Source organism: Lytechinus pictus, chromosome 2 (assembly GCF_037042905.1).
Source record: "Lytechinus pictus isolate F3 Inbred chromosome 2, Lp3.0, whole genome shotgun sequence".
Taxonomy (NCBI): Eukaryota; Metazoa; Echinodermata; class Echinoidea; order Temnopleuroida; family Toxopneustidae; genus Lytechinus; species Lytechinus pictus.
In genome coordinates this window covers 18858936-19003114 of record NC_087246.1, presented here as the reverse complement: position 1 = coordinate 19003114, position 144179 = coordinate 18858936, and the positions used below count along the sequence as shown (strand labels likewise).

General features: G+C 36.8%; 5 protein-coding genes across 8 annotated transcripts; 4 read left to right on the top strand and 1 right to left on the bottom strand.

Annotated features, from left to right (window-relative positions):
• Positions 1-6864: 6864 nt before the first annotated feature.
• Positions 6865-24794, top strand: LOC129254623 (THO complex subunit 5 homolog A-like). The gene is made up of 16 exons (XM_054893127.2): positions 6865-7107; positions 9483-9632; positions 10511-10722; positions 12598-12744; positions 13705-13819; positions 14419-14551; positions 15308-15426; positions 16528-16627; positions 17494-17605; positions 17894-17995; positions 19379-19590; positions 20257-20360; positions 21091-21178; positions 21668-21783; positions 22556-22767; positions 23295-24794. Exons 1-16 carry the CDS (start codon positions 6991-6993, stop codon positions 23359-23361), a joined length of 2106 nt encoding a protein of 701 aa, XP_054749102.2. The 5' UTR covers positions 6865-6990; the 3' UTR covers positions 23362-24794.
• A 1763-nt stretch (positions 24795-26557) lies between these two features.
• LOC129254624 (sin3 histone deacetylase corepressor complex component SDS3-like) lies at positions 26558-41136 on the bottom strand. 2 transcript variants are annotated; one of them, XM_064112134.1, is made up of 11 exons: positions 40890-41127; positions 37076-37142; positions 36318-36465; positions 35631-35690; positions 35243-35339; positions 34346-34441; positions 33729-33790; positions 33331-33358; positions 31730-31780; positions 28533-28855; positions 26558-28149 (listed from the first exon to the last, which is right to left on the bottom strand). In XM_064112134.1, exons 1-11 carry the CDS (start codon positions 41011-41013, stop codon positions 28054-28056), a joined length of 1152 nt encoding a protein of 383 aa, XP_063968204.1. In that variant the 5' UTR covers positions 41014-41127; the 3' UTR covers positions 26558-28053. The 2 variants fall into 2 exon arrangements, with proteins under 2 accessions (XP_063968204.1, XP_063968210.1); XM_064112140.1 differs by lacking the exon at positions 31730-31780 and having other exon boundaries at positions 40890-41136.
• An 8015-nt stretch (positions 41137-49151) lies between these two features.
• Positions 49152-65456, top strand: LOC129254625 (2-(3-amino-3-carboxypropyl)histidine synthase subunit 1-like). Of its 2 annotated transcripts, none has more exons than XM_054893130.2 (13): positions 49152-49337; positions 54878-54987; positions 55586-55656; positions 56102-56171; positions 57468-57531; positions 58312-58433; positions 59330-59484; positions 60269-60387; positions 61172-61240; positions 61557-61713; positions 62151-62251; positions 63549-63627; positions 64017-65456. In XM_054893130.2, the coding sequence occupies exons 2-13, from the start codon at positions 54903-54905 to the stop codon at positions 64239-64241; spliced, it is 1317 nt and encodes a 438-aa protein (XP_054749105.2). In that variant the 5' UTR covers positions 49152-49337; positions 54878-54902; the 3' UTR covers positions 64242-65456. The 2 variants fall into 2 exon arrangements, with proteins under 2 accessions (XP_054749105.2, XP_063968188.1); XM_064112118.1 differs by having other exon boundaries at positions 49154-49276.
• Positions 65457-67528: 2072 nt separating this feature from the next.
• Positions 67529-130098, top strand: LOC129254626 (protein moonraker-like). 2 transcript variants are annotated; one of them, XM_064112106.1, is made up of 9 exons: positions 67529-67672; positions 113433-114154; positions 115766-115956; positions 116225-116923; positions 117784-117948; positions 118807-118952; positions 122119-122511; positions 126533-126736; positions 127242-130098. In XM_064112106.1, exons 2-8 carry the CDS (start codon positions 113494-113496, stop codon positions 126690-126692), a joined length of 2415 nt encoding a protein of 804 aa, XP_063968176.1. In that variant the 5' UTR covers positions 67529-67672; positions 113433-113493; the 3' UTR covers positions 126693-126736; positions 127242-130098. The 2 variants fall into 2 exon arrangements, with proteins under 2 accessions (XP_063968176.1, XP_054749106.2); XM_054893131.2 differs by lacking the exon at positions 67529-67672 and adding an exon at positions 109282-109386 and having other exon boundaries at positions 127242-130086.
• Positions 130099-138084: 7986 nt separating this feature from the next.
• Positions 138085-142825, top strand: LOC135155935 (uncharacterized). The gene is made up of 4 exons (XM_064106477.1): positions 138085-138619; positions 140367-140516; positions 141266-141366; positions 142787-142825. The coding sequence occupies exons 1-4, from the start codon at positions 138403-138405 to the stop codon at positions 142823-142825; spliced, it is 507 nt and encodes a 168-aa protein (XP_063962547.1). The 5' UTR covers positions 138085-138402.
• Positions 142826-144179: the final 1354 nt, after the last annotated feature.

Sequence of the window (144179 nt, the reverse complement as noted above, 5' to 3'; positions counted from 1 at the left end):
CTTCCAGTCTCTCCTCAAATAACTTGATTCACCTAAACTCTCGGCTAAAAAAAATCATAGACGACTTGTTAATTTAGTGACAATGACAAAATTATTATTTCAATTAATTTATTCCAAATACATAAATCAGGTAACAATTGTTTTCCTCTTGAGTTTAAAGATCAAATTTTGATCAGAGCTCATTCCCATCTTCTTAATATGAAATGTTGTGAAAGAGACTACTGTCCTCAGTCTTCTCACAAACACAGATGCGATGTCACATCCCCCCGAATTCATTCATCATTTTTGTTAAAAATTCTTCATTGTCAAAATTGTTACACAATTTCATGTACATATTATAGTGCTGAATTATCATATTTATTCATCATTCCTGTTATGTCAGTGTAATGAATTTATTATTCGAAGTATTATTATCATTTATAAACATCATCATTATCTACATCCATATTTGTAAAAACTACTGCTACGATCAGCAAGGATAATTACCCCTAAAGTAACCCTATCCCTCTTAAATTGTTTGTGGGTTTTGTTTGGTCAGTGGTGAGGGGGGAAGCGGTTACAATACTCTATTGTAAATACATGCAGTAATTCAGTTTGATATAGGATGTTTGGCATATTGTCAATGCATTATTCCCTAATTCTTCCACCAGAAAATTATTGTTGGAATTAAAAAAACAAACCCTTAATTTGGTCTTGTATTTCTTGAGTCTCTAAAACAAAGAATGTGAAGCAGAGTCATGTTCCATGTCTGTTGAAAAAAAACACACACAAAAAGACAGAAATGTTAGCAATTCAATCAAGCCATCATCAAAATAAATAGAAATAAAACAAATATATAAAAGCTTAATGAAATCACAAGCCGAATGAGTCGCCTTTACAATATCTGGTGTGGATTGAAGAATTCAATAAATTGATTACAAATGACTTTCCACTTGCTTAGCCTATTCTGATTTTCTTATTTAATTTTGACAAGCTAGATCTACCGGTAGGTGATATTGTCCCGTGAAAATGAAAATGGAGCCTGTCAAAACGACTCCAGCCTAGTCTCTGAGCTGATTTCATTTTCATTTAGTCAATGAAACTTAGATCTTGGTCTACCGTGCGAGCCCCCCCCCCCCCCCCCCCAAAAAAAAAGGGACACCTCACAAAACCCCCATTTAAGGTAAAAATATTTCTTAAACCTAGAATTATATACCACTAGAAAGAGTATATTCTGATCCTCCCAAATAATTTGATATCATATTCATGTTTGGATAGTCAGTATGTATTCTTTGCAGAGATGTAGATTTTGATTTGCACCGAAATAAGGCATGGCTAAAATTAATAACTCCAGATGCCAATGATGTCAAAATCTATGAGTTAGCCAAATTTCAAAGAAATTAATTTGTGTATTGACACTAAAAAGAGTTTACTAAACAATTATCTTGTAAATTATTGAACATGGGTATTGAAATTTGAAATGGATTTTAATATAACCATTGTAGGATTATGAAATCATCGACATCTGGACTCGATCATTCTTGGATAAAGTCATTTGGTATGTAAATACATGAAGTCATTCAGTTTGATATATAGGATGATTATTGTTTTTTTTTACCTTTTTGAATCAGGAGGGTCCTGCAGCTTAATTTGGTCTTGTAATTCTTGAGTCTTTAAATGAGGATGTGAAGCAGCATCATGTTCTATGTCTGTTGATTAAAACAATACACACAGACAGAAATGTTAGCAATACAAGCTATTGTAAAAAAAACACATAACACTTGGACTATAGCGTATATATCTAGATCTAGTCATAGACTCTGACGTACATAGATCTGGAACTAAATGTAAGTAGAATAGTAGAACTACAACTACATCAAAAGTAGATCTAAATTTCATATTTGTTAAACCTACCATTCTGCGAACTTTCAATGTTATTGAATCATACAAGTGTTAGATCTAGACTAAAGCTGTCTTGACCCAGGGTTTTTAAAATAGTTTCATGACATTTGCTCTGATGACAAGTGCTCCGATGGAAAATCTGCACGTTAGGCCAAGCAAAAGCTAACCTCCAAAATTAAATAAACCCTTTGGCCTTAACTTAAGACCCTGTCCCTGACTGAAATAGGCCTATATAGATTCTACAGGTCGCTTTGACTTTGTTGTAGGCCTAGATCCAAGTCTAGTCTAGGTCTAGACTATAGACCTAAGCTAGATATATAGGATAGGAGGTAGACATGTTTTCTTTTAGCTTTAGCCAAGACCTGTAATCAGATCTACCGATGAATTAGGCCTAACTTAGACTAGATCTCTACTCCCCTCTCCTCTACTCTAGATCTACGTTGCCGAGTCTGAGGCTGTCCGAAGTGGCGACGTTCAGACCCCGGAGTAGGCCCTACATCTAAGTTAGATTAACTTAGACTAGGTCTAGATCTAGGCGGTAGGCCCAACTTTCAAGTTTAAAAAAATAAAAGAAAACATAAGAACTAGCCTAGCACTAGGGCTAGGCCCCTAGATCTAATAATAGTATAGTGAGTGATTGTATTACCGACCGGCCTTGTATTACCGAACGTGCGCATCATACGCATCAGAAAATAATTCCATACGCTCAAAATTTTGCAACATCCTTTCAAAGAGAACTTGAATAGAAAGATGATGAAAAATTGTCAAGAACACAATTTCAAAGTCTTAATATTCGAAAAATAATAAGATATGGTCAAAATAGCGCATCAGTGATTTTGTTGTTTTCTCAACTTTTCCCATTGAAAACACACGTTCGGTAATACGATACCTTTTTTAAGTGACCAAAATATTTCACATGCGAAGAGGGGTCCGATTGGAAGCTAATATCGTAAATAGGAAAAACGATTTCGGCCAAATTTTTACATATTTATATTTTGTAGGTAATTGTGTATTCATGGTGAAAGTTTGGTGAATTTTATGAGAATAGTGTGTTTGATATGATTGAATTCATGAAAAGTGTTCGGTAATACGATCCACTACCATACTTTAGTAGAAAGAAGTTTGGGAAAAACATCTTTTTACAAAATGATCGAGGACTAGACTCTAGATCTACTAACAAAGTTAGAGGCTATGGTCCTATTTTCTTGATATGTGAATTCAAAGGGAACGGGTTGAAGGAGTGAATGTCTTTCTAAATTCAATATGTCTATAGCCTAAACGTTATCTAGATTCTAGTTCTTGTCATGCCTGCCGAGATCTTCGGTAGGAATCGAAATTTTAGATAAACTCTCGCCCAAAAGTCTGGCGTGAATTGAATATATGATGGTGGGCCCCAAGTCTGCGCACCTAACAATTTGAGTTAAGATTTAACATGAATTTCTTCTTATTTCACAAAATCTTTTGGTTAATAGTGTTCCTTATATTATTAAGAGTAAGTGTACCAAATTTCTCATTAAAAAATGAAAGAAAATATAAATTTTCTTGAAAAACCTTTGGGCAGTCATTTTCAGATTGAAAAAAAAAATGGTACCCCATGTCTGCGCACTCATTCACTTTGCACACGATTCGGGGATTTTGATGACAAAGGCTGCATTTTGAGGCCGTCACATGAAATGCCCTGAATTCATTATTTTTCCACCGTTTTGAGTCGGATTTTTTTATGAATACCTGTCTATGTAATGCATGTGTAAAGTTCGTGCTCGTTGCGTATCTTCTTTTACTAGAATCGCGCAGATACGCGGGTGCGCAGACTTGGGAGACCGCGCAGACATGGGGGAACTGACCATACGAGGTCTGAAATCGTAGCAGATGGAGATTTACATGTAATATAGCCGCCATATTTAGCTCACGACGATGGAAATAGTTTTGAGTTTTCGCAAGTCGTTTGCTTCCTAATTGTTCACTTTTTATAAACAAAAATTAATTCATGTTATACCCAGACTTCTAAAGATCCCATATAACATCAGATCTTTTGATTTATTTTTGTAAATGAATTAAAATTCAGCGTTAATCTGACAGTACTCACCGAAAATCTTTCAAGGACATAACCTTCTTCTGCCCAGGACCAAAATCCAGTTAAAACCAATTAGGGCAAAACCAATTGAAACCAGTTGGCCAACTGGTTTCAATAGGGAAATTGGAACAACTGGTTCCAATTGAAAACCAGTTGCCAATTGGTTCCAGTTAAAAACCAATTGAAAACCAGTTGCCAATTGGTTCCAGTTAAAACCAATTGGGCAACTGGAACCAGTTGGCAATTGTTGTCAATTGGTTCCAGTTGTTCCAATTTCCCTATTAAAACCAATTGAATCCAATTGGAGGCAACTGGTTTCAATTGGTTCCAGTTGAAACCAATTGGAGGCAACTGGTTTCAACTGGAACCAGTTGAAACCAATTGGTTTCCAACTGGATCCAATTGGAACTTCCAGTTGGAACGAACTTAATTAGTTACAAATTAATTAGCATTTGCAGTAACTATTTCTCATGCCAACACAGAAGCAGTGTTATATGTCTATTAATACCAATGTAAAGGGCATTGATAAAATACAGACTTTCATGTATATATATTTATATGGAAGATCTTCAAATATATGTACTTTTATTTGATGTAATTTGGTAACAGTTAGTGGTGTACTAATTATCCTTTAATCTGTTTTAATTATAATCTATAACATTTATGAACATGGTTTTCACTGCTAAGTATTCTAAATACTAATCTTTAAAAAGTGTGGTACTTGAAATTGTAAAGAATTAAATAGATACATTGTTAATGATGATTAATCTCATAAAACATTAATCTGTGCACACTGGCAAATAATATGCAAATTAACTGGTTTCAATTGGATCCAGTTGGGTAACTGGAAAATTTCCAATTGGAAACCAATTGGAAATAATTTCCAGTTACCCAACTGGTTCCAATTAGAATTCATTTCCAGTTACCCATCTTTCCAGTTAGAAGTCATCTCAGTTACCCAATTGGTACCAGTTAGGATTTCCAGTTACACAACTGAATGGTTCAAGTTAGGATTTCCAGTTACCCAACTGGTTCCAGTTAGAAATCATTTCCAGTTGGAAGTCATTTCCAGTTACCCAACTGGTTCCAGTTAGGATTTCCAGTTGCCCAACTGGTTCCAGTTGGGATTTCCAGTTACTCAACTGGTTCCAGTAAGAAATCATTTCCAATTGGAAGTCATTTCCAGTTACCCAACTGGTTCCAGTTGGGATTTCCAGTTACTCAACTGGTTCCAATTAGAAATCATTTCCAGTTGGAAGTCATTTCCAGTTACCCAACTGGTTCCAGTTAGGATTTCCAGTTGCCCAACTGGTTCCAGTTAGAAATCATTTCCAATTGGAAGTCATTTCCAGTTACCCAACTGGTTCCAGTTAGGATTTCCAGTTGCCCAACTGGTTCCAGTTGGGATTTCCAGTTACTCAACTGGTTCCAGTAAGAAATCATTTCCAATTGGAAGTCATTTCCAGTTACCCAACTGGTTCCAGTTAGGATTTCCAGTTGCCCAACTGGTTCCAGTTGGGATTTCCAGTTACTCAACTGGTTCCAGTTAGAAATCATTCCCAATTGGAAGTCATTTCCAGTTACCCAACTGGTTCCAGTTAGGATTTCCAGTTGCCCAACTGGTTTCAATTGGTTTCAACTGGAAATTGTTAAATTCCAGTTAAAACCAATTGAAACCAGTTGAAACCAATTGAAACCAATTGAAACCAGTTGGAAATCCAACTGGTTTCAATTGGATTTTGGTCCTGGGTGTGCGGGTGACGTCACCTTTTAGATAGGGGTCAAATTATGACGTACGAATTTCAATAGAAAAATACATTATTCATGAGGTAATGTCCAATCAAATCACAGTATCTTGCGAGTACGCAAACAAAAAATAAATGATTCATTAGCAATATGCAAATGGGGGCTTAGGATTCGGTTCAAATGTCTCCCAGGAGGTGTGGCCGAAAGTGGTAAAAAATACGCTTATCACCATGGAGCTTCTATGGAGTATCTGTACGTTATATGCAAATGTTATTTAAATTAGGCTTTTCCGCGGGTGCTACCTTTCCGTCTATACGTATTTATTAGTCTATGATGCATACCTATGGAACGTACTTGCAGCTAGCCCGGCGGCACGGGCGCCGGGTGCGCTATAGCGCAGAGGCGATGGTCGGACAGCGCTCTGCGGCCGCTTTTCACCAAATTGCGGCGAACGGAACGGCGTAATGGAAAGTATGTGAAGCCTTGGAGCGGATTCCTTTCTTCTTTTTTCTCGATAAGAAGAAAATGCTATGCCTTGGAGCGGCTTTCTTTGTTCTTTTTCTCAATAAGACAAAAATGCTATGCCTTGGAACGGAAATTTGAGTGTAAAAATGGGGGTCCCCTCCGCGGCACATACCCACTATGCATCATATACTGATCGAGTGCCCCCCCCCCCCCGGGCAGCAGGCAAAGGGGGTATAATTTGTTGTTGGTGTGACCTCTCTTAAATTACCATATGCATGGGAACGTTTGGTGATTTTCCCTTTTCTGATAACACAGTCTTCCCCCATATCCTTTCTGTGTTTCAACGCCTTACGAAAATTTTGATGAGCCGAGTCTCTCTCTGCAGGGATACGATCTGGGTCAACATATACTGTCTTATAGTCTGCATGTCTTCTAAGTTTCCTTGTCTTAGATAGTATTACTGACCTTTGAACATCTAATTCCAAGCAGCAATTGAGGTTTGGATTTGATCGAAGCAAATCCTTTGAACTTGCAAAGTTAAAGGTGTTGTGATAAATTAATTATCAATCGTGACCAGTTTTTGGTTGTAAAGCAAATTTCATAAATACTAGTAATTAAATTGAACTTGAATGCATATGGGTGAACATGAGTATTAATTTTTAGTGCAGTAGTTTGACTTAATCATGTGGGTGCTCAGCAATGTGTTCATGAGAGTCAGGAGAATAGGGATGAGATAGTGGAGAGATCAGTGGGTGCATGAGATATATGGCCCTCTACGTTTGTTTCTTTTCATTCCTCATGAAAAGGAAAGCAAGACTTGAAAAATGTCGGTGCCCACTGTGAAAAAAAGAAGAATTGTATCAAAAACTGATGATGATCAAAGTAGTAGTTCATCACCGAAGAGAGACTCTAAAAAGCCAGTACTTATCAAAGTCAAAAGGGTACGTATTCTGTATTGTAACACAATTCACTGATGCAGATGAGCTCCGTCGGCGGCGAAATTCGTCTCGACTCAATAAAGCTCGATAACTTCGACCGAGGAGATGGCTTTGCGTGCGATTTATCTTGCACGCAATTGAACAGGTGATAACACGTTTCTGTGATAATCCTCTGAGTAAATTGATTTGTCTGGAAGCGTTTTGGCAAATAAAGATAATTTCATTTACTGTAATAAATCCGCAAACTGTTTAAGCTTTCCATTGGCAATCAAAGGCATAGAATATTAAATGAATCTGTGAGTAGGGTGTCTGAAGCCACACTGAAAAGTGTCGGCATAAAACGGGCTGATTTAGGGGAAAATGTGGCACATTTTTTCGGGGAAGTTCAGGCTACTAGAAAAATGTGAAAGAGAAAATTCAGGGGCTTCTTTTGACAGTAAGGACAAGTTTATATGATCATTTTAAATAAGGATTTAGGCCTAGAGATAAATTGCAAACCCTTATTTTTGTGTGTGTTGAGATTGCCATTTCCCCATGCGTTTTCTATGGGAAAATGAAATTTCTGGTTTGCACAATTTTTTTCACTTTGTCGCAAGTTTTCATTGTGATCTGGTTTCCAAATTTTTATAAAAATCATACCATCAGATAGAGCATAAAAAATCCTATTGAGTATTGGACTCTTTATGGACAAGTTTTTGGCATTAATAATAAATTTATAACAGCTCTCGGAAGCTAAAAATTTGGATTTGTGTGTGTCCATTTTTTAACTACACAGTCTATGGCAGAGAAATGCTGAAAATTGACCTAATTTCATTCTTCTAGGCCTAGATCTATTCTATATCAGGCCAAGTAAAAAAAGAAAGTTGATCGTCCTCGTGTGCATCTATTTTGGCCGCCGCATGAAATTTTTTACTTATTTCAAAAATTGGCTAAAAAATATAAAAAAGTGATGTTTCTCGTCCGCGCCCGCTTCCCTTTTTTGATTGCCGCATCAATTTTCTTGATATTTACTATTAAGCGAAAAAAAAAAAAAAAAAATGGGCGAGTGATTTGCTCTCATGTGCTCTGGGATCTATCTCGCAACTTCCTAAAACAATTGCAAAGTCTGATATCGCCGTATCTGCGATAAAGAAAACAATTTCTGATTTGTTTGTTTTTTTATTGATAATTTTGAAGATTCAATCATGAATTAGCGAGAAAATAAAGTTTGCAAACCCAGAAAAATCACAGATTTCTTCATTTTAGTGCATTTTCGGGGACCCCGCTTCCTGAATCTGAAATAATCCGTTGTGTGCTTTGGAAATATGGCGCAGATAAATCATTGTTAATGATGTAATTTGTATTTCAGCGGGGGTTATGTTGGCACTCGACAGGTGAATGAACTTTGCTAGTTTTCTTGTATGGAGAAATCTGTATTAAAAATAGACAATTCCTGTATCTGTATTCTGTAAACGGATGATCCTCATTTACAGACCGGTACCCCCTTAGACTTGAAAGTCTAATTGTTTCATGAAGCTGTCTTTGCCAGGAAGGCCCGAGATCAGGGAAAACATCCTGACTAAATTATGACACCTATGAATAACGCTGTCATAATTTTTTTCTGTCATGACGCAGTTAAATTGCAGTACCATCACATGGATACATATACACCAAGAGGAGGCGGTGTAGCTCAGTGGTTTAGAGTGCCTGTTTCGGATAAAATCATAGATCTCAACGTGATGGGCTCAAGTCCCGCTCAGGCTGAAACACACCTAACAAAAAACAACGGATACTAGAGGGTTGCAGTACTAGGAAAATGTTGGTCCTGTGTAGAGGAGAGTCACAACTTATGCATATTAAAATCAGTACACTTTTCATCAAAGAGTAGGAAGTTCACCCAGTATATTGCAAATGTCAGCCCCGGCAAACCTCAATAGTACTATAATACACCAAAGGAGCATTAGCAGAAACAAGTGTTTTGAACCCCTTTTTAAATGTCTCTTCATCTTTAATATATTTCTGTCCAATTTCTTGTAAATATGATGATTTTAAATACGTGGGAGAGTTGATCATTCATGGCTATTTAGATTTCAAGAAGTTATTATTATCTGGATATTTCACATGTTTAAGAAAGGTGCTGATAGACTGAAATCGAACACAGATCACTGATACTAGGGATGATTTTTCAAATGGGAGAGAGTCCATACTGTGTTAATACCAAATACCAGGGTCCCGTAACACAAAGGTTAGCAATTAATCGTACGATTGATTGTACATTGTAGTCAATGCAATCAATCGTAGAAAATTGTTCTACGATCATTGCTAAGCTTTGTGTTACAGGCCCCAGAAGGCGAAGATGATCCCAATCATGTCTCTTCTCCCTTTACTGCTTTCCTTAGGAGCACTCTCCATACGATGAAGAGAAGGAAGTAGGTGCCCGAGACATGGAGAAAGATCTTCAGCTTCACAATGAGACGTCAATGAAGCTGAGGAGTTTGATGGCTGATATCCATGCCCACAAATCTCAGGAGCCATCCGGAACTATGAAGGTAGTAATTAATGAAGATGATGTACATGTAATGTAATGAAGACAATCCTTAAAGTATAATTTGCCCAATACTGTGTGTGTCTGTCTGTCTATAGATCTGTCTGTCTGGCATGTTATGTTTAATGTGCTTCACTCCGTAATCAGCCACCATGGTCCTGTAACACAAGGTTAGCAACTAATCATACACTTGATTTCTATGATTAATTCTACATTGTAGTCAATCCAATCAATCGTATAACAGTGATCTACAATGATTGCTAACCTTTGTGTTCAGGGTCCCAGAATCACTTTGGATTTTCGCTTATTTGTCTATTCCATGACTTTTAACCTGTAGAGTATTGTTTTGTTGTTATTTTTATTATTAGAAGTAGTAGTAGTAGTAGTTGAAGTAGCAGTATTAGCAGTAGTACTAGTAGTATTGTTATTATTATTGTTATTATTGTAGGTGTACTATTGATTTGATATGAGGGATGTAAAAGACTATAAAAAGAGTTTGTTCTTCTAATTCAGACTTTTAGGATTGAAAGATTTCATTTTGAATATTTGAATGATATTTGTTCACTTAAAGCTGTTTGGGCCATCTTGCGAAAAGCACAGTATAAATGATCCTGATGATAATGATAATATGTTACCACATGTGGTTCATTCTAAATATAACAAAATACTGATAGGGAGTTTTAATCTACCTAGATTCGTTATGCTAATAACCTGTAAAATTTGTATTGTTAATTGCCAACTGGTATTTTCCAATCCCACTGTCCATAAGAAAATAATCTCTCAATAATGGAATTCTAAGTCATTGTAGTTTCATATGCTCTTTTATTCACCACCCCACCACCATCCCTTACCCTCTCTCTCTCTCTCTCTCTCTCTCTGCAGGATGCGGAGATGGAAGAGAAGCAGAAGGAAGCCGCCCTCTTGTTTGTAACTATGAAGAAATTGAATCGGATGTCACATCTGAGATGCAAGAAGGCTCGGGACGAGACACAGGGAGCCAAGCAGAAGGTGGACAACTTGCATCTTCAGCTTCAGAATCTTCTCTATGAGGTCATGCATCTACAGAAGGAGATCACAAAGTGTCTGGAGTTCAAGTGAGAATCCAATTTTATAAGAATAATTGAAACCCTATTAGAGCTGCATTATTTTCATCTTACAGCTCATGATAGGGGGATGCGCAAGACTTGAAACCTGAAATAACAGGAGGCATGTTCCTGAAATGGGTGAAAAAATATCTATTTTTTGGTTGTTTTTTTCTTGTTTTTGTCTCACCTGCATAGCAGAGTGAGACTATAGGCGCCGCTTTTCCGACGGCGGCGGCGACGGCGGCGGCGGCGGCGGCGGCGACGGCGGCGGCGGCGGCGGCGTCAACACCAAATCTTAACCTGAGGTTAAGTTTTTGAAATGACAGCATAACTTAATATATATATGGACCTAGTTCATGAAACTTGGCCATAAGGTTAATCAAGTATTACTGAACATCCTGCATGAGTTTCACGTCACATGACCAAGGTCAATGGTCATTTAGGGTCAATGAACTTAGACCATGTTGGGGGAATCAACATCAAAATCTTAACCTAAGGTTAATTTTTTGAAATGTCATCATAACTTAGAAAATATATGGACCTAGTTCATGAAACTTATACATAAGGTTAATCAAGTATCACTGAACATCCTGCATGAGTTTCACGTCACATGACCAAGGTCAATGGTCATTTAGGGTCAATGAACTTTGGCCGAATTGGGGGTATCTGTAGATTTACCATCATAACTTTAAAAGTTTATGGATCTGATTCATGAAACTTGGACATAATAGTAATCAAGTATTACTGAACATCCTGTGCAAGTTTCAGGTCACATGATCAAGGTCAAAGGTCATTTAGGGTCAATGAACTTTGGTCAAATTGGGGTATTTGTTGAATTACCGCCATAACTTTGAAAGTGTGTTGGTCTAGTTCATAAAACTTGGACATAAGAGTAATCAAGTATCACTGAACATCCTTTGCGCATTTTAGGTCACATGACCAAGGTCAAAGGTCAATGAACTTTGGCTTAATGGGGGTATCTGTTGAATTACCATCATAACTTGGAAAGTTGATGGATCTTTCTCTTGAAACTTGGACATAAGAGTAATCAAGTATCACTGAACATCCTGTACGAGTTTCAGGTCACATGATCAAGGTCAAAGGTCATGTAAGGTCAATGAACTTTGGCCACGTTGGGGGTATTTGTTGAATTACCATCATATCTCTATAAGTGTATGGGTCTAGTTCATAAAACGTAGAAATAAGAGTAACCAAGTATCACTGAACATCTTGTGCGAGTTATAGTAGTTTTCAAAATCAGCACTGCTGCTATATTGAATCGCGTGATGCAGGTGAGACGGCCAGAGGCATTCATCTTGTTTTCATTTGATACTACTTGTAGCAACTTTGGGTTATGTTTTGTCTTTATCTCCATACTGATTTCTTTGTCAGAGCACTGTTAGTATATAAAATTGATCTTGATTTTGAATTCACAGTCTGCATGTGTGTGAATTGGTTTTTACAGACGTGTATTAATCAGATCTGATTATTTACACATTGGACTGACCTTCAAGTTACCATCCAAAAGACGTGACCAGGGCTTGGACCTTGAACCTCTGCATCAATTTGTAGCTTCCCCACATAGCTTGGATTACAGGTGCACGCCACAGCACCCTGTTGTGATCTCGTTCTTGATCTCAAGAATTTTAGTCTAGATCTTGATGTTGAGCTTATCTGATGCAGATCTCAGACTTTCTAATCACAATATTGACTTGCAAATCTGGATCTCATATTGAATTGTGGTTTTGTCCTTATCTCAGGGACTCTCTGGTCTTGATTCCAGTGCTGTAGAGGAGAATCTGTGACCAATCATTTTTGAGGTCCTACCAAAACTTGGCTGGATCTTTGATAAATTATAATTTACTTTGCATTTATTTGATACAGATCCAAGGATGAAGATATTGAGTTAGTAGATGTGGAAACCTTCTTCAAGGAAGCTCCTCCTAGTATATCTAAACCATCAACCACCAAACATGATGAACACAAGCTGCAATTAGCCAGGCTTGACTGGGAATTAGAACAAAGGAAAAGGTGAGGCAGTGCCTATATGTATGGTAACCAGCACCTATGTGCATGGTAATTTTTACTGTAAAGTAAAAAGGTGTATTTTGCACATAGCCACAATGGCCCGTATTCTAAACTTTTGAGAGCAACTTGGGCAACAAATACCTAACAGTACACATCCAATTTATTAACTCATATGATGCCAAAATTGTTTTGGAATGATGACTGAAGTATTTTAAAGTATTTTTCTTCATTATGAAAGCAAAAGGAAACAAAATAGTAAATATAAGAAATATACAATATAAACAGATTTTTTTATTTTTAGCTCCCCATAATTCTACCACAGAGTTAGACTGTGGTCTAAGTTAAACCTGACTTAGGAATAAGGGCAAATAAGGTAAAGATGGTCTAACTCTCAACTGGTTTAACACCACAAAGGCTAAACCCACATAGTATACTATAATTGATCAAACCATCACTTGGTCTGATATTCACTTTGGCTAGCCTTCTATTAGTCTAATTTACAGGGACCTGTTGCATAAAAGTTACCATTATGGTAACTTTGTCATCCAATGGTAACTACCATGGTAATGATCAACAGCCAATCAAAATCAAGGATTGCATGTTAGTTACCATTAGAGGGCAGAGTTACCATGATGGTGACTTTTATGCAACGGGCCCTGATTGTGTAATATCTACTTCATCTAGTTCCTTGTTTTCACTTTGTCATACTATATATGATTTCGGATCATAAACAGTTTATTTAATCACATAGATAAAGCGGTATTAGACTAACTCAGTGTTGGGTGATGTCAGTATAGCTTAACTGGAAGTTTAGACTTCATCAAAATCAAATCTTAACCAGGATTACATTTGTGAAATCTCATATCTATAAAGACCTGTAGGCTGGAATGCTAAAGGCATTGCTCAGTAATAAATCCATTAATATTTTTATTTGTTGGTAATCTGACCTTTACTTTTTTACAGATTGGCAGAACAGTACAAAGCTAGACAGGGAAACCGTGATGGAGTTGCCAAATGTATTCACCAGAAGAAAGATTACCTTGAGAGCCTGCAACCAAGACTAACAAATATTCTTGAGGTAGAATACTAATATTCTACATAGTTTTGCCCTTTAAATTCATCCCCTCTCCTTTGCGCCAAGAGATGTCAAGTTATCATTGAATTAAAAATCAGTATCATAGCTATTGTACAACACATAGAATTGAATTTCAAATCACAAATCAATTATACTTTGTTACGGAAGTGAGATTAGCATTTGGTACTAGTTTTGCTAACAAATTTAATATTGTCAATCATGTCTCCCACTCCCCCCAAAGCATGACTTGTGGTGGTCTCGAGTGTATCAGATGGATATCGCGGAAATTGATAAATTCAGCATGAAATTAAAGATATACACAAGGAAATCCTTGTATTTATCACTTCAGTATTAGATAACATCAGTGAAAGCTGTTTTACCATGTTACTCTGAAATCAAATTGAATCGGGATTTTTATCCAGCTTGTTGGCATGACAGATTCCACCTTAATTTCTTATGAACCCCTATACATGCAAGTAGCAACTAATGATTTGTTTTGCTATTAGGCAGACAGGATCTAACATGGCTTATTCATTGAAATTTAATTATTCTTACATGTGTACACATTCTACTGAAATTTGCTTTCTGTTTTTATTTTGTAGGCTACCATACCAGTTCAGCAGTATTTATCAATGCCTTTCAATGATATCCGATCTCAACACCAGTTAGCCAAGCTTCTTCCCAGGCCACTATACTTCCTCTATGTACAGGCCAATGCATACCATGAAGCTTGTGGTAAGTATTTGAAGGTGGAGATGGGATCTGAGCCCCAGAGCACAAAGACTGTCGTCAGTGATCCCACTATGGTGGCCTGTGCTAGTCACAACCATCCACCTCTTAAACTCTCTGACCTGCATTCAATATCTCACCCACACTAATTTATCCACTGACAAAGAAATTGGTATGAAAATGATATTTTTAATATCTTAAATAAATATCTTTTGCAGGTATTGCAAAGACTGCACCCTGTACTTTCTTAGCTTCCGATGAATATGAAGGAGACAGTATGTAGAAGATGATAATGATTAGTGCTGGCTGGTCATTATTTGATTTCAATGATAGTTGATTACCACCAGCAAAATATTGCTAATAGCACAATACTAAGCCAAGTCTGAAAATCCATCTTCATTATGAGCTGCAATTCCCTGAGAGCAGGGAAGGGAGTAATGAAAGTAAGACTTTGATCGGTGCTTGTCCATGAAAAGTAGGCATTTGGGTACCAACAAAGTTCTGAGTTGGTTTAAAGCAGTACTGAGCAGTATTTGTGGTCAATTAATAGTGATTAACTTTTCATAATCAACAATATATTGGACATATTGTGTACAGTGTTGCTGCAATATATCAACATAGTCATAAAACCATTATCAATTATTTGATATTTGTTTAATATTGCTTCATGATTTCAAGAATAAAGAAATATTGCCAAACACTAGGATTGATGATGATGATGGTAATATCTTCATTAAACCACATTTTTTTCTCCTAATCCAGATGGATCAATGACTCTGAAGATAGAAGGTGATGCAGAGACTGCATCTTCTACCCTCTCAGCTTCTAACGAGGACGAGGAGGACAGTGATTCAGACAACGAAGAATCACTTTCTGAATCCGTAAGTAGAGCTTTTTGTTTTCAGGGCAGAAATTCATCCTATTTCAGTGCTAGTAATGCCAAATGTTTTCAAGTACTGGATTAAAGCCTGAATGCTGGCACTTTCTATTTATTTTCAGATGGTGAAAAACCTCTTGTTTGTACAAAATATTTTATTCAAGTGACTTTCAGGTTCCCTGATCAGTTTCAATTGGTTTACTTGTGCATTTGATGTAAAGTCATGCTCAAAGACTGTGTTAGCAAATGGCATGGAATTCTTTAAAAGTATCTTTTAATATCTGATTTGTGTTAAAAATTATCCAAATGAAATACCTTGTGGTATTCCCTCTCACACTTTCTTTTTACTTTTTAGTATAAGGATTCAGATGATAAGTATCAACTTATCATTATTATTACTAGACTGACAATTGAATGAAAATTAGAAGAGATGTCCTCTCACACTTTCTCTTACTTTCTGGTATAAGGATTCAAATGATAAGTATCAACTTATCATTTATTACTAGACTGACAGTTGAATGAAAATTAGAGCAGATGTCCTCTCACACTTTCTTTTACTTTTTAGAATAAGGATTCAGATGATAAATATCAACTTATCATTATTACTTGAGTGATAGTTGAATGGAAATTTAAAAAATAAGAAATTTAAATTCTCAAACAGAACAAGTGAGTGAATATGATGTAGGAGTAACAAGTCCTTTATGCCTTGGTAGTTACTTGTGCTTGTACCACAGATCTTGCAATGGTGAAGGCATTTAAACAGTGTGCAGTAGCAATTCCATATTGTAATTCTGATATTTGGATTGAAATTATTTTCTAACCGCTTTGTTGGCTCAGTTGGTAGAGCGACCGTCTCTCAACTGGATGGTTGAGAGTTCAAACCCCAGCCACGTCAGACCAAAAGATGTTAAAAGATTGGAGTTGCTGCTACCCTGTTTGGTGTTCAACAATATAAGGGATAGAACAACGTCGATCTGGGGCTGCACAGTGGCTGCCGGGCCTGCGATCAATTAGTCAAGATGAATTTTCGGAGTATTTTTATTTCAGATTTCTATTTCCAACAAGAAAATGTGGATTTTCATTTTTTTTCATTTTCAATTTTCAGAAACGTAGAAGAAAAACAATGGGAGACAAGCTAGAAGAACAAAGACAGAAGATTCTTGCTAAGCATCCCCTGCAGGTTATCATGACTCTTAGATTCAAAGGTAAAACAAGTATTTGGTACTTACTTCATAAATCAGTAAAGCCTGGCTCTTACCTTTGTGTTTTAATCTGCTGCCTAGCGCAGCATACTCCGCAACAAAATATTGGGTTGCAATCACACTTTGGTGTACAAATTCATCAGAGCTCTTAGAGAGTGGCATGCAGTAAAGGTGATAAATTTGATCCATTTGGGTCTGACATGCATTTCCAAAATCTTTGTAATTTGGAAACTGTATATTCGGGGGTTGCAAATTTGATCTTAAAAGCATCATGGAATGTTGTGTCACCAGCTTTTTTGTGTTAACAGATTTATCATAGAGATTTATCATGTAAGGTGGAGCTGAATCAGCCTTAATATACAGTCATGTAAGATCAGAGGGATATACATTATTCCTAACTCTTGACACTTTTCCTGTGTTATTTTAGTTGCCTTTTTGGCTCATCCACTGTTTATATGTACCTGATGTATTATAACATCGCATAGTTGCCTTTCCTCTCCATAAAAGGATCCGCAGGCATTATCTGATAGGATTGTCTGAATCTCAACAATTATATGCGGAATTTTTAAAGAAACTGCTAATCTCCGTCCATACTGGAATACATATGAGCTGATTAGCTTTTGGGGTCAAGAGGTCAAAATGGTCAAGTCCCATAAGTGGAAATAGCTTGTTGCAATAATTCAGGAATTGGAACAAGAACTTTCTACAAAATCTGTTCATTATGTGTGACCTTGCAAGTTGCAACCCTAGTAGATATTGGGAAGAAAAATCTTTCAAAGTCAAAGGTCAATGAAAGCAAATATGCTCTGTGTTATCTTCTGACATTGTCTTGTCTTTCATTCCTCATTATCATTGTTTTTTCTGACTAGGTGGTACTTTCCTGACGCTTACATTCAACTACATGATGGTGCTTCAGATCATTACAGTCAATGTGGAAATCAAGCTTGGTGGTACTGTTCAACAGGTTGCCAACTCAGCCAGGTATTTTACTTACAGGAGAGAAAGAACATCTCCAAACTCGTGTAGACATTATCCGAAATATTTTAAAAGCAGCTGAGCAATTCAATATAGTGATCAACCTTTTTTCAATTCATGTCTGACCCCCATTTTTTCCTCATAACTTCCATTCATAAGCTATTTGAAGCTCTTGTAGATAGTCCATGATCAATTCAGAGCTTGACCATTGACAGTTTGTTTGTTTTTTAGTGGATTTGAAATGAAGATTTCCTCCTAGTGATTGACCCTGTTGATATATGATTTATTTTGTAGTGGTCTCTTATCCCCGTCAAATCTACTGAGTTTGCTGTTCCCTGGGGATGATGGGAAGGAATCGCCCAACGCAACCAATGCCTACCAGCTCAGCAAGATTGGGTACGTATTCCATAAAATATATTACTCAGAAAAAAATGTGTTTTCTTAGGTATCAGTAACAAGACACATTTATCTATTTAGTGAACAACAAAAACAAGTTGGCCTATACATTGACTGTCATGGTTGCATGAGTGTTATTACCCCCCCCCCCCCCCCCTTCGCATGTGGGACATTCTGGTGAATTAAGTGAAATTACTAAATCAGTGATTACCTGATAGTAGATTTCAATTGAATACCAATATTAATATCAAGATTCATAGCCCATCTAAATTGCCACCTGTCACACAAAAACCAGGTAGCAAAGTTAATGTGCATGAGAGGAGGTTTAAAAGGAAATGAAACCTTTTGAACAAGTGGGCTTGTGTGGAAACAGAAAAATCAAAGAAGAAGAACAAAGACAAATTGAGAAAAATCAGACAAATAATGAGATAGTTATGAGCATTTTAATATTGCGATCACTAATGCTATGGGATCCTCCCTTTGGCAATGCGACAAAGATGTGTGATGTCACATGTGAACAACTTTCCCTTTGATGGACTATTATAAAATACCCCCAAAATGTCTTTTTGTTCTTTCTTATGGTGATACAAACTCTTTATCCATAATGTATTCTTTGAAAATCTGTATTACATGCCCTCCTATAGAAAGAATACATGATCTACTGATAGATGTGATAAAAGAGGTAGTTTAAGTGAAATATATAGTAAAGTAATGGGAAAGTTGTTCACAAGTGACATCACACATCTTTATCGCATTGCCAATCAGAGGATCTCCATAGAATTAGTGATCGCAATATATGCTCAAAACTTTTTCATTATTTGTCAGATTTTTCTCAAACTTTCGTTGATCTACTTTTTTTATTTTCTGTTTTCACACAAGCTTTCTTGTACCAAAGGTTTCATGTTCCTTTAATAATTTTGCTAGCAATTTTTTTTGTTTGTTGAAGAATTGAATAAATATCAGTGGGGCGTCTGCTTTCATTGGAAATTCGACACCATGTGGATATATACTGTATGTATCACACATGGTAAAACCATGGTAGATTGAGATTTATGACTAGCAGACTTTATGTAATGCCACTTGTAAATGCCTTATGGTAAAGTCAATATCTCACTTCCCCTGGCCTTACCCTTGCCTGGGCTAATAAGGCTTGGTCGAAGATTTCTCGCTGGGACACAGAGTTGCTTTCTCCTAAAGACGTCTCTGTTGTAGGTATTTCCAATGATTTTTACAAAGTCTGGGGTCAGCCATTAAAATCCATTCCCCATGAAAAGCTGATGCATCACTGACTTTTAATTCCCCTTTTCTGTCTCGTATTTGCTTGAATTAGACACAAACTTTCTTGTAAAAATCTTAAATCTTTTAATTGTTTTGTTTTTCCAGCATGAATGACCTTGCTTCATACGTCGGTCAGATTGGTCATCCTTACTGTTGGGCTCAGTGGTTTGGTGGATTAGACTTCTTATCAGATGGTGATAGTAACACAGTCAAGGCATCAGCCCGTGTCAGTAACAGTCATATGGAGTCAACAGTCAAGGCCTTGAAGGCCAGGGTTAAGGCTAGACTAGATCTGAATCGGCAGCTTGTCAGTCTAGGTGAGATTTTGCAATGGATCATATTTTTCAGGCTATTAGAGGAAAAAATTGTGTACACAAGACTTGCTTTAAATGACATCCTTGAATCATCAATGAAAATGAGCAGGAGATAAACTTTTGCTGTGTTATGATGGCTGCAAACTAAAGTGGACATGTTTGTATTTAGGTCGCCCATCCATTTATCATCATGTCCAGCCTGCCAGGGTGTTTACATTTTAGCATTTTAAATGACATCCTTGAATCATCAATGAAAATGAGCAGGAGATAAACTTTTGCTGTGTTATGATGGCTGCAAACTAAAGTGGACATGTTTTTATATTTAGGTCGCCCATCCATTTATCAACATGTCCAGCCTGCCAGGGTGTTTACATTTTAGCAACTACTTGAAAAATGCTTTAATGATCACCTTCTGGTAAAAATATGAATGTATGCATATAGGAAAGAAGATGATCTGATTAGTTCACCAGGTGTCGAGGTCAGAGGTCGATGTATACCTGAAAATGGCTTTCTCATAGATTAGATTGTGTGATGATTCCGGTACACCAAACGTACTCCAAAGAAAAATTCTCCTGTGACACCTGCATATAGAGTGATATTTTATCTCTTGATTCATTGATCTTTATTTCTTCTCATACTTCTGTCTTTCCACCACCTTCTTTGGAGCAGAAGCGAAAACAATAGCAGTTCCTGCCGCCTCTATTAACTTATTCCCAACCAAGATCTGTTCATCCCTCAAATCCTGGACCACCATAACTGCTGAAGACTTCCAGGTAATGTGCACATTTGCTCTTCAGCGGCCATACGGCAAGTTGAAAACAGCGGTTTATTCACATTTATTCAAGCCACCTATCTGTAGCTACTATGAAAAATGTTAAAACAGCTGTTTTCGACTCGCTGTACGGCCACCGTAGAGCTAATGTGACTGAGGTATTATTAGATACACATTTTTATGATGATGGGGAATAGAGTCCTGTTTTGGACTGGACATTTGTAAATCTACCCTTTGTATGGGGAAGGTTCACTCATCACACAGGTGATTTGTATGTTTGATTGCACATTATGATCATTGTGATTATCAGAAATCCGCTTTACACTCGATCACTAACGTATTTGTTATATGGCACAGGGTACGATTAGATCACACAGTTGATTTGTTTGTTGGATTGTGCTTAATGGTCAATCAATTCAATTGTAAAAATCTGCGTTCCAGTATCTTACAAGGTCAATCAAAGGCCTCGGCCCATGGCAGAAAGAGTTCCAATGAGCTTCAACTAAAATAATCAAGTGCAAGTCATTTGTCAACTAATCAGAATCCTGCATATTAGAGTTACAATTTTATTTTTTGTCTTTCTGAGGTCAGTCCCGGATGATGTCGCTTACAGGTGGTAAGTTTTACATTGGTGAATTAAGATACAATGCCATGATGCATGCACTTGTACATGTAGACAAGTGTATATTTATATTTTGTATAAATTATTTTTAATCTTTTTTTTAATGCAGATGATACCGTTTTTGAGAGGACACCCTTCTGCTGACAGATTGGATGGCTCTCATACAATCTATCAAGCCATGATGGAGCGAAGATCAGGTAAATGTAGTATAATATAGGCTATACATGTTTCATCTTCAACCACCCGGTCAGATATCTAGGTGGGCTATCTTTATGTGGGATAAACCTTTTTGGCTGATGTTTCATTTTATCTGGCACATCGTCCACTTCTTCCTATTGCTGAAAGCTGTCTGTATCTGGCGCTTGTGGTCCTTTAATTGTTATGCTCAATAATATGTTATTCTTGGGGTGTAAACTTCTGGTTGTGAACACTTGCTTGCTTCACTTGTGCTGTACGGCAAAGATATCACTTATGTACTGTTATAATCTTGCAAATGATAAAGGTATTTTACAATAACATTTCATTTGATAAATAGGATTTTTTTCTGTGAAGCGGACCAATGCTAGGACAGGGATGCCAAAATATCCCTGGATGGTGACCGTTACTGGGATTCACTGCCTTCTGAGTATGGTGCCCCCTTTAACCATTTCCATTTTGTGATTTGTATTCCCCTTTTTTACATCCAGCCAAACTTCAGGTTTTGATACTACTCGGCTTAGACTACCCTAACCAGCCCCCTCATTTTATTCTCAACCTCCAATGGCAAGGGCAACGTAACTCAAACAATGATCTTCACATCAGGGTAAGAATCATCAGTTTAATTTATTCAGTAATAACACAAATGTTGGTGTTTGATCGCATGCTTGAGTTTTGCGTTTGATTGTACATTGTATTCAGTGCAAGCAATAGTAAAAGAATGTTCTACGATGATTGCTAAGCTTTGTGTTACGGGCCCCTGGTTGGAGCAATACTCCTTTGTAGGTTACAAGAGATGGGTTCTTAAAGTGATATTTTGATGCTCAAAAATGAAAAATTGCATGAAATGGGAGTTTTCTAATTATGTATTGAATGATTTCAATTTTGGTGGTGTTGGAAACACAACTCAGATTGCCTTCTCCGGATCAAAAAACTAATATGAGCTCTTAAGAATAATCCATATCACATTTTAGATAGAAAAAACACCTTGAGAGACCTTTCCAAGTCCCAGATTCATTTCATTGAGGTGATATAAAAGTTATCCCAACACCACCACTAAAAGGTCAGCACTTGAAATCAACCACTGAAGGAGTGAACATGATGGAAAAGGCAAGATTTAAGGAAAGGGATAACGTCACAACTGGTTGATTGAGCTTAATGTTTGTGCCCTTGAGACAGCAGTTGATCAACTCTTCAGTTACAATTCCATTTCAATCACTAACCATTCCTTAACTCTAAAAAGGAGAGGGAACGGAAACTGTGTCCTTTTGACATTCTTTGTGACAAATCTGTAACGCAAGAAATAATTTGACTGAGTTAGATTCACCTGTACATACAAAAGTTTACAGTAATACTTTGTTCTTGTGTATCTTGAGCAGGACATGGAAGCAGAGTTGAACATCCACTACGGAGAGTTAATCGGCAAGAAGACGGTCAATTATCTGATTACCAACCAGCTCCAGAGGGTTCTCATGTGTCTTGATGTGTACCTTGAGACGCAGCAAGGACGGAGAAGGGACCAACAGGGTGCGGGCAGTACCGAGGGACCATCAGAGTTTGTCATGGAGAAGATGTACACAAGAGTTACAAGGTGAGCTTGTTAAAGGGAGAGTAGGGGAGTGGTGATTCCATGAACCGGGTGCATTGGTAAGTCAGTGTGTCAATTGTCTATTACCAGGCATACTAAAAGCCCCCAGTTGCAAATTTCAATAAAAAAACAGCACACAAACCACAGTGGTCTATACTGAAGGCTGGAGCAATTGTCCCAGCAGCAAATACTGGGTCTTTATTCTGGGAAAGGTGCAAAGATATTTTGAACTTTTAATTCTTTTATGTCATTTAGGAACACAATTAAATAGGTCAACTCCAAATAGTCACTCTCCGTGTGATATCAACATTTCAGTTTCAAATTGCAGCAATATTGACAGAATTGGATTGCAGTTTTAGAGATAGATATAGACATCAAGTCTGTTTGGTATGGTGTTTCGGCCTAACTTCTGGGTTATAGTGCACTTGTGGCCATTATTAATAATTATTGTACATGTATGTAATTGTTGCATGAAGTTTTGTTTTTTCCTGGAAAACATTGCTTACATGTAATTTTTTCTTTTCTTTCAGGGGAAGGAATCGATCCAAACCATTCAAGTACAACTCTCTGCAAGGATACTTTATGCAACGTTTATAAGACAACATTCTAGTCTAGTTGTGTTATCTTAAAGTGGTTAAAAACCAGCTGTCTACAATCCAAACCATTTCTTGTTTTTCCAATTATCTTTAGCTCTTGGAGCTAGTCATGAATTACATCGACTTGGAAAAAAAAATTGTGGTGGTGGTGGTTATTTTTTACCCGATTGCTTTGGATTTGTGAATGCTTGTAAGCAAGCAAGCAGAGGACCGAAGGCTGAAGGTCCTCTCAGAAGGACCTGATGAGGATAAATGCTTTACCAAGGGGCACTGTGAAACCAATTGGGGATCATACCAGTAATACCACAGTTCAAACCCCTTGCTTTACTGACTGGGCCATGATGTCTCTATTGTTATCAAGTTTCTTTTTTTTTTTGTGTAATAGGTAAAAGTAAGCCGATTAGTACTATAGTAAAGCACTGGTAGTAACTTGTTATTCAAATTTTGAATTGGGTTTTGTTCGTGCAAATGAAATTAGCCCAATATGCCTCACACTTGCAGCAATTGCCCTTGCCCAATGCATTACATCCTCAAGATAATCCTCATACTCTCTACTTCATTTGCTTCCTCCAAAATAGAAAACCCATACAGAGGCATTGTTTAACATCCATTTGACTTTTTAAAAAAATATCGAGTTGTAAGACCGATTGTTGCCTGTTTCTCCGATATATTGTATACGAAGCCCTGAATTTAGTGCTTTAAATAAGTGAAAATGTAAAAATGACTGCAAACACCATTGCAGTTTCAGGAGAGAGAAATTCAATAAGTTTCATTGAGACATCTTGAATCCGATGTTTTTTCTTCTCCGAGATATTTTTTTATGAACAAAACTTAATACAGAGCTGCCAACCTGAACAAAACTTAATACAGAGCTGCCAACCTGAACAACAACATTTCAGTAATTTCAAAGCTGAAAATCAATATTTCCAAAGAAGTGCCGTAGAATAAAGAAAATTTAAACTTCAGAAATCAGTATTTTTTCTAATTTTTCATTGCTAAATAATGAAAATCAGTACTACTTGGCAGCTCTGTAATGTTCAATTTTTGATATACTCAGCCCCCCCCCCCCACCACTTCACAGACATAAACGCCTGTTAATATCATAAATGGGATCGGAGTTTGGATCACAGAAATAATCAACATTATCCAGACTTTGTGGAATCATTGTCACCTTTTCTGTGAATCCGTCATTCTGATTATGAATTTTACCATGTGTAGATATTTTCATTTATTGACTTCATTGAGATAATCTTTGTCTTGACATATACACAAATCATGAGGCATAGCCACTGTAATGTTTTGTTTTTCATCTTTATTGAACATTAGTTTGTTCACAAGTACATAATTTACATTTGTAAATACATGTATCACGTTATGTACATTCAAGTCTCAAAAGGGTTTGCAATAAAATAAAACCAAAATGAAGTCTTTAAACATCATCTTGCATTGTTTTCAAATTTTTGAGATAAGTGTGAAGATATTTCATAAGGAAATAGAGAGCTTTATTGAGATATTTTGTTGTCATTTCTTGTGATAAATATGGAATATAGCAGAGAGATAATGAAAGAGAGAGGGGTTGTCACAAAGTGAGATGTGTAATTTTCCTTTAATGAAAGTTTCAGTGAACACTCAAACATGCCCAGTTGAAACAAAAGATTACTCTTGTTTTACTTGTTACATAACCTGGGCCTTGTAACACAATGCTTTATGAACTGTTTGCTTTTCATGGTTGTTTGCACAAAACTTCTAATGTAAAAAATCATTGAAATTGGTCAAATGATCAATCAATAATCATAGGAATTTTTTTTTACACAAGAAATCAATTTTTGTACCAGATTTTTTCATTTACAATCGTTAGGAATGCTATAAAGAATATTTAGACAAAAAATAGCAATCTAGGAGCTTTATTTAGTACATAGTAATAGCAAAAAGTATGATTTCATGAATTAGCATAATTCATATAAGATTTTAGTGAAATTTCACCTATGCAATCACGTAAATTACATCATTGTCTATCATCATGCAAAGTTTCGCCATGATGGCGTGATAGCGGCAGAGATCTTAAGTGACAAGAACCAAAGTACCCCAAGACTATTAGGGTGAACATAGCATGAATATGCTTATGGCCTACATAGTTGGCTCAATACCAAGACTCGTCCTAAAATGTTCAGTTTGGTGCTGTGCCGAAGTAAAAAATCTGCCCAACACTAAACTTGAAATAACCCTTTGTTTCATATATAACCCTAAAGTATCCACACCAATGGGGGTATCTATAATAATTCAACCTACTCTACAAAGATTCTCGGCCATTTCGTCAACAGTCATCTGAACCGTCACACAGAAACAGTGCAAACCAATTTCAGAGAAGATCGACTTCCATGTCCTCACTTTGTTCCCAAGCCTTACATTTTCATTGCTGGAAAAATAAATGGTAGAATCAGAGAAAATATTGAAACAGAGCTACATGCTTGTTATTTTGTTTTGAACGGTTTAGATTTTCCATGTAAAAAAATGCCAAAACTTTATATTGCTCTTTCATGTGCAAAGTCAATGCAATGCAGATACGACGGTTTGGCTGACCGCGCATTTGCATATTAAGTGCATGAAGCTGTTGTTTGCTTTAATACAGTACACATTTCCAATGAGATAGCACATTTAATCAAAAAAATTTTGTTGTTTTTACGACATCCCCGTAAAAATCCCCATTTATCTCAGAAACTACAATAATTTGCTTTCTAGAATTTTTATTGTGTATAGAATAGGACTTGTATTTTAATTTTCTGCAAATATCTCAAATATTGATTTTTAGACCAAAATTGACTGATACGACAGTTCGGATTAATGCCGATTTAGAGCCCAAATTCAACTAAACCTTATACACATGAAGTCTATCATATAAACTACAAAAGATAAATATTGGGTTTATGATATTGTATGTAATTTTTAGGAAAAATGTTAAGGAAAAGGCCAAAAATTATTTGAACAAGATGTGAAAAAACAGACCTGAAGTCTTAATAATAATAATTGGTATTAATATAGCGCTTTATCAATCTACGACTGCTCAAAGCGCTTCACAATTATTATTACCAGGTCACTGGATTCATAGCATTTCAAGCAGCCTGTTAGGTGCACACTTGCTAAACCAACCACAATAACAGTTGTTTCCTACCGGTAACCAATTAGCACCTGGGTGAGAGTGGCAAAGTGTGGATTGATGCCTTGCCAAAGGACGCTAGGCCATGGTGGGATAAACTCTTTGCATTATGAAGTTATCTCAAAAGAATGAATCAGCCCCAACCACAAGTCGTTTCAGGGTAATGTTCTGCTTTTTATTTCCTTTTTCTCCCCAAGAAATGTTTGGTTGTTGTTTGTGGTTGTTGCTGTCTCAGGCAGAATTTCTAAGCACGATACAGTCTTATTGGTCAACTGCAGTGAAACTGTTCAAAAACACCATGTAAAAATAATGAGATATCAAATAAAAATGACACTTATTTCTATGCTGATGATGACATTGTTAAGAATATTCAAGGAAGAGAAAGTCTGATGGGGAGGAAAATAGAAAAGAAGGTTGGAATAGAGATGGGTGATAATGAGAGATGGAGAAAGAGTGGAGAGAGGAAACGGAAGGGGTAATAAAAATTGATTGAAAAATAACATTACTCGTCCATAGAATATTCAAGATTTGAATGCTAAAATAATTCAATTCACCTTGTTGAATCTCTTTGCCACAACTTTAGACAGGCTTCAATTAATTTAATATCAAACCAGAATTGGAGGTCATTGTTATTCTGCCAAATTATACCAGTAATGTACAAATGTAGCTGTTTCTATTGTCTCTTTCAATGATTCTGAAACTAGACCTCAAAATAAATATGATACTATAAAACATCCTTGTCATACACGATGAAAGAGCTTTCACTTCTATCAATTATATTTCATCCATGTTCAAAACTGAATAGGAGCACTAAAAGAACATTGACTTCTCATTTTGCAAAAGAAAAGCTCATCCTGAAAACAAGTTGGGTCTGATGAAAGCAGAAAATGAGACAAAGATAACATATTGAAGGGCTTTAGCAAAATCTATCAAAGATTAACAGAGCTGTGGGTTTTTTAAAAACTTTGTGGGGGTTTTTATCTGGTGACATAATGTCACCAAAAAAAACATGCAAAAAACCATGCGAACTGCTCCTCCATATGTCATATTACATAAATCTATTAAATTACACTTTCTCATATGATTGAAAATGATTTCATCTGCATATTCAATATATCATCAGACCTACTATTTCTTACATGCTTCTAGGAGAAAATTATGGTCATGAATCATTAAAGGATGGGAATTTCTGGAAGCAATATTGCATGGTATATTGGTAGCTGGTCTCATGTTTCTAACATAATCAAAATTTCCTAACTTGGATATTTTTTTTCATAATTTTAGTCAAATCTTTATTGGTCTTTTGGGGGTGTTTATCAAAAGCAACTTGCAGTCAGGCAGAATTTCCAAATTTCCATTTTTACCCCCAGAAAATTTAGGATTTTGTTAAACAGCATCTCAACTTTAGCACCATTCTGGTTGAGTGAACAATATTTTGTGTTCAATTCCCAGTACAGAGGCAGTAAGGACAGACCCTTAGATATAAACCACACTGATATTTACAATATAGTACATCATTCACACAGTATCAAAAAATGGTTATGTAGAACGTTTCCTGATCTTGTATTTTCCTTTCTGCATCTGAGTGACATAGATCCTCATCTTCTGATTGTCGAGGGTCTTCTTCACCCATATCTGTAAAAAATAAAAAATAAAAAAAGACAATGAATAGATTAACTTTCCTGTAATGGTTATAAAACAAATGACATAATAATAATGCCACTTGTAATTATCATTGTTTTAAAACTTCTTTGTACAAATTCTAGATGCCTCACACGTATTTACTTTAGTGATAAAATACACACACATAAAAAAAATCAAAATCAGTCTTCAAATGATGGAACAAGTTAAAAATAAATTACCACAGCCAGTAATATGATGAATGTTGAATTTCAAATTTTGTTTCAATTTGTCAAGGGGGTTAGGTATGCATGATGCCCCCCCCCCCACCCTTCTCATGATTTGTCAGAGGTCACTTTCATTCTACACATACAATAACTTATAAAAATTCACTTCACCTCAATCTGGCCGATGGAGGTAACAATTGCGCTGACTTTGCCCATATCCTTTGACTCCACATAGACATTCTGGCCCCTGTGGAACCACCGTTTCTCATAGAACAGTTTCCCATCCTCGATCCGGACATTGTACTTGTGGTTGCTGTTGCTCCCTGCAGAGTGGCTACCACTAGAAGTTGTGGTAGTGTTGGTGCTGCCAGTGGCAGTGGTAGTGCTGCCGGTGGTTGTGCTACCGGTAATGTTGCTTGCTGCTCCACTGCTGCTGCCGTGGTTGTGATGGCCGTGGTTGGAGTGAGATTTCATGCTAGTCTTCGGTTTCCACGCTACACGAAAGGAAGCAATCATGAATTGAACTTAAATAGCATTACAAAGCACATCATACATAGATGCAAATAAGCATAGGTGTAGGGAGGCTTGGATGTGGTTGCCCCTTTATATCATTTGGGGCAACCTTCTAATTTGAAACCAGTGACTTCTTAATTCATCAATGATATAATTTGTCAGTTTTTTCCATTAAATATATTTCAATCATGTATAAAATAATAATATGGTATTTGCACATGAATCATATATAATAATACATATATTGAAAGGGGAATTCATTTGATTGGGACTACTCAATGCAGACTCAGCAGCTTTCATTGTTTTCAAAGCAAGCCCATTTTGACATCTTGGACAAAAAGGTCAGTGTACGCTCAAGCATGAAAGAAATATGTCTTCTATGTGCCATCTGATAGAGAAGACTATTGAGCATGAAAATCTCCTTCTTATTTAGAATCATGTCAACAGCTTTTCCCCAAAAAAAATCCTTTTTATAATAATATGCACTGTAAGGATAAATCATAATAATGAAAGAATATTGTAATATCAATTCCATTTATTTAGTTTGATTTCTTTCATATGCACTGCACATACATGTATATTCATTTCTTCATTCTTTATCCTTCTGCCGGAAAGAAATAGAAAATGATATATGACAACATGTGAATCAAGCTACACATCAATTGTTGAAGCATGTTAGCAAAACAATGCCTGGAAAATGAGAAAAGGGAATAGAGTCACCCACTATGGAGAGAAAGACCTCATCTACTCATGCAATGAGAATTTACAGACACAGTATTAGTAGTGAATAAGTATATCCATGGTAAGTATACAGATGGATGCTATGCTTGTTATTTCTATACAGATGGATAAAAAGTCAGCTGAAAATTAAAGTAAATAAATGTGACATTAAAACAATGGTTAAAGGACACACAAAATAATAGGAAGCACATCAACAGTGAAAAAGAAATATTAAACTTGAAAGCTTACAACTAAGCCAAGATAAAAGGAGATCAAATGTGTGATCAAGCAACAATTGCTCCTGTCTTTAATTTCTCTGAAAATATTGTTTCAATTACAGTTAAGGGTGTGATAGTTTTTCTCTTTTCTTGTTTAGAAAACTATGATTAGGATTAAATTATAGCTTTGATGTTAGGTTCATGTTTGGCTTAATGTGCAATTTTTCTAAAGGATTAATTGCTGTAAGAGTAAAAATTCTGTAATCAAATAAACATGTGTCTACACGATTATGTTTTTTCTAGCAATTTTTGGTTCGACATGCAACTTACATAATGTTGCCCATTTTGTAACCGCGTACCCGGCGTTGCAAATTCGGTCTTAAAAGTTGTGCGAGACTTGAAACTAAACAGCCAACAGCACAATTAAAAAAATGTGTGCGGCAGATTTATCAAGAAAAATGTTGAGGGGCAGACTCCACCCCCCAAGACTTTTTAGGGTTACTAACTATTAAATCTTAACCCTAAACAGGCCGGGGGGGTTGAATCAACCCCCCCCCCCCTCAACATTTTCTGCGATCATTCCGCCGCGCGAAATTTTTTGACCGCGATTTAATACTTTTAAGTCTCGTGCATCTTTTGAGACCAAATTTACGACGCCCGGGTACGCGGTTCCGAAATTATGCAACATTTCGTAAGTGCATGTCAGACCAAAAATTGTTCCAAAACGTGATTTTGTGTACAAAGTCAATGCAAATTGAGTTTTTTCATCTTATTCATAAAGATATGATTATTTTTACTTTAAACAGCTGAAATCAATTGATTTTAGCATAATTATGCTTAAAAAAGGTTGTGCAATAAATCTGGTGAAAAAAACAAAGAAAAACAAAGAAATACATAAGAAATTCATAAAACAATAAAATACATAAGAAATTGATTTCCAAACCGAACTTTTTTTAAATTACGATTGTTAAGAATGCTACAAAGAATATTTTTACCAAAAATTAGCATTCTGGGAGCTTTAAGCTTTATTTAGTGAATTAGAGCAAAAAGTATGATTTATGCATAAATTAGCATAATTAATTCATATAAAATAGAATCTCATTATTTTGGAAAATTTTACCATACAGCCTTGTAGATTACATCGCACACTACCAGCGTGCAAATTTTTGCGGCGCTTGCGCGATCGGCGGCCGAGATCTCAGGGGGGGTTGAATCAACCCCCCGGTTACAGAACATCCAAAAAAGCCCAGCCTAGTTAGGGTTAATACTCCTTCCCTGAAATCATCACTACACCACTCCCTAAAGTAGGAAATGAATGGTAGTTAACTTACACATGAGAACAGAACCCAATATCTAACAAGAGGGACAAAATAAATTGCGTTTCTATGAACAAAAACCTCCATGCTCTGAATAACAAGTAACTATTGCGACAAAGGGGGTCAATGCACATTTGGTCTGAAACCACTTGATCTAATATCCACAAGGGCTGTCTTCATTTTGGTTAAACCCATTTGGTCCATGTTTCGTTTTATCTTACTGGCTATTGGCCCAATGAACACTAAAGGCGATATGAAAATACTATTTGGTCTAAGCCAAGGTAAAAAATGAGACAAGGCAAGTAGGACTAAATACTTTAGCCAAAAGGATATTGGATTAACTGGTAATAGAAGTAGATAAAACTGGTTATAAACTATATGAATTTAGACCATGTGGAGTTTGATTAAATGTCAAGTAGACCAAGTGGTTACAGATAAGAGCCCCATTAACACAAAGCATAACACTTGATCTTTGGCTGATTGTTACTCATGATTACACAGATCACTTGTAATCAAGCTTACAAATCAACTTAATGATCAACATGCTTGTGTTACAGAGCTCCAGGGGGTTACTAGGGAGGCAGGCAGGCCAAGAACTTACAGGATTTAGGCTTCCATGGTGACGACTTCTCTGCTGATTTCCGCATGGACCCTGCCAAGAGAAAGGGCACTTGTCCGGATAGTGCTTGTTTTTTTATGTTTTTTTTTAATATTTCTCATTTCCCTGGATAATCTTATAACTTGCAAATAAGGCTGTATCATATTGCATATTTGGGTATTGGATTAAACCAGCTGTTAACAAACATGATATGGCAATATACTTTCCCCACGTACTAGTAATGTATAACGTGTAGTAATATTCACATATGACTTATCTTTCATCTAAGACTAACAGGTGTAGAAGTGGAGGAATATAATATTGGTTAGGGGAGAGGCAAGGGTGGTTGGTATTATAGTAATGAAGATATATTTGTGTTTTATAGCAAATACAATGCAGATTTCTTGTCTGAAGCACATTAAAATCCAAATTGTTTACAATATCAAGACAGGCAATATATCATTGGCTCGTTATTGTCTATTCATTTAAGTTTTGATGTCACAGTTTATATTTTAATATTATCGATATATCATGCAACCCTTACTTCGTTGTTCATACAATCATCAGTACCTACATGTAATAGTACATGTAAATTTTCTGAAAGATAAATTCCATGCCCAGTGACAAAAAGGGCATACGGTTCCCTTTCTAAATGTATGAACTATTAAAACTGAAAAGTGAAATCTTCATAAGACGAGACTTACATGGTGGTATGCAGTATTATTTTTTTCCACCGTAAAGGCAAATGGTGGATTCTTATGATTGATAGGAAAAGACATTTTACATGAACACATGCATCAACATCCTCACACACACACAAATACACACAAACAAACACATACAGAAGTAAATCTGAACAGTTTAAACACAACATTTGGAAAGTAATCTTTTTTTTTAAATAACTTTCATTTTATAAACGATTTTGATCTAATGATCATGAATAGATGAATAACTAGTTATGATTTATTGTAGTCCTAATGCCCATCTTTCCCAATGGTTTCCGCAATATGGTTAATTCACTCAAAGACACATAGCAAGGTTGAAAAGGATATATAACCGCCAAGATAAAAACCACACAATAGGTAGACTGATCCTAATTTCCATTTTTGTCAATCAGGCAGATAGTAAACTTTGAAATCAAGAAATGATCAACTATTCAAAGAAAACACCACATCTACTTGATCTATTGTTAGATGAATTTGATGGCAAGATTCAAAAGACAAGGAGAAAATAAGAGTTTGAAGGTCACCATTAAAGCATGAGATGTACAGACTGCACCACATTTGAAACTCTAATAAGTCTCCGAATTGGCCTTGACAAATTATTGTATCTCAATTTGGTCAAACTTCATGACTTCAGACTGAAGACAGAGGAAAAATCACTCTGTCAGATACGCCAATTTTGCAAGAGTTGATTTCGATCCGCAAGGATTATTCGGGCCTATGATTACAGAGAACATTGCCCAGTGACTTATTGTAGGTTTTGTGCAGGCTTGTTACATCAATAATATCTTGAGATACAAATGCACCCTTTACCAAGATCATGCAGTTTACACAACAGAAATCATCATGCTTATTTAAGTCGTATAAATTTGGAAAATGTACCTGATTTCTTGGTGGTCCCACTCTTGGTCTGTATGAAATATATTAAGAAATAGAATAAAGAAGAGTCAATTCAATATCTTTCATATGAAATAGGAGAAAAGAAATATATTTAGGGTCTGGTAACCCAAAGCCTAGCATTTGATTGCGGGTCTAATATACAATAATACTATCAATAAAAGCTAAGATACAAAGCACCTAGCAACAAGTCGAATACAAAATGGTTGAATTCTTAGTGCCTACCTGTGTGCTTTGAAACACCCATAAAAAGCACCCTATAAATGTTATTATTATTATTATTATTATTCAAGAGAATATGACAGGAATCATAGATTAGCTTTATATGACATTGCATGGAAGGATTTCTATTAGAAAAGCTTCTTCTTGAAAATAGTACATACCTTAGTAAGGGCCTTGAGATCAGCTGCAATCTCATCGTCGTTTAAAGTATAGCAGAACTGACGTATCCATTAGTCAAGGATGAAAATTATAGTAGATTTCCATTAACTCCTTAAAAATATTTGGAATTGCAAAATGAAGTGACAAATAAACTTTTAGTACTGTTTTAGAATTATTATATAGGTAGCAACCTTCTTGTGACTAAAAAGAATTCTCTATAAGAATTAGGAGACTGTTTTTTTCCAAAAATTAGGTTAACAGCATTGCCAAATCTAATACATCAGTCACATTTGCTCTACGGCGACCGTACGGTGAGTCGAAAACAGCTGTTTTATTAATTTCATTTTAAACCACCTATATGTAGCTGGTACAAAAAATGTTATAACCGCTGTTTTCTACTCGCTGTACGGCCGCCGTAGAGCAAATGTGACCGAGGTATTAAACACAGTTTTTTCTGGGTTGTTCTCACAATTTGTAAGTTATGAAATTAAAGGTTCCAACAGCCCACTGATTTATTATGTACATTTATAATTTCTAAACAATTTGCCCCATTTTAGGCAATAATGCCTTCCTTAATTAATATATTCTATTATTAGATGGAAACAGCACAAAAGGATATCAGGAGTAGGCTTTCTTCTCTTTTCTGGAAGTGGAATAGGGTCGTTTGGTCTCCGCCGTAGTTTCCTTGTGATAACTGGTTTAATCTCCATCGAATCTGGAGAGAAAAAGATATGAGAGAGCAACAATATTGTCATATCTGTGTGTGTTTACAAAGACACTCAAATTAAAAGGCAGGTCACAAGGTATTCTGTGCATTAGAAACAAATCTATGTCAGGAGAGCGTTTCATCAAGAGTTTCGTTGGTGATTTTTTTTTTTGACTAATTTGCTCTCAGCCAAGCAGATGCAAGGATTTCAGTGGCTTATAACATCTGCTGGTGAAAGTCAGTAACTAATCTTTTCATGGAACACTCCCTAGGAATACACTGTCACAACATATACAGTTGTGCTCAAAAGTTTGTGAACCCCACCACAAACTGGACTCTTTCATGCTGAGTGTTGATTGTAGACAACAACACTACAATGTTCAGCGAGCCCAGAGAAACAAACTTTATTGAATGTAATATTTCATCACCCGACTTAATTAACTTAATTAAATATCTAAAACATGGCATAACTTTGATCACTTTATATAAGTTCATTTTTGGTAGAGTTCACTAACTGCATAACTGTACATGTAATTGGATAAACAGATTGCTTTGTTTTATTTCTTTTTTTCTTTCTTTTCTTAAACAAATGTTCACACTGCTTCCATTCACATGATAATTTCAATTTAAAATGATTTTGACATTTTAGTTAAAACTTTAATTTGGTATGGTTCACCATATGCTACAACAAAATATTTCAATAATTTAAATCAAGCTTAATAGCTCGCAAGACTCTAACAGGAAATATTTTTCCATCTCAATATATCTTCAGTTTTAAAAGGGATAGGATCGAGTAATATTCCTACGTACCTCCTGTTAGCTCCATCGACTGATGTTCAATCTCTATCATCCTCCTCCTATCATCAAGATCTAGTAACAGAGTCTCCATGAGATCAACTTTCTTTAACTACAGACACAGAAAACACATTGAGAGATAAAGAGGATTGATATGAAAGATGGATAGCTAAAATAAAGTAAAGCAGTGCATCAGCAGTGTTGTCTTCTGCCATGGCCCTCCAAAGACTGTGTGGACAATGTATCCAAACACAGATGGAAGTAGATCTCAAAATAGTAAAGCCTCCAGCTACCACCTGTGGTGGATGGAGGAATACACTCAACAGTTTTAAAGATATATCATACAGAGATAGAGAGATAGCATTACAAAAACTTTTACAGGTTGTAAATTAGTCTTTCTTACCTCAAAGTCCTTGCCAGCATTTTTCTGATCCTTTAGATATTCTCTTTCCACAAGCTCCATCTGAAATGAATCAAGAAAAAGATTTTCTCTTATCAATATTGACAAGTAATATCTCTTTCATTTCCTGTTGATGTCATAGAACACTAATGTCCTTTACAAAGAATCAAATCACCAATATACCAAGGCCAGGGCGGTGTTTCATAGAGCTGTTGTAAGACTTTCTACACAACTGGTGACCTGTTCTTGTCCTTAAGAGATTTTTCTCTTCTTTTCTAAATACTGATGATTCAACAAAGAGTAATTTCTAGAACCATCATCATATTTTGACTAATAATCTTTGCATTCATTCATATGCTTGTTAACAAGAATTTTTTACAGAGAAGATTGAGATCAGATTTTCTTTTTTTTAAGCTTATCGAAATCACAAGAAAGAGTCATTATTATTTTCTCAGTTATTTAATCATGAACCCCCTATATTGTAAACTCTGCCATTAGCGTTTTCAGATATTCAATAGACTTAACCTTTTCTGAGCTAGATTCATAACATTGACATATTGAATGTCTATGTTTGAGTAATTTTGTATCAGCCTTGCATCGGCTACACACTACACTGTGTTTATGAACAGAGCATTTCACTAAAGTTTACTTTAATACAAGTTTGTATGATAAGAAGTTGAAGCAGCATACCTCCACTTGCTTAGCAATCTCTGCCATGCGTAAACGCTCTTTGAATTGTTGCTCCATCTTCTTGAGTTTTTTGTTGAGTTCAGGGTGTGTTCCATCCATGACTTGCTGAAGTTGTTTCTTCAATGTTGCCAATTTCTCTTTGTAAATCCTGTGAAGTATCAATAAAAATTTGAAAGAAAATATCAGTGACGGTTATCGAAACCCCCACCCTATCATGACAAACTTATGTGAGAATGAGGAACATATTTATAAATGAAAATAGCCGTTTCATTTTCATTACCAACAGCCATCAACATTGCAATGCAGTAATATGTATTTTTTTATGTTGCCATACAATCTGTCAAAGGATACACATATTATAAGAAAAGTGAGTGACCCAGGTTTTCCTTATGAAACAAGAAAATACAGAAAGGTGAGAAAGTATTCTAAAATTATGATTCCCAAGAATAAGTAAAAGTTGAGCATGGATTCAAAGAACATATTATTTGAAACCCCGACAACTTTGACAAATTTAAAAAAAAAACTGAAATCTAACAAAATCTGTATATGAGACAGATTTGTTATGCTCTTATAAAAACCCAAATTAGGAGATACATCTTGAACTGATAAGTAAAAATATAATGTGCCCCTTTTTCACATAAGATATTTTCATGGCCAAACTATGTGAAAAATTCGAAATTGTCACTTTTATCTAAAAATCGGCCTTCTTGGCTTGGTACAAAAATAATAATTGCCGCGCAAAAAAGTTTTCAACTTACATTTCTTTCATCTCCGTGTACTCCTCTTCAAGCTTAGCAGCATCTGTTTCACTAGCATCCTCAGTATCTGAAAATAAGATTTTTTTTACAATGATGATGATGAGGAGGATGATTTCAAATACATGTACATGTAGATAGGGTTAGAGTTCTAGGGAAACTCGATGAACTCTTGATATAACCACAATGCCCTATGACTCCAAAATGGATCTGATTCAAAGTTGTTGTTCTTTCAAAAACAAAAGCTAAAGGAGTTCAAAATCATTGATTCCATAACTTATTTTTGGGCTCCACTCCACTTCACTACCGCTACACTACTGCTACACTATGCTACATGTACACCTACCCAAATATCAAGGTGCATAATTCACTCTGATACTCTGAGTGACAAAGGTGGGATTTGGAATATAAAACTCATGCAACAACACAACCTCTGAAAACATCGAGATCATTTCGCATTTGCATCAGATCTCGGTGTATAGTCCTACTCATGAATATTCATGAATTGAGCTGCTATTTCCACGCATGCGCAATTTACGTTTGCGATGTTTTGGAATCGGCAGTGAATTAATATGTGCGAGGTCGAGGAAAATGTACTGGCCCTAAATCACCAACTTTGAGACTGATAGAAGCATGGAAAAGAAGTGAAACTTTGTGAAATGTAAGAATATTAGTTTTTATTGTATTTAAAGGTTGTGTTGTTGATTATAAGGTTCCTCCCCTTCTTCGATGTCCTTTTATATCACCAGGAGCTGGACACTTAGAGGAACAGAAGATCCTGCGTCCAGGACTGAACCTTATGTAACCTTATATGGAAAACATATGGTAATACAATCATTTTAAACTAAACTAAATATTTCAAAAATGCAGAGTGATGCAATTAGAAGCTAATATCTATCGTAAAAAAAACCCAACATTTTGGCAAAATTTTTACATTTACATTGTATAGGTATTTTTGTATTAATGGTGAAAGTTTGAAGTTTATGAGAATATATTGTATTTGATATGATTGAATTCATGAAGTGTTTCTGTTTGGTAATATGATCCACTTCCATATTATGAAACAAATGAAAGTGTCAGAAACTCGAAATTAGACATTTTTTAAACATTAAAATACAATGTAGATCTAGGCCAAGTTCTTTAAGCCTAGACTAGTACTTAGTAACGTGCTGTGAATTCAAAATGTGCCTCCATATGACATGTCAAACTTATTTCACTGACAGCACAGCTACATGTAATCACAACAACATACAACAAACACCCAGATACAAATACTCGCTCTCGAAAACCAGTGACAAACTGTGGCACTTTATTGTAAACGTCTCAAAATCAGTGATTTGAAGCCGGTTTGCAGTACCCCACATGTAATAATTCACCGCCGAATCCAAAATGGCGATCGCGTATGCAAATGAATTGCATTTGTATTTGATTTGCTTTGTTTATAAAGATCGCTTTATGATATTTATCGACCGATGCAAGTATTTTACGATTCATGATATTTTTCGGCAGATGCAAGTATTTTTTTAATCTATTTTAAGTTGGCAGCTATACACGCATGTGGTATCTAGGTATCGAGAACAAAGACAGCAAGATGGCGACCAAAACAGACTGGCTAAGTAAACGCTCGTGCTCTTAATTATTTTTCAAATTTACTACTAGTACTATTTATTGAATTTATATATATGCAACCTTATAAAATTTGGGGGGGGGTAAATATTGTTTTTGCCCATGTACGTTAGTTTGGGCTCAAAACGTTAAATAAAATGTGTGATTTAGATCTAATTTCACCGTGGGAAAACCTACGGTAGAGACCAATGCTATCCTGACCCAGGCTCCATGGAGAGTAATCCACGTGGAGTAGACCGATTTTTACTCTCCAGGAGCCTCCAGTCTAGTTATAGTTTAACCCAGGGAGCTCCGGCCCAGGAGTCGACCGTGCAAAACGAGGGAGACACAGGAATTTAGGGTCTCAACAGTAATCTTAATAAATTGTGGAAACAGAAATTATGCACTTACCACGATTATAATGGATGAAGGTCTATCGTGATACATATTTCTGACATCGAGGCACAGACTGGAACCTCAAAAAAACAAAATATAGCCTCGGCCTCGATCGGCCACTTTGACTGTTTTGAATTTTGAAAGAAGGAGAGGTACCGCGACAGAACTTTTAGTTTTTTTGAGGTTCCAGTCTGTGCCTCGATGTCAGGATTTGTGTGTCACGATAGACCTTCATCCATATAATCGTGGTAAGTGCATAATTTCTGTTTCCACATTTTATTAAAATTACTATTGAGACCCCAATCTACCCCAGGGCCCAGTGTCTCCTAGCCTGGAGGCGTCTGGGGAGTAAAAGTCATCTACTCTACGTAGGCTTACTCCCCACTGATGCCTGGTTTGCCTAGCCATTGGTCTATACACACCGTAGGTTTTCCCACGGTGAAAGTAGACCTAAATTATAAGTTTTGGTTAGGATTTTGACCCCAAACTAACGTACATGGGCCAAAACTAAGTTTTACCCCCAAATTTAATATGTTTGTATATATTCCTTCAATAAATATTAGTTAATATGAAAAATAATTAAGAGCACGAGCTTTGACTTACCAAGTCTGTTTTGGTCGCCATCTTGATGTCTTTGTTATCGATACCTAGATACCACACGTGTGTATAGCTGCCAATTTACATTTAAAAAATACTTGCATCGGCAGATAAATATCATGAATCGTAAAATACTTGCATAGGTTGATAAATATCATAAAATTTGCTTTATATTTATCAACCGAGGCAAGTATTTTACGATTCATGATATTTATCTGCCGATGCAAGTATTTTTTAAATTTAAATTGGCAGCTATACTGTACACACGTGTGGTATCTAGGTATCGATAACAAAGACATCAAGCATGTCAAGATGTAGACCAAAAGCTTCGGTCTATGTTATGTTGGTTGTTCAGCTGAACTCCGTTGGCTTCACTCACCAAATACAGAGACCGAAGTTCTAGCGCGATCTGTACAGGGGACTAATGGCCATATGTTTATGTGTATTAAGTTCGGATAAAACAGGGCAGTGAAGTTGCGCGACAGCCGAGGTAAGTCACTGTTTTTGTTCCTTTTAACTTGATTTTCCCCGTGTTTTGGCAATTAATGCCAAGACTCAGAGGGACTATTAATTTGCATTTCGGTCGCATTAATTTTCATAAGTTTGATTCATTAAAGACAAAAATTGAAGAGCCCCGACGGGGGGATTTTGCATTGTAAGTCCCCTAATGGTGGCTGCACGATAGCGAGCCGTCTGTGTATGAGGAGAAATTAAAAAATTAAAAAAATGTTAAAAAACTCCTCGAAACAGACGGCCGCCAGCTGTCTAGTCAAGATCATGAAGATGGTGACCAAAACAGACTTGGTAAGTCAACGCTCGTGCTCTCTTAATTATTTTTCATATTAACTAATATTTATTGAACTAAGGAATATATACAAACATATTAAATTTGGGGGGAAAACTTAGTTTTGGCCCATCCATGTATTGGCCTATCGCCCTATGTACCTTAGTTTGGGGTCAAAATCCTAACCAAAACTTATTATAATTTAGGTCTACTTTCACCGTGGGAAAACCTACGGTGTGTATACCCCAGGCAATGGCTAAGCAAACCAGGCGTCAGTGGGGAGTAAGCCTACGTAGAGTAGATGACTTTTACTCCCCAGACGCCTCCAGGCTAGTGTCTCCCTCGTTTTGCGCGGTCGACTCCTGGGCTCCGGACGGCTTCGCGGGCCGGAGCTCCCTGGTGGTAGTTTTACATGTACCGGTACCGGTACCGTACCTTCATCTGATTCTTGTGGTGCAGTTGTCCGTTTGTCTCGAATATCCTCACTGTCGCTGAATTCATATTCTCGAGCTGGATCAACGCCGTTCGGCAGGGATTTATTCCCCAACATGATACTCATAGCTGGGTGAAAATCACTAATTATCTGAAAAAAATGCAATAATTCTGTTGATATCGCGTTACCGAACAACAGAAAATTGACGCCGATAGATCGACCTTCTTCTATTGCAATTGAGCGACTATTGACGTAGGTGAATTAGGAGACCAATAAATGTAACAAAATTTTTGTGCGGTGTCTTCAAGGGAACAAATAATAAAACCAACACTAAATCATGTACAGTAGGCCTATAGTTAGTTAGTTTAGTTTACTCCAACGATGTTGTAGGACTAAGCATGTTCATCGATCAAAGTAGAATGTCCATTACTGCTCTCCTTCAGACAAAATTAGATGCACTACTTGTGTTGGCAGGGGTATTGTGGACAGAAAAAAAATCGAAACACTCGAAAATTGAAAATCACCCCGTAATCATAGGCAATCTTCTTCCAATATCCAGTCTAAACGCAATCAGTGAACAAGCAGTAACTACATCTTCTGGGAGACTGTTCCACACATCTATCACTCGGTTAGCAAAGAAAAATAAAATAGTTGTCGAATTAATTTGGATGTGGCCATATGGGTAACAATAAATGAAATGGTTAATTGCGCAAAAAAATCATACTTTCTTCTATTTTACTCATTTTTTTCTTTTTCTCTTGTACCCCAGCCCCGGGACCCCAGCCTCTCGATGCTCATATCCGATCGGAATGTTACAAAAGTTAAAGCTCGTGCTTTGCACTCGCATTATTGGTGTATAATTAGATCTATCCCTTTTCATGTAAAAAAAAATTGACACCTATCCCAAATTCAAGAAAAAAATAAGTGGGGATTTGTAAGGGGTCAAGTTCTTTTTTACTCACACGGTATCCCGGGCGCGGTATGTAAAAATTTGTGATTATAGCCATCTGATTCATGATTTTACAAAAACTGCTAAGATCGTTTCTTGGGAAGGGGTGAGGGTTAACAAAATACATGATATAGCCCCCCCCCCCCTCGATCCCTGTGCTCCTCCGAAGAGCCATATTGTTCCAACCTCATAGCCAAAGAAGAAAGGGGGATCCGACAGGAAAAAATAAGGAGGGGAGGATTATTCTATTGTTACTGGGGGTGCTGAGCATTGTCACAGCACCCCAGTAACAATCCTTCGTGGATAGGTCCATGGGGAGGAAGAAAAAAAACGAAAAGTTAATAATAATCTGCCGAAGATGATATGGGATATTCTGTTCTTAATTGAGTTTTCATAATATTGTTTTTGGCAAAAGTGCAGGTGCAGAATACAGCCAATGTTCGGCTAACGATACATGCTTGCATTATTTGATGATCCGTGTCGTCTTCATGAAGATCCCACCACCCTTGAAATGGCCCGTCTTTTCAGGCCAGTATAGCCTATATTTCCGTGGATATAGCTCGCGCTTCGCATTTTCATTATTGATAGGTGAGATGAGAGTTTTTTTGAGACCCATAGATTTTGCAATTTTCCTGTATGTTGGACGCATAGGCGGATCCAGGGGGGCCCGAGTGGCCCGGGCCCCTATTGGCGGAGCAAAAAAGGGGGAAAATGAAAGAAAGGAGAAAAAAAAGAAAAAAGGAGGGAAAAGAGAAGAGAAAAAAGAAAACTAGAGGAGGAAGACGAGGGAAGAAAATAAGATGAGGGAAAGGCTTGGAAAATAAAAAGAATCTTTCATGTCACTAGATCTATATAAAATTTTCGCTCGCGCTCGCATCGCCTGTTAGGTGATTTTCTTATTCAATATGGAGTTTAAATATCAAGTTTGGGAGTCAATATTCAAAACATATTTCATCTCGGAAATAGAACTTTCATTATTTTGTGTGATTTACAAATTGATTTTTTCAAAGTGCTCTGTAAAAATGTAAGATTTATGGTCTGAATATTAACATTTTCTGCTCGCACTGCGGGGCCGCAAATTTTGATTATTTTCGTGTATTCCATAAAGTTTTCAAAATATTCCTTTTCAGGTCTGATTGTCAAAACGTATCATCTAGCGCAGCATGCTCGCATTTTGACTGGCGAGTTATGCAGTGGCGTAACAGGCGGGGGGGGCAGGGGGGCAAGCTGCCCCCCCCCCCCTGGCGGAGCTCACCGGTAAAATAAAAAAACGGGGAAAAGAAAAAAAAAAAGGAAGAAAGGGAAAGGGAAAGGAAAGAAAAAAAAAGAGGAAAGGCGAAGGGGAAAAGGAAAGAGAAAGGGAAAAGAAAACTAAAAAAAAAACATCCAAAGGGAAAACGGAAAGAAAACGGGAAAAGGAAGGAAAGAAGAACAACTGAGAAAGAATAATTCTCCCCGATATACAAATACATTAGCATAATCAGTTAGACAGGGAAAAAAATTAAAGATGACAAAAGCGGGAAATGAAGGCAGAATGAAATTAGCCAAAATATAAATTGGAAAACAAAGAAAAGGGACAAGATAACGTCGTACACTATATACCGGGCTGCCGAGGATTTAAGATAACGAGCGGGAAGAAAGATGGATGGTATATAATGCATGATGTCGTATGAAAGTCTATCATAAACTTGCTAAATCTCCAAAGCTACCGGGGGCTCTGTCCAAGAGTCAAGACCCTGTGCAGTGGGGGCTCTTCATCTGTAACCTTTAATGGGTTCTATAACGGGTCCCTATACCGACCCTTCCTGCATTAAGCTTTGCGTTGAAGCACTGGCCTACGGGGGGGGGGTGGTTCCACAGCCAAGGGCCGGAAAAGAAAATAAAGGAGGCAGCGAAATGACATGAATGAAAAAAATATATATGATGTAAAAATCTATCACATAATTAGAATTTCATTTTAACAGGCCATTTTTCTTTCTGGCTCGCTTCGCTCGCTAGCGACTTTTTTTTTTTTTTTTACAAATTTTCCAACATTTGCTATGGTGTGCCCCTCACAATATTTAGATGATTACAATACACAACTGCATAGAATTTATGTGTTGTGTGAAAGCTATACAAATATACACGCAATTTGATTAAAATAAGTGGCCATCTATTAAGGTTTAAAATGGCTTTAATATCAAGAGGTTCCGGGGCTCTGCCCTGGACCCCATCCATAAAGCACTGCTATATGGATGAGTTTGGACCAAGGCCCCCCAAAATTCTACAACCAAAAGAAAGTGTATTATATATTTCTGAATATCACGTTAAAATCTATCTTCATGTTAGATTCTCATGAAAAGGTGATTTTTTTTCTCGCTCGCTTCGCTCGCTCGGGACCTATATTAAGCTACTTCTTGCCACAAGCGCCATACTCGCCCCCCTCGAGCATAATAGAGCTTCGCCCTGATGCTCACAATCATAATGAAAATCCTTCACCGTGGCGTACAAGAAAAAGAGAGAAAAAAGGAAAGAGAGGAGCGGGGTGAAATATCATCTTTTTAACATTATGTCAAAATCTATCAAAAAATTTGATTTTTGCATAAAAATGTCAAAATTTTTGCTCGCTCGCTTTGCTCGCTCGCATTTATATTTTTGCCCGATTCGCCATATCGCCCCCTCAAAATTTTTGCCTTATGACGCCATTGCCTGTTCCATGATATGACCGGGAAATTTTTGACTCTTGCCCCCCCTGGCCACCGACCCCTGTTACGCCGCTGGAGTTATGTTTGTCTCAATATTGATTATACAACAAAACTACTTAAATTCCCCTTTTCATGACAGTGTATAAAACATTTAGGCTCGCAATTTGCGCTCGCATTAATGGTTAAAAATATATTAACTGATGCATCCTATTTATAATTACAAAAGTGCTTGAAATTTCCAGTTTTCAGGCCATAATGTCATCAGATTTCGCGCCCTCATTAGGCATTAATGGATAAGATATTAATTCAATGATTAAATTGTCCCTTTTGTTTCATCTCGCGCTTAGCAAGAGGAATAGGAAGACGTCATCATTTTCATATAATGACATGTCCTAAGGATGTCCCGGGTCCTATGTCAATACTCAAAGTAATTATAATGAAAAATATCAGCTCTTTATTAAAGGTCAAGTCCACCCCAGAAAAATGTTGATTTGAAAAAATAGAGAAAATTCAAACAAGCATTAACGCTGAAAATTTCATCAAAATCGGATGTAAAATAAAAAAGTTAGTTATGGCATATTGAAGTTTCGCTTATTTTTTACAAAACAGTAATATGCACAACTCAAATGAGTCAGTCGATGATGTCCATCACTCTCTATTTCTTTTGTTTTTTATTGTTTGAATCATACAATATTTGATTTTTTACATATTTGACAATAAGGACCAACTTGACTGAACCATATAGTATTAAACAATGCTAATACATGTTCAGGGAGGAATTAATCGATGTTTCCCTTAACAATGAGGAGAAAATTAGAATATTTCATATTTCCTATAATAAAATACAAAAGAAATAGTGAGTGGATGACGTCATCAGTCTCCTCATTTGCATACAAAACAGGATGTGCATATAACTGTTTTGTGAAATTAAGCGAAACTTTAAAATGTCATAACTTTCTTATTTTACATCCGATTTTGATGAAATTTTTAGTGTTATGCTTGTTGGATTTTTCTCTTTTTATTCAAATCAGCTTTTTGTTGGGGGTGGACTTGTCCTTTAAGTGCAATCCATATCCACCTCACAATTTTCCTACAAAGTGCTTGAAATAGAGAGCTGAAATTTACTCTTTTTTCAGATCGGAATATCAAATAGTTTAAGCTCGCGCTTCGCGCTCGCTTTGATTTTCATGATAAAAGATGTATTTAGAATGCCTAGATTCTAGGTTTAAATATGAAACACGCGCGCGTATGTTTATTCAGATACTCAACTTGTTCTCCTAATTTAAATCATTATCCAGTTTCAGATCACAATATCAAAAAAATTTTGCTCGCATTATTAATGTACGAAGATCCCCTATTACTCATTCTTTTCACGATTTACAAAACATGAATAGAGTGTCCGGTTTTTAGGTCAAAATATCAATTTTTTTCCCGCTCGCGCAAAATTGTTCAGTTATAGCTATCCTGTTGACGATTACAAAAATTGATTGAAATTATCCATTCTTTATGTAAAAATGTCAAAATTTTCCAGCTCGCGCTTCGCGCTCGCATTATTTGATTGTTGAAATATGTAACGTCTTCATGGCTAAGTGCAAGCAGTCCTTAACAGGTATATTTTCGATCAGTTCAAAACGTATATAAATCTTTTCTGCTCGCGCTTTGCGCTCGCATTATTAATGTAAGGAAGATCCCCAATTACTCATCATTTTAATGATTTACAAAACATGAATAGAGTGTCTCGCTCAGTTGATCTAAATCTCGAAATTTTCGGCTCGCGCTTCGCGCTCGCATCAATTGTTTAGTTATATACCTATTCTTTTTATATTACAAAAAGGGCTTAGAATTTCCATTCTTTAGGTTAAAATGTCAAAAAAATTAAGCTCGCGCTCTGCACTCGCATTATTTGATTTTTAAAATATGTAACGTCTTCATGGCTAACTGTATGCAGTCTTTAACAGGTACCTTTTCCACCAGTTCATTTCTGCTCGCGCTTCGCGTTCGTAGTAATTATTTAATTGCATATACATCTTTTTTCAGGATAACAAACATTGCCCAGAATGTTCAAATTTTAGGAAAAAATAGATAAGATTTCCAAAAAATTTAGCTCGCGCTCGCATTATATAAATAAGGATTATGATATTATATATTTATGTTAATTTATAAGAATAAAGCTAAGAAGTGACTATTAGGACTACCCCTTAAAATAAACAAAAAATTATCTTCGAGCGGCCGATCGGGGAAAATATGGCTGAAAATAAATTCCGCCCCCCCCCCTATTGGCGAAGGCTGGATCCGCCCCTTGAGACGTGTGCTAAAAATCTTAGCTTTCGGATCAGTATATCGATCATTTCAGGGCTGGCATTCGTCTTTATTTTACTCAGCTTTATCTTTATCTTAGAACGTGCTTGAAATGTTCAATTTTCACAATTATCAAAAACGTTCAGCTCACGCTTCGCGCTCGTATCATTTAGAAAGATGCGAATCCTTTCTTGATTGCAATGTAATTGGTCTATATTTAAGCCAAAAATTGAGCTCTCGCTCCTCGTTCGCAATAATTGTTTATTGAAAGAGATATCCTAGAAACTTGCTTATAAGTCCACTTTTATTTTAAAAAAAAAATCAGCTCGCACTTCGCATCAATGTGTTCATTACAATTCTGACCATACAACAGGTGCTTGAATGTTAGTCCAGTTTTCAGGTTTATAAGTCACCAAAATAATCAGCTCGCGTGCACTCTTCGTTCAAATTCAACTCGCATTATAAAAAAAACCTTTAAAACCACCCAGTGTTCAGTTAGTAATATAAAAAAAATCAGCTCGCGCTTCGCGGTCGCATTATCTTGGTATAAGACGGGGTATAAGATGATCTTATACCAAGATAATGATGAGTTAGGATCAGTGACAATTCAACTCCCGCACGAATATATACTCGCCGCTGTTCATGAGTTACATAAGATGCTTTGAATGTTCAATTTTCAGGTGTAATGAAATAATGCTTCTATAGGCAGTAACTGTAGAAGCACACTTGTCTGCCTGCATATATATATATATATATATATATATATATATATATATATATATATATATATCAATGTAAAGGGCATAGATATTGTGCAAACTTTTATTTCATCTGGTGCCAGGGCAGTTGTTTTTAACATGTAGGCTCGTGTATCTTATAATTTGATGTGGTTTGGTTATGGTTAGTGTTCTACTAATAAACTTTTAATATATTGCAATCGAGCTATTTATCATCTATGGGTATTATATTGTCTGTTAGTCATTCTTGACTGTCTTGTTTCTTAAAATAATGTATCACTGGAAAATGGTAAATGCAAAAACAATAACATTGCATTTATGCATATATCATGCAAATAAACTGCATGATCACAATTGAATGATTCCAATTGAATAACAATTGAGCTATTTATCATATATGGGTATTATATTGTCTGTTAGTCATTCTTTACTGTCTTGTTTCTTAAAATAATGTATCACTGGAAAAAAGTACATTGCAAAAAAAATTGCATTTATGCATATTTTATTATGCAAATAAACTGATCACAATGATCCCAATTGAATACCAATTAAAACCAATTGGTTAGATGTCCCAATTGAAACCAATTGGCTATTTGTCACAGTTGAACCCAATTGGCTATTGGTCCCAACTAAAACCAATTCGGGGACCAAGTGGCCCAATTAAAAAATGAATTAGAAACCGAGTGGGCATTTGCAGGGTCCCATTATAATTCCATTGAAGACCCATTGCAGACACATTGGGACTAGTTGGCCCTATTAGATATCAATTGGTCCCCATTGAATTCTAATGGGGCCAGTTTGCCCAATTGAGACCAATTGACCCTACAATAGGAACTCGAATGGTATCTAATTTATTGGACCTAGTGAAACCCCATTGAATCTAAATTGAAACCAATTGATTATTCAATGGGTATTGATCTTCAATTGGTCCCCACATGGAATTCTAATGGGGCCATGCAGTTGGCCGAAACGAGACCAATTGACCCTACAATAGCTCATCAATGGGTATCTAATTGGACCCATTGGCCCTATTGAAACCCATTGATACCAATTGAATCCAAATTGAAACCAAATGAAAATTCAATGGGTGTTCAATGGGTTAATTCCTTTCTCGTGTTAAGTACCGGTATATATATTTTGTTTTAATAACATGGATACTGTACTACCACCAGAGGAGATACTACGATCGATGAACAGGCACTCAACTCAAGCCTACAGCATCGTGGACTTAGAGTAAAGTAAGTAAGTAATTCAATTGGAAATTTGACCTGGGCTAGACTACTATACTACTACTACTACTACTACTACTACTACTACTACTACTACTACTACTACTACTACTACTACTACTACTACTACTACTACTACTACTACTACTACTACTACTACTACTACTACTACTACTACTACTACTACTACTACTACTACTACTACTACATACTACTACTACTAGTACAAGTAGTAGTTATAGCAGGGAAGTGTTATAGTAGTTCTATGTATAAGATATCAGTTATTGAATGATTCCAATATCCAATCTCAACCGTTTAACTTTTGGAATTACTTAGGGACTAATTAAATGACTTTTTTTCTTCTTTTGCGTCCTTTTGAAGACATACTACACTTTTTTGGTCGCTAAATTTATCCAAGATCGACAGCGAAGCCGTATTGGTCGCCCACCAAGAGCGACATCATCAAGGTCCGATATCGAGGTCTGAAGAAGGGTTAGTTTTATTCCCGTTATCTCCCAGATTCAACTAGACTAGGCTAACTACGATAGTACCTGTAAGTATTAAATAGACATAGCGATAGTTTGAGTCGTCATCGTAAAACAGGCGGATAGTTTAAGCGAGACTACAACGTAGGATATATTACAATTTGCGCTAGAAATAGTTACGGTACCGGTACCTGTCATTGGTTGAAGTCAGCGTGCGATTTTGTATTTACGTAATTTAATAGCCGATAGCACGTTTCCTGGAATGGTGTATCCAGATTGCACATGAATTAAATCGCTGGCTTCCGCACGTTCTCTGTCAATCACAGGCCGTGCATGTGCAAATTATTGGACTGTGTGACTGTCTTGAATATCTTTGGTGATAAAGTGTTTTATCAGTGGATATGCACAGCACTTTGATTATGACAATGAATAAGGCATTATCCTGGTTTAAGTCACCACTCCATGTTTATTTTGTCAGCGGCGGCGCGGTGACTTCTTTCCTCTCCCAGGCAATGAGGCATTGTGCATTGCCATTGTTGATTGACTTTGTACACAATGAGCGCACCCAAGGGTTCATTACATGCCGCCACGCACAGAAAAATCAAGCCATAGAAGTCGTGTGTTGTGGACCCAAGAAGTGAGATCCCAGCACGCGCGACCCACTAGTTAGAAATCCACTGCCAAACGCGGTTCGTGGTGCGAGGTTAGTATACTAACCTCGCAATACGTGTGAGTGCAATGAGCGTGCACACACTGACACACACGAGAAGAGAGGTGACTTATTTCAGGATAAGGCCATAATTGCGAGACTGTCTTGGAGATTATCTCCAAATATATTTTTTGAAATTTTGGTATCCAACAATTTATTTCAAGACTGGACAATAAAAATAGTCCTATTTGCAATTGAGCCTGAGTGAGTCAGTGACTGAGAATGAGATGAATGGTGTGTTTTTTTTATAAAAGGATTACAAGGATATCCTCATGACCTCATGTTCATAAACCAAGACAAATCATGTCTTGATAAATCAAGATTGTCCTTGTTTATGCCCCAAATTAGGGTGTCTGAAGCCACACTGAAAAGTGTCACTGTCAGCATAAAAAAAGGCTAATTTAGGGGAAAATATGGCACATTTTTTCGGGGAAGTTCAGGCTTCTAGAAAAATGTGATCTGAATTGATTATTAACTTGTGTTTGGCATGTATGGAAAGAGAAAATTCAGGGGCTTCTTTTGACAATAAGGACAAGTTTATATGATCATTTTAAATAAGGATTTAGAGATAAATTGCAAACCCCTATTTTTGTGTGTGTTGAGATTGCCATTTCTCCATGCGTTTTCTATGGGAAAATGAAATTTCTGTTTTGCACAATTTTTTTCACTTTGTCGCAATTTTTCATTGTGATCTGGTTTCCAAATCTTTATAAAAATCATACCATCAGATAGATCATAAAAAATCCTATTGGACTCTTTATGGACAAGTTTTTGGCATTAATAATAAATTTATAACAGCTCTCGGAAGCTAAAAATTTGGATTTGTGCCCGGGGGGGGCACTCAGTATATAATGCATAGTGGGTATGTGCCGCGGAGGGGACCCCCATTTTTACACTCAAATTTCCGTTCCAGAGCATAGCATTTTCATCTTATTAAGAAAAAGAACTAAGAAAGCTGCTCCGAAGCATAGCATTTTCTTCTTATCGAGAGAAAAGAAGAAAGAAATCCGCTCCAAAGCTTCGCATATTTCTCGTTACGCCGTTCCGGTCGCATTGATCCGCCGATCCGCCACAATGAGCTGCAATTTTGGTGAAAAGCGGCCGCTGAGCGCTCTCCGATCATCGCCTCTGCACGAGCGCACCCGGCGCCCGTGCCGCTGGGCTAGCTGCATATACACGTATGCCCGTTCCATAGGGATGCACACGCAAGCGACCCGTTCCAAGGACCCCCGTTTTCACAAACATTTGTCGTTCCGAAGCCCGTTCCGAGGACCCTCCTTTTTACAATAAGCCCGCTCCAAGGCCCCCGTTTTTTGTCTCGCCTGCGGCACATACCCACTACTTTTTTGGTCGAGTGCCCCCCCCGGGGATTTGTGTGTGTCCATTTCTTAACTACACAGTCTATGACAGAGAAATGCTGAAAATTTACCCAGGGTGCTACATAACTTTTTTGAAGCACTTGCCCGATAAAGGAAAGAAAAAATCCTTTATTCTTTTAAAGAAAAAAACAAGAAAGGAAAAAAAATCCTTTATTCTTTTAGATATAGAAAAAACAAGAAAGGAAAGAAAAAATCCTTTATCCTTTTAGATATACTGTAGAAAAAACAAGAAAGGAAAATAAATGGAAGATTAATTAATGTGTGAAAAAAGGAAAAAAAAAGAAAGTTAAGAAAAAAAAGGATGAAAGAATGAAGAAAAAAAGGTTTCCTTCATTCCTTGGAAGAAAGAATTAAAAAACATGAAGGGAGGAAGGAAATAGCATTGAAGGAAAGAAATAAGAAGGGAAAAGAAAGAAGGAAAGAAGAAAATAAAGAATGAAATAGAGGAAGGAAAGAATGAAGGGAAGAGAGAAGGGGGAAAAAGAAAGAAAATACTGGAAGAAAAATTAAAAGGAAAGAGAGAACAAAAATAAAAAGGAAAGAAAGGATGAAGGAAATTAAAAAGAAGGAAATTAAAAAAAGGAGAGTAAGAAAAAGAAGGAAAGAAAGAAAAACCAATGAGGGGCATTAGAACAAAAGAATGAAGAAAACAAATGGACAGACTTAAAGAAAGGAAGGAAAGCTAGGAAATTATAGGAAATAAAGATAGATGGAATAAAAAAGGAGTTTAGGAAGGATAGAAGAAAGAAGAAATGGAAAGAAAAAAAATCAGAGAAAAATCAGGAAGGAAAGAATAAGGGAAAAGAAAAGGAAAAAAGAATGAAGCGAAGAGAGAATGGAAGAAACAAAAGAATGGAAGAAGGAATGACAGAAAGAAAGAACAAAAAGAGGGAGGGAGCAAAGAATATTTTCAGGAAAGAAAGAAGAAGGAAATAAAGAAGGGTAAGGAAAGGAAAGAAAGAAAAATGAACAGAGAGAGAGAGAGAAAGGATCAGGAAAAAAAGCTAGGAAAGAGTGAAAATGAAGAAAGATGGAACAAAAAAGGCCAGCAGGAAGGATTGAAGAAAGGATAGAAAAGAAAAAGGACAGAAAGGAAGGAAGTAAAGAGGAAGAAAGTTCAAAGATCAAACACAAAAATCCAATCATCTATTTAACAAATATCTCACTGATATTTTTATTTTTTTTAATATATCTTAAAAATTGTTAGAAAATTAAATGTTTTAGAATAAATAATAATATTTCAAAGCAAGACAATGTCCAGGCCTGCAATGTCAAACTAAAAAAATTAGATGAATCATCAAGGCATCACACACACGCAGCTACAAGTTTGCACTAATCACAAGACTTAAAACGAAAGCTGAAACAACTAGTTATGAAAACTCGATTACTTGCTCCTCCGATCACATCACCAAATCAGTAATCTGAAAATCCATATGTCTAATTATAAAAAAAATCCTGCCGATTTGTGATTGTTTTGGTGGAAAAACTATTTTTCATGTGAGATTGTTCACTCTGATTGATCGGGGATGTGCAGGTCCGGACTCCGGAGTGCAGGTGTGCACGGCCTGCCTTCATGCCTGCCACACACAGGAAGAAGGCCCGGCCACGTGCACCAGCTAGTACATGTTTCTATGCTGACTTTGTGTGTGTGTGTCTTTGTGTGTAGATCTAAGAAAATAGCGCAAATCGGCTTGCAATATGAATTGAGGGAAGTTGTTAACTTTCTTTTTCTTTATCTTTTCTGTACTTTTTCTTATGAAGTATGGGAAAACTTTGTAAAATTTCATTTCACAGTGAGAATTTTGCTTGCCCGATTCGGGCAAGCAGTTTTTGTTTTTACTTCAAAACACTTGCCCGACTATAACTTTTACTTGCCCCGGGCAATCGGGCAAGCGCTTATGTCGCACCCTGTTACCTAATTTCATTCTTCTTTTTTGCAGCCAATAATTGGATTTTTTTCAAAAATGTTACATTTCTGTCAGTCTGAAGGTCATTTCTCTTCAAATTCACAAAGAAAATGTGATATTTTCTTGGAATAAGAAAAATATATTTTTTTCCAGACACCCTACCCAAATTTATGGGGACGTTTTTTTTTTTCACTTACCCCTGCGGGACATAGACGGCAATTACGGGGAATGTAAGTGCTAAAAATAGATTCAGTGACCTCAATTCCCCCCCCCCCCCCTCCAGTTCACTGTCTGTTTTTCAAGACTTGCCGTCTTCCAATAATATTAATTAGGAAACATGAGTGATATGTTTCAATTGACTAGCGCACTTGATTGATGTCGGCACTTGACAGGTAAATGAACTTTCCTAGATTTCTTGTGTGGAGATTACTGGAGAAAACTGAGACAGTCCCTGCAAACTGGGACGATCCAAATTTTCTGACCAGCGCCTCTACTGCTTGGTGGTAGAAATATGATAACCAGGTTCCTCATAAAAAATTACCCCAGATCTTGTATCCCTAGGTAGATGTCTCCCATATTGGAGAGAGACTCCCATATTTGCCATGTGCGAATACGCGAATATGGTTTGTGATCTGATGATAGAGGGCCGGGGGCAAGATGGGACCTAAAGCTATGCATACTTTGTTTACCAGCGATAAAAACTGTATAATTATTTTAATATTTACTGCTCTTCATCATTTCAATTGTAAATAGAATTCCATCAACAAAATTGCACCACCACCGCCGTCCTCCTGTCACAGCATGTCCCATCATTGAGTTGGGAACTGGAAGAGCTGCTTAAGTCTTTGGGATTACTTCTTCAACTTCAAGGTTCAAGCTACCTGATGGTTTGTCTATGCTACACTTCCATGAACCATCAGGCTGAACCCATAGACTTTTGACCGTCGATTCACCACTTGTTATGGTGATGCAGGCATCTCGGGTAGCCTGATCGCAATAACATCCTAAAGCACTGTGCAGCACCTTGTGCTTTCGCATACATTGCAAATACCTTAGAATGTGCTGCATCGCAATAACACACTTAATATGCATAGAGTGCATTTTTTGTATATTATTGTTTTGATAGGTCTACCTTGCACAAAAGTAAGCCACTCTAACTTACATCAGAGGGAATAAAAAGAAAGCTTTGGATGAGCTGCACCTATTTCTGCCAAGAAGTCAGAAAATGGGGGTGTGGTTAATATATTGTTGCTTGGCTTACGAGTGAAAATATGAGACTGAGACATTGATTGAAAAATATATACTAACAATACCACTGATTAATCCTTCCAAACAGAGCTCTGTCTTGAATTATTTTCTCTCACATTGGGTAAATATGGATTTACAACATTGCCTCTTCTAACCTGTAAAATGCATTCAATTTAAAAAAAAAATGGTTTGAATCTACATATTTCATCTTGACTTTGACATTTTTTCAATTATGTCCACAATTTCCCCACTTGTGTTAGATATGTGGTATTTGGCCCACTAACCATAATTGTTTTGATGAAAATAACTATGCCCTATCTTTAAGTTTACTTATATTTGAGTTCTTATATGTATTTCTTTATCAGGGGGCCTGCTGTATGGTTTTCTAACATGAGTGATGATAACAAAGGACCACTGGTAATCTCTGCAAAAGAGAAAACACCTAAACGAGTCACCCCAGGAAAACCTAGAAAAGGTATAGTCTACTCTCAGATTTCATTTTAAAAAATCAGAATAGATTTCAAGAGCTTGGGAGAGTTTTCTTTTTGTGTATTTGCTTTTTCATATGTAGATTTATCTGCCCCAACAGGAGCTCTGATTCCTGAACTAGAGCACTATCCAAAGAGGTGATTGTGTTTTGTGCAACACTTTGGCAGTTCAAACAATATTTTTGAAATACTACAGTAGCTAAAGAGCAAAAATATGAAGTTTGTACAATAAAAATTCAGGTGAAAGACTATCTTGGCAGCGCAATTAAATTTACTGCACTTCTACAGAATTAGCAACCGGTGAAAATTTAATGCTTAATACTATGGTCTATAGTAGTGGAGAGAAGAGTAGAGGGAACTACTTGTACACCGAGAGGGAGGCCTAGAATCAACTAAGAAGAGAGTGCCCAAATTGGAGTGAAATAAAATGGCAAGATTGTAATATGAATGGACATATTCAACTTACTAACATGATCCAGTTTTATGCATACTTTTAAAAATAAAGGAAGTTCTTGACAACCTGAATTTGTCCAAACAAACCAGCATAACTATTACAACCTATTCTGCATTTTTTTTATAAATCAGGTGGAACAGTGATTGGTCAGGTCCCAGATGACCTCAGGAACGATCCATTACTCCAAGATGCCATGAAGAGTGTAAGAGAATATTAGAAGATTTTAAAGAGGGGGTGGGGTTGTTTTCCTTATGGGGGCTATTTTGACACTTGATAATTCAAATCCCATGATCAAACCCAATTACACTCTAAACAGGCTCTTTTGCAACCAATGGGGCTATAGATGGCTACTTATCACTATTGCACAAATGATTTCAAATTGGTACAGATTGTTCTCTTAATTAAATCAATATGATTGGAATATGATCTCAATGTATGTCTATATATCTTTTGCATAAGGAAAATGAATTTGTATGGGAAATAAGAACAGGAAAAAGGGAAGAGGAGGAGCAATGCAAAAGAGAAAAGATTTCTTTTAGTATTATGTAATATTATTGTTTAATTACCAATTGCAATATCAGATAAACTTGGTGTTTCCTGTTATAAGGAATAGACTAAATGCAGTTTGTACTTGTTTGTCATTTCAGCTTCCCCAAAATTATAATTTTGAAATCCCAAAGACGATATGGCGGGCAAGGTCTATTGGTGCGAAAAGAGGTATTTTATTTTCAACTTCGAATCAGCATTTTTATGATGATTTTGACTTTCAGTTGATCTAAGATATATATTTTTTTCACATTGAAAATTATAAATTATCAAAAGTACTATTAATTTATTTGTAAGGAGTGGGCAAACATGAATAAAAAAATTAATGGATAGTTTTACTTCATTTATCTTCCAACTCATTCTTGGGTTAAAAGAAAGTTGATTTATTCATTTAGGGGCCGGTATTGAGTTCAGGACCGCTGAAGATTGGATTTTCTCTTTAAAATGCTTAGCCAATTTTTAATTATTGAACTAAGTTGGTATTACACCTCTCTCAGGTATATTCATCTCAAGCTGTGCATGATTATAAGGTAGCATTCATGTTATAATCTGTTAATGGTGCATTATTGTAGGAATCAGGAATGACTGTGTGTCTGCATGCCTCTTAGTATATTTACTTTAATCCAGCTTGGGTGGAATACCTGGTACAGTAATGACTGATTCAAATTCTTAGTCAAGCAAAACACTTAGTAGTCCTGCTAGAGCTGGGTTATTTTTACCCATTTCGTAATGCAGAGAGGAGGAGAGCCAAAGTGTAGATAAAATAAGGCTGTCTGCATGTATCTTCTAAATTCTAAACAAGAGGAACCAAAGTCATGTCTACAGTGGCCCCTTATGCAGACACTTATCTTGTGAGATGTAAAGAGGTAGGCATCTCTGCTTTTATTTCAACCTGAGACAGTCTTTAATCTAGTATGGCAAGTCCCCCCAAGTCTGCGCAGTCGCCCTTGTCTGCGCACACGCGTATCTGCGCGATTCTAGTAAAAGAAAATACGCAACGAGCACGAACTCTACACATCACATGCAATACATAGACAGGTATTCACACAAGAAATCCGACTCAAAATGATGGGAAAATAATAATTTTAGGGCATTTCATGTGACGGCCTCAAAATGCAGCCTTTCTCAACAAAATCCCCGAATCGTGTGCAAAGTCAATGAGTGCGCAGACATGGGGTACCATTTTTTTTTCAATCTGAAAATGACAGCCCGAGGTTTTTTCAAGAAAATCCTATATTTTCTTTCATTTTTTAATGAGAAATTTGGTACACTTACTAACAATAATATAAGGAACATTATTAACTGAAAGATTTTGTGAAATAAGAAGAAATTCATGTTAAATCTTAACACAAATTGTTAGGTGCGCAGACTTTGGGCCCACCATTATACTTCACATTTTCAATAGATCATGTCTCATGCCTTCTTTATGCACTCAGTTGTATAATTTTCCTTTTCTCTTTAATCTAGTTGCTCTTCAGTTTCCAGAAGGCCTGCTTCTATTTGCTTGCACAATTGCAGATATCATTGAGAGGTAGGTGGTGGAGGGGGGGGGGGGAGGGGGCGATGGCCTCATCACATACCGTCAGCTGACGATACTATCTGAGATACAGAAGTTAAAGTTTATCTACATGTTGACAGACAAAGCTTTTCTACCCCCATTTGCGGCAGAAAAAAAATAACTTGCAGATGTCCAACCCTCTTTGTCAATTATTGATAAAGGGAGCCCGACATTATCGTTAAATGGTTGTATGGAGAGCACCGTTACATAAGTAGTAAAACCCCAAAGTAGAGTTCATTAATGTATATATCACTGATTCGTTATTACAGTGTTTTGGGGGAATTATTTTAAAACTCAGATTAGCAATATGAATTTTTTGCTGCATAAAATCTGAATTTTGATGTACAGATCATGGATTTGGGTCATAAGATTTAAAGGCAGAGCTTTGGTTAAAGATATTGTACTCCTCTAATAATTGCAAATGTGAGTGCAACAAACCCTTACTTAAGTAACTACCCGATGGTACACTTTACAATATACTCTCAATTTGCCTGTACTGTAAATATTAATATGAGTGATTTATCAGCAAAACCTAAAACACCAGCTGTGAGTAATGGACCAAACTATAATTTACATAACCCATCATACAGCAAGATCCTAAATATGATTTTTATTACATGAATGAATATGAATATGATACTCAACTTCATCATATTATTGTCATCGTTATCTCGTCATTATCATCAAACCATCATCATCATCATCGCTACTTAATACATTAATGATCAACATCACTTTTGTTTTGTTGACTAGGTTTACCGATGCAGACACATTGATCATGGGTGATGTGACCTATGGGGCATGTTGTGTGGATGACTTCACAGCTAGAGCCCTCGGGGCAGACCTCATGGTTCATTATGGACATAGCTGCTTGGGTAAGCATTGATGTTGGCTTTTGATTAGTTTGTTGTGAGTCAACCTTGTTAGGTTAGTTTCTGTTTCATGCTATGAGACCAAGCCTAAATGCTCCCTGGAGGTTTCTTGGTTGCTTTATCAGATTCTCATTCATCTTGTTTTATCTTAAGTTTAAATTCAATCTTTGGAGATAAAAATTCTCTTTTTACCAAGCAATCTGAATGGAATTTTTAGTATTTTGAAAATGAGAATTTTAAGAAATGCACTACCATACGTGATAAAATGGGAAAATTTCTGGTATCTTATTTACCATAAGAATGGGTCACCGGTTGTTTGTAGAATCATGCCTAAAATCGTTGGTAAAGCCAAGCATAAAGTTGTGCATAACTTACCAACAGTTTTATGAAACAGCCCCCAGGCCTTTGATCAGGCTCAGATTGGACCAGATTCCACATGCCTAGAATGAATAACAAACTTGTGACAACTCCTTTATGGCTGCTGCATCCCTATTGTAGAATATACTCATAAATGGTTTACCTTTTTTGGCAATGGACATTGTGATGAAAAATGCTCTTTTAAATTGTATTCTGTAAATGTTTGATGTTAATTTGAAAATTGTAAGTGGCTGATAAACTGCTAGATTGCCATTGTGTAAGAATGCTAGATATAAATGAATGAATTGTATTGAATTGTATTCCTGTTGCTGCAGTTACAATGTATGAGTTTATCATATTTTATTGTATATTAGATGCACAATCATGAATGAATCATATTTTATTGTATTTTGGATGCAACAATCATGAATGAATCATATTTTGTTGTATTTTGGATGCAACAGTTATGAATGAATTGTATTGTATTGTATTTTGGATGCTGCAATTATGAATTGTATTTTATTGTATTTCTGCTGCTGCAGTTCCGATCAACATCACATCAGATATCAACATGCTGTACGTCTTTGTGGATATCCAGATTGATACAGCTCACTTCATAGACACAATCAGACACAACTTCGATCCTGGGTCAGCTATAGCTCTCGTCAGTACTATCCAGTTCATTGGAGCCTTGCATGTAAGCATAACTATCTCAATCCATCAGTGTGCCATTTCATAAAGCTGTTCGTAAGTTACCCACGACTGGTGTCCCTTTCTTGTGCTAAAGAGTTACCCCAACTTTTCCCTGTTTTAATGTTCTGCTAATAAGGGTTCCTACAATTCTGTATAGTTCCCAACACACATGTATGAAATATTGAATTTTTCCATTTGTATGTTTATCCACAAGAATTTTTTGTACAGAGAATATATTTCATCTTCATGTGATAGGAATCACAATGATTTACAATCAGAATCAGCCCCCCTAAAAAAAAAAGGTTAACCAGCTGTGCGTGAAGTGCATAGCATACCAATACCTCCATGAAACTTCACAAAGGGATGCCATTTTTCAGACAAAAGTAGGAACCCCTACAACATATATCTGGCCATTGAAAACACCCTCAAAATGGCCTACTCTGATTTGTATTCTATGAAATTTATTTTTAGTAACATCCCTAAATTATTTCGTTGTTTTTTTTAATTATTTTCTTCACACAGAAATATAGATGACTGGGAGACCCAAAATGAAGCTAAAATCTGTCAAAATAGCAGACCCCCAATCCATTTTGAATTTGGCGGAAAATAATTTATGTGAGATAATTGTCCTCTTTTTTTCAAGATAATTTTACATCTTCTGTATGGGAAGTGTTGTCTCTCCCACTTCAAAATTCAAAATCGTCCCTTATCAATTATAAAGGTTGTACAGTAATCGTCCCTTATCAATTATAAAGGTTGTACAGTGAATATCTTCGTTCATCTTGCAGGCTTCTGCAGGAGAGTTGAAGTCAGACTACACTGTGGTACTACCTCAAGCTAAACCTCTCTCAAAAGGAGAAATATTAGGCTGCACGGCACCTCAACTCAGTCAAGTTGATCACATTGTGTAAGCTAGCTTATTTCTTATTTCCTTCGTTATTGAACATGGGTAGTTTTTCAACCTTTGTGTCATTTTACCCTGGTTATAAATGAAACAGGGCATGTCCTTGGAGAATGAGACCAAACTGGCTTTTTTCTTAAAAGTAGGATTGGATAGATTGAAAGTTAACAGAAGAGAGAATCACATGAATGAGTGAATGAGATTATGGTTTGTCTTATACTGGATTATTTCATGTTTGGTGTTGGTGCTGGTGTTGCAAGTGCAATTCAGCTTGCCTTTCCCAGTGGCAACACCCAATCTGAGTGTACAAATATGGTCTTATTCACATTAGCTCAATACCAAGTGTAATTCATCCTAAGACCAGTCTTACATTTATTCAGTGTGTTGCTGATCTAAAAATCAGCACCACACCAGCACCAAGAAGTTAGACCAAACCTGAAATTACCCCTTAACTAAATTGTGTTAGGCAACATGGAAATATCTACAAGCCAGTTGAAGAACAAAAAGACTCTAACACTCATTTTTCAAACACCTACTTTATGTAGCAGTATTTGATAGAGTTCATAATAATAGTACAATTTGCAATTCTTGTATAAATCATATCACATTATGATATGATTTTTTATGCCGTCCACATTACTTTGATAATAATAACCTGGTTTTAGCATACAGAGAAACAAAACTTTGAGGTCCCCATTTACCTCACAGTTTGAATGCAGCACAATGTGTTTAAATTTTTTGCTGAATGAAATAAACATCTTCACTATCATGTTTTGTTTTTTGTTTGTAGTTATTTAGGAGATGGTAGATTTCATCTGGAATCCATCATGATAGCTAATCCATCCATCGAAGCTTACAAGTAAGTTTTGTCATTATAGAGATAACATTTCTTATTTAAAGCATGCATAGTCACTCTGTCTAAAACATAATTGTATCACACACATTATGAAATCTGTTTACAAGTATCGCATCATTTAAAACACTGTTTCTTGTCTTTATTCAATTATAGGTTTCTGATCAAATAAGATATCTGTATTGTGTTTTCTTTATGATTTGGAACCTTTTCCTATGTATAGAATAGGCTTAAGATCAAAATAGTCTTCATTACTGACCCTTTATTTAAGCTATAGATAGGCTTTAAACATCTTCTTACCTTCCAATTAATTTCTAACTAGGTATGACCCATACAGCAAAGAATTCACCAGGGAGTATTACGAGACGGAGCGAATGCATGGTTTACGTCAAGAAGCAATTGAGAAGGCCAGACATGGCAAGAAGATTGGTCTCATCTTGGGTACCCTGGGAAGACAGGGCTCTCCTAAAGTTCTTGAGGTAATAAACAAGATTAACGTAGGCTTCGTCTGCAATCGCCAATGTCCAGTAAAGAGCTGCCATTACAAAGAAAAAATCATAATTGTTAATGAGTTTCAGACTTCTTTTTTTTTTAAAGTATGTATGTATCTTCAATGATTATAATGAATGTTAGACAGAAGGGCATGCGTCCATTGAACACACTGGCCTGATTGTGCTGTATGATATCATGCCATACGTACTTGTTCCATTTGTTTTGTCTTCTTGATGGACACCTTTATATGCCCAAATACACCTTCACACATCTTTGGAATTAAATATTTTTATTATCTTTCATTTACATCTGTATATTGTGTACATCACTCTTTTCATAAAATTGATTTTTCACCATGGTTTCATTCTTCTATCAATGAAGTTATTTACTAAACATTTCAAATCACGCTCCCTGTTATTTGCAGAGTCTGAAGGAACAAGTGACAAAGGCAGGGAAGGAGTATGTTGTTGTTCTTCTGTCTGAAATCTTCCCTCAAAAGTTAGAATTGTTTGCTGACATTGATGCGTGAGTATTTTGTCGATTGCATTGCACTGTATCAGAAAAAAAGGAAACCACAATTCTGTACTCCTTTAGGGTAAATCAATAAGATATCAATCTGTTGTGTGGAGGAGCCGTGGTGTAGTGGTTCTGACTCTCGCCTTGTATACAAAGGGTCATGTGTTCGAATCCCACCGCGGTCTGGCGTCCTTTGGCAAGATATTAATCCACACTTTGCCACTCTCGACCCAGGTGATAAATGGGTACCCGGTAGGATGTGAAAGTCATTGTAGCTTGTCCAGTACTGTGTGCGCCTCACCGGCGATTGACTGGAATACTCCCCAGGGAATGGAGGATGTGCACACATTGTGTGCGGGAGTGACTGATTGAATCTGATGACCGGGGTAATAATATCATTCCGATGTATTAAGTGCTATATAAAAGCGGATTATTATTATGATTATTATAACATCCTTCGCCCAATTTCTTCATTCTTACTTCACTTCATGAACTACCATGATAAATTGATAGCACAACCTCTCATATGAAACAGAAAACAGAGACAAATCCATTCAGGCAGATTCCTCTTACATGGGTCCAATATACATACATTATTGACGATAGCTTTCAAACATACAACTATTTAGCCTTGAAAATGCATTTAAAAATGTGTATGTTGGCCTGCATGATTTGCTTGTACAACCGGTATTGCACAATGCACCAAGATCTGATTGATTACTCATAGGGTTAAGCCGTTTATGTACAATCTTTATTGAGCAATATCATGCACGGTCTAATGAATAGTGTTGTTTAAAAATTGTAATCATTTTATTGGATGACATTTCTGTATTGGTACAAGAAATATTTGTGTGATATATCTGGTATCCCATTTTGAGCTATCCAATATGATGTTAATATCACCAAGGGAGAAAACTGATTTGTTGCCATATTTAATTGAAAAATATGTAGACCAATGATAGTTCTTAGAAAATATGTCAAGGGTATGTGCAACTGTCTCTCTTGATATTGCTCCACTTAATATTTAACATAGGTAGGGTATTTTTTTTAGGTTATGTCTGAAAAATAAATTATTGTGCTTTGTTGCAGGTTTTTTTTTTAAATGTCTGAATGTTTTTATGGTTATGAGAGAGAGATGCTACTTCTAGAAAACTGTATTCTTTCAAAAAAAGGCCCATTCTTTTTATGATTTTGTACTTTTTATCAATTCTAAGGGGCCTCTCTGGATAAGCAAAGTACATACTAACGCCCAACTTTATGAGATTGAAATTCACTTTCAAAACTCATTATGTTCTATCCAAAACAGCTGGGTGCAGATTGCTTGTCCACGTCTGTCCATCGACTGGGGATATGCCTTCCCTAAGCCCTTACTATCACCATATGAGGTAAGCAAGTATTCAATGTATGTTGTTTTACTCAGGTGAATTTTAGTGTATGTATGAAATGAGTACATTGGGTTACTAGTTACTTTCTAACACTTCTCTAGGGACATCTGACTGCACCATGCACAGAGGTCCTAGTTTTTTGCTCTCTGTTGCGTGTATGGCTTACTTTGAACCTTTGTGCGATCACGTCTGGCACTGACTGGCAGTGTAATTGCGTAACCAGACCTGTCTGGGTCAATCATTTTGAAAATCAAGTTAAATAATCATGAAATTCATTTGCTTGTCTTAAATGAAAATTTAATGCAATATACAATAATACCAAGTGATTATAAAAATCAAGGTTTTCAGTTGTTTTTAATTGATATTCATATTTGTTTTCTCTCACACAGGCTGCTGTAGCCTTCAAGTCCACTGAATGGCAATCACGTTACCCTATGGATTTTTATGCTAACGATAGCCTGGGTCCATGGACGCCTAACAACCAAGCTCATCGACCTACAAGACATACTAGGAAATCAAAAATTGCAAAAGATAAAAGTGAAACCTCAAAGGACATTCTGAAAACTGAGGGCGCAACATCAGTTTCTCCTCAGCTAGATGAGACAAATAGATGATAGTGCAAGTCGTTAAGAAAATTGAGTGCTAGAAGACTGTCAAACATCAGGGTACAAATCAGTGGAGAGTGGTGAATTCATGACATACTATCAACTCATGAGGGTGCCTTGATTAATTCAACAAATCTTTGAAAAATCATATCTCTTGACTGAGTATTCAGTCTTATTGAAATTTTGCACTGAGGATTATTGCATTTTAATCATTTTCTCATCATTTGGATTACAGAGTGATTGAACATTGTTTGATGAGAAGAGAATTAAAGATCAGTGAAACTATAACTTGGATAATTTTATCATTGGCACCTCTTGTGGAGTTACTGAGCTACCACAGAAATCTTCAGTCCTCGACTTCAAGTAGCCACCTCTGTAACTAGCCTCCTCCTCCTCACCTTCCTTATAGTGGTACCCATTCCCACTATAATAGGTCCTAATTATTTGTTATGGTATCCATAGCATTTATTGTCATCAGTTCTACAAAGGAGAAACTAAGAATCGGTTTGGTGACCGTTTGACTGAGTATTTTAGATCCATATGACTCAACATGGACTGGATAACTTGTTTTTTAGCACCTTTAATTTTCACAATAATTATTTTGAGAACTTTGAAAATGTGCGCAGTCTGCAGCCCACCCAATACCAATAATATACACAAGCAGGAAGGTAAACATTAATTTTCAACTTGGTTGCCTCCAACCAATAGGGATAAATGTTTCACGCACATTTCCTATCACATAATTTTATTTCCTTTTCTTTTATTTTGCTTCCTATTGTTTTGTTTTCTACTTTCTTCCTCTTTCTTCTTTATAGTCTTTATCCTCTGTTTTCCCTTTTCTCTGTTTTTGTTGTTGTCCTAATGGCTTTTCTTCATTTCTCATACTATCCCTTCTCCACTCTTATTTTTTATTATTATTTTTTTTATATTCTCTTATTTTCTTTATTTATCATAATTCATTTACTTGATTTTTCCTCCTTTTTAATTTTTCAATTTTTTACCCTTTTTCTCACCCCTTTCCTATTCTGTTGTTGCCCTCTCTTTCCTCAGTATATTTTTCTGATATATTGTTGCTACATCACCATTTGGCATGCTTTGCTTTTTGTTGTGATCTGTTGACTTTAATAAATGTCATTCCTTGATAAAGGGCTATAGTTGAAATATCATACATTTTTTTTGCATATTGAGTTTCCTTATACAAATAAATAAATAAATATATCTTAATCATGGAAGTATTTATGGTACACTGTAAAGTTCAGGAAGGACTGAGATAGAAAGGGAATAGAAATGGAGGTGAAATGGAAAGGCGAGAAAGTGGAGGTTGGGAAGTAAGAGTATTATTTTTGATCGAATGTAATCCTCAAAAGGACTTTAAACCAGAAGGAGTGGAAAGCTGAGTAGTAGGCAGGGTGAGAGGCTTGGGTAGAAGGCTCGAGTACAGTAGATGAGAGAGGCAGGCTTGGATCGGCGAGTGGAGTAATAGCAGGAGAGTAGACGTTTCAGGCAGGTCGATTGTCCATCTTCAGGAGAAGACGGACAGTCAATCTGAAGTCAACCTCTCTCATCTCCTCAAGCCATATACTTCTATTTTAATAAGTCAATTTAAATTTAGAAAATGTTAATAAAATCCCTAATCCCACCCTGTCTGTTAGCATGTTAATATAGCTCAAGTCTATAACAACAGCTGGGGTCCATTTCATAAAGGACATACAACTGTTGTAACTTTGCCATTATGGCAACTACCATGGTAACAGGGCTCAGCAGCCAATCAGAATGAAGGTTTCTATGGTAGTTGCCATGATGGCAAAGTTACAACAGTTGTAAGTCAAGTCCTTTATGAAACAGGGCCCCAGGTCTTCTAAACAAATCAAGAAAAATCAAGCAAGTATATAACTAGACAAGTAGACATTTCATGTAAATAGGGTGTGAAATAAGAAAATTCTGACATTTAAGTGATAAGCAAATAAAAATGGCAATGAATCAAAACCTCACTTTTCTTATTTCGTTTGTATTTTATATTAAATGAAACATTGCTTGTTAATTAATTTTGGTAGATTTACTAATATGAAATGCACTCTAATGTCATGAATCATAATTTACAGTAAATGTCATATCACATGGTCAAGATTCATTGTTGGAGGAAAATACAATAATATGGAATATTTTGTGTGCTAAAATGCAAAAGAAATGGATAATCAGATCTGTGATCTCCCCATGATTTATGCCAGAATCCAACCTAAATCTAAAGTTGTTATAGGGGAAAGAGAAAAGTCAGACAATTGATAGGTGAAAGAATGAATAATATCAGCCAATAAAGAGAGAAGTTTTGAATTACTTGTAAAAATATATATGTACTATCACCATTCCTATATGGAGACTTGATATTGGTTGTGTTGGTGGTGTCATTATGATGCAGGGTTCTCAGTACAATATGCTCTAATGCCCAGAACTTCCATTGACGAGTGGATACCATGTGCGACCATGGGGTCTCGAAAAGCACCCTAAACACGTATTTTCCATTTTCTGAAAATGCACCCTTAAGAATTATTGGCGTGTGAAACCCTACCCTTAAATATTGGAAACAAAACAATACTCTTGGCAAGTTCCTTGTATTGACCCCTTAAACAAGTACAGCGATATTTTTATTGTTATGTCACGGACGTCGGTCATCAGTTTTACCTTCACCTACATCATTGGGTTTAATACAGCCCCTCTCTCATCTCGCGCAAATCGTACTCTAAACACGTAGTTTTGACTCTTGGGGCAAAAGTACATCCTTTATAAAACTGACATTTTAGTCTTAATTTTTTACACCCTCGCAAATTTGACTCTAAACACGTAGCTTTCATAGCAAAAATAGATACCCTTTTTTCTTTATTTTAGTGTTTTTGACACCCTAATCACGTTACGTACGTAACGTGCCCTGTTCTCATCATGACAATGGATTCTAAACATACTCCATATGTATTTTTCTTACAAAAGTCTTTCACAGATTTACAGAACAAAAATTGCTCTGAGCATTTCATATTGCCAAAAACTCAACTGCTTTTTCCGCTATAATGGAGACTGGAGAATTACAAATACGAAATAAGAAAATTCTTTGCAAAGTGACAATTTTACTCCAGCACCCATTAAGTCTTGATTGATGACAATGAGGGGAGAATATGACTCAAAATAAAATTGACTTTTCATAATCATACAAGGTGGAAGAACTGAACAATACTCCCAATAGCTGAGGAGCGCTAGCTCGCTGCGGCGCCGGCGCGCGCCAGTACCCAGGCGCATGCGCAAATTACGGTACATTTATATGTCGATGATATGATCGCGATCAGGAGCCAGGCAGGAGCGGTTAAATCAAACTTCAACTTCAAGTTACACTGTAAACTCGAGGAACCGTTGTTAATTTGTTACAGAACACAGAATTGGCAATAATTTCGGTAGTAAGTTCATCCAGTTACTCACTTAATCATACGGTAGTCTACTTTTTAGTAAATTGTGATAAGTTATAATAATAGCTGAAATGAAAATCGTCCAACGATCACTTGCCTGCATATCCAGCACAGTGTGCGATTCATTATTCCTTCAATTGGATGGCTCGTATCACGTTTGTGTGTTACAATGATCCGAATTGCCTATGAGTTAAATCGCTGAGTTGGTCTACACTGTAGACTACAGCAGTTACTCTGCGCCGTATTTTATGAATAGAATCTTAATAATAGACTGAAAAATCCTCTTCAGAGGAGATTTAAATTAGGTCTAGGCCCGTTTTGAAAATCCATTTTTGATGCACGTGTACACGGCGTGTTTATCGGTCGTCACTAAGTCTAGACTCTAGTACGTAAGACTACAGAGTCAGTGACACTGACACTTGACAGTCAGTGACTACACGTGCGTGTTGTATACCCAGTTGTTGTGTGTCCGGACAGGTTGTGCGTCCGGACGATCAATTTTAGAAAGTCATTTGGAAAAATTTACAAGGAAAGTTTTATCAATTTTTACTACAAAATGTCAGGAAATATTATAGAGAACAAAATAGAAGATGATTACAACTATTGATTTCGTATTTGTAGTGTAATCCAATGACAAAAAAGAAGGCTTCAAAAATATAAAAGTGTCCGGACACCCGATCCCCCATCCTACTAAAATGTAAACACCGAGGCGAGAGCCAGTTATGTTACTTACAAATTAACTTATAATGGTCAGTTCCCCCATGTCTGCGCGGTCTCCCAATTAGTCTGCGCGATTCTTGTAAAAGAAGATACGCAACGAGCACGAACTTTACACATAGTCACTAAGACGGGTATTCATAAAAAAATCCCACTCAAACTGGTGGAAAAATAATGAATTCAGGGCATTTCATGCGACGGCCTCAATATGCAGCCTTTGTCATCAAAATTCCTGAATTGTGTGCAAAGTGAATGGGTGCGCAGACATGGGGTACCATTTTTTTTTCAATCTGAAAATGACTGCCCAAAGCCAAAGGTTTTTTCAAGAAAATCTTAAATTTTCTTTCATTTTTAATGAGAAATTTGGTACACTTACATGTACTCTTAATAATATAAGGAACACTATTAACCAAAAGATTTTGTGAAATAAGAAGAAATTCATGGTAAATCTCGACTCAAATTGTTAGGTGCGCAGACTTGGGGCCCACCATTAATGTGCATGTACTCGTGCATGCTCCACTCCACTACCGGCACCCACCGCTACACTACGCTCCACCTACCCAAAAACCCAAAACTCGCTCTGATAGTGATACTCTGAGTGGCAAAGCCAAAGGTGGGAAAAACTGCATATTTATTGTAAAAATCCTACACCGAAACTACCTCGAGCGATGTTCATGCAGGCTCCACTTCACTACCGCTACACTATGCGTAGTGTAGCGGAGTGGAGCCTGCACGAACATCGCTCGAGGTACACCGAAATTAACTAGCTTAACAAAAATAAGAAGCTTCATTTTTTACTTTTCATCCTACATGTAATTTCACTCCATATCCATCCTCCTGTTAGCATCAAAATTGATGATTTAGAGCCAAACATCGAGTTCCTCACATGTAAATAATTTGCTGCCGATTTCAAAACATTGCAGGCGCGAGGGTCGGTCCCTGTCTCAAATTGAGCTCTAAAGTTATATGACTGATTATTCAGAGCTGCCAACCAGTACGTTTTTGCAACCAAAATACGACAGTACATTTTTCTTTTTAAAATATGATATTTGTATTAAAAAAATCGTTATTTATTGAGAAAAATCATCTCTAGATCTACATGTATACATGTCTATTTCATAAAACTTTCACATCTATGGTTATTGGATTAATGTATTTTCAAGTAATTTTTTTTTTCATTTTGTTAAAACCAGGGTCGTGTTTCATAAAGGACTTGCAACTGTTGTAACGTTGCCATTATGGCAACTACCATGGAAACAGGGCTCAGCAGCCAATCAAAATCAAGGGTACCATGGTAGTTGCCATAATGGCAAAGTTTAATACAACGTTGCAAGTCCTTAATGAAACGGGCCCCAGGGTGAGATATGCACATGTTTCAATGTTTTTTTGTCAGCTGCAAGAGCTTGCGCATTTTAGTTTTTGGTATTTGTAAGAATGTAGTTAATTTCTGTCTGGGAGCTGGTGGCCTGTGAATTATGAGCCTACTGGGCTTGCCCCTTATAAAGTGTAGGAGAACGGAACGCCCAGTCGGATTATGTTTTCCTTTTTTTTTTCTTCTTTTTTTTGGGTATAAATTTGTAAGAATGTAGTTAATTTCTGTCTGGGAGATGGTGTCCTGTGAATTATGAGCCTACTGGGCTTGCCCCTTAAATTGTAGAAGAACGGAACGCCCAGTCAGATTATGTTTTTTTTTTTTTTTTTAATATTTGTAAGAATTTAGTTAATTTCTGTCTGGGAGATGGTGTCCTGTGAATTATGAGCCTACTGGGCTTGCCCCTTAAATTGTAGGAGAACGGATCGCCCAGTCAGATTTTTTTTTTTTCGTATTTGTAAGAATGTCAAAGTTAATTTCTGTCTGGGAGATGGTATCCTATGAATGATGAACATACTGGGCTTGCCCCTTAAAGTGTAGAACGGAACGCCCAGTCAGATTTTTTTTTTTTTTTATTGTTGGTATTTGTGAAGAATGTAGTTGATTTCTGTCTGGGAGATGGTGGCTAGTGAATTATGAGCCTACTGGGCTTGCCCCTTAAATTGTAGGAGAATGGAACGCCCAGTCGGATTATGTTTTCCTTTTTTTTTTCTTTTCTTTTTTTGGTATTTGTAAGAATGTAATTAATTTCTGTCTGGGAGATGGTGTCCTGTGAATTATGAGCCTACTGGGCTTGCCCCTTAAATTGTAGGAGAACAGAATGCCGAGTCAGATTATGTTGTTTTTTTTTTTTTTTTATATTTGTAAGAATTTAGTTAATTTCTGTCTGGGAGATGGTGTCCTGTGAATTATGAGCCTACTGGGCTTGCCCCTTAAATTGTAGGAGAACGGAACGCCCAGTCAAATTATTATTTTTTTTTAATTGTTGGTATTTGTAAGAATGTAGTTAATTTCTGTCTGGGAGATGGTGGCCTGTGAATTATGAGCCTACTGGGCTTGCCCCTTAAATTGAAGGAGAACAGAACGCCCAGTCAGATTTTTTTTTTTTAAATTGTTGGTATTTGTAAGAATGTAGTTAATTTCTGTCTGGGAGCTGGTGGCCTGTGAATTATGAGCCTACAGGGCTTGCCCCTTAAAGGAGAATGAAACTCTTGGAGCAAGTTAGCTTTTGTGAAAGTAGAAAAATCAAAGAATAAGATCAACAAAACTTTGAGTAAAATAGGACCAGCAATAAAAGAGTTATGAACATTTGAATGTCGAGATCACTAATGCTATGGAGATCCTCCCATTGGCAATGCGACCAAGATCTGTGATGTCACACACGTACAACTCTCCCATTTGGACACTGAAAATATACCCCAAAACATCTCTTTTTGCTCATTCTAATCATATGACAAACGATTCATCAATGATATAATGTTGTGAAACCTCTGTACTTGTCATCTCATAAAGAGAACACCTCACCTTGTGATAGACTCTATAAAAGTGAGAATATAAGTGAAATAAGTACTAAAGTAATGAGGGAGTTGTACGTGTGTGATATCACAGATCTTGGTCGCATTGCCGTTGGGAGGATCTACATGGCACTAGTGATCTCAATATTCGAATGCTCATAACTTTCTTCTTATTCATTCAATCTTCCTCAAACTTTCAACAAGATGTTTCTTTGATTTTTCTCTTTGATATGGATTCAGCTGGTTTCAAGGGTTTCATTCTCCTTTAAAGTGTAAGAGAACGGTACGCCCAGTCAGATTATGTTTCCCTTTTTTTTTTTTTTTTTTTTTTGGTATTTGTAAGAATGTAGCTAATTTCTGTCTGGGAGATGGTGGCCTGTGAATTATGGGCCTACTGGGCTTGCCCCTTAAAGTGTAGGAGAACGGAACGCCCAGTCGGATTATGTTTTCCTTTTTTTTTTCTTCTTTTTTTTGGGTATAAATTTGTAAGAATGTACATAGTTAATTTCTGTCTGGGAGATGGTGTCCTGTGAATTATGAGCCTACTGGGCTTGCCCCTTAAATTGTAGGAGAACGGAACGCCCAGTCAGATTTTTTTTTTTTTTCGTATTTGTAAGAATGTCAAAGTTAATTTCTGTCTGGGAGATGGTATCCTATGAATGATGAACATACTGGGCTTGCCCCTTAAAGTGTAGAACGGAACGCCCAGTCAGATTTTTTTTTTTTTAATTGTTGGTATTTGTAAGAATGTAGTTGATTTCTGTCTGGGAGATGGTGGCCTGTGAATTATGAGCCTACTGGGCTTGCCCCTTAAATTGTAGGAGAATGGAACGCCCAGTCGAATTATGTTTTCCTTTTTTTTTTCTTTTTTTTTTGGTATTTGTAAGAATGTAGTTAATTTCTGTCTGGGAGATGGTGTCCTGTGAATTATGAGCCTACTGGGCTTGCCCCTTAAATTGTAGGAGAACGGAACGCCCAGTCAGATTATGTTTTTTCTTCTTTTTTTTATATTTGTAAGAATTTAGTTAATTTCTGTCTGGGAGATGGTGTCCTGTGAATTATGAGCCTACTGGGCTTGCCCCTTAAATTGTAGGAGAACGGAACGCCCAGTCAAATTATTATTTTTTTTAATTGTTGGTATTTGTAAGAATGTAGTTAATTTCTGTCTGGGAGATGGTGGCCTGTGAATTATGAGCCTACTGGGCTTGCCCCTTAAATTGTAGGAGAACGGAACGCCCAGTCAGTTTTTTTTTTTTTTTAATTGTTGGTATTTGTAAGAATGTAGTTAATTTCTGTCTGGGAGCTGGTGGCCTGTGAATTATGAGCCTACTGGGCTTGCCCCTTAAATTGTAGGAGAATGGAACGCCCAGTCGAATTATGTTTTCCTTTTTTTTTTCTTTTTTTTTTGGTATTTGTAAGAATGTAGTTAATTTCTGTCTGGGAGATGGTGTCCTGTGAATTATGAGCCTACTGGGCTTGCCCCTTAAATTGTAGGAGAACGGAACGCCCAGTCAGATTATGTTTTTTCTTCTTTTTTTTATATTTGTAAGAATTTAGTTAATTTCTGTCTGGGAGATGGTGTCCTGTGAATTATGAGCCTACTGGGCTTGCCCCTTAAATTGTAGGAGAACGGAACGCCCAGTCAAATTATTATTTTTTTTAATTGTTGGTATTTGTAAGAATGTAGTTAATTTCTGTCTGGGAGATGGTGGCCTGTGAATTATGAGCCTACTGGGCTTGCCCCTTAAATTGTAGGAGAACGGAACGCCCAGTCAGTTTTTTTTTTTTTTTAATTGTTGGTATTTGTAAGAATGTAGTTAATTTCTGTCTGGGAGCTGGTGGCCTGTGAATTATGAGCCTACTGGGCTTGCCCCTTAAAGTGTAAGAGAACGGAACGCCCAGTCAGATTATGTTTCCCTTTTTTTCTTCTTTTTTTTTTTGGTATTTGTAAGAATGTAGCTAATTTCTGTCTGGGAGATGGTGGCCTGTGAATTATGAGCCTACTGGGCTTGCCCCTTAAAGTGTAGGAGAACGGAACGCCCAGTCGGATTATGTTTTCCTTTTTTTTTTCTTCTTTTTTTTGGGTATAAATTTGTAAGAATGTACATAGTTAATTTCTGTCTGGGAGATGGTGTCCAGTGAATTATGAGCCTACTGGGCTTGCCCCTTAAATTGTAGGAGAACGGAACGCCCAGTCAGATTATGTTTTTTTTTTTTTTTTTTTATTTGTAAGAATTTAGTTAATTTCTGTCTGGGAGATGGTGTCCTGTGAATTATGAGCCTACTGGGCTTGCCCCTTAAATTGTAGGAGAACGGAACGCCCAGTCAGATTTTTTTTTTTTTCGTATTTGTAAGAATGTCAAAGTTAATTTCTGTCTGGGAGATGGTATCCTATGAATGATGAACATACTGGGCTTGCCCCTTAAAGTGTAGAACGGAACGCCCAGTCAGATTTTTTTTTTTTTAATTGTTGGTATTTGTAAGAATGTAGTTGATTTCTGTCTGGGAGATGGTGGCCTGTGAATTATGAGCCTACTGGGCTTGCCCCTTAAATTGTAGGAGAACGGAACGCCCAGTCAAATTATTATTTTTTTTAATTGTTGGTATTTGTAAGAATGTAGTTAATTTCTGTCTGGGAGATGGTGGCCTGTGAATTATGAGCCTACTGGGCTTGCCCCTTAAATTGTAGGAGAACGGAACGCCCAGTCAGATTTTTTTTTTTTTTCGTATTTGTAAGAATGTCAAAGTTAATTTCTGTCTGGGAGATGGTATCCTATGAATGATGAACATACTGGGCTTGCCCCTTAAAGTGTAGAACGGAACGCCCAGTCAGATTTTTTTTTTTTTAATTGTTGGTATTTGTAAGAATGTAGTTGATTTCTGTCTGGGAGATGGTGGCCTGTGAATTATGAGCCTACTGGGCTTGCCCCTTAAATTGTAGGAGAACGGAACGCCCAGTCAAATTATTATTTTTTTTAATTGTTGGTATTTGTAAGAATGTAGTTAATTTCTGTCTGGGAGATGGTGGCCTGTGAATTATGAGCCTACTGGGCTTGCCCCTTAAATTGTAGGAGAACGGAACGCCCAGTTAGTTTTTTTTTTTTTTTAATTGTTGGTATTTGTAAGAATGTAGTTAATTTCTGTCTGGGAGCTGGTGGCCTGTGAATTATGAGCCTACTGGGCTTGCCCCTTAAAGTGTAGGAGAACGGAACGCCCAGTCGGATTATGTTTCCCTTTTTTCTTTCTTTTTTTTTGGTATTTGTAAGAATGTAGCTAATTTCTGTCTGGGAGATGGTGTCCTGTGAATTATGAGCCTACTGGGCTTGCCCCTTAAATTGTAGGAGAACGGAACGCCCAGTCAGATTATGTTTTTTCTTCTTTTTTTTATATTTGTAAGAATTTAGTTAATTTCTGTCTGGGAGATGGTGTCCTGTGAATTATGAGCCTACTGGGCTTGCCCCTTAAATTGTAGGAGAACGGAACGCCCAGTCAGATTTTTATTTTTTTTGTATTTGTAAGAATGTAAAAGTTAATTTCTGTCTGGGAGATGGTGGCCTGTGAATTATGAGCCTACTGGGTTTGCCCCTTAAATTGTAGGAGAACGGAACGCCCAGTCAGATTTTTTTTTTCCGTATTTGTAAGAATAAAGTTAATTTCTGTCTGGGAGATGGTGTCCTGTGAATTATGAGCCTACTGGGCTTGCCCCTTAAATTGTAGGAGAACGGAACGCCCAGTCAGATTTTTATTTTTTTCGTATTTGTAAGAATGTAAAAGTTAATTTCTGTCTGGGAGATGGTGGCCTGTGAATTATGAGCCTACTGGGCTTGCCCCTTAAATTGTAGGAGAACGGAACGCCCAGTCAGATTTTTATTTTTTTCGTATTTGTAAGAATAAAGTTAATTTCTGTCTGGGAGATGGTATCCTATGAATGATGAGCATACTGGGCTTGCCCCTTAAATTGTAGGAGAACGGAACGCCCAGTCAGATTATGTTTGGTTTTTTTTCTTTTTTTTTGTATTTGTAAGAATGTAGTTAATTTCTGTCTGGGAGATGGTGTCCTGTGAATTATGAGCCTACTGGGCTTGCCCCTTAAAGTGTAGGAGAACGGAATGCCTAGTCAGATTATGTTATCTTTGTTTCTTTTTAATGTTTAGTATGTAAGAATGTAGTTAATTACTATCTGGGAGATGGTGTCCTGTGAATTGAGCCTACTGGGCTTGCCCCTCAAAGTGTAGGAGAACGGAAGGCCCAGTCAGATTATGTTTTTTTTCTACTTTTTTTTTGTATTTGTAAGAATGTAGTTAATTTCTGTCTGGGAGATGGTGTCCTGTGAATTGAGCCTACTGGGCTTGCCCCTCAAAGTGTAGGAGAACAGAATGCCCATTCAGATTATGTTTTCCCCATTTTTTTTTTTTTTTTTTGGTTTTTGTAAGAATGTAGTTAATTTTCTATCTCGGAGATGGTGTCCTGTGAAATATGAGCCTACTGGGCTTACCCCTTAAAGTGTAGGAGAACAGAATGCCCAGTCAGATTATGTTTTTTTTTTTAATTGTTGGTATTTGTAAGAATAAAGTTAATTTCTGTCTCGGAGATGGTGTCCTGTGAATTATGAGCCTACTGGGCTTGCCATTTAAATTGTAGGAGAACGGAACGCCCAGTCAAATTGTGTTTTTTTTTTATTGTTGTTATTCGTAAGAATATAGTTAATTTCTGTCTGGAAGATGGTGTCCTGTGAATTATGAGCCTACTGGGCTTGCCATTTAAATTGTAGGAGAACGGAACGCCCAGTCAGATTATGTTTTCCTTTTTTTTCTTCTTTTTTTTTTTGGTATTTGTAAGAATGTAGTTAACTTCTGTCTGGGAGATGGTGTCCCGTAAATTATGAGCCTACTGGGCTTGCCCCTTAAAGTGTAGGAGAACGGAACGCCCAGTCGGATTATGTTTTCCTTTTTTTTTTTCTTTTTATTTTTGGTATTTGTAAGAATGTAGTCAATTTCTGTCTGGGAGATGGTGTCCTGTGAATTATGAGCCTACTGGGCTTGCCCCTTAAATTGTAGGAGAACGGAACGCCCAGTCAGATTATGTTTTTTTTTTGTTTTTTTTATTTGTAAGAATTTAGTTAATTTCTGTCTGGGAGATGGTGTCCTGTGAATTATGAGCCTACTGGGCTTGCCCCTTAAATTGTAGGAAAACGGAACGCCCAGTCGGATTTTTTTTTTTTCGTATTTGTAAGAATGTCAAAGTTAATTTCTGTCTGGGAGATGGTATCCTATGAATGATGAGCATACTGGGCTTGCCCCTTAAAGTGTAGGAGAACGGAATGCCCAGTCAGATAATGTTTTTTTTTTCTTTCTTTTTTTGTATTTGTAAGAATGTAGTTAATTACTATCTGGGAGATGGTGGCCTGTGAATTATGAGCCTACTGGGCTTGCCCCTTAAATTGTAGGAGAACGGAACGCCCAGTCAGATTATGTTTTTTTTCTACTTTTTTTTTGTATTTGTAAGAATGTAGTTAATTTCTGTCTGGGAGATGGTGGCCTGTGAATTATGAGCCTACTGGGCTTGCCCCTTAAAGTGTAGGAGAACGGAACGCCCAGTCGGATTATATTTCCCTTTTTTTTCTTCTTTTTTTTTTTGTATTTGTAAGAATGTAGCTAATTTCTGTCTGGGAGATGGTGTCCTATGAATTATGAGCCTACTGGGCTTGCCCCTTAAATTGTAGGAGAACGGAACGCCCAGTCAGATTATGTTTTTTCTTCTTTTTTTATATTTGTAAGAATTTAGTTAATTTCTGTCTGGGAGATGGTGTCCTGTGAATTATGAGCCTACTGGGCTTGCCCCTTAAATTGTAGGAGAACGGAACGCCCAGTCAGATTTGTATTTTTTTCGTATTTGTAAGAATGCAAAAGTTAATTTCTGTCTGGGAGATGGTATCCTATGAATGATGAGCATACTGGGCTTGCCCCTTAAAGTGTAGGAGAACGGAACGCCCAGTTAGATTATGTTTGGTTTTTTTCTTTCTTTTTTTGTATTTGTAAGAATGTAGTTAATTACTATCTGGGAGATGGTGTCCTGTGAATTGAGCCTACTGGGCTTGCCCCTTAAAATGTAGGAGAACGGAACGCCCAGTCAAATCTTTTTTTTTTTAATTGTTGGTATTTGTAAGAATGTAGTTAATTTCTGTCTGGGAGATGGTTTCCTGTGAATTATGAGCCTACTGGGCTTGCCCCTTGAATTGTAGGAGAACGGAACGCCCAGTCAGATTATGTTTGTTTTTTTTTCTTTTTTTTTGTATTTGTAAGAATGTAGTTAATTTCTGTCTGGGAGATGGTGTCCTGTGAATTATGAGCCTACTGGGCTTGCCCCTTAAAGTGTAGGAGAACGGAATGCCTAGTCAGATTATGTTTTCTTTGTTTCTTTTTAATGTTTAGTATGTAAGAATGTAGTTAATTACTATCTGGGAGATGGTGTCCTGTGAATTGAGCCTACTGGGCTTGCCCCTCAAAGTGTAGGAGAACGGAATGCCCAGTCAGATTATGTCTTTTTTCTACTTTTTTTTTGTATTTGTAAGAATGTAGTTAATTTCTGTCTGGGAAATGGTGTCCAATGAATTGAGCCTACTGGGCTTGCCCCTCAAAGTGTAGGAGAACAGAATGCTCATTCAGATTATGTTTTCCCCATTTTATTTTTTTGGTTTTTGGTTTTTGTAAGAATGTAGTTAATTTTCTATCTCGGAGATGGTGTCCTGTGAAATATGAGCCTACTGGGCTTACCCCTTAAAGTGTACGAGAACAGAATGCCCAGTCAGATTATGTTTTTTTTTTAATTGTTGGTATTTGTAAGAATAAAGTTAATTTCTGTCTCGGAGATGGTGTCCTGTGAATTATGAGCCTACTGGGTTTGCCATTTAAATTGTAGGAGAACGGAACGCCCAGTCAAATTGTGTTTTTTTTTTTTTTTTTGTTATTCGTAAGAATATAGTTAATTTCTGTCTGGAAGATGGTGTCCTGTGAATTATGAGCCTACTGGGCTTGCCCCTTAAAGTGTAGGAGAACGGAACGCCCAGTCGGATTATGTTTTCCTTTTTTTTTTTCTTTTTTTTTTTTGGTATTTGTAAGAATGTAGTCAATTTCTGTCTGGGAGATGGTGTCCTGTGAATTATGAGCCTACTGGGCTTGCCCCTTAAATTGTAGGAGAACGGAACGCCCAGTCAGATTATGTTTTTTTTTTTTTTTTTTTTTTGTAAGAATTTAGTTAATTTCTGTCTGGGAGATGGTGTCCTGTGAATTATGAGCCTACATCCTACTGGGCTTGACCCTGAAAGTGTAGGAGAATGGAACGCCCAGTCAAATAATGTTTTTTTTTTAATTGTTGGTATTTGTAAGAATGTGGTTAATTTCTGTCTGGGAGATGGTGTCCTGTGAATTATGAGCCTACTGGGCTTGTCCTTAAAGTGTAGGAGAACAGAATGCCCAGTCAGATTATGTTTTCTTTGTTTCTTTTTAATTTTTATTATGTAAGAACTAAGAATGAATTTAAAGCTAAATGACAGTAGTTGCAGTAAAATACTGATTTCGTGAGAAGTATTTGTAAGAATGTAGTTAATTACTATCTGGGAGATGGTGGCCTGTGAATTATGAGCCTACTGGGTTTGCCCCTTAAATTGTAGGAGAACGGAACGCCCAGTCAGATTTTTTTTTTTTCGTATTTGTAAGAATAAAGTTAATTTCTGTCTGGGAGATGGTGTCCTGTGAATTATGAGCCTACTGGGCTTGCCCCTTAAAGTGTAGGAGAACGGAATGCCTAGTCAGATTATGTTTTCTTTGTTTCTTTTTAATTTTTAGTATGTAAGAATGTAGTTAATTACTATCTGGGAGATGGTGTCCTGTGAATTGAGCCTACTGGGCTTGCCCCTCAAAGTGTAGGAGAACGGAATGCCCAGTCAGATTATGTTTTTTTTTCTACTTTTTTTTTGTATTTGTAAGAATGTAGTCAATTTCTGTCTGGGAGATGGTGTCCTGTGAATTATGAGCCTACTGGGCCTTGCCCCTTAAAGTGTAGGAGAACGGAATGCCCAGTCAGATTATGTGGGGTTTTCTACTTTTTTTTTGTATTTGTAAGAATGTAGTTAATTTCTGTCTGGGAGATGGTGTCCTGTGAATTATGAGCCTACTGGGCTTGCCCCTTATAGTGTAGGAGAAGGGAACGCCCAGTCAGATTATGTTTTTTCTTCTTCTCCTTTTTTTTAATATTTGTAAGAATGTAGTTCATTTCTGTCTGGGAGATGGTGTCCTGTGAATTATGAGCCTACTGGGCTTGCCCCTTAAATTGTAGGAAAACGGAATGCCCTGTCAGATTTTTAGGTGGTCTGTCAAAAATTGACAGATCACCTTTTATGTTTGTCCGAATTTTCTTTCTTTATTATTTATTTATTTTTATTTCTTATTTTTATTTCCTCCATTTCTTGTGGACAGCAAATCTCAGAAAGTTCATATTCAATAATCATCAAAATATCACCACATATCAACATCAATAAGACCTCAATTCTGCAAGAATCTTAATGTCATGACGTCATCTAGACGCCATTTTGTAAAATCACATTATCAATCATATCTCCATTATCAATTATCAAAAATAAATCAAATTCACATGACATAAACTTCAGATCAAGGGTCATCAGGTCATGTCATCAAAGGTCACCTGAAGGTCACGACGCGCGCGTACGCGCACGTCAAAATTTTAAAATGCTAAAAATCACTTTTTGACCAAAACAGAGTACGTTTTAGGTCATTTTAAGCATTTCAAAAAATTGCGCGCGCAAACGTATGCGCGCGCGTTTCCGCGCGTAACGCCTCAATGCAACTCAGAAACACCGTTTTTTTTATTTCATTGCATTGATCATATAATTTTGAGCAATTTGATACCTTGATCAACCTTCTACGACCATTAATAAGGAAATTAACACCCGTTAAAGTTTGCAGCACGTGTGCGCGCGAGCTCTCACTATAGGCCATATATGGGCAAAAACATGCCTATAGAAAATCCGCTGTAGCTCTTCAGAACGCATGGGGACCCCCAATTTTTTTTTCATATTTTGATAGAGTATGAACTAGAGATATAATTTCATGTCTCATTTGACCCTCAATTATATTATGACGTCATCAAAATGGCGTCGGAATTCAAAAAATCCATTTTGCCTATTATGACGTCATTATAATTATGCAAATCTTGCTCTAACTCCGTGAATATTGGTCAATTTTCACCCAATTTTTTATATGTTGTAGCTTAGTTCTTACTCTTTCTGAGTTATTGCCTTTATTTTTCATTTTGATAGACAAATCATCCTCAAAAATTGCAAATAATAATGGCATGTCATTTTTACTCATTTTGCGTGTAATCTCTATGGGACATGACTTTTTCTCAAAACTAGATTCTACATTCTTCTATTTCGTAAGCCATATCTCCAATTTTTGTTGCTAGTTATCCCTGAGCTTTTAGTATGTTGTAGCTGAGATTCTAAGCTTTCGGTTGCGTTGCCTTCATTTTCCGATCAGATGTCGGGATCATGCCCGTAATTCACTTGCAAGATTGGATTTGAGATTCTGGTGTTTTGCTTACGTGTTAAGTCTATGGGAAATATTCTAGCTCAATCGGTTAGGCGTCAGACTTACTTCTCATTCCATCATGCAGGCAGGGGTTCGAGTCCGCGGGTGAACATGATTTTTTTTTTTTTTAGCTATCTTGCCCCCGATCAATTATAAGAATTCTAACAAATAATAGCTAAAATATTGCAAAATAAAACAGATTATAATTACTTTTTATATCATATCTATTTATCTGTCTGTCTATCTACCTACATCACATCTCTCTGTCTAATATATATTTTTCTGTTTGAATACGTCCCTCTCTCTCTATCTATCCATATGTCTGTCTGTCTATCTACCTACATTGTATATCTATTCTGTCTGTTTATCTATCTATCTCTCTCTCTGTGTGTCTAATACGCTATATTTATTATTTATTTATTTATTTATTAACAATATTTCAACAGGATACCCAATCAACAAAAAATTGCTCTCCCTTGGGGTCCTGCATATTAAAAAAACAATCACAATATATCTTGTTATAAACATAAAATTAACATGAGAAAATGTACATACATTATGATATATAATTATATTTAATTATTATATATATGTATCTATCTGTTTAGATATGTCTATCTATCTAGCCATCTATATATCTGCCTGTCTCTATCTATCTATCTATCTATCTATATATCTGTCTGTCTGTCTCTCTATCTAGCTATCTATCTATTCATCTATATGTCTGTCTCTCTATCTATCTCTGTCTCTCTATCAATCTATATGTCTGTCTCTTACGAGATAGCTCGTAATAGCTTCATGATATGTCTGTCTCTCTATCTATATGTCTGTCTAGATCTATCTGTCTATCTATCTGTCTGTCTCTCTTTCTATCTATATGTTTATCTATGTTTTATTAATATAACCACCAATCATCTCTCTCTCTCTCTATCTATCTATATATCTATCAATCAATCTATCGATCTATAAGTCTGTCTCTCTATCTATCTATATGTCTGTGTCTCTATCTATCTATATGTCTATGTTTTATTAATATAACCACCTATAATTGATCTCTCCATCCATCACTCCATCCATCTACTATAATTATACATCTTTCTTGTATGTATCTGTTTGATTATGTAAATCTGTTTGTCTATCTATTTTTCAATCTAATATCTGTTTAAATATTTTTTTCCTGTTTATCTATCTATACGACAGACCACCTAATTCGTCCGCATGACGAATTAAAATCTAGTTTTTTTTGTATTTGTAAGAATGAAGTTAATTTCTGTCTGGGAGATGGTGTCCTGTGAATTGAGCCCACTGGGCTTGCTCCTTAAAGTGCAGGAGAACAGAAAGCCCAGTATTATATTTTCCTTTTTTGGGGGGGGGGGTATTTGTAAGAATGTAGTTAATTACTGTCTGGGAGATGGTGTCCTGTGAATTATGAGCCTACATCCTACTGGGCTTGACCCTGAAAGTGTAGGAGAATGGAACGCCCAGTCAAATAATGTTTTTTTTTTATTGTTGGTATTTGTAAGAATTTAGTTAATTTCTGTCTGGGAGATGGTGTCCTGTGAATTATGAGCCTACTGGGCTTGCCCCTTAAATTGTAGGAGAACGGAACGCCCAGTCAGATTTGTATTTTTTTCGTATTTGTAAGAATGCAAAAGTTAATTTCTGTCTGGGAGATGGTATCCTATGAATGATGAGCATACTGGGCTTGCCCCTTAAAGTGTAGGAGAACGGAACGCCCAGTTAGATTATGTTTGGTTTTTTTCTTTCTTTTTTTGTATTTGTAAGAATGTAGTTAATTACTATCTGGGAGATGGTGTCCTGTGAATTGAGCCTACTGGGCTTGCCCCTTAAAATGTAGGAGAACGGAACGCCCAGTCAAATCTTTTTTTTTTTAATTGTTGGTATTTGTAAGAATGTAGTTAATTTCTGTCTGGGAGATGGTTTCCTGTGAATTATGAGCCTACTGGGCTTGCCCCTTGAATTGTAGGAGAACGGAACGCCCAGTCAGATTATGTTTGTTTTTTTTTCTTTTTTTTTGTATTTGTAAGAATGTAGTTAATTTCTGTCTGGGAGATGGTGTCCTGTGAATTATGAGCCTACTGGGCTTGCCCCTTAAAGTGTAGGAGAACGGAATGCCTAGTCAGATTATGTTTTCTTTGTTTCTTTTTAATGTTTAGTATGTAAGAATGTAGTTAATTACTATCTGGGAGATGGTGTCCTGTGAATTGAGCCTACTGGGCTTGCCCCTCAAAGTGTAGGAGAACGGAATGCCCAGTCAGATTATGTCTTTTTTCTACTTTTTTTTTGTATTTGTAAGAATGTAGTTAATTTCTGTCTGGGAAATGGTGTCCAATGAATTGAGCCTACTGGGCTTGCCCCTCAAAGTGTAGGAGAACAGAATGCTCATTCAGATTATGTTTTCCCCATTTTATTTTTTTGGTTTTTGGTTTTTGTAAGAATGTAGTTAATTTTCTATCTCGGAGATGGTGTCCTGTGAAATATGAGCCTACTGGGCTTACCCCTTAAAGTGTACGAGAACAGAATGCCCAGTCAGATTATGTTTTTTTTTTAATTGTTGGTATTTGTAAGAATAAAGTTAATTTCTGTCTCGGAGATGGTGTCCTGTGAATTATGAGCCTACTGGGTTTGCCATTTAAATTGTAGGAGAACGGAACGCCCAGTCAAATTGTGTTTTTTTTTTTTTTTTTGTTATTCGTAAGAATGTAGTCAATTTCTGTCTGGGAGATGGTGTCCTGTGAATTATGAGCCTACTGGGCTTGCCCCTTAAATTGTAGGAGAACGGAACGCCCAGTCAGATTATGTTTTTTTTTTTTTTTTTTTTTTGTAAGAATTTAGTTAATTTCTGTCTGGGAGATGGTGTCCTGTGAATTATGAGCCTACATCCTACTGGGCTTGACCCTGAAAGTGTAGGAGAATGGAACGCCCAGTCAAATAATGTTTTTTTTTTAATTGTTGGTATTTGTAAGAATGTGGTTAATTTCTGTCTGGGAGATGGTGTCCTGTGAATTATGAGCCTACTGGGCTTGTCCTTAAAGTGTAGGAGAACAGAATGCCCAGTCAGATTATGTTTTCTTTGTTTCTTTTTAATTTTTATTATGTAAGAACTAAGAATGAATTTAAAGCTAAATGACAGTAGTTGCAGTAAAATACTGATTTCGTGAGAAGTATTTGTAAGAATGTAGTTAATTACTATCTGGGAGATGGTGGCCTGTGAATTATGAGCCTACTGGGTTTGCCCCTTAAATTGTAGGAGAACGGAACGCCCAGTCAGATTTTTTTTTTTTCGTATTTGTAAGAATAAAGTTAATTTCTGTCTGGGAGATGGTGTCCTGTGAATTATGAGCCTACTGGGCTTGCCCCTTAAAGTGTAGGAGAACGGAATGCCTAGTCAGATTATGTTTTCTTTGTTTCTTTTTAATTTTTAGTATGTAAGAATGTAGTTAATTACTATCTGGGAGATGGTGTCCTGTGAATTGAGCCTACTGGGCTTGCCCCTCAAAGTGTAGGAGAACGGAATGCCCAGTCAGATTATGTTTTTTTTTCTACTTTTTTTTTGTATTTGTAAGAATGTAGTCAATTTCTGTCTGGGAGATGGTGTCCTGTGAATTATGAGCCTACTGGGCCTTGCCCCTTAAAGTGTAGGAGAACGGAATGCCCAGTCAGATTATGTGGGGTTTTCTACTTTTTTTTTGTATTTGTAAGAATGTAGTTAATTTCTGTCTGGGAGATGGTGTCCTGTGAATTATGAGCCTACTGGGCTTGCCCCTTATAGTGTAGGAGAAGGGAACGCCCAGTCAGATTATGTTTTTTCTTCTTCTCCTTTTTTTTAATATTTGTAAGAATGTAGTTCATTTCTGTCTGGGAGATGGTGTCCTGTGAATTATGAGCCTACTGGGCTTGCCCCTTAAATTGTAGGAAAACGGAATGCCCTGTCAGATTTTTAGGTGGTCTGTCAAAAATTGACAGATCACCTTTTATGTTTGTCCGAATTTTCTTTCTTTATTATTTATTTATTTTTATTTCTTATTTTTATTTCCTCCATTTCTTGTGGACAGCAAATCTCAGAAAGTTCATATTCAATAATCATCAAAATATCACCACATATCAACATCAATAAGACCTCAATTCTGCAAGAATCTTAATGTCATGACGTCATCTAGACGCCATTTTGTAAAATCACATTATCAATCATATCTCCATTATCAATTATCAAAAATAAATCAAATTCACATGACATAAACTTCAGATCAAGGGTCATCAGGTCATGTCATCAAAGGTCACCTGAAGGTCACGACGCGCGCGTACGCGCACGTCAAAATTTTAAAATGCTAAAAATCACTTTTTGACCAAAACAGAGTACGTTTTAGGTCATTTTAAGCATTTCAAAAAATTGCGCGCGCAAACGTATGCGCGCGCGTTTCCGCGCGTAACGCCTCAATGCAACTCAGAAACACCGTTTTTTTTATTTCATTGCATTGATCATATAATTTTGAGCAATTTGATACCTTGATCAACCTTCTACGACCATTAATAAGGAAATTAACACCCGTTAAAGTTTGCAGCACGTGTGCGCGCGAGCTCTCACTATAGGCCATATATGGGCAAAAACATGCCTATAGAAAATCCGCTGTAGCTCTTCAGAACGCATGGGGACCCCCAATTTTTTTTTCATATTTTGATAGAGTATGAACTAGAGATATAATTTCATGTCTCATTTGACCCTCAATTATATTATGACGTCATCAAAATGGCGTCGGAATTCAAAAAATCCATTTTGCCTATTATGACGTCATTATAATTATGCAAATCTTGCTCTAACTCCGTGAATATTGGTCAATTTTCACCCAATTTTTTATATGTTGTAGCTTAGTTCTTACTCTTTCTGAGTTATTGCCTTTATTTTTCATTTTGATAGACAAATCATCCTCAAAAATTGCAAATAATAATGGCATGTCATTTTTACTCATTTTGCGTGTAATCTCTATGGGACATGACTTTTTCTCAAAACTAGATTCTACATTCTTCTATTTCGTAAGCCATATCTCCAATTTTTGTTGCTAGTTATCCCTGAGCTTTTAGTATGTTGTAGCTGAGATTCTAAGCTTTCGGTTGCGTTGCCTTCATTTTCCGATCAGATGTCGGGATCATGCCCGTAATTCACTTGCAAGATTGGATTTGAGATTCTGGTGTTTTGCTTACGTGTTAAGTCTATGGGAAATATTCTAGCTCAATCGGTTAGGCGTCAGACTTACTTCTCATTCCATCATGCAGGCAGGGGTTCGAGTCCGCGGGTGAACATGATTTTTTTTTTTTTTAGCTATCTTGCCCCCGATCAATTATAAGAATTCTAACAAATAATAGCTAAAATATTGCAAAATAAAACAGATTATAATTACTTTTTATATCATATCTATTTATCTGTCTGTCTATCTACCTACATCACATCTCTCTGTCTAATATATATTTTTCTGTTTGAATACGTCCCTCTCTCTCTATCTATCCATATGTCTGTCTGTCTATCTACCTACATTGTATATCTATTCTGTCTGTTTATCTATCTATCTCTCTCTCTGTGTGTCTAATACGCTATATTTATTATTTATTTATTTATTTATTAACAATATTTCAACAGGATACCCAATCAACAAAAAATTGCTCTCCCTTGGGGTCCTGCATATTAAAAAAACAATCACAATATATCTTGTTATAAACATAAAATTAACATGAGAAAATGTACATACATTATGATATATAATTATATTTAATTATTATATATATGTATCTATCTGTTTAGATATGTCTATCTATCTAGCCATCTATATATCTGCCTGTCTCTATCTATCTATCTATATATCTGTCTGTCTGTCTCTCTATCTAGCTATCTATCTATTCATCTATATGTCTGTCTCTCTATCTATCTCTGTCTCTCTATCAATCTATATGTCTGTCTCTTACGAGATAGCTCGTAATAGCTTCATGATATGTCTGTCTCTCTATCTATATGTCTGTCTAGATCTATCTGTCTATCTATCTGTCTGTCTCTCTTTCTATCTATATGTTTATCTATGTTTTATTAATATAACCACCAATCATCTCTCTCTCTCTCTATCTATCTATATATCTATCAATCAATCTATCGATCTATAAGTCTGTCTCTCTATCTATCTATATGTCTGTGTCTCTATCTATCTATATGTCTATGTTTTATTAATATAACCACCTATAATTGATCTCTCCATCCATCACTCCATCCATCTACTATAATTATACATCTTTCTTGTATGTATCTGTTTGATTATGTAAATCTGTTTGTCTATCTATTTTTCAATCTAATATCTGTTTAAATATTTTTTTCCTGTTTATCTATCTATACGACAGACCACCTAATTCGTCCGCATGACGAATTAAAATCTAGTTTTTTTTGTATTTGTAAGAATGAAGTTAATTTCTGTCTGGGAGATGGTGTCCTGTGAATTGAGCCCACTGGGCTTGCTCCTTAAAGTGCAGGAGAACAGAAAGCCCAGTATTATATTTTCCTTTTTGGGGGGGGGGGGGTATTTGTAAGAATGTAGTTAATTACTGTCTGGGAGATGGTGTCCTGTGAATTATGAGCCTACATCCTACTGGGCTTGACCCTGAAAGTGTAGGAGAATGGAACGCCCAGTCAAATAATGTTTTTTTTTTATTGTTGGTATTTGTAAGAATGTAGTTAATTTCTGTGTGGGAGATGGTGTCCTGTGAATTATGAGGCTACTGGGCTTGCCCCTTAAAGTGTAGGAGAACGGAACGCCCAGTCAGATTAAGTTTTTTTTTTCTTCTTTTTTCAAATTTGTAAGAATGTAGTTCATTTCTGTCTGGGAGATGGTGTCCTGTGAATGATGAGCCTACTGGGCTTGCCCCTTAAAGTGTAGGAGAACGGAATGCCCAGTCAGATTATGTTTCCTTTCTTTTTTTAATTTTTGGTATCTGTAAAAAAAAAAACTAAGAATGTTGTTAATCTGCCCAGTCAGATTATGTTTCCTTTTTATTTTTAATTTTTGGTATCTGTAAGAAAAAACTAAATTTCTGTCTGGGATGTGGTGTCTTGTGAATTATGAGCGTACTGGGCTTGCCCCTAAAAGTGTAGGAGAAGGGAACGCCCATATAGATTATGTATTTTTTATTTTTGGTATTCGTAAAAATAAAAATGTAGTTAATGTCTGTCTGGGAGATGGTGTCCTGTGAATGATGAGCCTACTGGGCTTGCCCCTGAAAGTATAGGAGAATGGAATGCTCAGTCAGATTATGTGGGGTTTTTTTTTTTTTTTTTTTTTTTTTTGGTACAGTTACATAAACTGAACTTTGTGAAATCATAATATCTAAGCTAAAAAACGATCACACTGAAGATCGCCAACACAGATAGGCACACGTGGGACAGTGTACGGAAGTGACAGAATCCGCGCTTATTTTGCTTATTTCTCAGCAATTACACAATTTCTTCCAGAATCCTTTGGCACATATTTTTTATTCACAAACAGACACTTTTGTAAAAAGTCATTTTGAGATCGTCCCCACAACTGGAATTTATCTTTAATTTCTGTCTGGGAGATGGTGACGTGTGAATGATGAGCCTACTGGGCTTGCCCCTTAAAGTTTAGGAGAACGAATGCCCAGTCAGATTATGTTTTTTTCTTCTTGTTTGTATTTGTAAGAATGTAGTTAATTTCTGTCTGGGAGATGGTGTCCTGTGAATTATGAGCCTACTGGGCCTTGCCCCTTAAATTGTAGGAGAACGGAATGCCCTGTCAGATTATGTTTTCCCCATTTTTTTTTTTTTTTTTTTTTTTTGGTATTTGTAAGAATGTAGTTAATTTTCTGTCTGAGAGATGGTGTCCTGTGAATTATGAGCCTACTGGGCTTACCCCTTAAAGTGTAGGAGAACAGAATGCCCAGTCAAATTATATTTTCCTTTTTTTTTCTTCATTTTTTTTTGGTATTTGTAAGAATGTAGTTAATTTCTGTCTGGGAGATGGTGTCCTATGAAATATGAGCCTACTGGGCTTGCCCCTTAAAGTGTAGGAGAATGGAACGCCCAGTCAGATTATGTTTTTCTTCTCCTTTTTTTTATATTTGTAAGAATGTAGTTAATTTCTGTCTGGGAAATGGTGTCCTGTGAAATATGAGCATACTTGGCTTGCCCCTTAAATTGTAGGAGAAAGGAACGCCCAGTCAGATTTTTTTTTTTTTCGTATAAATTTGTAAGAATGTCAAAGTTAATTTCTGTCTGGGAGATGGTGTCCTTTGAATGATGAGCCTACTGGGCCTGCCCCTTAAAGTGTAGGAGAACGGAACGCCCAGTCAGATTATGTTTGTTTTTTTTCTTTTGAATTTGTAAGAATGTAGTTTATTTCTGTCTGGGAGATGGTGTCCTGTTAATTATGAGCCTACTGGGCTTGCCCCTTAAAGTGTAGGAGAACGGAACGCCCAGTCAGATCATGTTTTCTTTGTTTCTTTTAAATAATTTTTATTATTTAAGAATGTAGTTAATTACTATCTGGGAGATGGTGTCCTGTGAATTGAGCCTACTGGGCTTACACCTTAAAGTGTAGGAGAACGGAAGTCCCATTTATAGATTATATTAATTTTTAATTGTTGGTATTTTTAAAAATGTAGTTAATTTCTGTCTGGGAGATGGTGTCCTGTGAATTATGAGCCTACTGGGCTTGCCCCTTATAGTGTAGGAGAAGGGAACGCCCAGTCAGATTATGTTTTTTCTTCTTCTCCTTTTTTTTTATATTTGTAAGAATGTAGTTAATTTCTGTCTGGGAGATGGTGTCCTGTGAATTATGAGCCTACTCGGCTTGCCCCTTAAATTGTAGGAAAACGGAATGCCCTGTCAGATTTTTTTTTTTGTATTTGTAAGAATGAAGTTAATTTCTGTCTGGGAGATGGTGTCCTGTGAATTGAGCCCACTGGGCTTGCTCCTTAAAGTGCAGGAGAACAGAAAGCCCAGTATTATATTTTCCTTTTTTTTTGGGGGGGGGGGTATTTGTAAGAATGTAGTTAATTACTGTCTGGGAGATGGTGTCCTGTGAATTATGAGCCTACATCCTACTGGGCTTGACCCTGAAAGTGTAGGAGAATGGAACGCCCAGTCAAATAATGTTTTTTTTTTATTGTTGGTATTTGTAAGAATGTAGTTAATTTCTGTGTGGGAGATGGTGTCCTGTGAATTATGAGGCTACTGGGCTTGCCCCTTAAAGTGTAGGAGAACGGAACGCCCAGTCAGATTAAGTTTTTTTTTTCTTCTTTTTTCAAATTTGTAAGAATGTAGTTCATTTCTGTCTGGGAGATGGTGTCCTGTGAATTATGAGCCTACTGGGCTTGCCCCTTAAAGTGTAGGAGAACGGAATGCCCAGTCAGATTATGTTTCCTTTCTTTTTTTAATTTTTGGTATCTGTAAAAAAAAAAACTAAGAATGTTGTTAATCTGCCCAGTCAGATTATGTTTCCTTTTTATTTTTAATTTTTGGTATCTGTAAGATATGTGGTGTCTTGTGAATTATGAGCGTACTGGGCTTGCCCCTAAAAGTGTAGGAGAAGGGAACGCCCATATAGATTATGTATTTTTTATTTTTGGTATTCGTAAAAATGTAGTTAATGTCTGTCTGGGAGATGGTGTCCTGTGAATTATGAGCCTACTGGGCCTTGCCCCTTAAAGTGTAGGAGAACGGAATGCCCAGTCAGATTATGTGGGGTTTTCTACTTTTTTTTTGTATTTGTAAGAATGTAGTTAATTTCTGTCTGGGAGATGGTGTCCTGTGAATTATGAGCCTACTGGGCTTGCCCCTTATAGTGTAGGAGAAGGGAACGCCCAGTCAGATTATGTTTTTTCTTCTTCTCCTTTTTTTTAATATTTGTAAGAATGTAGTTCATTTCTGTCTGGGAGATGGTGTCCTGTGAATTATGAGCCTACTGGGCTTGCCCCTTAAATTGTAGGAAAACGGAATGCCCTGTCAGATTTTTAGGTGGTCTGTCAAAAATTGACAGATCACCTTTTATGTTTGTCCGAATTTTCTTTCTTTATTATTTATTTATTTTTATTTCTTATTTTTATTTCCTCCATTTCTTGTGGACAGCAAATCTCAGAAAGTTCATATTCAATAATCATCAAAATATCACCACATATCAACATCAATAAGACCTCAATTCTGCAAGAATCTTAATGTCATGACGTCATCTAGACGCCATTTTGTAAAATCACATTATCAATCATATCTCCATTATCAATTATCAAAAATAAATCAAATTCACATGACATAAACTTCAGATCAAGGGTCATCAGGTCATGTCATCAAAGGTCACCTGAAGGTCACGACGCGCGCGTACGCGCACGTCAAAATTTTAAAATGCTAAAAATCACTTTTTGACCAAAACAGAGTACGTTTTAGGTCATTTTAAGCATTTCAAAAAATTGCGCGCGCAAACGTATGCGCGCGCGTTTCCGCGCGTAACGCCTCAATGCAACTCAGAAACACCGTTTTTTTTATTTCATTGCATTGATCATATAATTTTGAGCAATTTGATACCTTGATCAACCTTCTACGACCATTAATAAGGAAATTAACACCCGTTAAAGTTTGCAGCACGTGTGCGCGCGAGCTCTCACTATAGGCCATATATGGGCAAAAACATGCCTATAGAAAATCCGCTGTAGCTCTTCAGAACGCATGGGGACCCCCAATTTTTTTTTCATATTTTGATAGAGTATGAACTAGAGATATAATTTCATGTCTCATTTGACCCTCAATTATATTATGACGTCATCAAAATGGCGTCGGAATTCAAAAAATCCATTTTGCCTATTATGACGTCATTATAATTATGCAAATCTTGCTCTAACTCCGTGAATATTGGTCAATTTTCACCCAATTTTTTATATGTTGTAGCTTAGTTCTTACTCTTTCTGAGTTATTGCCTTTATTTTTCATTTTGATAGACAAATCATCCTCAAAAATTGCAAATAATAATGGCATGTCATTTTTACTCATTTTGCGTGTAATCTCTATGGGACATGACTTTTTCTCAAAACTAGATTCTACATTCTTCTATTTCGTAAGCCATATCTCCAATTTTTGTTGCTAGTTATCCCTGAGCTTTTAGTATGTTGTAGCTGAGATTCTAAGCTTTCGGTTGCGTTGCCTTCATTTTCCGATCAGATGTCGGGATCATGCCCGTAATTCACTTGCAAGATTGGATTTGAGATTCTGGTGTTTTGCTTACGTGTTAAGTCTATGGGAAATATTCTAGCTCAATCGGTTAGGCGTCAGACTTACTTCTCATTCCATCATGCAGGCAGGGGTTCGAGTCCGCGGGTGAACATGATTTTTTTTTTTTTTAGCTATCTTGCCCCCGATCAATTATAAGAATTCTAACAAATAATAGCTAAAATATTGCAAAATAAAACAGATTATAATTACTTTTTATATCATATCTATTTATCTGTCTGTCTATCTACCTACATCACATCTCTCTGTCTAATATATATTTTTCTGTTTGAATACGTCCCTCTCTCTCTATCTATCCATATGTCTGTCTGTCTATCTACCTACATTGTATATCTATTCTGTCTGTTTATCTATCTATCTCTCTCTCTGTGTGTCTAATACGCTATATTTATTATTTATTTATTTATTTATTAACAATATTTCAACAGGATACCCAATCAACAAAAAATTGCTCTCCCTTGGGGTCCTGCATATTAAAAAAACAATCACAATATATCTTGTTATAAACATAAAATTAACATGAGAAAATGTACATACATTATGATATATAATTATATTTAATTATTATATATATGTATCTATCTGTTTAGATATGTCTATCTATCTAGCCATCTATATATCTGCCTGTCTCTATCTATCTATCTATATATCTGTCTGTCTGTCTCTCTATCTAGCTATCTATCTATTCATCTATATGTCTGTCTCTCTATCTATCTCTGTCTCTCTATCAATCTATATGTCTGTCTCTTACGAGATAGCTCGTAATAGCTTCATGATATGTCTGTCTCTCTATCTATATGTCTGTCTAGATCTATCTGTCTATCTATCTGTCTGTCTCTCTTTCTATCTATATGTTTATCTATGTTTTATTAATATAACCACCAATCATCTCTCTCTCTCTCTATCTATCTATATATCTATCAATCAATCTATCGATCTATAAGTCTGTCTCTCTATCTATCTATATGTCTGTGTCTCTATCTATCTATATGTCTATGTTTTATTAATATAACCACCTATAATTGATCTCTCCATCCATCACTCCATCCATCTACTATAATTATACATCTTTCTTGTATGTATCTGTTTGATTATGTAAATCTGTTTGTCTATCTATTTTTCAATCTAATATCTGTTTAAATATTTTTTTCCTGTTTATCTATCTATACGACAGACCACCTAATTCGTCCGCATGACGAATTAAAATCTAGTTTTTTTTGTATTTGTAAGAATGAAGTTAATTTCTGTCTGGGAGATGGTGTCCTGTGAATTGAGCCCACTGGGCTTGCTCCTTAAAGTGCAGGAGAACAGAAAGCCCAGTATTATATTTTCCTTTTTGGGGGGGGGGGGGTATTTGTAAGAATGTAGTTAATTACTGTCTGGGAGATGGTGTCCTGTGAATTATGAGCCTACATCCTACTGGGCTTGACCCTGAAAGTGTAGGAGAATGGAACGCCCAGTCAAATAATGTTTTTTTTTTATTGTTGGTATTTGTAAGAATGTAGTTAATTTCTGTGTGGGAGATGGTGTCCTGTGAATTATGAGGCTACTGGGCTTGCCCCTTAAAGTGTAGGAGAACGGAACGCCCAGTCAGATTAAGTTTTTTTTTTCTTCTTTTTTCAAATTTGTAAGAATGTAGTTCATTTCTGTCTGGGAGATGGTGTCCTGTGAATGATGAGCCTACTGGGCTTGCCCCTTAAAGTGTAGGAGAACGGAATGCCCAGTCAGATTATGTTTCCTTTCTTTTTTTAATTTTTGGTATCTGTAAAAAAAAAAACTAAGAATGTTGTTAATCTGCCCAGTCAGATTATGTTTCCTTTTTATTTTTAATTTTTGGTATCTGTAAGAAAAAACTAAATTTCTGTCTGGGATGTGGTGTCTTGTGAATTATGAGCGTACTGGGCTTGCCCCTAAAAGTGTAGGAGAAGGGAACGCCCATATAGATTATGTATTTTTTATTTTTGGTATTCGTAAAAATAAAAATGTAGTTAATGTCTGTCTGGGAGATGGTGTCCTGTGAATGATGAGCCTACTGGGCTTGCCCCTGAAAGTATAGGAGAATGGAATGCTCAGTCAGATTATGTGGGGTTTTTTTTTTTTTTTTTTTTTTTTTTGGTACAGTTACATAAACTGAACTTTGTGAAATCATAATATCTAAGCTAAAAAACGATCACACTGAAGATCGCCAACACAGATAGGCACACGTGGGACAGTGTACGGAAGTGACAGAATCCGCGCTTATTTTGCTTATTTCTCAGCAATTACACAATTTCTTCCAGAATCCTTTGGCACATATTTTTTATTCACAAACAGACACTTTTGTAAAAAGTCATTTTGAGATCGTCCCCACAACTGGAATTTATCTTTAATTTCTGTCTGGGAGATGGTGACGTGTGAATGATGAGCCTACTGGGCTTGCCCCTTAAAGTTTAGGAGAACGAATGCCCAGTCAGATTATGTTTTTTTCTTCTTGTTTGTATTTGTAAGAATGTAGTTAATTTCTGTCTGGGAGATGGTGTCCTGTGAATTATGAGCCTACTGGGCCTTGCCCCTTAAATTGTAGGAGAACGGAATGCCCTGTCAGATTATGTTTTCCCCATTTTTTTTTTTTTTTTTTTTTTTTGGTATTTGTAAGAATGTAGTTAATTTTCTGTCTGAGAGATGGTGTCCTGTGAATTATGAGCCTACTGGGCTTACCCCTTAAAGTGTAGGAGAACAGAATGCCCAGTCAAATTATATTTTCCTTTTTTTTTCTTCATTTTTTTTTGGTATTTGTAAGAATGTAGTTAATTTCTGTCTGGGAGATGGTGTCCTATGAAATATGAGCCTACTGGGCTTGCCCCTTAAAGTGTAGGAGAATGGAACGCCCAGTCAGATTATGTTTTTCTTCTCCTTTTTTTTATATTTGTAAGAATGTAGTTAATTTCTGTCTGGGAAATGGTGTCCTGTGAAATATGAGCATACTTGGCTTGCCCCTTAAATTGTAGGAGAAAGGAACGCCCAGTCAGATTTTTTTTTTTTTCGTATAAATTTGTAAGAATGTCAAAGTTAATTTCTGTCTGGGAGATGGTGTCCTTTGAATGATGAGCCTACTGGGCCTGCCCCTTAAAGTGTAGGAGAACGGAACGCCCAGTCAGATTATGTTTGTTTTTTTTCTTTTGAATTTGTAAGAATGTAGTTTATTTCTGTCTGGGAGATGGTGTCCTGTTAATTATGAGCCTACTGGGCTTGCCCCTTAAAGTGTAGGAGAACGGAACGCCCAGTCAGATCATGTTTTCTTTGTTTCTTTTAAATAATTTTTATTATTTAAGAATGTAGTTAATTACTATCTGGGAGATGGTGTCCTGTGAATTGAGCCTACTGGGCTTACACCTTAAAGTGTAGGAGAACGGAAGTCCCATTTATAGATTATATTAATTTTTAATTGTTGGTATTTTTAAAAATGTAGTTAATTTCTGTCTGGGAGATGGTGTCCTGTGAATTATGAGCCTACTGGGCTTGCCCCTTATAGTGTAGGAGAAGGGAACGCCCAGTCAGATTATGTTTTTTCTTCTTCTCCTTTTTTTTTATATTTGTAAGAATGTAGTTAATTTCTGTCTGGGAGATGGTGTCCTGTGAATTATGAGCCTACTCGGCTTGCCCCTTAAATTGTAGGAAAACGGAATGCCCTGTCAGATTTTTTTTTTTGTATTTGTAAGAATGAAGTTAATTTCTGTCTGGGAGATGGTGTCCTGTGAATTGAGCCCACTGGGCTTGCTCCTTAAAGTGCAGGAGAACAGAAAGCCCAGTATTATATTTTCCTTTTTTTTTGGGGGGGGGGGTATTTGTAAGAATGTAGTTAATTACTGTCTGGGAGATGGTGTCCTGTGAATTATGAGCCTACATCCTACTGGGCTTGACCCTGAAAGTGTAGGAGAATGGAACGCCCAGTCAAATAATGTTTTTTTTTTATTGTTGGTATTTGTAAGAATGTAGTTAATTTCTGTGTGGGAGATGGTGTCCTGTGAATTATGAGGCTACTGGGCTTGCCCCTTAAAGTGTAGGAGAACGGAACGCCCAGTCAGATTAAGTTTTTTTTTTCTTCTTTTTTCAAATTTGTAAGAATGTAGTTCATTTCTGTCTGGGAGATGGTGTCCTGTGAATTATGAGCCTACTGGGCTTGCCCCTTAAAGTGTAGGAGAACGGAATGCCCAGTCAGATTATGTTTCCTTTCTTTTTTTAATTTTTGGTATCTGTAAAAAAAAAAACTAAGAATGTTGTTAATCTGCCCAGTCAGATTATGTTTCCTTTTTATTTTTAATTTTTGGTATCTGTAAGATATGTGGTGTCTTGTGAATTATGAGCGTACTGGGCTTGCCCCTAAAAGTGTAGGAGAAGGGAACGCCCATATAGATTATGTATTTTTTATTTTTGGTATTCGTAAAAATGTAGTTAATGTCTGTCTGGGAGATGGTGTCCTGTGAATGATGAGCCTACTGGGCTTGCCCCTGAAAGTATAGGAGAATGGAATGCTCAGTCAGATTATGTGGGTTTTTTTTTTTTTTTTTTTTTTTTTGGTATTTGTAAGAATGTAGTTAATATCTGTCTGGGAGATTGTGTTCTATGAATGATGAGGGGCAATTCCGTGGTAACGGAATTACAAATCAGATAATTTTTGCTGAACATTTTCTTTGCTCACAGCTTCCAGATATCTCAATATTTTCCCATATTCTGAACCTAATACTATGCATGGCCACTTGTGTTTTATTCTGAACCAATATTTTTAGAAAACCCCTTACATTTGCAGATGTGAATGACGGATATGTGCAATGGTAATGGAATTACCAGACAAATTAATCACTTTGCGACTCAAAGTTTAGGCAAAGTTTCTCTGAAATCTACAACACACTAGCTCCAAGTTAATGTCTGATTCAATTCATTATAATGTCAACTTTATTTTGAAAGTAATTTATTCACAAATATCATCAACAAATATTTATGATTGGTCTTTCTTGGGGGGAAGTACATGGTAACAGAATTACACATAATCGTAACGGAATTACGCCTCTGACATTTGTGAAGGAAAATGTTATTTTTAGGCATTTATGACTGAAGATATGCCTCAACAAAGCTTGTTTATATATTCTCCTAGGTACTTCACATCTATAATATCAAATGAAACACAAGTATATAGTATGTAATTTACTATCAATAACTGGGATATACTCATTTGATTTGCTAGTTCATTACGATTAACTTGCACGCCGAATAAAAGTACACAATTTTTCCTGCGCACGCAGCATCTCCCTACGCACGCACTATCCCAAGATCATCACGCAAATAGGCGTCCATTTCCTCTTTTACTTTCGCCTGCCGCCTTTGATCAGACGTTAGCTAAGTACACCCTACTTTGCTTTTTAAAGTGTCCGTTGTTAACATATTTATCTATATATTTACAGCCTATTTCAATCCTTTGCCTTTCGGCTTTAGATTGATTTCATTTATATCTCTCTGCGCGGAGCCTTCGTGTTATTATTCACGTTTTTCTTCAAATAAACTTGTGAGTTCCGAACTGTCAGTTTTGTTTTCTCACAGACGGGTTATTTCCGCTTCCCTTCCCCATATAGCTCCGCGCTCTCCTGCTGCGTGCCGCAGGCACTGATACGACGCTCCCTTTTTTCTTTATAATCCTTTATTAAAGTTAATTCTTTATAATTCTTGACATGCTCCTTTGCCTCGTCTTGAATTGAATTGAATTGATTTTATTTCCTCTCCACAGCTTAGGCTATGGGACAGGTAGGAGCGTCGTCCTTGTTTGTTCTCAAACTTGTTAGGTGGTCTGTCTATGACAGATCACCTCTTAATTTTCGTCAGAATTTTCTTTCTTTCTTTATTTATTTATTTTTCGCACCTATGTTTGTCGCCGAGTTTTCTCCAAATCGGCTGGATCAATTTTGCTGAATTTTTTGTCATGTATAGAGTCCATCATAGAGACGGCATACGTAGCTTTTCAAGGTCACCTGGTCATGATGACGTCATCTACACGCCATTTTGTAAAATTCTTAATTTGATCATATCTACATAACTGATATTCGATAGTCAATCATATTCACATCAAATAAACTTTAGGTCAAAGGTCGTCTGTCAATGTCATCAAAAGTCATGTAAAGGTCATGACGCGCGCGTCAAAGCTAAAAAAATTCTCCAAATGGCCTATAAATTTTTGTGGGTACGTTTCAGGTCATTTTAAGCATATCAAGATTTTGTGTGCGCGCACATATGTGCGCGCGTTTTCGTGCGTAACGGCGTTACGTAGCATAAATTCGCTGTTTTTTCTATGCGTATCTATTATTGATATAATTCTGATCAAATTGATACCTCGATCAGCTCTCTATGATCATTAATGAGGGAATGAGCACCCATTACAGTTTGCAGCACGCGTGCGTGCGAGCTCTTTCCATAGGCTCTATATGGGCAAAAACATGCCTATTAAAAATTCACTGTAGCTCTTCAGAACGAACGGGGACCCCCAATTTTTTTTTCATATTTCGATAGAATATGAATCATACATATGATTTCATGTCTCATTTGACCCTAACGTATATTATGACGTCATCAAAATGGCGTCGGAAGTCAAAATATCCATTTTGCGTGTTATGACGTCATTATAATTATGCAAATTTGGCTCTAACTCCGTGAATATTGATCAAATTTCGCCCAATTTTTGATATGTTGTAGCTTAGGTCTTACTCTTTCTGAGTTATTGCCTTTATTTTTCATTTTGATAAACGGATCATCCTCAAAAATTGCAAATAATAAAGGCGTGTCATTTTTACTCATTTTGCGTGTAATCTCTATGGGACATGACTTTTTCTCAAAACTAGATTCTACATTCCTTTATTTCGTGAGTCATATCTCCATTTTTTCTTGTCAGTTATCCCTGAGCTTTTAGTATGTGGTAGCTGAGATTCTAAGCTTTCGGAAGTGTTGCCTTTATTTTTCGATCAGATGCCGGGACCATGCCCGTATTTCACTTGCAAAATTGGATTTGAGATTCTCGTATTTTCCTAACGTGTAAAGTCTATGGGAAATATTCTAGCTCAATCGGTTAGGCGTCAGAATTGCATCTCATTCAATCATGCGGGCAGGGGTTCGAGTCCGCGGGTGAACATGATTTTTTTTTTTTTTTAACTTGCGCACGATCAATTATAAGAATTCTAATAAATAATAGTTAAAATATTGCAAAATAAAACAGATTATAATTACTTTTTTGATATCTAATCATATCCGTCTATCTATCCGCTGTCTATGTTAAAATCTATCTATCTGTCTGTCTATCTATCTACCTACATGACATATCTATCTATCTCTCTGTCTAATATATATCTATCTGTTTGAATATGTCTCTCTCTCTCTCTCACTCTATCTATCTATCCATATGTCTGTCTGTCTATATTGTAGACCTACAGTATATCTATCTATCTCTCTCTCTCTCTCTTTCTGTCTAATATATATATCTATCTGTTTAAATATGTTTATCTATCTATCTATCCATCTATCTATCTATCTATCTATCTATTTCTCTAATATATATCTATCTGTTTGAAAATGTCTATCTTTCTATATCAATCTATTTGTCTGTCTCTTGCTCTTTCTCTCTCTCTCTCTATCTATATATCTGTCTGTCTATCTATCTATCTACCTACATGATATATTTATCTAACTATCTATCTTTCTTTCTATCTCTCTATCTATCTATTTTCTATCTAGCTATGTTCTATCTATCTATCGTATATCTATCTGTTTGAATTAGTCATCTGTCTATCGATCCATTTATCTTTCAATCTTATATCTACTCATTTGTTAAATAATTATGTATGTTTATCTACTAGTATTTGTCTGTCTACGACAGACCACCTAAGTAATTCGTCCGCATGACGAATTAAAATCTAGTTTTCAACTTGTTGTTCTTGTTTGGAGTCAGTTGATTGTTCTCTTTGTGTCTCAATCAATCTTTTGTTCTTGTTTGATTAATTGATTGATTAATTAATTAATTAATTGTTTAATGAACTAATTGGTTAATTGTTTAATTATTAATTAATTTTAATAATCATATTGTATTGAATTTTTTTTTTTTTTAGACTTATTGTCTTTAAAAAAAAAATTCTTTTAAAATTTCTCTTAAAAAAATTCTCTTAAAATTAGCGTCCTTTGTTTTCGCTAATGAGTTTTCGGCTTTCCAGTTTAAGGGAAGAAAGCTTTTACTTCTTCCTTTCAGATCAGCTCCTTTTACTTATTTCTTTTGACCTTGTCAAAAAAAAAAAAAAAAAATGTTTTTTTTCTTAGCTGATCCTGCTCTTCGTCTTGGACTTAGACGTTTTCTGTTTTTAATTAATTAACGTCATGTCTCGTAATGAATTTTTCCGGAGTTATTAATTTTATTATTAATAATTTCTGAAAAGGATCTTGTTTTGTCACCTTTCTTGCCCACCCACCCCTCCGCCCCCTCTCTGTTTTCGACCCTCCTTTTGTTCTTTCAGGCTAAGAACTTACCAGGTAGATGAGCTCTTTCGACTCATCTCTTGATGACTCCAAACCTGCCGCTGGGAGAGAACCAGACATGGTATTTTGTTCCCGTGATCAGCGGCGGTGAGTATGAGGGCAAGAGATTGAGACCCTTTGCGAAGGGCTCTATAAAGGGTGGAACCGTGGTTTGCGTCCACGTGCCCTGGAAAAAGGAGCGTGGAACCGTGGAGTTGCGTCCACGTGCCCAACATGTCGGCAAGCTCTCGGTGACCGACGGCTGGGCGTTGCATCCTTACAGGTTGCATCAATACGTCCCCGAGCATTACGGGTTCTTACCCTCGTGTTCTCCGTCATTATAGACCGCCGCTACGCGACGGCCGGGCTTATCATCAGCCTCGCACCAGCCACCGGCCCTTTTCATTGAAATTGCCGGCCCTTTCACCCGCACGGGTGATTTCACGATATGCACAGGTGCTGCTGACGTATGGGTCTCACCCAGCAAGTCGGCAAGCCCCCGTATGTCGCTGGTTGGACGCTGCAGCCGCTTGGCTGCTTTCTGTCGGTCTTATTGCCGGTGTCGGGCATTGAGCGGATTGAGTTTTCTACCGCCAGCCCGCACTCCGGGGAGCCGTCGGCGAGTTCACCTGCATGGGTATCCCCCATTAATATGCAGGTACTCCCGAATTCGCCCTCTACGTCAAGCTTCACAGTTTGACCGGGCATCGCTTACGGCGACGGCTCTTTCAGCAGTAACTCTCTCCATTCTACCCCCTAGGTGGGCCTGTAGATTGGAGGTAAGAATTTCTTACATACAGCATGCCTTCTCTCATGAGAATGTTTTGCTGTTTTTGAGAGGGCAACCTATCACACCCGCGGACCGTCCGCCCAGGTGACGTGACCGTCAGCTTTTGGCCTGAACCTCACTTTCTATACGAAAGTAAGTAAGCCTGAGTCGAATCGATTTTAAAATCGGTGTTCGATCGATGTCATCGAACTCCGGTGCAGATTTTGCAAAATCGGTGCATCGAAAAAAATAAAAATACGTCGGCCGGCCGATTCATTTGGTTCACACAATCAAACATCAAAATAAACAGTAATATCCAACTTGACTACTACTTACTTCATTTATATTTCCTCAAAAATGAAACCGATTGTGTAATTATGATGCCTATTCACCATTAATTTGAAGTTTATTTCGATCATAGTTCGAGTATTACTCGTCTGCCCGGCTCGTCTGCTCATGCCGAAATAATTTATGCACGATGAATTTATGAATGGAAGTCGCCATTCATCGTGCATGCGCAGTACTGTGCTTTAATCAAATCAGAAAATGGCCGGAAATTGATGCGATCAACGTAAAGTAAATCTTGCTTTTCATGAACAATATTAATATCATGACCATATACATGATTTAATCGTAATATTTAACAATAATTTGCATATGATAATCATTAATATGAATTTAGAGCTTGATGTGAAACGTTTGTATTTCGTTTCAATTTTCAATGGCGGACATCACATGACGATCGACTTGAGTGAGTGCACTTGTCTAAAAAAATAATTATCACGTCAGGATTGATTATCGAACATTGTCAACATGTAGAAACTCTTTTGAAGATCGTAATATCACCATATAATAATATTTTACATGACAAAACAGAAAAATTACGTTTGATTTTTTTTCCATCAATTTGAGGCTTGTTTGTGCCCAACTTTGGGCTCTGATTTCATGAATGGAAAATATGTCAGACGTCATCGCATGCGCATTGTGCTTCTTTTCTCGGAGCTTTCTCACTATCTCGTAGCTCTGCCGAGCTTATGAGCATAAATATCGGATCTGAATGTCACGGCGATTAATAGTTCTCCTATACTTAATAATCGATATGCCTTCACCACCCGGTGCATTATGGTTATTTTTAACCTGTTTGTCTCGTATTTGGGCGACTTGTGCGAGCCCTGCCCGAGCTGCCATCATCGGTCGCCCCCCCCCCCCCCCCCCCCCCACGGACCCCGCCGGCAGCACCCACACCGAACGCTTGGAGGGAATCGGCTATTTATATGCTAGATACCCCTCCTGTTGACATTCACAGCTTGTTTCCCGAGTCTTTCCCGGTCGGGTAAGCATCATCTCGGAGGAAAGAAACAGCCGTATATCTCATTAGATTGTCGGCTGTGTACGTGCGTTCAGGTTTTTTCTGTCGGCATTTCTATGCCTACTTCCTGGGCACACCCACCGTGCCGGGTCGGCGAGTTGAGCTCAAACGGTCTATCTGATAGACTGCCCTCTATGTGGGTCAAGCTTGCGGGCGTCTCCGCCGCTTCCTCCTTGTGTGGAGTGGGCTACGGTCGATGCATTTACCGTGCCCGTGTGTCGAGTTGTCTTCTTATTTCGAAGCTTTTTCACTCGGCACACTTGAGTCGCCTCGCAGGCTGCTTTCATCCTCCCTCCATGCAATGTATGTGGCCATGGTCACTGCGTGACCGAGGATGATGTGATCGTGGATAGATGTTATGTACATGCATATGTATATATATATATATATTTATTTATGTATGCGTGTGTGTATGTATGCTTAGGTCTGTCTAACCACGATCACCGCGACCCGCTTTCTCTCGGGCCGACTGGATGAGTCCCTCCATGAAAGTAATTTACTTCACTGGAGCTCTTCTTTTTAGAAGCTTAGATTCTCATCCCCCGCGGCTTAAGGCGTCTGTTTTGCCGCCCCCCGCAGCTTTCGGAACTCCTTGTCTTACTGATATCGGACTGTTCCATGTTTTCGCAACCGGCGCCGGCGGTGCTTGCCCTTGCAATCACCAGAGAAACCAGGCCTTGTGGCTGTTTTCGTAAACAACTGGTTCTCATCGCAGACTGAGGGAAATATTGGTGATTATTTTCCTCAAGTCGCCTTACTCCTCCGCTTGGTTCTTCAAGCGAGGACTTAGACACTCTTAGCCAGTTTCCGTCCCTAACCATGATAGGACAGGGCCATTGTTACCTCACTTGATTCCGTCGGGAACGTAACTGTTGAGGTATCATGTCTGGCGATGTCTGTTGGTTCAGAGCATCTTCTTGACGGACATCTCCTGATTGTCGTTACACGTAAGATCATGACAGAGGCATTTTTTCGCCAGCTCACCGCTGGCGTACGCTTGCTGCGGCTAGGGATTGCTCCGCTCAGCGGACATCCATCGCAGCCTAGCCTTACGGGCCCTCTCGCCGATGGTGGCTTCAGTCAAGCCACCTCCCACCTCTCCCGCTGCGGGCGCTGCACCCTCGGGCGGGTGCTTTATTTAGTACGGGAGAGATGGGATCCGGGGTCCTCTCTCGACCGCTCGGTCTATCACACTTGTTATGTCGTGATGCGAGCCGCGTTTTTTTCTCCGACACGCTCAGTTGAGCTGTTTGACCAGACTGTTCTATTCCACATAGACAGCAGGTCTGTGGCAGTTTCTTTATTAACAGGATGGCACTCAGTCGTTTTTCTTGACACATTGACTGCCTTACGAGTGGTTTACTTTAACCTTACTCTCTGCCGTTCCATGTCCTTATCGGACCGCTGGAAACGTCCTGCCACAGCTCTCTATCAGAATTCTGCAGATGTTCTGCCCTCACGCTTTTGAGACAGGTATCGAATTCTGGGCGCTTTCCCCCACGCGGGGGCTTCTGAGATATCTCGCATTCCTTACGTTTGCATAGTTGCGGCTTGGCTTATTTTATTAAGCCGGTGACCCGACCGTGGCATTTATTAGCCCCGCTGTTGCCTTCTCGGATTGATTGATTGATCACTTACTGAACCGTTCAAGTTTCAGTCTTCCGATCACGATTCTTGTCGAATTTTTCAACAAAGTCGGATCGTTTATTGATCATCGGCGATTATCATCCCTCCGGTTACGGATGATTAATACCTTCAATCCGAATCTTACAAACTCTTGAGTTTCTTCTCAAACGTTGAGCTTGTATGGTTTAGTCCGTCATGGCGCCTGTCGGTCGTTCTTGACGCTTGACTAACTCCCTCTTGGGTCGGTATTCAGGGTATCTTTCGTCTGTCTATCAGATCCCTCCTGTATCTGTTTATCTGTAACCATTTACAGTACGTAGCTTTGCATACTTATGCATCGCTCCCGGACATTTGCTGGGATTGGCGTAGATTAGGCGTGACTTCTAACCCTTGTCTTTGCTTGCCATTCTTCAGACAATTCCCAACTCTGTTCAGTTGGTTGTATTGTCGCGCGGGCCGTTTGCGGCAGCTTCTCAAGACATCATTTCATGCTGGATTGTTGAAACGATCAAGTCAGTTGGTGATGATGTTCTCCTTCTGACACTAGGCCGAGGGCCCATGATACTATAGTATCGTTTCTTCTTGGGCTCTTTTCTATGGAATCGTCGTAGATGACATCTTCAAGACCGCCTTTTTGGCGCTCTTCTGAGGGAAATGCTGCGCGCGCGCAGGAAAAATTGTGTACTTTTATTCGGCGTGCAAGTTAATCGTAATGAACTAGCAAATCAAATGAGTATATCCAGTTATCTCGTAAATAAGAAAATCATGGTAAGTATTTTCATAATAAGTGGCTCTACCATGAATAAACAAAATTTTACAAAATATTAGGGATCAGGGCTAATTATATTTTAGTTCTTTTTCAACTTCAGGGGTATTAGGACTTATTAGCCACTTTTTGCCTCCTTTACTGATGAGAAGAATTATGCAAAGGCCCAAAATAATCATTAATACTCATGGTAACGAAATTTACATGGACTACAGCCATATGTGTACACATCAGGAATTTTACAAAAACTGAGGACAGCATGTAATCAGATATGCATATTTAGTCAAAAATTTGTGTAGATGGTAGTTTAAGATATTCTAAAGTCTTTAAATATTCAAAAGAAACATAGTTTTACAAACAGTTGGCATTTTAAAACAATTAAACTGAAAACTTTCTATTTGGTTGTTCAATATTAATGTACTGAAAACACGAAACAGTGCTGAAACCACATGAAAATAGTGTTGACATTCACATTTTGAAAGAATGTTGTGGACAACTAAGTATAAATTGGTTCTTAATTAGTATACCGATTATTTATCTAATTCTCTTTAAAGGTAAGGATTCGTTTTCTGTCTATATGTTGCTCACTGAGGAGGACTGCAATTATAGCAGATCTGAGTATAAAGTCAATATCATCTTCCGGACAGATGTATTTCCCAAATGTGACTCTAAGAAACTGCAGTGATTTGATGATCATGTCATATTCATGACCTGAGGTGGTTTTCTGAGGCCATGATTTTTTATTTAATATCTATTAAAAAAAAATTATCTTTCATATAAAATATGAAAATTTATCCGAGATGAATTTTTATCTTCTGTATCTAAAGATATATCATGTGACATAGCAGCCTAGGATGTAGACATGTTCATCGTGTATCCAACCATTGCACCAGAATCTAACAATGATGCTGACTTTGCATGTTTCTGAGCATCCATTGCTTAGGGGTGGAAAACAGTATTGGTTTGGTGCTAATTAAGACATCTTGAATATCTTTGTCATCTGTATCAAGATTTAGTATGATGTTTTTGGCATGTGGCCCTTGCAACATCTGCAAATTATGGATCTCACTTCACCTTTTCCACTCATTACTTTACTGCTCGCTACACTGTTCGCCAATGCCAGATTCTGGTCCCTAACCATGGCTTGTTGCTAAGAATTTTCAATTTTCCGATGCAAGGAGATTTACACAGAAGATATCGGTTAAATTATTAGGCAGTAGCATTGAAAAATATAACCACTTAGTGAAGCATAGAACTACTCCCAGCCATCCCAGAATTATTTTTTTTACTGAAAAGTTCACTACAGACTGTTGAGGGTGAGTTGATCAGAGGCAATTACAAAAAAATGAATGCCATTCTTTTCCAAGGCACACACAGTTAACATGGTCACTTCGTGATTGTGTGTCCAGTATTTTGGATCTCATTAGAACTGGTTCTTGGCAGTGACATATTTGGCAAAATCAATCTGGATGACAAATATGTTTTGATCATCCTACAATGCATAATCATTCTTCTACTCCTCCCAAAGAAGGGATTGACCATTAATCATTTGTAAGGCATTCACCTACATTATATGCTCTTTCAATATACTTTATTAATGCCAATGTACATTATCTTGCCTTTATTCTGAATGTTATACTGAATGGGAGCTTGTTGCCAAGTAATTTTATAATCTCATCCTGATTTGGAGTGTAAACTAATCAGAAGGCTTTTAATGTTCATAACTATGAACTACAACTAAGATATCAGCATGCTAATGGAACAAAATGGGCTAACGCACACCCCTTCAAGTATATGATAATGGTAATTCTGTTACCATGTACATGTAATTCCGTTACCACAGTTACAGCAGAATTAGAAATGATATTTTTTTTAAATGTTGCTAAGTCTTTTAAAGTCACATGAAATCAGAGAATTCAGAATTATATAAAATTCAAGTAAGGATTTATTTCATAGGAAAAACTTTTTAAGTTTTATGGTAACAGAAATACATCCGTTTCATAGTAGATTGCAAAATTTTCTCTGAGAAATTTGAAAATTCCCATGATAAAGACATTTGCTACTGGTAATTATTCACCTTCACACAAAAAATTGGATGATTTTGAACCAAAAATGTAAAACATTTTTTAAATTATCAAATTTATCCAAAATAATGTAAAATATATATGTTCTCTAATTGAAAATGGCCATCAAATTCAAAGATCATTCAGCAAAAACCGTAAAAAAGATATTTGAAAGGTTTTCAGTTCCTTAAAATGTAAGGTTTTGTGTAAATTGTTATTCACATTCAGATGCATAATTTCAATTTCGAAATTTACTTTTTTTTACCCTCTCCCATGTGGAATTGCCCAAATGGAAAATAAAAGTCGCGTTTATAAAGCATTCAAAAACAAAATTTGTGGGATATAGACATCGCGAAAGCTTCATTGTGAAGTTTTATAATCCTAACTTATGCCCTTATAAAGCGATTAATTTTATTTCGTACACAAGAAGAAAAGGAAAACGAAAGGGTTCATGTTCTTAATATGAGGGGGTCAGTTTCGAGCTGTAAGCCCTCCAAGATACATTAAATTTAGCCTAAAATTACTCCTATTTTTAGTTTAATATTTCAATGAAAATTAGATAGATATATTTTTTTGGGGAAAATAAAGTTCATCATCGTAGCTTCGTTCGAAGCCATCTTGCAGCCTATATCACAGTCTACGTCCCTCGCAATGCATGATTGTTGTTGACCCTGCAAACCCAGAAGTCAAAGCCATGTTTTCATTTTACCGTATACACGCTCTGCAGCATGCCCAATATACATCATGGAAAACCTGGGGTTTTTTTTACTGAAAATGGCTATGGTTCGACAAATAAACATTGAAATAACGAAAAGTTTTTCTTCTGTATTATTTGAATTAAATACTTTATACATTGCATTTAGCCTTTAAACGAAGGCAATATAGAGATGCCTCAGTTGGGAATTTTCGTGTTGTCAGACACGAGAGTTAGTGTTCCGCGGCCAGAATAGCCTCTTGTCGAGGCACTGGCGGCTGCTTCCCGAGCGAAGCGAGGGATAGCTAATTCGCAAAGTGAATTAGGCCTGGCGAGGCCCTGGCGCCTGCTTCCTGAGCGAAGCGAGGGATAGATAATTCGCAAAGCGAATTCGGCCTGGCGCGCGCAGCGAGCCAGGGCCTCTTGACATCTGAGCTGAATTATGTATTCATGAGGCACATCTTCCTAATGAATATTCATGAGCTCGAGGAAATATTTAACATTCATCTAGTAAATTGACCAATGAAATGTCAAAGCTGTTTCGTCTGGGGTTCGGAATAGTCCACTATTTTGCAGGGGATTCATTTAATTGCAGGACACTACAGGGGATATAACCAGCAAAATGCTACAAGTAGTGGTACTAGTACTAGCCGTAATAGACCCCGATACTTCCTGGGAGATCGGCCTGGTCCACAAGGGATAGCACCAACTGAACAACTCGACTCCAGCATTCCCTTAACGCGGAGATAATCGACGTGACGCAAAGTGGAATCGCATGAAAGATTACACTTTTTCCATATCCTGTGGGTAGATTTACAAACACATCTCGTCCTTATAGTGCAGATTTAATTGCATCAACTTGCAAATCATTAAAAATCAGCCAATATTCAGCATATTAGAGGCATATATTCAATGCTCTTTGATATTTCGTCGTCACTCTTCGCCAAGAATCCACAGTCGCCATTCAAGATGAGCTCATGAATATTCAGTGTGACGTCATAGCAGCCCGCGCTCTCCTTGGATGATTTTCACCGACCAATTTTTGGTCGGAATATTGGTAAATTAATAAAAAACAAAAGAAAGTCGGTGAAATTCAGCTCAGATGTCAAAAGGTCCTGGCTCGCTGCGCTCTCCAGGCCTAATTCACTTTGCTAATTAGGATATCCCTCACTTCGCTCAGGAAGCAGCCGCCAGTGCCTCGAAAAGAGGCTACGGCCAGCGTGGTATCGCTATTGTTATATTTGGTGGGGGTGCATATGGAACTCTTTCCAAACATTTTCTTTCTTTTTTTTCCTGATGGTAGCCTAGAGGAATCAACGATGATATAAGTTTGACTTTGGTCGCATACACTAGCTTGCTCACTGCAACCTTCCTGCCTGCTGTGCCTGTGGGGAATCTAACAGGTAGGACTATTTGTATGCCAATGCAGTACACAACACACACTTTAAAAAATCATTGAAATCATGTCCAAAAATTCCAATTTCCATAAACTTTTTTAGTAAATTTTAGTAATTTTTTGTATTCACCAGAGCACTTAAAAACTTGATTTTTTTGCACATTTTTGTGTACTCCCTCTATTGGTGGAAAGTAATATGGCAAGAAAACTTTCTTTTTTCAATTTTTAATTTAAAAAAAAAATTTAAAGAATCAAATTTACCCAAGAGTCAAGTTATATGATGATTAGCTGTAATGGAATCTGACATTGTCAAACAATCAAGCATTGTTCCAAAGAAAAATGAAAAAATAACATTGCCAACCTTATTTTGCCACATATGGAGTACTAAACAGAGAACAAGGTTATATCATAACCTTGTTCATTGAGTAGTTGCATGTAAGCCTGTGCTGTGCCACTGAGGCCGAGTTGAATCAATTTCCAAATCGGTATTCGATCGATGTCATCGAGCACTGTGGTGGTGCAGATTTTGCAAAATCGGTGCATTGAAAAAAAATTGACAGTGTGCACGTATGAAGAAAAGAAATGCGGTGACCGTTTCGTTTGGTACACACAATCATCAAAGTATGAACTGCCTATTCGCCATGAAGTTTATTGTAATCCTAGTTTGAGTTTTCCTCATCTCTTCGTGCTGAGATAATTTATGCAAGACAAATTTAATGAATGAATGAATTTATTATTAATGAATGTCTGCCTACAGGGATGGAGTGTGTGCGAGTCTGGACTATGAGTGCAGTTGACCGAGAATCGTTTGGATCCACTCCGCGTGATTTATATCTTTCATATAATTTTATTTCAAACATATATGTTGTCATCTACAAATGTCATTGTTTTAGATATTTTGGGAAGAATTCTGTATTGGTCCTTTTTTTGTGATAATGGAAAATACAAACGATCTTTGCTCTGTCATCTGCTTGTGCAATGCTAACCGTACCCCTCTCACTCAGCGCATACCGTCACAGTGCGTGCATTGCATCGACAAGGAAAAAAATTTACTTCATTTTCCCGCCTTCAAAATTTGATGCATCAATGTTTGATTAAATCAAAGCTGTCGAACACCGGTCTACACAATGACTCGGGCCTAGTCGCATGTCACGATCGTCATCATGAGCACTCACAGTGCTAACGTTAGTGCGAGGTTAGCTATACTCAGGGTTGTGATAAAAAACGTTTTTTATTAAAAAAAACAAATAAAACGTTTTTTATTGTTTTAAAACGTTTTAAATCGTTTTAAAACGTTTTTTTCCGACGAATTTTGAAATTTTTTGTAAATCAATTAAACTATACAGTATGATTTAAGCTCTTGATGCTCTAAATACATTTTTTTAAGTAAGTAAGAGATGACTACAATTTTTAAACTGAATTTCCAATATAGAAAAGTTAATATTTCCCCCCAAATTACTCAATTATAGAAATTGAATACTTAAAAAAACATTAAAGTAAGTTGACATTTTATAAGTTAAATCCTCATACATTGTACATGTACACGTAGTCCCATGGTATTTTGAGTCTTATCAATCTAGGGAGAGGTGACAAGAATTTGCATAATGGTAGAAAATGACATGGTCTATGGGGTTTCAATGCTTTATTTCATTTGAATCAATTATGCCAATTTTAGTGCAAGAAATACAAATTTAGGTTTGAATCTATAAGCCTTTGATCTGCTTATTTCTTTAATTGAGGAGTTCTGAGGAATTGAGGAAATGCATATTAGAAAAAAATCGGTATGAAAATGTTTTTTTATATTTATTAATGAACATTAAAAAAAAACCTTTTTTAGTTGTTTTTAATGGGATTGTCAATAATTTTCCAATCATTAACAAAAAGTATAAATAATGATACAGACACAAATTTTGGCAAGAATTCACATTAGATTTATACAAAAATCACGTTTTAAAGCAATTCAGGGTCTGACATACTCTTGTGTAATATCATGACCACATACCCATGCATGCATCCCAAAAATAGTCTTGAACGATATGACGTGGCCTTGTCTTTACAAATTGCAAACTTTGCTTTCACATATAGTCTTGTACCTTACATTAGATTTATACATAAAATCACATTTTAAAGCAATTCAGGGTCTGACATACTCTTGTGTAATATCATGACCCCATACCCATGCATGCATCCCAAAAATAGTCTTGAACGATATGACGTGGCCTTGTCTTTACAAATTGCAAACCTTGCTTTCACATATAGTATTGTACCTTACATTAGATTTATACATAAAATCACATTTTAAAGCAATTCAGGGTCTGACATACTCTTGTGTAATATCATGACCCCATACCCATGCATGCATCCCAAAAATAGTCTTGAACGATATGACATGGCCTTGTGTGTGATGGATATATCATATAATTTTTTTTGGGGGGCAATTAAGGTCCCCTAGGACTGTTAGGGTCAAAGTTTGCTGGCTGATTATCTTTATACGGTTTAAAGTACTTTCTACATCTTTACAAATCGCAAAGTTTGCTTTCACGTATAGTCTTGTACCATAAGAGTACGATGTCAGTTTTACAGTCTATTTGTAAAATATTGTTATGGGCGATTCCACTGTAAGTGCATTACACTTTTACGTGCCTTTTCTAATACTTGGTGTCTTCAATTTTATAGGGACAAATCTCTGTTATTTTATCTTGACTTCTGAGGCTTGTAAATAATACATACAGAATTATGGAAGCCATGATGTCCCAAAAACCGGTCAGTCGCATTACAAAAAAAGGATATGGAAAAGAGTGACTGATTACTTTTTCATGTTTCTTTCAAATCAAAGCACTTTTACCAATTTCAATACAAAGCATTACTTACATATAGAAGTCTCAAACAAGAGATTTGAATTTGGGAAGCAGCTACGAGTTTCTTTTGTGAATACAAAAACTCCGGTCAGTCACATTACACTTTGTCAGGCGCCACAAATTTGACATTTTTCACCCCTTCCTGCAACTTGTATTTGCAAATTTTCTATTAATATGATGTAAAATAATGACCTTGAGATTATCCAACTGAAAATTTTTCAAAACAAACAGTTTTCGTTTAAATTGAAATTAAGTTTTAAAAATATATATAGTCCCATGTAAATAATTTTTTGTTTGGGATTCTCCTAGATGCGTAAGAATTTTTTTTTAGGCTTTAGAATTGTGATTACCCATATGAGTTTTAATAGAAAATTCTGATCCAGATATGAAATGGAGCCAATATAAAGTTTTGGAAAATGTCCACTTCTGCTTGGAATTGGCCTTAGGCCTATGCTTGTGCCACACTTCCACTTCATTCAAGTACTCTACTTCTACGTTTATTTGAGTTTATTTCAAATGCTTCTTTCCCTATCAAAAAATTGAGCAGAACACTCAGATATGTTTTTTATTATAAGATTATTCTTATGGATTGATGTGAAGCAATGGAGAAGGGGAGAATAAAGGGGGAAAGAGAAGAGGAGAAAAGGAGTGGTGTTGAGAAAGAGTTTTAGCTAGTTATAAGAAGATAATACACAGCTTAAGAAATAAAAGTATTGATAAAAAAAATTCATCTAACCATGAAAATTTACAACACACAAGTCTATGCAGTGTTTTAAAACACGTTTTTTTTGTAAAAAAAACGGGTGTTTTAAAACGCGTTTTAAAACATGTTTTAAAACGCACCGTTTAAAACGTGCCAACTAACTAAGGCTATATGAGGCGCTGTTTGTAATACAATTACATAGGCCAACACTAATAATTATTTCCATGTTTTTTACATTTTATTCGTAAATTAGATCTATTTATATTTACAACTTAAATGTTTGTTATTCTGTTATCCAAATGCAAAAAAAAAAAAACACTTATGCTATTTGGTCTTTCATTGTTCTAACTTATATGAATTCAAATAATTATCTTGTTTGTCTGAAAAATTGTCCAGAGTTTTAATAAATCAGAAAATTTTTCAAGGTTTTTGCATTCAAAATACAATGAAAGTTGTTGATTTATTTGACTTTTTTGTTTATTCACTTTCCAGTCAACAAGAAAAATTAGTTGTGGAGACAAATCAGACAAGGATTTTTCATCAAGCACTAACAATGGCACAACAAAACCAATTACTTTTCAATCTGGGCATTCCATGCAACCCCCAGAACATGGTTACCAAGTTCCACAATCCAGGCCCGGTTATCATTGAGCGTCTTGCTGGAAGCAAACAGACAAAGCCAGAAGTTGCTGGTGAAAACTCAGAGCAACCAGTCGTGTTCAATGTTATCTCCAAAGAAAAAATAGCTTTCGCTATGCAGCTTGCAAGACGGGACATGAAGAACAAGATACAAGAGCAAAAACAACACCACAGGCAGCAGGTTCAAGAGAAAGGAGAATTGGCAAAGCCACGAAAGAATGTAGGTAAAAAGAAGAATGAAATTGAGAAAACCAGTAAATCACATCACAGACCACACGATCGCCTCTCCAAGAAATCAAATACCAATGCTCATAAGACGTCAAATAACGATGCCCACAAGAAGTCACTGAAAACACAAACGCCTTCAAATGGGCTTCCTGGACTTGTTCTGCTATCACACGATCAGCCATGTAATATTGAAAGGGAGGCGAAACAGGGCTTGACCAAGGAATATTCTCTGTCCAAACCAAATTCAACCCTCAAGAGTATCAACTTGCAGCAGAAGCAAGAGATTGCAAGACTAAAAAGCGAACTTAAAACATACATGGATCAGATGAATACATTATCAAAACGTGGTATGTAGCCAGGGTTTATATTCATCGGGGGGGGGGGGGGATGGGCATTTCTACAAGCAATTTTTCTACTCTCAGATAATCTTATACCAATAGACTAAAAAAAACTTTTGTCTACTATCAGTTTGGATGGATAATTGCTGTCTGCTCTACACTTAAATTGGTCAAATACCCACTGAGTCTTATTCTCATTTAGTCTAATGCCCAGATGGTCTACATGTAGTCCAGTTTGACCCCTGTTAGAGGATGCTACCTTTTGCAAAGCCAGCAAGATATAGATGAACACTAAAAATTACCCAACGCGCACCAGTTCTCGCCATCACCCATTTTCCACTGTGGAAATTTTGAAAAAGGATGAATGCAGTGTTTAGCGAGTTTGTTAATATCCCTTTATGTTGGCTTTGGGAAAGTCCCCGTGCAAACTGGATTAAGTTCCACTGTGTCTACCAATTATTTTGCACTTCGTCACAACAATTGACTGGTTAGATACCGTATTGATTAAATGGGCTTAGACCAAGTGGATATAAGATGACTGGAAATCAGGCAAAATAGTTATAGAGCTCAGTGGCAATCAGACCAAATGCAAAGTAGATGCTTATTGAAGTGGTCATCAGAAGCATTTTTGTGTGGGGGGGTTCTCATTCCTGTGGTAATATTCCATGTGGGGGCATCGTGGTCTAGTGGTTACGACTCTTGTCTTTCAATCAGAGGGACGTGGGTTCGAATCCCAGCCATGGCGTGTTTTCCTTCAGCAAGATATTTACCCACATTGTGCTGCACTCGACCCAGGTGAGGTGAATGGGTACCCGGTAGGATTTATTCCTTGAATACTTACATGTATACAGCGGCTCAGCTACTGTAAGAGCCGGGGTAATAATATGATACCAACAAGTATCAAGCGCAGTAGAGTATATGCATTTATAGCAGCTGTGCTATACAAATGGAACATATTATTATTATTGATATTTAATTCATCTACTGTAAATTTGAGTTATGCGTACTCTCTGATTATTTTGGGGGTTAAAGGTCGCAGATAAATCATGATCTCCCTATAAAGACCCGGGGTGGCCGAATAGGGTTGAAAAAGACAGTGGCCTTATTAAATTTTTGTCAATTCAGTAGTGGTCAGGCTTAACATAAGGGGTGGAGATTTTACTTAAATACTTACTATGGATTTACAATGTAGATGAGTTTGTCGATGAGGTTCCATAATTAGTCTATCTCTAAAAATCTCTAAATTAGTTTGGCATGAGACTTCTTGTTTACAGAATGAATTTCAAGTTTTTTAAGGAGTGTAACACTTGCACTGACTTCTTATGCCATGGGTCACCCACTGGAGTAGTAACTGTGGGTTCATAAGATATCATCCGTTTGGGTACATCATATGTCTTGCCTTAACTTTTGATATCTTTATGGCTAGCCCTATATTTGTTTTGGCACATTACTACAGTATATAACATCAAAAATGAGAAAAAAAGCATTAAAAAGGCAAAAAAATATCCAAGACCATGGCATCAGTGGCCTTGGATTAATTTAATCCCTGATGTGTGTTATTTAATATAAATTACAAATTTTTGTATTCTAATACAAGTTTTATTAATTTGTATTGAATAGGTACTGAATCTGTAGATGTGAAAAGCTATCCAGATAGAACAGCAATGCTAAGAGCGGGATTAGAGTCTTTAATGAGAGCCAAACCAAATCGTGTTGAAAGGCCTGAGATCATGAAATCAAGACAACAGAGGAAGGAAAGAAAACATATTCAAAGCAGTAGTGTTATCCTTCCAATGTCTGTAAGAGCAAGGGTGAGTAATCATTTTCAGTACATTATATTCATTTACAATTGCATTGATAACATACCGGGGGGGGGGGGGGGCGAGCTCAAGTCATATTTCTAGTTTATTCATTTACACTGGCATAGGCAGTTAGCATAGGAAGTTGGGCTTTGAATAACAAAAATAACTTACTTTAGATTAATGTAAAAATCTTATTTCCATTTATTCACAGTTTAAAATTTTATGGTAGTTTTAGTGTATTTACTCATTGTCTATTCAACAAAATTTTCCAAAACAGCATCATAACAAGGAGTTACATGAACCAGTAGACAGGTCCATGCACTTCACTAAGCCCACCAAGTCATCAACCTCCAAGGCCATACCTGCAGGAGATGTGGTTAGAAGGGAAAGTTCAAGGACATCATCGAAAGGAGAGGTTAAACCATCGTGGGCACCGCCGGGATCCCCTCAAAGCTTTCACAAGGTTCGGTTATCAAAGCATGTCAGGGCTCCCTCACATGGTGATAGTGATTTACATGTAGCTTCCAACATGGAGTCTCAAGGTACTGAAATGACCAGTGATTATGAAGAGAGGAGGTTGCAACAAGAACAGGAATATCACAGTGATTCTTCAGGTGACAGAGATGAGGAAATGAGGATGAGGCTTTCTAAGCACGTTAGGGCTCCCTCACGTGGCATTAATGATTTATTTTACTCCAAGGAATCTCTGGATGATAAATCAGGCAGGACAAGAATCGATGATATTGGAGAACAGGTGTCACAGCACAAAGAGGAACATCATAGCCAGTCTATAGGACACATGGGTGAGGAAATTGCTGTGATGAGGCTAAAACAGGAAGGGAGTGCATCTCATACCTACAAATCAAGTGCTGAGAGTGAAGCCAGCGGAAATAGATCAAGGATGAAATCTTGTGAACCAACAAGTACCCAAGACTCGTGCTTTCCACCTTCTATAGAATCCGCAACTCAACATACGGTAAATATTTATGCAAAGTACAGAGCAGCCCCAAATACCTCAGGGTGCTCCACCAGGGCAGAGCTCATGCTCATGACCAGGGTCAAGAATCACTGGGGTAAAAAATTACAAAATTTCCAAAAAGAAAAGAAATCAAAGAGAATGTTTCGACTTATAAACATGGATTTTTTAGTGAATCATCTAGAGGCTCCCTTCATCCAATTTGTGATTCCAAGTTCTTTTCCATGAAGAAAAATGACAAATAAGCATCCTGTATGTCCAATTCAAAAAGCAAATTGAAAATGGCGAGATCATTTCTGTTGTCGAGAGAGCACACATGCACGAAACCCAATGCCTTTCATTCATGATATATGTGCATGATGGTGAGGTGGGGAATCCCAGCTTTCCATGCATATTTATATATTACAAATGAAAAGCATTGTGTCATTTGTACGCTCTCCCATCAAAGTCTGCCTTTTTTCAATCTAATGTTTAATACTCTTTGTGTTGGACATACTGGATGCCAATTTTCTCTCTTTTTTTCATGGAAAAGAACTTAGAATCATTATATGATGAATGGGAGTCTCTAGATGACTGACTTAAGAATCGATATAAGTGGAAACCTTTGCTTGCTTGCTTTTCTTTTTCAGAAATGTTTTAACTCTTTAACCCCAGGATTCTTGATCCTGGTCAGGTGCCGAGTTAAGCCAACAAAGCATTTCATGCCTTTCCTTCTTTTAAATTCTGTTCATTATGTGAGACCAAACTCACAAAGTCATTATAAATAACGTTGAACTCCCAACTTTCCATACATGTCAGATTTTAACAATTTCAAAAATTTGATTTTATATAACTTTGTAGTCCTTTGCAATTATTTTTAGGATATGAAGGACAAAGTCTTGACGCTCTTAGTAGATGATGTCTTAGAAGATGTAGTGCAGGAGTTTGAGAGGCTGAATCATGATACAATGATACCAGGGCAGAACCAGATAGCAGACACTACCCCAACTTTTGAGAATCTCATGCAAGAACTGGAATACATGGAGGTAAGAACCATCTAATGCTAACAGACTGAAAATGACAAATTATGTTCATTGTTAGTTGTTACACTTTTGACTTGTCTATCACCACGAGGTGCGATTAACCTGTTTGCTTCTTAATTTGCTACTTGCTACAGGCCTAAACATGGACCACCTGGTTCCAATTGAATTAGCAGTAGGTGTTGAATATTATTTGCTGCTGGCAAATTTTTATAATTATGTCATCAGCATGAGAATAGAAATTAAAAAGCCACAATTCTATTTAGAAAAAAAATCTTAACATGTTAACATTTGTGGGAAGAAAAAGGTGAGGGCCATTTACTCTCAACCACAAGTGCTTCTAAGCCTTCTACTTTGAAATTTTGGGTTTTGAGTGAGTGTATTTTGGTATATTATAATACCTCTGACTTGTTGTTGTCAGTGGTCAGTGTTTTCTCTTTTAAACAGGTCAACAATCAAATCATTGTAGTATGGATTACATGCACACATCTTTGGGTAATCAACAAACCTATAAATTTTTAAGAGTGTATCACCAGTTTCTTTCTTTTATATGTTTAAATAAAGAGTGTCCTTGCAGGGTCAAGTGGCATATTTTGAATTGAGAATTTCATGGAATAAAAGGTCATTTATTATACCTCATGGCAACACTTGAATGCCGAGGGCAACATAGCCATATAGCCATCATTGCACACTTCTAAATTTTGAGTTGTGGAAATTTACATTTCGACTTTTGAATTGCAGTATGCTAAAAAATTGAACTCAGTGGCTCTTTCATCCACAGCTTTCTACTTCACTGACTTTGTAATTTCATGATTTGCTGTCATTGTTATTGTGCTGTTTTTCTACTTGGTGTCATTTTTTCAGATGGAAGAAGAAAGAATACGACAACGGTGGAAGCAAGTCAAGTACCATGACCCGCAAGTTTCAAAGTCAAATGAAGGTCATGAGTCCAGGTTAAATGAAATCAATACAATGGGATCCCTACTTGACGATGCCCAGCGAATGGAAAGGTGATTTATCTCAATAAGACTTTTTTAAACCCCATAAGTTGGTGTGGGGGGAGGAGTGGTAATTGAGGATCAAATTCCATACTTGGCAGCTCTTCTCCGCTGCCAAATGTAGCAAGTGGCATGTACAAAAAAATACAAATTTTGGATTCTGTTATTTTTTAAAAAGTGCATTGTCAGCACTGAAGCAGATTGCATTTTTCCATGGAGTAGACCATTGTATGAGCTTTAGCAGTCAAATATGTTCCTGCCAGTTGAATTTTCTTTGATTGTTGTGATTTCCAGTAGCGCACTGATGACCCTTTTCACCTCTTCATCATATTAGAACAACGACTGGATACAATTACTTGTCGGCCGGATGGTGACTAAGCCTGAGTCATATCGATTTTTTTGAAAACCGGTGTTCGACAGCTTTAATTCGATCGGACATCGATGCATCGAATATTGAAGGTGGGGAAATTTAGTCTTTTTTTTAGCGTCGATGCGCTATGCATGCACTACGCACTGACGGTACGTGCTGGCGATGGCCGGGTGAGCGTTGCACAAGCAGATGACAGAGCAAAGTTAGTTTGTATTTTCCATGATCACAGAACACAAAAAAAGGCCGGGGACCAATGCAGAATTCTTCCCAAAATATCTTCAACAATGATATTTGCAGATGACAATATAGAAGTTTAAAATGAAACAATAATAAAGACATGAATCACGCAGAGTCGATCCGAATGATTTTCGGTCAACTAGCATTCGCAGTCCAGACTCGCATTCACCAGTCCCGTCCGCAGCCCCGTACACTCACTCTCCCGAAACGACAGGCGTGCTTGTCAGCGCCAGCACACAAGTGCAACCAACGGAGAGCGCTGTAACTTGCCTGAAATTGTGTAGTTGGATGCAAAATGAGTTCCAAATAAATTTATGAGAATAAATACGTAATTTTCTCTGGGTGGTCATTTGAATTGCTAGTCAATGCTGATATAATGATTGTGAGGAAAGATTGTGGAATATGAGTTATGATGATGTTCGAGAATTAATCCTGATACTGACAACCCATTTTGTTGGACACAATTGAGCATGCGATCGAAATAAATACGAATGTTTCGAATCGAGCCCTAAATTCACATCAATTATTACGATTTAACAAGATTTTATGGTCATACTAAGAATATTGACGATGTCAGCAAAGTATGTTATGTTCATATGGAAGAATTAATACTGGCATTATTTCTATTGTTATTCCATCTCTGGACGTCTCCTCCGAGCTCCGAGAAAAGAAGCACAATGCGCATGCGTGTTAATTCGATGACGTATGACATATTTTCCATTCATGAAATCAGAGCCCAAAGTTGGGCACAAACTAGCTTCAAATTGATGGGAAAAATATCAAGCGCAATTTTCTCTGTTTTGTCATGTAAAATGTTATTATATGGTGATATTACGATTTTGAAAAGAGTTTTTGCATGTAGACAATGTTCGAGAATCAATCCTGACGTGATAATTATTTTTTCTAGACAAGTGCACTCACTCGACTCAAGTCGATCGTCATGAGATGTCCGCCATTGAAAATTGAAACGAAATACAAATGTTTCACATCAAGCTCTAAATTCATATTAATGATTATCATATGTAAATTAGTGTAAATTATTGTAAAATATTACGATTAAATAATGTTCTGTGGTCATGATATAAATATTGTTCATGAAAGCAAGATTTATTTTACGTTGATCGCGTAAATTTCCGGCCATTTTCTGGTTTGATTAAAGAACAGTACTGCGCATGCACGATCGATGGCCATGACTTCCATTCATGAATTCATCGTGCATAAATTATCTCGGCACGAGCAGACGAGTAAGACTCGAACTATGACCGAAATAAACTTCAAATTAATGGTAAATAGGCATCATAATTACACAATCGGTTTCATTTTGGGGGCAATAGAAATCAAGTAAGTAGTAGTCAAATTAGACATTACTGATATTTTGATGTTTGATTGTGTGAACCAAACGAATCGGCCGGCCGACGTAATTATTTTTTTTTTTTCGATGCACCGATTTTGCAAAATCTGCACCGGTGTTCGATGACATCGATGGAACACCGATTTTAAAATCGATTCGACTCAGGCTTAATGGTGACTGCTCCCATCTGTGGACAAGAAAAATGTTTATCCCTCAGCTTGCAGTTGATGCTGCTTAGAAAGAGGAATTAGACAGTAGGAAATTCAAGATATACAGTCGAGGCCAGAAGTTTACATACACCCAGGAAAGTCAAAGAAAAGTTGACACTTGCCAAACATCATAAAATTTACTGTATCTTATAAAGTATTCGTGCTATCATGACGAATTTGATATCAAACAAATTCGTATGTCATGCCCCTTCATAATATTGCTTTGTCATCAGGAGCTGAAAAATATTTAGGTGTCATTTTTTCCCCAAAAAATTCTTCATATTTTAGACAAAGTAAAAATAAAAACTTGACAAAATCATTTCATATTTGTGCTAGTTACTTCTCAACACAAACATTTTAGATTACACTGTTTTTATTCAGTGGTGACATATGATAGAAAATGTAATATAAATCATAGATTTGACATTTTTATATTTCTATGAAATGATGTTTGAAAATATAATAACAATAGAATACATTTGGCATGAATATTACTTTTTTTTTCTTCAAAGAAAATTCCACCTGAAATATACTTTAATCCCAATGAAATCCCAATCATGTGAAAGAGCTTAATATGCTCTTTCATTTGATACCAAATTCGTCATGGCAGTATTTATATTTCTGAAGGTATAGTAAATTTTACGATGTTTGGCAAACGAACAAATGTCACTGAATTCCATGGGTGTATGTAATCTTTTGGCCTCAACTGTAGCTAGCTGTCAGTCATTTCAATAACTTCCAAGATTTGATCAAATGAGAATTCAAATATGCAATATCTAAAGATTTATTCAAGAGAGAATTAAAAAGATATAAGACATATTACAATATCTAGATTTATCTAAGTTTAAATTTGATGCATATTGCAATTACATAAAAAAAATTTAAATAAATGAATTTCTTTAAAATCATTAATCATAAGCAAAATTTTATTTCTTTAGAAGGGAAATATAGAAATATCATCTGGCAAAAGAAAAAGATTTCACTTTCATGAATTTTCTTTTTCTGCTAAAGGTTGAATAGTGCCCCTCTGCAACACAGTATCGTATTCACCAATACTCAACACTCTGGCAACCAGAATAGAAGTAATGGCTTTGATCGTCTGTCTGGGTTACACAACCCTGTCCATGAAGAGGAATTGAGGATGGTACAGCCTTCCAACGATTCTATCTATCTAGAACCAACTGGGCAACCTATCAATGGTAACTCAATCCCGAATGGCCAGGAAACAGAGCAAGCCTCGGAAAGGATTCATGGTAGCCATAGGGAAGGTGATGGAATCCCAGTATCAGCCCCAGGCAGTATGGTGACAGGGGTGCATGAGGGTAGAGAGGCATTTGAAACACATCTAAAGCTCACCTCCCATTTCAATTATGGCACGTTTGATCCGTGGAAGCTGGTTGAAAAGTAAGTATTTTTTGCAGATTGGTAACTCCTGCTCTGCACTATTTGACACTTCCTTCAATCTTAAAAACTTTACTTGCTAATTGTGTAAGTGTTGTAAAAATGAAGCCCTGAAAGTTGCACCTGAAAATCATTGTAAATTATGGTTCTTTAAAAAATGAAAATGATCAGGGAACACGTCCTAACATCATATAATTAAATGATTTTTACCTTGAAATTGTCTGCACAAATTTGATTTTTTTTTCTTCCCCCCCAGCTGAGGTGTTATTTGATCTATATGAATTATACCAAGTACAACACACAATAAAGTTCAGGATTTTATTTCAACAAGACCTTTTAAGTCTTCAATGTTAAATGCATTTAAGTGAATATATCTAAAGCAACGTTCTCGCCAGGTTCATTCTGACGCTTGGCGGCGCAAAGCGACGCAAGCCGCACAGCGGCATCGGGAGGGGGGTGTCCCCCCTCCCGCGCGAAGCGAGTTAGCTATCGAAAATATCAATATCGACGAGCTTAGATTGCTGCTAAATGCACCACATTTTATGTCCATTTAATGATTCTCCGGCCACACAGCCGTAACAGTTGCGCGAATTGCGATTGAAGCAGAATGAATTACTGATAACTTCAATTTTAAAAAGGGCAAAGGAATAAAGTCAATCTCATTTTATACTTACAGTTTATAGATTTATTGACATCGATGACATTGATAAATTTACTCCATACTTTCCAATGTCTAGATCGCTACATCCTTAGAAAGTGCAATTAATTTTGTGAATGCGTGTTGCTTATGTCAATGACCGACTACATCTACGGACCGCATGCGTAGCCCTTTGAGCTTGCGCCGCGCCACGCCCTTACTTAATCCAAAGATTGTTCCGACTTTATTTGGAAGCCTCGGAAGTTTTTTCTGAGGCTTCCAAATAATGGGCATCGGTATTCATGAGACGGGGTCCCCAAGGCAACTTATATATTATTTGCATGTTTTTTGTGTTTTTTTAAGATACTCACTTTATTGCTCTCATAAGATTTCTGTTGATGTTTATACTAATAATATCCAATCAAGATTCGTTCATCACTATCAATTATTGCTATGTTCATTTGTATTGTTCTTTACTCACCTATGCAATAATGAATGTGCTCATCACGAGCGTGAGAAATATTTTTAGTCATTCATATAATATTACGATTTTGTTCTTATCATAATTAATTGCGATTTTAAAATGTTTTGAAAGTATAGCTTAATTGACAGGAAAGCAGATTTCTATTTTTACATAATACACTATGTAGGCCTACAATTACAGCGTGTGTGAAAGAGAGAGGAAGAGGGGGGGGGGGGGTTGGAGGATGGTCGAAGGGAGAGAGCGAAAGGGGGAGGGGTCGTGGCGTGGACAATGATAGGGGGTGTTGAGATCGTGTGTGTGGGATTGGTGAAGAAGTCAATATTCGAAGCGAATACATATTTACAGACGTCTATACTATACTACTGATGATGACGGCTGAATTATTTTCTTTACATGTATATTTTGGCGATTTTAAAATTTTAAAATGTTTTCTTGCAGCATGAGTGGGAAGATCGAGGTACGTGATTCAATAAATTGCATCACAATATAACTATAGGTGTAGTTTTAAGTTACAGAAATTCACGAACAGATTATTAAAAATGAAGAAAAAATGAGTCAGAAAGATCTTCTTTATTTTACAGCCCCCATCCAGCGTAAACTACATTAAGAATATTTGAGGTCACGAAATCAGCTGATTTGCACTCAAACAACAGGTTAACAGGTCACGCACTTGCGTGGCACACATTCCAAGGGCGGGAAATCGGGGAAACCCGTTTACAAGCAAAATGATTGGCTCAACCCAGAAAGTGAATACTGATTCGATCACGTGCCATCGGCTTTGGGGCGTCTCGTTCACATTCTAACTCATTTCATAAATATCCACTCGCAGTAATCAGGCTAACGACGTTGTAAAGATAACTCTTTATAAAACAAAATTCCGATATAAAACATTTAAAGACATAAGTGAAATTGAAAAATTCCTCCAACGATAATCAAATTATACTAGCAACTCATGTGGGCGTGAATAAACGAAATACATATCCTCTAAAACGTTCACCCATATCAACTTCAATAATTCGTACTTGAAATTAATATCTGTGAATGAATTGTCAATTCCACTTTGTTGAATTTGTACTTCTATCGAAATCTATTGAATCACGTACCCCTCCCGACCCAAGGTGGATTTTCCAATCGCCATAAAGATTATGCAGCCACAATCACAGTAGACGACACATCCATAAATGATTATTAATTTCATTTGCTCCGATTATTGACTTCTATATTTTCGCCAACCCCCTCCCCCACAAAGTCACAAACATCCCATCGTTTTCATTTACAATGCCCATGTACGACCACCCCCCCCCCATTATTCTCTCTTTCTCCTTTACACAAATTGATTTCAAATAATATTTTATTTTAAATCGTAGCTGTTAAGCAATTGTACAACAAATTCATAAAGTATTCACTGTGATGACTAAAAACATTTCTCAGGTTCATTATTTAATTGGCAGGCAAAGAGTAATAAAGAACAATACAAATGAAAAAACACTATACGTATAACTCACATACAAAAATGAGTCGTATTATGATAAAAAGTGTGAATAATATTAATGAAAATTATTACTTATGAAAATTATAACAGATTCAATGAATATCTGAAAATAAAAAAAACATACAAATTTTGGAAGACTCGGATCCCCGGATCAAGGATTTTGATGCCATGTGCGATTTGTGTGTGGCCGTGGCGAGCACGAGTGCAGCTGCAGTGACACACAACTTGGAACTTGGTAGACACACCATCGCGAAATTTATCAACACTTTCAAAAGATCGATGTAGAGATCAAGACTTTGGAAATTATGGAGTAAAATCTGAATATAAATGTGAATAAATCATTTTGCTGTAAGTAAATGAGTTGGACATTATATCAATCCATTCCTATGGCTTTGTCATTATTAATGTGATCATTGAATAATTTTCTGAATTCGCTCTATGGCAGTACATCAGAAAAGCATTCAATGAATTCACGTAGATGTAGCTAAGGCTGGGACTAGATGAAATTAAATTTCGATCGAATTTTGATATTATTTTTGACACACTTTACTTTTGATAAAATAAGAGACAATATCAACTGAAATTCGTAACATCTAAATTACATTGCCCAACCCAGTAACCCACGGTACCCCTCTCTCACTTTATTTTTTGAGCGTATTTACTACAATTTCACAAATAATGTGAGCAATGCGATACGCAAACATGGCAAATGCGAGGTAAACATCTTCGCGCTTCCTACAAAAGAGATTGGGCCTCGAGTCGAGGTCGATCGTAGTAGGTCCATGCTCTGAGTGCATGAGTCAAAGAAATCCCGGGAAGAAATCGTGGATGAAATAATCGACAAGATTATTTTAGAATCTGAAAAGCAAATTGTTTTTTTTTCAAATATATTATTCAGTTTTTTGTGTAGATCTAGGCCTGTTTTAAAGTTGTTGGGGAAGTTCACGGTTGGCGGATTTGCCCTGAAAATTTTTAGGGTAGTCGGCGCCCGCCAACCGTGACGCGTGGTAGCGAGAACGTTGATCTAAAGACATTGATAATACTAACAAATTATTATAATTGGAGAAGGTGATTGGAGAAGGTAACATCATTTCCACAAGAACCAGTTTTCCTTGCAAAGAACAGCTGAAGAAAGACAGCATGTAAGTAACTAAGGATGTGTCTAATTACCTGAAAGCAAAGTGTTCTCCCCCTTTTTATTCCACATATAAAATATCTATAAAAAGAAAAGGAAGGTTTACTTTTTTACCTTCAGTATAGATATATAGTGATGCAAGTTGGGATAACTTCTAAATGATATGATGATACCAATCACCTGTTGCTCTCTATCACAAGTGGCAATAAATGTAAGAAATTAAAGGGCCTTTGTAAAATATGATAAATTGTTTATTGTGTGTTATTTTCTTTGCAGGATTGCTGATGACGTGGTGGAAGACATCATTCTTGATATCACTAATGAAGTCAGTGATGTTATTGGTAACTATGTTGAAACCATCTACGCAACAGAGTTTGAAATGAAGACGGATGATGTATCAATGAAAGAAAAGGCGCGCAAAGCTCTCTTCACATAGTGTAACCTTCTGCCTCATCAATAGAACTAAACATTGGTCTTCTGGTAAGTAAGGAAGTTTGTTTGATATTGTGATGATTGTGAAAATGTTTTTTATACCTCTTTCCCTTTAAGATCATTAAGGCCAGCCTAAATAGTTAGGCAGGGTTAAATACTAGGCCAGCCTAATAGTTCAGGCAGGCTTATATAGTTAGAATGACACGAATAGTAAGACAGTGAGCAAATGATCTGATAAGATTTAGGGAGCACAAGGTCAAAGGTCACAAATGTTTTGATTTACAAATTGCATAAATTAGATGTGCAAAATATTTTTTTCTAGCAATGGTGGAGACGGGCATAATTTTTTACTGCATAATTGCAGTTGAAGATCCATCCAGTATCTATTTGATGCCTTAATGTAACAAAAAATGTTGCTTTCCTCTGAAATATTTGATGAAGCATCCTATCGCATAGTTTCTCAAATAAAATTGATGAAAAATACTTCTGTAAAAATATGCTAATATATATACATATGTTGCTCAACCATATCAAATGTTCTTCAAATTTTCAGGACAAACTCTCTCTAGTATAGTATCTCTGGACCTGTCATCATTTGAAAAGGGAACACATCAGGGAGCTAACTACTCTTCAGTATCTATGGGTAAATTGCTGATTGGTCTACACCTGTTTGGTCTCCTCCCGCATGATCTAATCCTTCTTCTTCTTCAAACAGTTCATTTAAATGTGCTAACCATTTGGTCTAATTGCCATTAAGCCCTTCCCATCTCGTTTAATTTCATTTAGGATCTACATATTGGGTCAGATCAGAAGTAGCAATTTCTTTTGCTTGCATAAAAATGAGCGAGCAAATGCTTTTGCTAGTTAGCTCAAGCAATTTTTAAATGTCTGGTAGCATTTGCTTGATGATTAAGCTATTGCTTAAAAGTGTATGCATAAAGCGAACATTTTGCTTGTGCATTTGCTTGGGTTTTTTCAAGCTCCGTCGGAGCAGCTTGAGCTTTTGCTTGATCACGTGTTCACGTTTTATAATCAGTTTATACACCTTAGAGAGAACCCCAAGGTGTACAGTAGTCTACATGAATATGTAAACTGAATGCAAACTACATGTATATAAATTTATTAAGAAGAAATAAGTTAAAGGAATAGTTTGACACCACGTCTAAGGAAAAGATGTTACATGAGAGAAGCAGTATTTCGCATGCCACATCTTTGCATTCGAGTCCAGCATTTGTTCTGTGAGTCGTGTTCGTGACGTCATTATTGTTAAAACCGCTAGCAATTGCTTTCTGAAGGTAAGAACAGGTTTTCAGCACAAGCAAGTTGTTATGCATACAAAATAAAGCAATTTAGACTGTGGGATGGGCAAGAAAAATGTCTCTAGTTTTTCATTTCCGTGGGGCGGCAAATGCAACCATGGTTCTTGGACATGATATTATGTAAAATATTATGTGTGAATACATGCAACATGTTGCCATCGCTAAATTCTGCTCCTGAAGTCAAAATTAAAATAATAATATGTGAAATCGTACCATTGATTCGACTGGAAATTCCGTCATTCACCCCGTGTGTTAAGGACTTCCTCGTTCGCGTTATTTTTTTAATTTGCTGTATATGCTATACGTTATATATAGAATCAACGATGGGGGATAAGATGTCGTCGTCGTCTTTGTCGTGTTTCGACAGCGAAAATGACGTTATACCACCAGCAAATATATGATACATGCACGTCTTACCCAAGGAGAGAGGGCCAATATATTTCTTACAAGTAAAGAGCTAGAATAAATTTAAGCCTTTGCTGCATTCACTGGTGTACTACCTGGGACTAAGGAATAAAAATAGCTATTCGTGCAGCAGAGACTGATCAGCCATAGAAGTTTGCGATTGACTTGCAGCCATGGGCGGAAATCCCAGGGGGGACATGTCCCCCCTACTCAAAATAGTAGGGGGGACACAATATTAAATGTCCCCCCTACTATTTGTGGTCTTTTATGATGGTAAGAAATACATCATTCAAAATCTAATTAAAACATGTATTTTAGGACGAGATGGGATGATAACCTTTTTTTTTGCTTGTCAAATTTACTTTCGTCGAAATGACCTTAAATTTGGGGTGATAACATACCTGCCAACATTTGAAAATTTGAAATAGGAACACCCTTGGACGGGGGTCCAGGGGCAGCGTCTCTGACGGGGTTTTCAAGGGGTGGATCGAAAGGAAAATGGCATTCTGGAGGACATTGGATTTGGAGGCTTTAAATGATACCAGAATTACACTCTATACATATATAAACACACCTGTAGGGTTATTTTATGTCTCTAATGGCCATCCATAATTCCTTTCAACTTCAAGCCATTTGGAAATTTGAAAGAGAAACATTTTGCAGTCCCTTTTGGTGGACCAACAGCAGTGCCCCAGCATGCACTCCTGATAGCAACACCCCTGAAGGTACAGGGTTTGAAGATATTGAGAACATGATTGTGGGTTCTAATTAACACAAAAACTATATTTTCATCAATGTTTTCTTGCAAACTTACATACTTATGATGACTTAGATGAATGTGCAAGGTATGTTGCACGTTTTGCACTCCTGAGAATATCACTTGGGTAGCTTGATGTGCTACACTCTCTCCCTCTGCTCTGCATTGCCATCTTGTGGCAAAGGAGAGCTCCAAGAGTAGCAGTACCAAGACAAGCTCGTTTTGTTTTGTTCAACTACAGAGAAAATTCTTTCACAGTCACTGTTACTATGAAAGATCACTAACACAGCTTTCATCACTGATGAAAGGATAGCATATTTATAGCAACCTTTCTGATCTTTCAGTTGGCTAATTTTATGCCACTTCACATCAATTCTCTCACTTTCTTCACTGATAGCAGAAACTCCCTCATCAATTTGGTAGAGGTTAAACTCTGTCTGCACTATATCCATCTTTTCAGGAGGTACCTGTCAATGGAGTATTCTACAGACTTAAACTTTCTGTCAGCCCTTTTGGAAATATCCAGTATTTCTGCATTAACAAGCACATCATCATTATAAGGGTATTTGTGCAGCATGTATGTAGAAGAAGAAATGAGAAAGCTCTTAACACTGGTGTAAAATGCTGGCAAGTCCAATCTATCTTTATTGTCACGAAGAAAAATTTTACACTCATATCCAATCTGAATTTCCTCATTATCTTTATGAATGCTCTCCTCCAATTCAAGCTTGGTAATATCAACAGCTTCAGTGATAGCAGAAGGCTTGACAAACTTTGTTAACAGCGATGCCAGCTGGTCAAGAGGTATTCCATGAATTCTATGTATCTGGGCCCTCTGGGGTTCATCACTTTGTAGAACCTGACAAAGTACAAATGAATACATTAGAGACCATTTAGAGTACATGCATCTACACTGGAAATAAAAACACAAGAAAACAAATAAAAAATTAAATTTATGATGAAAAGAAAAAAAAAAAATCTTGAGGATATTCTAAGTTCATTGACCCTAAATGACCTTTGACCTTGATCATGTGACCTGAAATGCACGCAGGATGATCAGTGATACTTGGTTACCCTTATGTTTAAGTTTCATGAACTAGGTCCATATACTTCTTAAGTTATGAATATGATGACATTTCAAAAACTTAATTTGGCTTGGGTTATTGAGATTTGACTCTGCTCAGTCAAATTTTTGGGGATCATAGAAATCTGTTAAACTAAAATGAAATTCAACTGAGAAGATTTAATAATATATTTCGTATTTGCATGTTCTGATGTAAGATAATGTTTTGAGTAACGTGATTATTCCTAGGCACAGGTGACGCCACACAAATAGTACTACTATTCATCTTATGGAAGGTTGACTTATGCGGAGTCTATCTGAATTTGTTATGAATCTCACCTCTCACTGCTTGCAACTTAACAGGAGTCAGGGGTGCCTTCACCTGCGCCTCCTTATTTCGGGGATTTTTGCGGCCATGAACGCTTCGATCTTTAAGGACTCCAGATCCCCAAATCATGATCGCCAACGTCTTTACAAACATCGAATGAGATCGTTGGCGGGCCAATAACTCCCACTGCTGACCTGTCAGCGAGACATTCTCTCCGAGGGAAACCTTATAAAAAAGTTAGCAAAAAAGAAGAGTTACCAAGATGTCATCATTAATTCACATCCACAATTATCTTCTTGAATTGGTATTACATAAATGTGCCAGTGTTACACTCTCATTTTCTGACAGATCAACTGAAAGCAAATTCTTCATTGTATGTGCATAAATTTCAAAAGAGATAGGTTTAACCCTAAATCTCCCGGGGTATATTGATTCTTGTCATTCCCGAGGGGGTCATTATGGCCCCTCCCCTTAAGATCTCAGCCGCGGATTGCGCGATCACAACGAAAATTTGCATGATTGTAGAGAATGACGTAATCTACGCAGTTGCATTGGTAAATTTCACTGAATTCATATATTTTTATTTTATATGAATTAATAATGCTAATTTATTCATGAAATCATACTTTTTGCTCTGATTCACTAAATAAAGCTCCTAGAATGCTATTTTTTTGGTGATATTCTTTATAGAATTCCTAACAATTGTGAATGAAAAAAATTCTAGTACCAAGACCGATTTCTTATGTATTTGATTGTTTTTTTAATTTCTTCGTTTTTTAATTGTTTTTTTATGGAAATCGTTCCAGACTTAATTCTGATCATAAACATGAAATCACGTTTATGAGCAATTTTGGGTCTGACATGCATTTACACAATGTTGCGTCACAAATTTGGTCTCAAAATTTGCGCGAGACTTGAAAGTAAAAAGTCAGTGATCGGCGAGGTCAAAAAATTTTGCGCAGCAGATATATTGCCAAAATTGTCGAGGGGGGGGGGGGGGCCATTATGCCCCCAGGAGAATTAGGGTTAACACCGAAAATCATAAGCCTACATGTATCTCCCAATTACCAAATACATATCTTAACAGCAGATTTGATTTGTCTACACCATTTAAACTTACTTTTCCATCTACTGGAATGAAGAGATTCTCTTCGGATGAAGGCTGAGTTGGTTCTGCCATGTTTTCCTGGATCAAAGCCGGGGTAGCAGACGGGGTAGCAGTCGGGGTAGCAGTTGGGGTAGGGGTAGTTGAAGGGGCAGCCGAGTCTGCTGAAGGGGCAGCTGAGTGTAGGATGGGCGTGGAGGTAGATGGACCAGATACCAACATCCTTGACTGTTTTGCTAGAAAAGGAAGAGAGGGGCGACAACTCATGAATATTTGCCACTTCGTTACTGCACCATTAATTGATGGAAAATGGAAGATATTCGGTGACAATAAGAATCTCATACTTGATGGCATGATCCATGCTGTACATCTGAAACACACCAGAATTTACAATGAAAAGGATGAATTTACACTGATAGTGATTTACAAGCCTGATTTTTGGTAGACATCTCTGAGATGCATTTAGCTTACCAGCATTCCCAGTATGCTCTTTACTGTCAGGCGCGTAGCCAGGGGGGGGGGGGGCGGTGGGGGCGATCGCCCCCCCCAAAACGTCCTCAAAAAGAAAAAAAAGAAGGGAAAAAAGAGAGGAGAAAAGGAAAAGGGAAGGGAGGAAAGGGAAGAAAGGTAGCTTTGTGTTTTTTTTTTCTTTTTATTCTTTTTTTTTCTCAAAAGAGAAAGAGAAACTTCACTCTTGCTCTAAATTTATGATTATGAATTTTGCTTCCGCGCTGCACGCGGTTAAATGAAAATATTGAAGATCTCCATTGTTTCCCCCACCCTTTCTCTAACCCTGTTTTTCTACCTCAGCTATATGTGTTTATTGCCAGTTAAAGTTCAAATGTATACATTAGGGCATGGAATTAGAGTAAGGTTAGGCCGAAGTATATGAAGTTATCTTTTTTTTCAATTGATCGCGCAACTTCTGGTCGGGTCGGCTCCGGGCGGGTAAAATCTTTATATCAATTTCTGCCGTCACCTCCATAAAGTCAACTTCTCCCGCTTTTCAGCTCATTACTAAACAACCATAATTTTTGGGGCAAACAGGTTCCTAATCCAAAAAGAGGAAGGTATAAAATTCGTATCGTATAAGGGTATTAAATAAAAAAGTACAATATTTTTTATCAAATTCTATTCAACTTCATGTCATTTCCCTGTACATTCATCTCCTGTCCTGTTTTTCACCCTCAGTTTGAAATTTTGAATGACTCTTAAGTTTCTTTATAATTCAAAATAAAGCGCTTCAGGATAAGTCAAAGAAATTAGGCATCCTTTTTATATAATTTCAATAAATCACAGAAGTTTCAACTTTTTGCACACTATTTTCCTTATAATGAAGTTCAATAATCTTAGAAAATTAATTGAATTAGAGCCGATGGGGTATTGGAGATACAGTATCTGCATTATTTTGATAAAACATCCGCCCTTTGAAATTTCAGAGTTTCGTTGCTCTGCGCGGGGAGGAATATCTTCCTCCTGGCATATACACTTCTTCTCCTCTGTTTTGCGAGTTAAAGATATGCACTGTCGCTAAATTGTTTGTAATCAAATCTGATCTTTCCAAGGGAAGTATTCAATATATGTTTGAGAATATCCTTTTCTCGGGACCCTTTTCATGGCAAAAAATTGATAAAACGCTTTAGCTTCCGCACTTCGCGCGGGGTTATTATCATTTTAATTTCCTCCATTGTATTCCTTTTTTGTGCGTTCACAATCTTTTTTGAAAACAAGGTTCATGAAAACCAGGTTCAAAATCACAATATAGTCAACTGAATTGGAGCTGATATAGATACTAGAGACAAGAGAGACGACTCCTTTTCATTTTAATTTATGAAACACCAAAAGCTTCGCGCTTCCCCCTCCCTGCACCCACCCCCTTGGGAGCGAGCTCTGTAAGCGTTGGCACGCTTCGCGTGCATTTACCGCCCCCTCCAAAATGAAATCCTGGCTACGCGGTTGTTTACTGTGGTTATTGACACCAGTCCTCATCCATTTTCAAACTTTGATTTACATCTCTAATAAAACATAAATCAGAACAAAGTGAAACAATCCCTTTAAAAGTGAAAAATGCTTCAAAAACAAAAGCCTTACCAAATACATCAAGGATCTCATTTTGGAGTCTCATGTTTAGTTCAGTCAACTTCTTGACTCTTTCTCTGAGCTCCACATTCTCCTTTGTTTTGGCCTTCAACTTTGTCTTTAGCGCCTCCAGTTCCGCTGCCTGTTGAGTACCGGTAGCTTTGCCTTTGGTGCCACTTGCCGTTTGAGGTAAGACCAGCGGCTTCTTATTAGCAACCAATTTCTCCATGATGGAGCTAATCTCCTTATTTTGGGATGCTACTTGCTGTTCAGCCTGTTTTTTCTGCACATTAAAGCAATGAAAAAAACTACCTGGGTTACATTTAGATTGCTGCCCCAGGGGAATGGGTACTTTGGACAAATCCACACACCCTTGTCATAATTTACTTTCCAAGTTGCCAATTTGAAATCTACATAATCTTAGGTTTCTAAATTTTAAAGCAGCCATTAATTTTGAATTGCTTGTCCAATTTATTTCAAACTTTCACCATTCTACTTTATTTTCATACGTTCCATACTTCCATCACAACATTTTACGACCAAGGCTGGATTCCCCTTTAAGGATGTTAAACAGTTAAAGTGAAATCCATGTCATTTTCACCAAACTTTGCACATAGATACTTAAGAACCTGAATATTCGAAATATGCAAAAATTAACATAGGTCCATGTGCATGATTTTTTGCTATAGAGCTTCAAAGTTCACCCAAATGGATGTTCTTAAGAATTGCGCATTCAAAAGAATTTGGCATTTTTAGACCTCGCAAGATCACTGCAATGAGTGTGAACCCATTACTCAGTCAAAATACATGAAAAAGTCATCAAATTTCGCAAGAGAGTTAATAAGTATATCGTTAGAAAGACAATCTATTTATAGTGCTATTTGTTTGCAATTTTAAGTCTAACAGCACTGTCAGTTCTTAAAAATGCCGTAAAAGATAACAAAAACTCAATCTCAAAAATGTGAAATTTAAATACCGGTAATAAATGCTGCACTGTACTCAAAATCCATGTAATTTTCAAAGTTGTAGAGGAAGGTATACATAAGAGGAGCACAAATTAAAACATAGGGGTTCATGTGCTTGTTTTCAAACTATCATCATTTTTATTAGAGCAAATGTGCTTTTTAAAACACAAAAAATGCGCCAAATGCGTTGTATCTCTGTGAAGAAAAAAAATTAAAAAAACACTCTCGATACCATTTATTCAAACTCGTCATATTCCTGATATTTGGCAGCTCTGCAGAGTAAAGTATTTTGAAATTGTAGAGATATTTTGAAAAATGGTCCATGGAATAATTCCAGTTTTTTAGCTTCATGAAATAATGCACCGGATCTGCAGTTATAGTGCAGATGATGAGAAAAATCAGCTCATACCCGCAGCTAATTAATCAATAATCACCTGTTCATCCACAGTGACGTCAGCGCGCAGAGTGTAAAATATATGCAGATCATGATGCGCACAAACATACATGTAACTGTGGAACGTCCTTAAGTCTTCAAGAGCTTTGATCATTTAAAGACTGGCATATCAGTCTCCCCAATTATCTTTAAATGCACAAGATATATATTTCTCATCTTGCCTATTTAAAGTTAAGTCAAATCCATCTGAACTACATTAATCTTTTTCCAAACTATATGGCTTAATATAACTAGATGATTTGTTTCTTAATTATTTCAAGTGGGTTAATTAGAATGTAATGCATAGATGTCTTAAGTACATGTATTACTTGTTACCTTTTTTACTTGAGCAAAGTCTAATGATCTTTTTGCGGGGCAAACTGCTGTAACACCTTCTTCATCTGAAGTTTGCTCAACACTAGTGTCAAGGAGGCGCCGCTTCCTAAACACCACTCATGTCCCTTCTCTGATACACTTTTCCAAAGCCTCCATAGAATCTGCAAATAAATTCAGGTGTGTAATTAGTGCCTAGTCCGTACACGTACGGTTGAATACAATGTACATTGGATCCTGATGATTTCCATCTGGATCTAGTTTGATTGTCAGATCTGGTGAAGTGGGTGAACTGATTGAAAATAGCAACATACTGAAGTTTGTAAATGATATCATCAAAAACCTGAAATGTTTTAAATTCAATTTATTTCATGATTTTCACATAACGGTATTTTTAATGAAACTGATATGAAAATGCAATTTGAATTTGCATGCAGGTTTGCTCAATTTTCTTGCTTGAATTGATTGGACTCGGCGGTTGTGGGATTAAATATCCAGTGCGCAAGATGAGTTGAAGCAGGATTTAGCATTGAGGTGAGATTCAAATTTATTGGCAAATGCAAGTATTTCTTATCGGGCACTGCTCATGATAATTGCCGCCCTCGTACGTGTCATGGTGTGTGTGGGGGAATGCAATGGAAGCCCTGGCTGGCTGGCTCCATGGTGATTAAGCACATTGGTGAATGACTTAAACCTCCTCCTAGCTCCACTCATCTGAGAGTCACTTCTACTCTATTCTCAAGCTAACTTGCCAAGTTTAACTTTGACAAGAGACCAGGGTCCCGTCTTACAAAGAGTAATGATTGATCCAATCAATCTCAATATAGAATTCCATCAATGTCATATTTTTTTCCTCTATGAAATTTGCTCAAGTCCTTTGAAAACAAAGAGAAGTATACACTGTACTTAATTTTTGTCAGGAAAACATTTAATGTACATGTATGAATAGATTCTACACATCATTTTAGATGTTGATGTTGCTGGCTTGCCATATTTGATTGGATCGATCACAACTCTTTGTAAGATGGGCCCCAGACTTCAATTTAATTTCAACATTTATTTTCCAATGATAAGTCTTAATACTATTATTAGTACAATTTCAAAAAATTAAAAATACAGGAGGTAGCAACTCTGTAATTAAGCAGTGCTTGTGTAGAGTGCACATGCACTGTGACAAATATCTAGGCAATAAATACATAGTAAATCTACATTAGATACACTCATTTCTACATGTATGAACAAGGCCTGATATAATTATAACCTTGTTCTCTGGTACTCCTCCCCGTGTGGTGAAATAAGGTTGGCAATGTTTGGCTTATTTTCTCTTTTTCTTTGGAGTTTGGGACAAATGCTTGATTTTCTGACACTGTCAGGTTACATTACAGCTATTCAATAACTCGGCTCAAGTAAATATGATAGAACTTTAAATTATTTTTTCTTAATTAAAAATAGAGATTGAAAAACTACAAATTATACAATTGTCTCTTGCCATATCATTTTTCACCAAGAGGGCGTACACAAAATCATGCCCAAAATTCAAGTTTTCGAGCACTGTCTCTGGTGAATACAAAAATTACTCCCAAGTTACTAATGAAAAATAAATTGCAACTGTATGGAAACTAGTATTTTGGGTCACAAAAATGATATTTTAATAATTTTTTTAAAGTGTGTGCTGTGTACAGCAGATTGGCATACCATACCATATAGATTCCACAGGCAGAATAGAATTTTGAAATGAACCCTGAGTGGGGCAGGGCTACATGCATACTCATGTGATAGTTTCAATATTTGGGCCTTGAAATACTGCGGCTCATTGTCATCCTCTCCCATGTCTCCCTCCATCTCAACATCGCTGTCGTCAGCATCCTCATCCGTCCATTTGATCATATATGTCTTTTCTGTGTGGTGAGTTTCTGCATCAAATCTTTTGATATCACTTCGTGGGACGATCTTCAGCTTGTTGTCATCCAAGTACCGCACGTAAGCGAACGAGTATTTGGCCATCGTCGGTGGTGCCTTTGCCTTCGGTCGAACGGTTGCAGTACTGATGCTGCTGCTGCTTCTAGTACAGGTAGCACTAACTTTAGAAGTAGTGCCGCTCTTCTTTGACGTCTTCATGACGATATTTACACAGCATTAACACAAATAAATGGAATAGAAAATCTACAAATCACGGATGAAAAACGTGGAAACAGGCCCCCAAAAAATCGGAAAATTGGCAATTCGTAGACGTACGTATCACTCGATGGATGCTTGAACGATTTTGAATAAAGGCGCAAATTTGGTTGAAAGAGGCTCGATCGTTTTTTTGACGATACGGAATACGCTAAAAATATAAAAATAAAAATTATAGATATAAACGAATACAATAAATAATATTTATTGCCTTATAAAAATTTTAAATTTTGATATTTATCAGAATTTTAATTTATATATACATATTTAGTTTCTTATTATTTCTTTGCAAATCGTAACATCAAATTGCGAGACGAACTAAAAAAAAAATCGCTGACTGCAGCAGAAGTTCCGATCACCAATATAGAATATTAAACGTCGGTCTACATTTTATTAAATAATTTTTTTTTTTAATTAAGAAACATGTATTTTTTGTCATGGTAATAATATATATTTTTTTAAATTGACGCTCAAATCTTGTGAAAATAGGTAGATTTTTAAAATATAATTAGAACTTTTTTGTTAGAGGTTAGAACAGAATTACGTAATGTATCCGGTTGCGAATATGCACGTACGATTCAAATGCGATTCAAATACATTCATCTTGGCGCTGAAATTTTGACGTTTTGGATTTGGCAGGACCGTTTGTTGTGTGTGGCGTATTGATTTTATTTCGGTACTGAACTAGTGATTCCCTAATTCAATCGGGAGATATCATATTCCCATTTTACCTGCTGATTCTTCCATCCACCATGCCAAACAAACGAAAGTATAAGCAATACCTTGAGCCGGAATGTGCAAGTGATACATCAATACCACGCACCACACAGTGGAGGCTCCGGGACGAGAGGCCAAGGGCCCCGGCGGGCGGCGGAGGAGAAGATCGACGTGACATAGGCGTAGCACTAGCAATCGGCAAGCGACAACGGAAAGGCACTGTCGACTCAGGATCAGAATCAGACATGCGAGGTGAGTTCTCAAAGTCAAAATTAACTAGATACGGTACATGTAACGTTAACTTATACATTTATAGATTTAAAGTAGACTGTAGTCGAGTTTAACACAGTTAAAATAAGTGCCAAACAAAGCCCGCCTTAGGGCAGTTAAGGCAGAGAAATTGATGACTTCACTAAATTTGATGACCTAACTTGACTTGAGTCTGATGTGAGAGTTGAGTCTTGACTCGTTTACAGTTGCAATTTATATTTTATAGCTAACCGTGGCGTTGGTGGGGGATATATTTCACTTTTACTATCAATACACTTGTCTTGTCATTCCGTAAATGCCCACAATCATATATGAACATCTAGACAGCTGTTTCGAGGAGTTTTTAAACTTTTTTTTATTTTTTTAATTTCTCCTCGTACACAGACGGCTAGCTATCGTGCAGCCACCATTAGGGGACTTACAATGCAAAATCCCCCCGTCGGGGCTCTTCAATTTTTGTCTTTAATGAATAAAATTTTTGAAAATTAACTCGACTGAAATGTAAATCAATATTCCCTTTTGGCATTAATAGCCAAAAAACAGGGAAAATCAAGTTAAAAAGAACAAAAACAGTGACTTACCTTGGCTGTTGCACAACTTCACTTCCTGTTTTATCCGAACTTATAGTACATAAACATATGGCCATTGAGTCCCCTGTACAGATCGCGCTAGAACTTCGGTCTCTGTATTTGGTGAGTGAAGCCAACGGAGTTCAGCTGAACAACCAAAATAACAGAGCTTTTGGTCTAATGAACATCAAGCAATGTCATCTGCGTCCCTGACCCTGGCCCTGATATGACATTAATCTCCAGGAGCCTCCTGGCTATCTGAACCATCGGGGAACAAAAAATATCTCTCAAAAACCAGTGACAAAGTGTGGCATTTTAGTCTTTATGGTAAAAAAGGCAATGTATCATGACAAAAAAGACATTGAGCGTACTCTTCAGTGACTAAACTTACTATCGGACACGGAGTCAGTCCTCGGCCTTGCCCTTTCTTGTAAACGTCTCAAAATTGGTGATTTGAAGCTGGTCCTTGGTACCGGTACCCCAAGCATTAATTCACCGCCGAATCCAAAATAGCTAATGCGAATTGTGCACTCTATGGGAGACTAGATTGATGGGTTAATAAGGTCATTTTCAGATTGGAAAAAAAATGGTGCCCCATCATGTGTGTGCACCTATTCACTTTGCACGCGATTCGGTACCTTAGGTCCTTAGCTCAGGTGAGTCACTATGCTATATATAGCTATGGACAATCCTATTCGGGTAGGTGTAGCGGAGTCAAAAGAACCGTCTTTTGTGTTACCTGTTTATTATGAATTGATGCACCACACATTTTCAACAAATTACCTGCAATAATTTTATTTGTCCATTAAAGTTAACAATCATTGTTTTTTAAAAAATGTGATATCTGTCATGAAATTGTATAAAAATTTATTAGAAAGCGAGCTAACAAATTTCATCTATTCACTACAGATTTCATAAATATCCCACATAAAGCGCATCATACATGGGAGACAGGAAATATGGCCCCTGGAAAGAGTGCAATAGGTCCCATTACTCAGACTGTACTGAGCTGAATTCTTGCCATAGGGTTGTGGACATTTTGACCCGATACCAGATCCTAACTCCCACCCAGACTTGTAACTAATTTTGATTCAGTTTCGAACTTTAGACCTTATATTAAAATAATAAAATTTCATTTTGAAAAATATTCCTATTTGCAGATGAATCTAGTTATGACCCTTCTTCAGAAGATGAAGTGATCTCCAATACTGAACAGCAGCCAGATGAACGGGATAGTGATGAGCATGAAGTTGCAGCAAACTACGATGGTACACAAGAGATTGAAGATCCCGGCATTACATGTACATCAGGTAAAGTCCAGTTTCTGCATGTGAATTTTTTTTTCATGTAAAAAAATCAGGCCACCGCAAAGCAATAGAAAAGTGATTCAAACGGCCATACAGGTCTTCAAGTAAAGAATACAGGGGCACCTTCAAAATGTATTTTAACAGTTGTACATATTTATCTTACATGTTTAAAATTTTTGGACCTTTTAATAGATTTCATTACAAGTTAGGAATTTGATGACACTTGAAGTAGTAGGTATGCTATGGTCCCTCAACCCAATTTGGTACTAATGCAAAACATGCATCTTCATGGTCCTCCCAATGGTATTCCAAATGGATTATGGGACACAATTCTAGTTCATGGCAATGCCAACAAGCCCATACTCAACCCTTGTAGTCCCATAAAAAACTCTTCTATAGATATCACTCAAAATCATGGTGAAATTACAGTAATGAGAGTTTTGATTTATTTTTAATGTAGAGCTTAATTGTTACTCAATCTAAATGGAATATCACTTGTTGCCAGTGAATGCCTTGCTAGTGTCTGTACAAGAATTTTTTCTATATTGTATTTGATTGATGTAAATACTTTAAAGGCTTGTACAAATTCAACTACATGTTCATTTTGCTTCTGTTGAAAACTTAATTGCAATATTTATGGAAAACATCTTTATCTGTCTGCATTGAGGTAATTTGTTCTATGTCAAGTGGTGTTTTTTGTGTCTTTCCTTAATCTGGATGCTAATGTCCCTATGTTATGCTTATTTTCTCAGATTCTGAAGAAGTAGAGACTGATTCATCCTCAGATGAAGAAAGTGATGAAGAAATTGGTCAAAATAATGGATTTGCTGATTTGCTGGAAGAGAATGCGAATGTGCCCCTTTTCCATGGTTTACAGACGTCAAAATCAGAAGCACTTCTCATGATTCTTTCGTTTGCTCTGCGTCACTGCTTGTCATCTGTAGCCCTACTCCATCTGTTTGAATTGTTCAATGCCATTTTTGATCGAATCATCTTCAGTTCCACCAAAGGAATTCTGAAAAAGATTTTTGGAAAGGAAAGTCTACAACTTAGCTTTCATTTTTATTGTTCGTTCTGTTTTAGTTATGTTCAATTATTTCAGCCAGATAATGACCCCATTTTACCTTGTCCGACTTGTAATGAAGATTGTTTTGTTCGGGATTTAACTCAAAGTAATTTTTTTATCACTGCTGATTTGACCAGTCAAATTCGCACACTACTAGAAAAGAAAGATATTGCAAGAAATCTCTCCTACAGGCACACTCGACAAAGGACACCTGGAAACATTGAAGACATTTATGATGGAAGTTTTTATAAAGAAATGTCAGCAGAAGGTAAACCACTGAACAACAATCACAATTTGTCATATATAATAAATTCAGATGGCCTACCTGTATTTAAATCTTCTAAATATTCTCTTTGGCCCATCTACCTTATGATCAATGAGCTACCCCCAAAGATGAGGATGCAAAATTAAATACTTGCTGGAGTTTGGTTTGGTAAAACAGAGCCAAAAATGGAAATGTTTCTAAATAAATTTGTTGATGAAGCAAAATTACTTTCTACTGAAGGAGTATTGTGGAGTCAAGAGGATAGATTAGTACAAACAAATTGTTTGCTCTGTGCTGTTGTGTTGATGCTCCTGCCCGCGCATCCATGCAGAATACAGTGAGGTTTAATGGTTATTTTGGATGTGGCTTGTGTTTTCATCTGGGCAAACTTGTTGATCGAACTGTTAAATATCCTATTGATGTATGCGATTATGAAGATAGGAAGGATAGTGATATGTTAGAGGACATGATCCAAGCTAGACAAGAAGGTAGGAATGTAAGAGGTGTTAAAGGTCCTAGTGCTTTCATAAATCTGGAATATTTTCCTATATCATGGGGTTTTCCGGCAGACTTTATGCACTGCTTGCTTTTGGGTGTTGTCAGACAAATAGCTGAATTGTGGTTTTCTTCTGCAGGCTTGCCTTATTATATTGGGTCTCCTAGAATATTATCTGTGTTAAATGACCGTGTAAAGTCAATTAAACCCCCTAGTTTTGTTGCAAGGGCCCCCCGAATAATATCGGATAGGAAATTTTGGAAGGCCACAGAGTGGTACATGTGGTTGCTTTTTTATAGCTTGCCATGCCTGAGTGGGATTTTGCCAGATATATATATGAATCATTGGGTAATTCTTGTTCAAGTGTCATTTTTACTACTTCAAAAATCTATATCTCCTGAAGAGCTCAACAGAAGTGATATGCTTATGGTTTCTTTTGTTGGCAGGATGCAGATCTTGTATGGATCTGCAGCCATGACGTTTAATGTACATTCTTTATTACATTTGCCAAAAAGTGTTAGTATGTGGGGTCCTTTGTGGACTCACTCTTGTTTTCCTTTTGAATCTTTTAACTGGCGTATAAAGCAGCAGTTACAAGGGTACAGAGGTATCATTACACAGGTCATGCACAAGTTTCTGGTTTTGCAGAATCTTCCAAACTGGGCTAGCTTGCTCCTCATTTTTGTGTGACTGCTCCACTTTAGTTTATGTAGGATTTTACAGAACATAGTTCAAAGATTTTTTCTTACAGCAGAAATGCTAATAAAACCTGAGAAGTATTAGTCCTTGCTTCTTTGTACATGTCATTGTCTAATAAATTTAAGGAGTATTGTAGCTGATTTGCAAGATTTTTTTTTCTTGCTCTTTGGCAAAAATGAGCTGCTATCATAACAACCAGTTTGAACACATTGAAAAGAAAGTTTATAAGGATATCATGATGAAAGGAATTATTATATGTCAGCCTACTAGTGATTTGCGAATGAGGCATATTGAGGTTTCTTTTATTACATTCGAAAATATATATGGTATATTCCCTGGCTTAAATTGCTCAGTTCTGTTGAGCAGGTGATCATTTTCAAGTTGCAAGTATTATCAATATGTAAATAATGTGGTCATACCTGTACATGTATGTATGTGGTTGGAAAAAAAAGTTTATATGGCATTATGAAATCAAAATACATTTTGAAATGCCTAGAAAATTATGATTGGCAATATTTTGGAGAAAGGCAATGTTTGTGCCAAATTTAATGATGATTGTATATTAGAGCTCATCAATGGACAGACTACCAATTCCTCTGTCCCACATACCAACTTTTTTATAATTAATTTAGGTTGTGTAGCAAATAGCTCCAGAATCAAGTCCATAGAATTTTTTACAAGATTTAAACGTGCGAGTCAGTCTATTCACAACGGGGGAGGGGGGGGGGTCAATCACATTGTGGAAATAAAGAAATTACTTGATGGAATAATTGCAGCCACGTGCATGTCTATTTTGACTGAACAGGGTACTTGTATTCAGTGCATTCTCTATGTGTGTGCAATATGCTGCTGATAATACATGTCTTAACTTTACTTGTATATTATTAATCCTTGTCTGTGTTTACTGCTCGAATTACTAGTGCCTGCACACTTATGTATGTTTGTTTTTTATTGTTCGATATATTGTACTTTTTATATTTGGTTTTATCACTGATCTGACAGAATCAATTAAATTGGAGTAAACTAATTACTTTTTGTTAAATGTTTTTACTGTTTGTCAAAAAAATTCTAGGCAAACCTACATAATACCTTAGCTTTTCATCCCATTTTTTTTAATTTTCTTTGTTCAATAAGCCTCTT

Coding starts and splice junctions, on each gene's coding strand:
- LOC129254624 (XM_064112134.1), bottom strand. CDS start 41,013: ATGAGTATCATGTTGGGGAATAAATCCCTGCCGAACGGCGTTGATCCA. Junction 35,340..35,630: donor ATGCTGGCAAGGACTTTGAG/GTAAGAAAGACT, acceptor CTGTGTCTGTAG/TTAAAGAAAGTTGATCTCAT. Junction 34,442..35,242: donor GTCGATGGAGCTAACAGGAG/GTACGTAGGAAT, acceptor TTTTCTCTCCAG/ATTCGATGGAGATTAAACCA.
- LOC129254625 (XM_054893130.2), top strand. CDS start 54,903: ATGAGTGATGATAACAAAGGACCACTGGTAATCTCTGCAAAAGAGAAA. Junction 58,434..59,329: donor TTATGGACATAGCTGCTTGG/GTAAGCATTGAT, acceptor CTGCTGCTGCAG/TTCCGATCAACATCACATCA. Junction 61,241..61,556: donor CCATCCATCGAAGCTTACAA/GTAAGTTTTGTC, acceptor ATTTCTAACTAG/GTATGACCCATACAGCAAAG.
- LOC135155935 (XM_064106477.1), top strand. CDS start 138,403: ATGCCAAACAAACGAAAGTATAAGCAATACCTTGAGCCGGAATGTGCA. Junction 138,620..140,366: donor ATCAGAATCAGACATGCGAG/GTGAGTTCTCAA, acceptor TCCTATTTGCAG/ATGAATCTAGTTATGACCCT. Junction 141,367..142,786: donor TGCTGGAAGAGAATGCGAAT/GTGCCCCTTTTC, acceptor TTTTGTTGGCAG/GATGCAGATCTTGTATGGAT.
- LOC129254623 (XM_054893127.2), top strand. CDS start 6,991: ATGTCGGTGCCCACTGTGAAAAAAAGAAGAATTGTATCAAAAACTGAT. Junction 15,427..16,527: donor AAGAATCACTTTCTGAATCC/GTAAGTAGAGCT, acceptor TTCAATTTTCAG/AAACGTAGAAGAAAAACAAT. Junction 19,591..20,256: donor TCGGCAGCTTGTCAGTCTAG/GTGAGATTTTGC, acceptor TCTTTGGAGCAG/AAGCGAAAACAATAGCAGTT.
- LOC129254626 (XM_064112106.1), top strand. CDS start 113,494: ATGGCACAACAAAACCAATTACTTTTCAATCTGGGCATTCCATGCAAC. Junction 114,155..115,765: donor GAATACATTATCAAAACGTG/GTATGTAGCCAG, acceptor TGTATTGAATAG/GTACTGAATCTGTAGATGTG. Junction 115,957..116,224: donor CAATGTCTGTAAGAGCAAGG/GTGAGTAATCAT, acceptor TTTCCAAAACAG/CATCATAACAAGGAGTTACA.